At 42.4% G+C, this 144,179-nt stretch overlaps 1 protein-coding gene and 1 pseudogene across 5 annotated transcripts; one reads left to right on the plus strand and one right to left on the minus strand.

Annotated features, from left to right (window-relative positions):
* The first annotated feature begins 202 nt into the window (after positions 1 to 202).
* On the plus strand, positions 203 to 97,111 carry TJP2 (tight junction protein 2). Of its 5 annotated transcripts, none has more exons than XM_042911931.1 (23): positions 203 to 228; positions 57,405 to 57,458; positions 59,851 to 59,975; positions 61,386 to 61,488; positions 63,701 to 64,283; positions 67,990 to 68,093; positions 68,725 to 68,878; positions 70,342 to 70,450; positions 70,555 to 70,688; positions 72,868 to 72,934; positions 73,744 to 73,894; positions 77,859 to 77,967; positions 79,233 to 79,443; positions 80,170 to 80,357; positions 81,230 to 81,325; positions 81,902 to 81,981; positions 82,388 to 82,598; positions 88,805 to 88,905; positions 90,124 to 90,336; positions 91,528 to 91,638; positions 93,015 to 93,344; positions 95,130 to 95,215; positions 96,122 to 97,111. In XM_042911931.1, the coding sequence occupies exons 2-23, from the start codon at positions 57,414 to 57,416 to the stop codon at positions 96,285 to 96,287; spliced, it is 3,477 nt and encodes a 1,158-aa protein (XP_042767865.1). In that variant the 5' UTR covers positions 203 to 228; positions 57,405 to 57,413; the 3' UTR covers positions 96,288 to 97,111. The 5 variants fall into 5 exon arrangements, with proteins under 5 accessions (XP_042767865.1, XP_042767864.1, XP_042767862.1 ...); XM_042911928.1 differs by lacking the exon at positions 203 to 228 and adding an exon at positions 19,231 to 19,364; XM_042911926.1 differs by lacking the exon at positions 203 to 228 and adding an exon at positions 46,696 to 46,985.
* Positions 9,567 to 10,723, minus strand: LOC122205522 (annotated as a pseudogene).
* Positions 97,112 to 144,179: the final 47,068 nt, after the last annotated feature.

Consider the following 144,179-nt stretch of genomic DNA (forward strand, 5'->3'; position numbering starts at 1 on the left):
GTTATAAATGGCTGAATTGCGCGGTATGTGAATTCCGGTGCATTTCCCAGAATCTCACGGTGCTGGGAGTGACCGTGTTGGATTTTTAAACGCGCTGTCTTTTTCAGAGTGCGGAGTGCCGCATTACTGTCATCTCCCTGTGAGTGGGACTGGTACCTGGGCCGCACCTCCTGGAGTGAGCATTCCACAAAGCATAGACGTGTGCAAGCTGACAGCCTGCTTTACCAGGTACTTCATTTTTCCTCTCATCAACCTGGTCACCGGCTCTCCTCCTCCTAAAGTTTGGTGTAAATTATTTCACATCCTAGACAATGTCGAGGCCACCGTTTTCAATGTGGCTGATAGAGAAACTGTTCCATATCAGAGAAAATTTAATTGTAATATTTTATTTATCAAGGAACAGAAGCATCGTATCTGCATTTATGGTCTGAATTGTTAGGTATAGCTTTGCCACGGTTGGATGAGAACTAATTGAGATCTTTCCTGGCTGGAGCATATAAGTCCAACTCCTGTGGTTCAGGATAAATGCCTGACAGGGTATGTTAGTGTCTGGGGTTATAGGTCATTCTGGTAAATCATGTTTTTTTCATTATCTTTGATGGAGCAGAATTATGTAACAGTGATAAGCACGTTGCTGCAGATATTAAAGGCATCGGTCGCACTGGCTTCCAAAGATTAATTATGTACAAGCTTTTAGTGAAAGAGCTAAGAGTGAGTATTATCTATTTACTGATTCAATTTTAGGTAGGAATTAAATGAGATTTACAAGGTATTAAATTTTATTTTGACAGATGCTGGGATGTATTTGTTCTTAGTTACACTTTAACCCCTGATTAGAGGTCAGTCCATGGCGGCTGGAAGGGGGTTGGAATATTTTTCATGTGCTTGTTTCATAATTCCTGTCTGTTTAAGCTTGCAGCCCCTGCCTGGGTGCATTCTAGCTATGTGTCAGAGCTGGAGTTTAATAGACTGTGAATAGCACGCTCCAGGGTGGCAGATGGCTGTTCAAATCCCAGCGTTCCTGCCTTCTAATTGAATGATTTGGGGCACATGTCTTCATGTTTCTGAGCTTCAGATCCTTCATCTGTGAAAACAGAGTGTCAGTATGAAGCTAAATAAGTAAAGTATAGCAGGAACCAGGCATATGCCAAGGCCTTTCTCGGGGTCTAGTTGTCCAAATGGGGACACCTGCACGGGGGAGCCCTTAGTTTCCACTGAACTGTCAGGGTTGTGTTTGCTGGGATGTTCCCTATGGAGCTCTTAAAGTTTCCAAACACAGGAAGGCAGATGCTTGCCTGGACTCCAGCAGTGGTTTTCCTGAAACTAGATTTCTGGGTAGGATCTTCTGATTTGGTCAAATGAACTGGAGGAGCAGCCTGGAGTGAGGCAAAGGGAGATGATGCAGGCATTGTCTGTAGGACGGAAGGCTCTTTGTGACTCAAAGGACCCCCCTGCTAAATACTTCCCTGGTTTTGATTCCCTGTACTAGTGACCGCGGGCCCTTTGACGTCAGTTTGTTTTCCCAAGTCAGAGCCTTGTTCTAAAGCTCTTTCCTGCGTAGAAACTTAAGCGTGGCTTTCTGGGATGACTTAGTCTCGGGTGAGCTTGGATGGCGACGGTTTTTTCCCAGTGCATCTCCTGTCACCTTAGTTTCAGATCTGGCAGACATTTATGAAGAGCCTTTGATTTGCCAGGCACTGGGCAAAGTGCATTCACCGATGTTGTTTAACCCCAGAATAACGCTGAGAGGGAAGGGGTTATGACCACCTCCCTTTTGCAAATAAAGAAACACTGAGATTCACAGATTTTAAGTGATTTCCCCAAAGTCGCACAGACACTGACTCCCAACTTCAGTTGTGATTCCTACCGTCCCAGCTGACTGTGTGCCTCTCCAGAGTGTGGGGACTTAGCTCCTCAACTGAGAATAGTAGCAGACTTTTCTCAAGAGCCAGTTCTGGTCCACCGGTGGTGGTTGCCTGGGGTTCAGGATCTTCAGGTGCTGTCCAAGTCTGCCGAAGCAAGCATGTGGTGATCCATTAGCATCCAGTGTCCTTGGGTGGAGGAGGGTGCCTGCGGAGCCTGCCCTTGACCTTGACCTGAGGTTTCTGATATCAGCCTTCTGGAAGGATGTGAGTCTGGGCAGAGTCTCACTTCCTAGACGTGGCTTCTCATTGTTAGGCAATTTAGATACCTCACACTTATCATGGACTCACCCCATTACATGGGCTTAGAAAAGTCAGTTGAAGGTGAAAACTTGCAACTTTTCCTTCTGTGCACCTGAGAGCCCCTCTGCAGTCCCGTCTCCCCTGGGGCTCCTCAGTCTATCAGAATACTTGGGGAGCTCACCCCAGCAGCATAGACCCACACAGTAGTGCTCAGACTTTAGGGCATCAGAAACTCCTGGAAGGGCTTGATAAAACAGATTCCTGGGTTGTGCGCCCCCCCCCCCCCCACCCCATCCTTAGAGTTTCTGCTTCAGTCAGTGTGGGATGAGGCACAGGGATATGCATTTCTAACAAGTTCCTGGCCAGGCCATTCTAGGTTTCCAGACCACACTTCTGAGAACCATTAACTTAGAAAGCACTTCTACGAGCTGGTTTAGAGCATGGGCCTGTTTATATACGGTCTATGTGGGGGCGCCTGGGTGGCTGAGTCGGTTGAGCGTCTGACTTCAGCTCAGGTCGTGGTCTCGCAGTTCGTGGGTTCGAGCCCCACGTCGGGCTCTGTGCTAACAGCTCAGAGCCTGGAGCCTGTTTCAGATTCTGTATCTCTCTCTCTCTCCCCCTCCCCTGCTCATGCTCTCACTCTCTCTGTCTCTCAAAAATAAATGTTAAAAAAAAATACATATATGTAGATGGTCTATGTGGCCACTTGCCCTCCCTGAAGTGAAGGGATTGTTTCCTCAAACCTTTAATGAGCATCTCACACAGAACCTGACGCAAATTAGGAGGAACATAAAGGCTCATCCATGGGGTACTTGGGGGTCTAATTTGGAATCAGTAATTGCATTGCTGTGTGAAAAGGCTGGTACCCACCCCTTTTGGTGGATGTGAGCAGAAGGCCTGAGGCAGTGACTAAGTGAGGTGGGCCTCCTGGGGGAGGTGATATTTGAGAGGCAACTGGAGGACGAAAACTTGTTGGCTACGTGGGCAACGGGGGAAAAGGAACTTGGGGAGCAGAGTCTGGACACCCCAGGCCAGGCTAGAAGAAAAGTTGTCGTGTGTGGTGAGAATCCCGCTGTCATTCTAACATGAATGACATGTATCAGAGCTGTAGTAAAAACAATGAAAGCTTGGGGCGCCTGGGTGGCTCAGTTGGTTGAGCGTCCAACTTCGACTCAGGTCATGATCTCCCGGTTCGTGAGTTCGAGCCCCGCATTGGGCTCTGTGCTGATGGCTCGGAGCCTACTCCAGATTCTGTGTCTCCCTCTCTCTCTGCCCCTTCCCCACTCATGCTCTGTCTCTCTCTGTCTCTCAAAAATGAATAAACATTAAAAAAAAAAACAATGAAAGCTTTATGTTTATTTGCGGGCTCCCCATAAAATAGTTGGTACTGTGACAAATGTTTTATCTGCATTGTCTCTTTTATTTCATTTTTAATTAAAAAATTTTTTTAATGTTTATTTATTTTTGAGAGACACAGGTAGGGGTAGAGAGAGAGGGAGACACAGGATCCGAGGCAGGCTCCAGGCTCTGAGCTGTCAGCGCAGAGCCTGACCTGACGCGGGGCCCAAACTCACCAACCGTGAGATCATGACCTGATGCTGAAGTCGGACACTTAGCCTACTGAGCCACCCAGGGGCCTCTGCATTGTCTCTTTTGATTCTCATAACCACCCTGTGAGGTGTAGGTCCAACTATACTCCCGATGGACCTCAAACGAGCTGGCTTCAACAAGGGAGATTTATAGTCCTGGAGGCTGAAAGTCTGAAATCAAGCCGCAGGCAGACGCGTTTCCTTCAGTGGGTTATAAGGGAAAGATCTGTCCTGGGCATCTCTGCTTGACGTCTAGATGCACGACTTGCCTCTGTGTGTGTCCGTCTTTGTGTCCAAATTTCCCCTTTCTGGACAGACACCACTGTATTGGATTAGGACCTGTCGAAAATCTCGCCTTAATTTGATTACCTCTATCCAGACCCTGTTTCCAAATACGGTCACATTCTGAGGTGACAAGGGTCAGGACTTTAACATATGAATGTTGTAGGGACACAATACAACCCATAACACCATTTTACAGCTGAAGAAAGGGAGGCTCAGAGGTTTTAGGTAAGTGCCCAAAATCTGTGTAGATCAGAAATAGTTGACTAGTGGTCATAGGTTAAATCTAAGAAGTTAGCAGAACGGGGGCTTGTTGACTTCACAGCTGTGCTCTGTCACCCAGTGCTTTACTGGCTTCTAGCGTTTTCTTTGTTTCTGCCATGTTTCCACAAGGTTCCCTGGGAACCCAGTGGGGTGGAGACCAGGGTGCCAAGCCGCTAGCCTGTTAGTTTCTGGTTCTTGAGTTTCTGGATAAGATATTCTTCCATTTCAGTTGTCTATCTTACCTGCTTGTCTGTGGGAAGTTATTAGAGTATAGGAAACATTTAAAATCCATGAAAGAAAGGGGCTATCTTTTTCCAGATGATGTGCTCTTTCTGCTGTTAAAATGTTAACTATCTATAAATGCACAGTTTTTCTGAGTATAACTATTCTATTCTTAATGTCCTTCCCAAACAGCCTAAATGTTTGTAAATGATGTGTTAACAATGTGTTAGCCCTTAAACTTGTACTCTAAGTACATTTACCTGGAATTATTTCACCATTAAGGGACTTAAGCACCTTAGTTGTCTATCTATAAAGATTCAGACACATAGTAGTTTTGTTGGTATCCACACAAGAATTCCATATTTTCTTCCCTAAGTATTTAAAATGTTCTAAATACTTATCCAAAGACGTTGTCATTTTAGCAATTCAAGCAAACTTTCACGAGAAACTCGTACACCACTGAAACGAAAGAAAAATAAAAATAAGAAGGGTTCACTCTTACTTTTGAATGCTTTAGCTATAGACTGACATGTTTTCCAAACAAAAATTGGAGCGCGTGGTTTACTCATGAAATCAACAAGACAAAGTGGTGGCCATCTGGCCTATCTCTGGAAATCTGAGATGTCTGCACACTGTTAAGTATAGCACGTAGATGAGTAATGCTCAAGCTAGGGTCTGAAACAGAAATGTAATGATACTCCTGCATGTTTAAGAGAATCCGGAACCTAAGGATGGGGAGATGGCTAGGTGCTTTCCAACCCAGAGCCCTATCTGTCTCTTACTTTTCACAGCCAAATTTCTTTCCTTTTTGAATTTTATTTATTTATTTATTTATTTATTTATTTATTTAAATTTTGGTTAGTTAACATACAGTGCAATATTTGGTTCAGCAGTAGAATTCAGTGATTCATCAGCTACATTCAACATTCAGTGCTCATCACAAGTGCCCTCCTTAATACCCATCACCCATTTAGCCCTTCCCTACACCCAGCACCCCTCCATCAACCCTCAGTTTGTTCTGTTTTTGTTAAGAGTCTCTCGTGGTTTGTTTCCCTTTCTTCTCTTCCTTCCCTTCCCATATGTTCATCTCTTGTTTCTTCAATTCCACATATGAGTGAAAGCATGTACTGTATTTTTCTTTCTCTGATTGACTTGTTTCACTTAGCATAATACACTGTAGCTCCATCCATGTCGTTGCAAATGACAAGATTTCGGTCTTTTTGGTGGCTGAGTAGTAGCCCGTTGTGTGTACATACCACATCTTCTTTATCCATTCATCAGTCGATGGACATCTGTCACAGCCAAATTTCTTACAAGGATTTGCTGTACTTATCTCTTTTCCTCCCCACCACCTGCCCTTCTTTCTAACACTTCTCCTCCATCTACTCTAGCCGCTTAGCGGTCCAGTAATGGTTCCAGGTACCCTATGAACTAGGCACTGCACTGCCTGAGGAAATTTACATGGACAAGGCTCTTCCCTGGATGGGAGTTCAGTCTTATTTGTGATCGGCAGTTATACTGCTATGCATGCTGCCTGATTTGGGCCTCTGGTGCTGTGGCTGTGTGGGGAATCCTAGAGGAAACCTGATTCCCATTAACCTGCTAGAATTGAGATAAATAGTTTGCAGCTAGCTTCTGCTTGGAAGGGGTATCATCATTAGAGCTCTATTTTTGGTACTTTGTCACATTTTTATCAACAGAGTGGTTGGTGACAGCAGTTTTCAGTTCAGCCAGATTTTGATTCTTGTTTGGAAGTAATCTGGTTGTATAGCAAGATTAGACAAGATATCCTGGACAGAATTTCCCCCACTTAATCATAATTATATTGATATTTAAAAAAAATGATTGATTTTAATAATATACATAGTTATTTGATTATAGTTACTCTTTTTTTTTAATGTTTATTTATTTTTGAGACAGAGAGCACAAGTGGGGAGGGCAGAGAGAGAGGGGACAGAGGATCTGAAGTGAGCTCTGTGCTGACAGCAGAGAGACTGATGTGGGGCTCGAACTCGCAAACTGTGAGATCATGACCTGAGCTGAAGTTGGACGCTTAACCAACTGAGCCACCTGGGCGCCCCGTTTGTAGTTACTCTTAATACTTGATATTGATATTTGAAATATAATTGTTGATATTCAAAAAATCAACTTCAGGTCTTAAGTCTAGTTAACTAAAATAATTAACTCTGTCCACACGCTGTGAAAGAGTCTTTATGATATGTTAAAGTTTAAATTTGTCTCTTCTGATGGCTTCAGCTCAGCATGATAAATTTGACAAGAAAGAGGGATACTATCCCAAGACTTAGAACAAGAATCAAAATACTTTAGCAACTGGATGATGAGAACTAGATCAGGGAAAGAAACCAAGAATGGCCTGGCCGGGAACTTGTTAGAAATGCACGTTCCTGCGCTTCACCCCACGCTGACTGAAGCAGAAACTCTGGGGGCGGGGGTATGACCCAGGAATCTGTTTTATCAAGCCCTTCCAGGAGTTTCGGATGCCCTAAAGCCTGAGCACTACTGTGTGGGTCTATGCTGCTGGGGTGAGCTCCCCAAGTATTCTGATAGACTGAGGAGCCCCAGGGGAGACGGGACTGCAGAGGGGCTCTCAGGTGCACAGAAGGAAAAGTTTCAAGTTTTCACCTTCAACTGACTTTTCTAAGCCCATGTATTGGGGTGAGTCCATGATATCTCTGAGAGGCCAGAATTGCCCATAAGGAGTGTCACCAATAGGTGGTCAATTTAGGGTTGACATAACTGTCAATCTGGAGGTAACATGAACTGGGGTTTATTATATAGTATCAGTATTTTGTTAAATAGGAAGTCTTTTTGAAAATATAAATTATGGGTTATAAAATATATTATCACTACATATTATATCTAAATAAATACAATTCTAGATTAGATATTTATTGAATTTACTAGTGTTTTATTAAATATTATTACTATTTAAGATTTACTTTGGGGGCGCCTGGGTGGCTCAATCGGTTAAGCATCCAACTTCAGCTCAGGTCATGATCTCACTGTTTGTGAGTTTGAGTCCCAAGTCGGGCTCTGTGCTGACAGCTGAAAGCCTGGAGCCTGTTTCAGATTCTGTGTCTCCCTCTCTCTCTGCCCCTCCCCAGCTCGTCCTCTGTCTGTTTCTCTCTCTCAAAAATAAATAAACATTAAAAAAAAAAAAAGATTTATTTTGTCTTTCCCTCCCTTTCTAAGTAACACTGTCATTTGTTTACATTTTTTAAATGTTTATTTATTTTTGAGAGAGAGGGAGAGAGAGAGAGAGAGAGAACACAAGCAGGGCAGGGGCAGAGAGAGAGGGAGATACAGAATCCAAGCAGGCTCCAAGCTCTGAGCTGTCAGCACAGAGCCTGACTCAGGGCTTGAACCCATGAGCTGTGAGATCATGACCTGAGCTGAAGTCGGACGCTTAACTGGTTGACTGAGCCACCCAGGTGTCCTAACACTGCTATTTGTTGAAATCTTTTGACTTATATTTAATACACAAATGCTCCATTTATTCTGGTTAACACATCTTACAGCTTAGTAACTTAGTATCTACCCTCTACCTGTCTTATAAATTCTGCTTTAGTTTTACAAGCATCTTACTTTCTCATTATGCATGTGAAATAAATCTTAGGAGTTTCATCCATCTGATTCTTTTTCCTTGTCCTCTGTACCAGTTTTTTTAAAAAGAACTTCCAATAAAAGTATTTATTGAGCAAATTATAGTATATTCATACAAATGGAGTATTATGCAGTTAGACACATGATGATATAAATCTATATTGCCATGAAAAAATAGTCAAGCAACGTTCTTACGTAGAAATAAAGGAGGCAAAAGCTCATGCCTAGTATGGCCCCAGACGTGCAAAGTTATATATGATATCTATATGCTTACCTGCATACAGGTACCTGGAAGAATACTCACACAGTTACTAACAGTAGTTTGCTCTCTGGATGGCAACAATTTAGTTATATTTTGCTACTTTTTTTATGATCTACTGTATGGTTTGGGTAAATAAACAAGTACCATGTATATAAAAAATAACTGAAGTACAAATGAGAGATGTATATGCAAATATATATGTAAAGAAATATAACAAAAAGAATGATGGGACCAGATCCTTTCCTTTGCAAACCAAAGACAAAAGTTTGCAAATAGAGATGATGATTTTCTTGCCGTTTGAATGTTTTACCTGCTTTCAAAATTGTGGTCTTCCTGTCTTGTGTCCAAGCATTGAAACAATGTTCCTTTGGCAGAATTTCCCAGACCTCCCTGATAAGGAGACTCATTTGGTTGGGGAGGAGGGTGCATGCTCAAAACAACCAATCCCCTGCCCCTTCTCACACACCAACCCTACCCCCGGCATCTCAGGGAGGGACTGAGATGCCGCAGGTAATTCTGGTCATCAGGGAAATTCAGCAGAAGTCCCATAGGAGCATAAATATTGCGAGCCAGGTCTTCAGTATGATTGAACAATGCCTCCTTGGAAGTGCCTTTCCCAGGCCCTGCTTCCTTTGTTCCAGAGGCCTATGCTCTTTGTGACTGGCCTGGAAAACTGTCTGCTCCCAGTGTTTTTCTAAAGGCCCCTTTCAGATCTGAGAAGTCTTTGAAAATCTAGGAGACTCTTCAGCTACTTTAACCTGTGCTGATAGGGGATCCTGCATTCTTAGGACTAGAAGGTTCTGGTGATAATTTCTAAAAGCAATTCACGTGTTGCCAGAGGCCCCTCTGGCTCCCGGGAGGACCTGTGTCTCATGCGATGGTCCCTGGGGCCTCTCTCACCTCAGATTCCCTCCTTACCTGTGAGATGAGAGCCTTTTTATTTAGTCCAATTTTTAACATATTGAAGGGTTTTTTTCTCAAAGCACTTGTTTAAGGAGTGGATGCTCTGAAGTTCAGTTAGATGTCAGATCGCATTTGCATCAAGGAGTCTCATTAACTAACCGATGGCTGGAGTCAGACGGCATTTACTTTTTTTTTTTTTTTTTTGAAAGAGAACTTTTTATTAGTTCTATGTACAGAGAGTTTAACAGCATGCACTCAGCCTGGATTGGGGGCCGGTTCTTTGGCTTTTGCCTTTTCCAGCTTGGTAATAAATATGAGCCACTGACTTTGGACCCAGGACGTTGCCTCCCCAGTGGCAGCAGATCCCATTGTTTCTGTCATCGTAATTGGTCCTGATGGCTTCCACTAGCTCAGCCGGAGCACCTAGTATGGAGGTGACAGCGATGCAGGTCTTCCCATGGACCAGACGCCCAGCCTGGCCTTCCCCTTGGTGATGCAGTGGGGAGCCCCCATCTTACGACACCAGGTGGGCAGGGAGATGCCTGCTCAGTGAGAAACAGCATGTGCAATCACTACCAGCTGAACCTTCTTATTTTCCACTAAGGTGGGGACAGGTGGCCTCTTAGTGGGGACATCCCCTTTGCTGGCAGCTTTCTCCTTAGCCTGGATCAACAATCTGCTTCTTCTCTTGCTTTTCTCTGGTCTGTACTTGGGGGCCAGCCTAAGCAGCTGAGCAGCTGTTTGGCGGTCCAAGGTTAATCTCAGGGCCGGGGGGGGGGGTGGGGGCACAGCATTACACATTTATAGAGAAGAGCCCTTTGCTGCTGCAGCCTGATGTCGTGGGGCCATTTGACAAAGCGGGAGAGGTCCCTTTTGGACTGGATGTCTTGTCCGATGCCAGAATTCTTGGGCCTTTTCTCAAGCAGGGTATTGGCCACCTTCTTTCCCCCGGCCTTCTTTCCTTTCTGCATCTTGGATGGCTGGAGGAGAGAGCTGTGGCATTTACCTTTTAATGTGGTGCAGCAAGAGTTTCACAAACATGATCTCCCAGCACTCCGTTCGGCAGAAACCCTCCTGAGTTCTGTTCGAGAAAACCACAGTAGCAACAACAAGCCCCTGACCTGTGCAATCGTCTGTCTGCGGTTGACAGTGAACGTGGCGGCCGGAGAGCAGTCGTGAGGATGAGCTTCACTCCCACAGACCTGCCCCTGGAGCCTCCCTGCCTTCTATTGGATGAGAAATTCAGGCAGCAGCTGTTTTCCCCCCTCGGAAGTACAGTTTCCTCACTGCTGAAGCGCAGCAATAATACCAAATATACCAAAGATTCATGGGCGCTGTGCGGCTCTGCGTGAAATGAGTTACAGCAGAGTTTGGAAGAGTTTTGGCACATAATACGCCTTGAATCAACCTTTGTTTATCATGCTTTGTTTGTTGTTGTTGGTGTTGTCTTAAGATTTTATTTTGAAGTAATCTCTGTATCCCCCCAACATGGGGCTTGAACTCACAGCCCCAAGATCAAGAGCTGCTCAGCTCTACTGATTGAGCCAGCCAGGCACGTCTCGTTGTTGCTGTTTTTTGGGTTTTGTTTTTCAATGTTTATTTACTTTTGAGAGAGAGAGAGACAGAGCACGAGCAGGAGAAGGCAGAGAGGGAGGGAGACACAGGATCTGAAGCAGGCTCCAGGCTCTGAGCTGTCAGCACAGAGCCTGATTCGGCTTGAACGCACGACCTGAGCCGAAGTCGGATGCTCAACCCACCGAGCCACCCAGGCGCCCTGTTGCTGGTCTTAAATAGAGGGTTACTAAGTGGCATCTGTCCCTGAAAAGAGTGTGGATTTTGTATACCCAGCAGCGTGAGCAGGGGGCCCCAGGGCACCCTGCCAGGGAGGAGACTCTCCAGTGCAGAGCCCGCTCCCCGGAAGGGCCTGTCTACACCAAACTGTGCCTCAGAAGGTGCTTCTAGGATCTCCAGGCCCACAGCTGGATTATGCTCTGTCCCAATCCCCTGTCCATCAGGCTGAGCACACTTTGACCTTGCCTGTTGGCCTCAGCACGCTCGGACCATCCCCTTGAGTGTCCTAGGAGCCTGCATGTGGGCAGCCTGGCACCACGAGGTCCACCAGCCCTCCCCCAGCAGCAGGCCCCGGCCTCCCCAGACACCTCATCCAGCCAGCCCGCGGCTGACTCTGAGGCGCACGGCGAATTCTTCTGTCCGTGTTGTGGCCGGCCGACCCCAGCATGTGAGAATCACTGCTGGGTTCTCACACCGGGAGCAAGACGCTGGGGGTTGGGATTTGTGCCAATGGCAGAAAGAGGAGAGAGTGAATTGAAAGCCACCATCCACTGAGAACCGAGAGAACTTTCTCTCCTGTTAGACGGACTGACGTTTTCATCACTTCTGCGCTCACTCTGACATCCTTTCATTGTGGTAATAACAGCATCCCTGCCAATGTGTTACCAAGAGTAATAATAATAATAAAGTTAAGAAGGGAGAGTTGTGGATACTAGGGTCCTTTGCTGTCTTGGGCTGTCCTCCCTTCCTGCTGTGGTTCCTCCCTCGGCTTCCCTTAGCCAGGGAGACCACCCACCACCCCCACCTTTTCATATCCCTGCACTCTGCTCTCTGAAACGCTTGCTTTGCCATAAGCAAAGCACTCCGCTGGACTCTATGTACCTGCTTTGACTTAAACTTGACTCTCTCCCGAGGGCATCACTTCCTGGTTGCCGCTTCAAGGGATGCTTCCTGCTTTAGAAAGAAAGAGAAATCTAAGCAGAAGCTGGCTCTGTGGTCCAGGCAGAGAAGCTCAAACAAAGGCTCTGGGGCAGAAATGCGCCTGGCAGGGTCTCAAGAGCAACAAAGAAAGGCCAGTGTGGCTCCGGGACCTGAGCTTGGGAGAGAGCAGGATGAGCTGGGTTTGGAGGAGGCAGCAGACTTGGAGGCTGTCTTAGCCAGCTTGGCCTCTAGAACAAAATGCCATGGACTGGGTGGTTTGAACAACAGACATTGACTTCTCACAGTTCAGGGGACTACAAAGTCTGAGATCAAGATGCTGACAGATTTGGTTCCTGGTGGGGGCCCTCCTCCTGCCTTGTAGATAGCTGCCTTCTCCGTGTGTCCTCACATGGTCTTTCCTAGGAACATGAGCCTGGAGAGGGATCTCTCTCTTCCTCTTATAAGACCACAGATCCCATCGTGAGGGCCCTACTCCCATGACCTAATCTAAACCTATTCCCTCCCAAAGGCCCATCTCCAGATACCACCACATTGGGGGTTAGGGCTTCAGCCCCTTTGGGGGGCCGAGGGAGACACAAACATTCAGCCCGTAACGAGGCCATGGCAAGAAGTCTGCATCGGTTTAAAAGCACAGAGTTACGAGATCTGATTTGTCTCATGAAAAGATCATTCTGGCTGCTTGGGGAGGATGGACTGGGGGATTGGATGCAGGGAGACAGCAAAGAGGCGAGTCCTGGAGGAAGAGAAACTTTCTAAAACTGAAACATGTGATTTTTCATAAATAAAATGCTAATGTCTTCATGTTTTAGAAGTGTCTTTGGAAACTCACTACTGAAGATTTTGGCGGGGTGGGGGGGAGTTAATCTTTTCTCCCTAGATGATCTTTTGGGGATAAATATCATGTTGAAGAAATAACTTAATTTGTGTTCATGAGGGTTCTTTTGTTTTATTCAATTTTCTTTTTCTGTCAATATCAAATAGAATTTTATTTACTATTTTTCAATTAAAATAGCACTGTAGTAAGACTAATTTTTGTTTAAATTTTTCTGGTCTCTGGGGGTAGTCTTTCTAACTAGCTCTTTATCTGTATCTGTGCATGTGTCTGGAATGGCCACCTAATTTTGAAGCTGGTTATTAGGATTTTAGATGATTTTTACATTTATTTGTGCTTTTATGAACTGTTTTGAATGTTTTATAATTGGCATCTTATTATTATTATTAATTATTATTATTATTTACTTTGCCAAAACTCACTGGTCTAAGAAAAAATTGAATAAAACCGAAATTATTTTTTTTTAAATTTTTTTTAACATTTATTTATTTTTGAGACAGAGAGAGACAGAGCATGAACAGGGGAGGGTCAGAGAGAGAAGGAGACACAGAATCCGCAACAGGCTCCAGGCTCTGAGCTGTCAGCACAGAGCCCTACGCGGGGCTTGAACTCACAGACCGTGAGATCATGACCTGAGCCGAAGTCGGACGCTTAACTGACTGAGCCACCCAGGAACCCCCCGAAAATAGTTTTCTTAATTATGGAAAAATGTAATTACCATTTCCTGAACAGAAGAACGTCTATGTAAAAATTGGTAGTGACCTTTGGGACACTAACATGTAGAAGTCTGGATGTTTAGGAAAGTGTCAAACTGGAGGCAGCTTTCTGCTCTTCCTGTATAATATTAAGGTATGGGAACAATCCTGGAGACAGGGAGTCTGCAGTACTTGGCAGGAAATTAGAAACACAATGCTTTTAAACATAAAGCAAGAGTCTTGAGTTGCCCCAAAGGCTGAGGTGAACCTGGGGGTTTTTCTAGTGGATTATAACGCACTCCCCTGTTTGTTTGCAGGATTCTAAGTGCTAAAGGCTAGCTTGAAAATAATTTACTCTCTCTGCAATGTGTGTAAACCTATGACCATTACACTTAGAGTCAAGTTTGTTCCATTGTATCATATTTCTAGAACCATCATAGATTGCAATGAGGAGCGTCTCAATCAAAAGTCTGTGTTTCTGTGGGGCTTGGGGGGTCATGCAGGACTATATGGGACTAGAAGCAGTTCCGTACACAGGTATCAGTGCTTTAACTAGAAACTTAGGATTTGGGAAACTTAGGTAGCTAGTCACCTGACCCTCCCTCCCCCCGCAAAAAAAGGAAGAGTATTTTAACAGACTTTGAGAGTCAGCAAGAGTGATATTAAATAAAAAAGTAAAGGGATAAAGGGCAGAGCAGAACTTTCGATGCTTCTCTCCTGGATGCTGTTTTAGGGGTTGTGGGGGATGCTGATGGAAGGAGTCCTTCACGTGAACATGGGAGGTTACTGGGATGGCTGTTTGCACTGAGAAGAGTGGGAGAAGCCAGCAGAGATGAGGCCACTACAGGGGAGGTAAGGGAAGGCCAGGCCTGTTCTCCGCCCCTCCCTCGGGCAGAGTTTTAACTGCTACCTCCGCGTGTTAGTCATTCCGGTATTTGAGCAACTCTCCCGCCTTGTCATCATTTGTTTACTTGGTTTTGTCTTGATCACACTGTGAGCACCCCCACTCCCCGCCCCCATTATATATCCTCTTTATCTTCTCTGTATCTACCCCAGGGCACACGGGTGGGGGGACTTGAGGAAATGTTTGTTGCAAGGAAGTGTCTCTATGATTCCAGTCTGCCATTCTGCATACAAGCCAATTAAATTGCTCAGTTAACCTGGAAACTTTTCAAATGTTTATTTATTTTATTTATTTTATTTTTAAGAGAGAGAGAGAGAGAGCGCGTGAGAGCAACCGGGGGGGGGGTGGGGGGGGTGGAGAGAGAGTGTGGGGAGGGAGACAGAGAATCCAAAGTAGACTCTGTGCTGTTAGCACAGAGCCCAGTGGGGGCTTGAACTCAAACCATGAGATCATGACCTGAGCTGAAGTTGGACACTTAACCAACTGAGCCACCCAGGTGCCCCAACCTGTAAACTTTTTATGTCAGATCGCTTTGTTCCCATTTAATGATACTTTGTAACTATATTGCAAATATATATGTAAAAACATATATATATATATACATACACATATGTATATGTGTGTGTCTTTATGTATGTGTGTATATGTACATATATATGTGTATATATATCCAAATCGTAATATTCTTGAAGAAATCTGATTAAAAGTGTTTATCACATTAATTCGAGGTCTTCTGACCAACTTGTTACAAAGATTTTATACATAGTAACGCATCCTGAAACGTACTGAAAAATTGTCCATTACACAAACATGGCACAAACAACTACAATTTAAAAAGAGAAATGCACACAGCCCTATCCTGTCATCAAATCATGTTCCCATTTGCTTTCCAGTTTGTTTATATGTTTTCATAACTTCTTCATTGCCATCATAGGATAGATAACGTCTGTGTTCTTTTTCATCGGCGATTATATCATTATTCTCCTTGTTGCTGGATAGACTTGCTATAATTCTAAATGATAGCTTGATGTGCCAATTCAGTTGGTCTGCTGTCATTTAACAGCCCTCTGTGATTGGACACTGATGGTTTCCAGCCTTCGTTGTAATCAGTTGGGATCCAGTGAAGTGCCTCACCTCCCAGTCAGCCACTGGAGTCGAATTCCAGTCTCATCTTCCCCTTGAAACAGCTCTGGTCAGGATGGGCACTTGTCCTGTTCATGGTGAACACCTTCCGTTCTCATCTTAACTGACCTCCACACTGGTGCACGTTGTTGGCGATTTTCCCCTTCTTGAAATTCATTCTTCCTTTGACTTTGTGGACATTGTTCCAGAGAGGTTTTTCTTCCCTTTCTGACAGTTCCTCTTTGGTCTTTGCTCTGGGGACTTGAGTTTGCCCCCTAAATATTGGCATTCCCAGATATGGGTCCTATTCTGGGTGTTTTTTGTTTTTTTTTTGCCTGTCACAGTAAAGGTTATTATGAAAACAGGCTGGATGGGTCCTATCTTTAATCCTCTGTTGCCTCAATCTACACAGTGTCTCTGAATATTCAGTCTCACTTCCTCACCTGACTTCAGCTTTCTTGATACAATGACGATCTGCAAATCTCTTCCTCCATCCCAGAGCCCTCTACCCAAAAATACTCAATGCCTAGTGCATTGCAGACACTTGAACATCTCCACCTGGATGACCCTTAGCCCGTGAAGCTCAATCAGTCCTTAACTAAAGTCACCATGTTTCCTCCAGCCCCTCCCAAGATCTGCTCCCACTCCTGCATTCTCTATGTTGGTAGAGATATCATCATCTACTTCGTTAAGCCAGAAACCTGAGAGTCACCTTAGAGTCACTTCCCTCTTTCTTACATCATATCTAATCAGTCAACCTGCCTGCTGATTACACTGCCTTAATTTCTCTAGAATTGGCCCTTTTTTGTCTAACGCTGCCCAACCTGATAGCCCTGTCATCTCTCACCTGCATTTCCACAGAAATGCATTTTTGGCTGGTCTTCTCATTCTTACTGATACACCTCCCCCCTCCACCTCCCCCCCTCCCCCAATCCCACCTGCCAGATTCATCATCCTCCAGAAGCTGACCGAAGGATCTTTACAAAATGCCAAAGCTAATCCCACTCCTACCGTGTTCAACAGTAGGATACAGCCCCTGCTTGCCTGGGCAACCTCACCTCCTGGCACCGAAGGGCACGTCTGTGGTCTCTTCATTCCTTGTTTCTCCACTTGTATTTATTCCCTTCACCTAGAAAGCTTTCCCCTTTTTGTCTCACAAACTCATTCCTGTAAGTGTCTTCTTGTCTGTAAAGCCTTCCCTGAACCCCATCCCCCTAGTCTGGGTGAAGAAGCCCTCCCAGAAGTCCCCAGACTACCCCGAGCTTTCCAGGAAAGCTCAGTGCTTTTGCAGTTTGTTGTTATTTACTGATCGTCTGCTGTAATGGACTGAGCTCCCCAAGGTGAGAGAGAGCTTAGTTTTTAATCGGGGGGTCTGGCTTGATAGAAGTTCTTTGGAGAAACAAATTCTAGGAGTGGGGTTCGAATGTGCAACCCACATGTGAAAAATTATGTCCTATTAATTGCTTCTCCAAAAAGTTCTATTTATGTATAACTGCCACCAGCAATGCTAGTGTGCTCACTGAATCATGCCTTTCAACAACTATTTATTGTTCCTCTATGTCAGGCATTGTGTCAGAAGAATAGTATTTCTAGTATAAGAATATTTCATTATTTGGAGCAGTGTATACCAATAGAACTTTCTGCAATGGTAGAAATATTCTATATCAGCACGGTCCATTATGGTAGCCATTAGCTGCAAGGGGCTACTGAGCACTGGAAATGTGACTCATGTGACACATTCGTCTGAAATCTTCCTTTTCTTTAATGTTTGTTATTTTATTAAAACATTGTTTAATGTTTATTTATTTTTGAGAGGGAGAGAGTGTGAGCAGGGGAGAGGCAGAGAGAGAGAGGGAGACAAAGAATCTGAACCAGCCTCCAGCTGTCAACAAAAAGCCCACTGTGGGGGCTCGAACCCATGAACCGTGAGATCACCACCCGAGCCAAGTCTGATGCTCCACCAACTGAGCCACCCAGGCGCCCCTGGAAGCTTTTAAATCCTAAATCCCTAATTTTAGTTAATTTAAAATAAAATGTATTGAATACCCACCTGTGAGAAGTGGTTATATTGGGCAGTGCAGCTCTAGAGAGAAAAAGGAAATAGTTCTGCAGATGTTAAGTACTACACTGTGGATTCCTTTCTTCCTTTTTAAATGCTAATGAATCAGCTCACATTACTAAGGTGTGACCAGTTCACAAACACTATCATTGTTATTATTTGTTCGCACTACCTAATTTGGGAAACATTTTTTAAATCAGAGCTTACGTCGGGGGAGTAACACCTTACACCGGAAACACAATCCCAACGTCTGAGTCTGGAGGCTTGTAGGCAAGTGAGAAACGTCACTCACGATGCTTTTTAATCCAGAAGCATGCACTTAGCTCTACCCCAAAGGAGGCCAGAAGCCTCACACTTTCAGAGAGGCATCTGCTGGGCTTGTTTTTCCACATAAACTGCCAAACTTGTTTTGATTAGGCAGGAAGTGAAGCAACCTTTCGGGGAGAGAGCCTAGCTTCTGCATCTCGTCATTGGGTCAGATAGGACATTCTACCTTTCACCTTCTACTTGTGAGCCTCGGCCGAGTTTTGCCTTAAGGGAAAGCAATTTTAAGGGAAGAGCGAGGTGGTCCACACTTTTTTTCTTTTACAGCGTGGTTCCCTTAAATTTCAAACCCCAAATTATGCTTTTAATCAGTGTACCTGTTTCGAGGCTCCGAATAATTTACATGCCTCTAAAATAAGGAAGCTTTTACTTCTCTTGTGCAGTTCTTCGTACATAGGAGACTCTACAACGAGTAAATGTACTGATAAATCCTGCTTGGATAAGCATCTGTGACTTACTGGTAGTCTTTTAAAAGATGACGATGCGAGAGGCGTTGCAATGTTTTTACTGGAGCTGTTGGAAATGTGATAAAAAAGAGAGAAGCTGGGGTATATTTTCCTCCAAAGTCAAGTTTTATTTAACACGAACATCCCAGTACCCTCGGAATTCCGGGAATCAGTTGTTGAGCTGAGACACGTGGGCTACAATGCCGTGTACGTGTCGGCTGGCTGGGCAGGCCTCTAGGCAGGACAGACAACTTTGGGGTTTCCCCTCTTCTTCCCTTCGGAAGAGAGCAAAAGAGGCGCTGCAAACCTCTCCAAAATGTGTTCGAACCGGATGCGCACGCGACCTCAAAGGAAGCGCCCCAGGACAGACGGGCCCGTCCCCAGGCTGGCCCCTGCGCTCAGAGCTCCCAGCGCTTCCCCGGCGCGCTCCCGGAGCCCGACCTGCCGGCCTAGTGCGCGCCGCGGAGCGAACCATCGCGCCGTCCGGAGGGGGGGTAGGGTAGGGCGTGGGGGCCGCGGGACGCTCGGGCCCTGGGAGGGGGGGGGGAATCCCCCTGCCGCCGCCGTCCCCGCTCCCCTGCCGCCCCCCCGCCGGAAGTCGTTCTCTAAGCGGCCAGCCACGGAGGCCTCGCGGGTTGGTCTCGGCGTGCTCTATCCCCCCGGCCGCGCGGGGGTGGTAGCGGCCCATTTGAGAGTTTCCCGGGTCCGGCCGCCGGCGCGGAGGCGCTGCGATCCGGCGGGGGGGCGGGCGGCGGGAGGAGGGACAAAGGGGTGGGCCCTGCGGGCCGGCCCTCCCGCAGCCCGGGTTTCGGGTCCGAGGACTGATCCGCTGCGCGGACATCGCGAGGAGCGGAGCCCTGGCGGGATTTGCGCCCGAGATGCCGGTGCGAGGGGATCGCGGGTTTCCACCCCGGCGGGAGCTGTCAGGTTGGCTCCGCGTAAGTGCCCTCTCGAGTCTGCTCGGTTGGGAGAAGACTCTCGGGGGATGAGCGTAGAGCGCGTGGTGGGCTTCCTGTTGCGCGGTGGGCAGCTGCTACTCTCCCACCTGAAAGTGGGGCGGGGGGCACGGGTAGATTTCACCCGACCGGGTGGTGGCTCATGGCCTCCAGGGCTCCTTAATCCTTTTCTCTCCTCTCTGAAGTCACTTGGGTTTCAGATTAAGTCGTCAGGGAGGGTAGGGGACACGGTCCTGAACTCTGTCCTGGATCTCTGGTACCTTGAAGGCATCTCGTCCTGCCTGTTGTGTAGCCTGCCGTATGCCTTTGTGTCTTCCTTCTCTTTCCTACCACACCTACTTGATGCAAACTTACAGGCATGTGCCTGTGAGACAAACTTGACAACTCTTTGGAGACCGGGAGCCTCATTTTCCTTTTTAATCAGCTGCCGCGGTAATACAAGTAAAAGTTGTTTTCAGTGGGGAATGGAGATGGGGTTTTGGAGGAAGCCACAACAAGGGGGTGGTGAATGCTTTCTACTCTGGTATTATCTCACCTGTCACCATTCCCTTGCTTTTATGTCTTCATTTGTCAGGTTTCCGCTTCTGCACAGTAGTTTATAAATAATCAGGGTTTTGACTGCAGGGTTTTAACATTCTGGAAATGTGGACGAACTTGGGAGCGAATACTCCAGGGCTTAGTAATGGAATACAGCCTCCCACCTCTATTTTAGTTTAAGTTCTTAGGCAGCGCCGCTTCCCTGGCAGCTGTCTGGCCTGAGTAATAAATGGTTGTGGTTTCCCTGCAGTTCCCAGCGGAGACTCACCCCATCGGAGAAACTGCCCTGTGACTCCACACTCCCTCCCTCAGCTTGGGGGATCCTAGCAGAGGGGGCAGGAGGCCCTCGGCCTCAGATCTTTTGGTGGTCTGTGCTGGGTGTGTGTTGATAATCCTTGCCAGAGAACCAGTCCTGCTTTGGCAGAATGGTTGGGGGGAGAGACGGTGAGGGGTGTGTGTGTGTGTGTGGGGGGGGGGGTAACATACATCACCCACACCTGGGAAGGAGATGCTTTAGACTAGTTGCATTTGTACCTGCCTGAGAATGAAATTTGACTCTTCAATAAAGTTTCATGAACAACTTCACTCCAGTGTGGGGACTACAAGTGGGAAGAGCATGCCCCTGTTGCTGTCTTGTCGAGGAAGCATGCAGATAATTAAGAATGATTAGAAATATTCCAGTTAGAAATATGGATGGGACGCTGTAGCTTCTCCCTCTCTGGGAGATGAGATTTCACCCCTTTACCCCTAAGTAAAGGGGTGCTTTACTTAGGCAGCGGGGGCTTTGGAGGTGTTTCTTGAGCTCTTTCAGAGCTGCTATCAGAGATAGAGGAAGGGGGATTTCTTTCCTTGCCGTGGCTGCTGTAACTTTTTTGTGACCACGCCGCTAATAACGAGCACCTGCCTGTGGCGGTCCCTGCAAGGGGTACAAGATGAGCAAGACTCCGTTTCTGCCTTCAGAGTCTGTTACATCTGAAAATTGTAGGGTATTGTGAACTCCGCAGACTCTGCTGGGATACCTGTGGCTGAGGGGGGGAGTGTGCCATACAGGTGCGCACTCTGCAGTACAGAAATACAGGCAGGGGGGGATTGCCTTACACACCCTCCCTTTAGGGATTCTTTTTGGGAAGAAAGGGTCGCATTCGAACAGATACCCCACAGCGTAAGACAGTAAAGAAGAGGGGGCTGATAACACGCCCACCTCGTAGGGTTATGTGAGGACTGCCTGAAATGATGGAAGGTGCCGGACATGAGGTGGGTGCCAGGGAAGCGGTAGCTAGTGATATGAACCAAGACAGGTGCTGGGTCCTGGGAGGTAGGATCTAGAAGTACAGGTAGGGGTTACCATGTCGGTGTCTAGGCAGGAACTGAGGGAAAGAGAAAGAGTTGCTCACACTCTTGAAAGGCCTTGAATGCCAGTAAAAGACTTGGGGGGGGGGGCGGGAAAGTCCTAGAAATCCCTAATGGATCAGTGACTTTATTTTCCCTACAAAGAAGTGAACCAGTTTCTCAGTAAACACTTCACTCCCCCCACCCTACACTGGGAGTATTACTATTTTTTGAGGCTCCCAAAGGCTTAAGACCAATGAATTTTAATATCGCCCCCCTGGGGAATTCCATTTGCAAGGACTTATGTCTCCATTTGTTTAACTTTTGATCTAATTCTTTGTACATCCGACAAAAGGTTATAGCCAGCCATTTATCTTTTGCAGAAGTGCCTGAGAATGCAAGGGAGATGAAAAAAAAAAAAAAATCCCTGCAGGGACTTCAATTTAGAAAGGGTTTCTCTTCTGAAGGTATTCTTTTTAAGAGACAGGTAAAATTCTTGAAACTAGGCAGGGCCACTCTCCTCCTGTGGGCTGGAGTAAGTTCTGTAGTTTAAAAAGTCATGCAGATTTGGTCCAGGAGTGGCACAAAGAGTGGGTGGCGGGGGTGGAGTTAAGAGGAAGGGTTAGTAATCACTGCTGAAACTTTCAGCATACTTCCACCAAGAATATGAGCCATCGGGGAATTCCTTGCTTAATCTCTAAAACAAATCCCATTTAGGAGTTGTGGCTATGGATTAATTTATCTAGGTTGAGAGCTGAGTCCCTGTAAAATGCCTCATTGATTAGATTCTGAGTAGTAATCAGGGAGCCAACAATTGCTGGCCAGATGGCCTCGGACTAGCCAGCCTTGCTGTTGAAAAGGCGTTTTCCATTGCAGGGGATTTGGGGTGTAGTAATGTAGGAGGGTGTGGGGGAGGGGATAGAGACGGGGACGTAAAATGATCATCTCGGGTATTTTATGAAGTTGGTTTCTTGATCCTAAGTCCAAGGGTCGGGGTATCAGAAACAGACCCAGAGATCAGATTGAACACCTATTTGAGTGGTTAAAAACTTCAAAGTTTGTGTGAACTTATTGAGGTTAAAAAAGAAACCTTCCCTAAAACTATTTTAGGGCCTCCTCACCCCCACAGGAATTTTCACCGTGACCCTTGTTGGCAGAAGCCCTTATAGCTTACCACATTTATAAGGGTCTAAGGGGGTGTTACTTTTCCTATTTTTTTTTTAAAGACCACGCATCAGCAGTGGAAAGAAGCGTTCAGGCGCTCAGTGCTAACGTGTAGTGGCAACAGCGAGTCCCAGGTTTGAAGGTGCCTGGGAAATGCACTTGGCTTCTCACTTCTGGAGCCCAGGCAGCTCCGCTTAGGCCTTCCCCTGATGGTGACAGTCTCATTCTGTTTGTAAGGGGCTTAGAGCTTTTCTCTTCTAGCTGGCCACTGCACCCAGAGGTTCATCAGCCCGGTAACTGGGAGCTCAGAAGAAAGACCAGACTGTTGTCGGGGAAAAAATACCTGATATGTTAATGAAGCATTCTTTTTCTGTCCTGGTTTGCTGTTCCGCAAACTGTTTTCTAAAGTGTGCTACACAGACAGACTTAGAGGCGACCCGTTATTTTTCAGTGACTCTGCGTGGATATTGTACTTCAAGACGAACACTCTAAAGCCAGTTACCAAACTCACTGATTTCGTGGACAGATTGTTTATTTAGAATGAGGCAAAGGGGTGCCTGGGTGGCTCAGTCGGTGAGGCGTCCGATTCTTGGTTTTTGGCCCAGGTCATGGTCTCAAGGTTTCGTGAGTTCGAGCCCTACCTACATCGGGCTCCAAGCTGGCAGTGCAGAGCCTGTTTGGGATTCTCTGTCTCCCTCTCTCTCTGCCCCTCCCTCACTCGTGCTATCTCTGTCTCTCTCCAATAAATAAACTTCAAAAAAAAATTTATGAAAAAAAGAATGAGGCAAAACTATGAAGGAAAGCAACAGGTTTGATGTAAGAATAATAAATTCTTGGGATGAATGGTATGAGAATAAGGTAAAAATTGTGAGTATAGCCCTTGAAATCCGAGTCTTGGGAAATCCGAGCCAGTTGAATTTGACAGGTTTTTATGTCTTACATGTACATCTTGCTCTTGCCTACCCGGCTCATTTTTATTGCAGACAGTATATTTGTGAAGCTCTCTGATATCTTGCTTGATTCTCATTCCTTTCTCTGCTCCCCACAAGCCCTTCTGAAGACTTTAAGGTCTGTGGTGTGACTTTTGTGAAAGAATGGAGGAAAAACTTAGGTACTGCAGGGGGCACCCTCTGCTATGCAGTGCATCTTGCTGAAGAAGGGAGAGGACCAAATAGCCTCACATGTAAATGCATTTATTTTATTTTATTTCATTTTATTTTTTTAAAGATTGTATTTTTTAAAGCAATCTCTACACCCCACATGGGGCTCAAGCTCACAACCCTGAGATCAAGAGTTGCATGCACGCTTTAGCGACTGAGCCAACCAGGTGCCCCAAATGCACTTAATTTTTAAAAAATGTAGCCTATGTTGGTCTGTAAAATAGGCTTTAACAAGGATTGTAGTAGGAATTAGAAGTCTTGAGGTTAAAAAAAAAAAAAAAAAAGTAACCCTGCCTTGACCTAGAGAAAGGAGCAATTGAAGTTCATGGTCATAGTAGGTAAATAAAACCAGAATAGAAAACACTTTGTTTCAGTCACCAAAATCCTTAATTGTGTGTGTGCGTGCACGCCTTTTACGCGAAATTCTAAGCCTTCAATTTGTAACTTGTACTTCAGTCATTTTAAATCCGTGCAGATATCCGTGGCAGATAAACCTCTGCCAGATGGTTACAGTTAAATCAGGTCAGGTCTTTAACCTTAAAAATATAATGCAGCCTTTCTTAGTCACTTATACGCCTTCTACATTTTTAAGTAAACTCTACCCAGTCCTGTGCAACGTGAGGCTCAACCTCCTGACCCCAAGATCGAGAGTCATAGGCTCTACTGACTGAGTCAGCCAGGCACTCCTGCCCGTACCTTATACATTTTAGACCGTAGCAATATACATTTTTATCATAATGAATATTTATTTTAACTTTCAGGCTAATATTTAGCCTAATTAGAATAGTCATGGATTATAGTGTTTCTGTTTCTGTTTCTCTTTCCCCAACATTGCGTATGTGTGGGAGGAATACTAGTAGTGGTGACAGCATACACTTCACAGATCTTTTGTGAATAAAATATATGTTCTAAAGTTTATTTTGAGAGAGAGAAGGAAAGGGAAAGAGAGAGAGAGAGAGAGAGAGAGAGAGAGAGAGAGAGAGAGATAGTACACAGTCCGACATGGGGCTTCAACTCATGAACCACAGATCATGACCTGAGCCAAAACCAAGAGTCAGACACTCAACCAACTGAGCCACCCAGGTGCCCAAAGTATTTGTGTTTTAGGAAGCTGAACTGACAAATTTCAAGTTACACCATTAATCATGACAAAGATCTCATGTCACATCCTTGAATGCAGTTGTTTTCTAAATTTTACCTCTATGCATATATAAAGTCAGACTCTAGAATTAATTAATAGGGCAATTATTATTTTCTATTGTAGACTTTAATCAGCCATATGAAATATATACATTATGTTCACAAGAAAAAGATGGCATCATCTTTTGAAAGCTTAATTATAGTATGCCTCATCTGATAGACACCCCATATGAGACTAAATATATAGTTATATATTTATAGTTAGTGACAAGTCAAAGGCATTTGGAGGAAGATGTATAATACATTGTGAGAGAATTATGGGGATAGTTCCTGGTAAGTAACAGTTACTAGGCTGTAATTAACAGATAATGATTAAAGTCCAGCTGTATCTTTGCCATTGTATTAAAGAAAACCTTTGGTAGAGATGAGAGAACACTGCAGATACTCTAGATTTTGCCATTTGAGTTGAAGGTGAACAGGAGAAATAATGTTTTCTAGTAAAAGAACTTTTTTTAGGACGTGTAACTTTTTTTAAAAGTTTATTTATTTATTTTGGGGGGTGGAGAGGCAGAGAAGGAGAAAGAGAATCCCTGTCAGGCTTCCTCCCTATTAGCGTGGAGCCCGATGCTGGGCTCGATCTCATGAATTGTGACCTGAGCCGAAATCAAGAGTTGGACACTTAACTGACTGAACCACCCAGGTGCCCCTAGGACCTGTAGCTTCTAAGACCTTTGTTCCTCTGAGGAGGAAATAATGTTCCGAATATGGCTTTGTTGAGAACCATTTGTTGAGAGCCATTTATTATCACAGAAGTAAAGGAAGTGTTCCACGTTCTAGGTTGCGGGGTTTCTTTTGTGCCTTCATGTGGTGGAGCACACCTAAGACCCGGAGGCTGTGTTGGGAAGGAGGGTAGTCTACGCTGTGAGAGGCAACCAGCCCATTCTCTGTCCTTGGAAGACAGTTCACAAATATATGTGGATGTGGCAGCAGCAGAATGAAATTATTTGGGGGAATTAATTAGCAAAACTGACCATTTCTGTTTGTGAAAGAATGACTCGTTTAGATGGAACTTCACTGTGAGCTCATTTTTAGAAGCCCGGTTCCTCCCTTACCCTTCTTCCCTCAGGCTGAATCAGTTTCCTTCTCGCCCATGACTGGTTAGTGTGCACATGCCAGTATTTATTAGAGCCCTTATCACGTCTGCTACATGCCGGTCACTTCCTGTCTGCCATGAGCCTTTCCTTGGTCTGAGTCATCTGGGTCACCCCAGAAGCTGATGGGTCATCAGACATACCCACTACACTTAGCACACCCAACTGACTGGATCTGGGGAAGGCTTTTGTTTCATAAACCAGTAAGAATTGAAGACTCACTGGGAACTCAGAAGAGTGGATTCCTGACATTTATATAGTGAATGAGATGGTTTGTAGTAAGAAAAAGACCTGTCGAGTTATATACTAACCTTTTCTGTAGTGGTGTATAAGCTGTACCACTAATTAGTTGGGTGGCTTCAGGTAAGGCACGTAAATTTAGTGTCTCTGTAGGGAAATGAGTAGTTTGATTTGAAGGTCTCTGAAGTCTTCTCAGTGGTTGGGTGTAAAGCCTAGAGAACATTCTAAGTAACTCCTATTGGTTCTTGTCATCTTAAAGTGCTTCCATGTGCTTTAAAAACCTTGTGCTTGTTTGTTTCTTTTAAGAAAAGGTCCAGTGGATTTTCTCTGAAAGATATTTTTCTAACAGATAAACTGAGAACTCGAGAGTGGCAATAGCTGTTCTGCTCATGAAGTGCTGGAAAGATCTATTATTCAGTTGCAGCTTAAATAATGCACCATCACAGTGTGTGCCGTATTCTCTTCCTTGCTCTGCAGCCCAAGCCAATATCTGTAGTCATCTCGAGTCGCTTAAGAATCGTTCTTTCTTTTTCCTCTTCCCCTCCAGTGTTCCCAGTAAGCGCTACCTACTGGGAGTCTCCCACACCCCCTTCTTTTCCTGTGGACTTCTCTTACAAGGGCCACATCACCTGCAGCAGGAGTGTGGAAAGTAAGGTGGAAGCCTGCAGCTGGGAGCCCGTTCTGGTTTGTTCTTCATAAGCCGCTGAAGATGAGCCTCCTGGTTACTGTCGCAGGACCTCACTGTTCACTGCCTGACGTAAAATCACTCACTGTCACTCAACTTTGAGCATCACTTCAGGCAGAGCACTTTGCCTACTTTGGGCTGGTCTGTTTAGTGTCTGGGTGAGTTTTAAGAAGGGAGAGAAATTTGTGGCATCCTAGACACCCGTTGAGATTTTCCAGAAATGGAACTGGAAACATTTGTGCTCTTCCTTCTGGTGTTATTGTTAGAGTCTAAAACCAGGCAAGCAACGACATGGTGAAATGAAGAGGTGCCAAGTTCATCTTAAATACTGGTGGCCTTCTTTCTTTTTAAAAACAAATTTTTTTAAATGTTTTTATTTATTTTTGAGACAGAGAGAGACAGAGTATGAGCAGGGGAGGGGCAGAGAGAGAGAGGGAGACACAGAATCCGAAGCAGGCTCCAGGCTCTGAGCTGTCAGCACAGAGCCCGACGCGGGGCTCGAACCCACGGACCGTGAGATCATGACCTGAGCCGAAGCCGGATGCTTAACTGACTGAGCCACCCAGGCGCCCCCGGTGGCCTTCTTTCTAGCAGACCCAAATCTGAATTTTAGTCAAAGGTCTGGGAGAAATATTTAGTCTACTTATGCTGCTTAAGTGCATAGTTTGCACATGTCTTTACCAGAGTCAGGAAGAGGCAGGAAAGGTGGACTCAGTTTCTACCAAAGAACTGCGGTTAAAAAAAATGTGCCTGAAACAGAAAAATTTTCCCAGAGAAACAGTGGCATCTGGGGTCTGTCTTCACAAGCTCGTTTCCTCATAATGGAGCTTCTCTTATATTGTTATTTTCCTGGCATTTTGTTGAAGTATAATTTACACACAGTAAAATACACAGATCTCCAAGTGGACAGCTTGATAAATTTGTTTTTGTTTGTGTTGTGCATGTAGCACAAGCCCCACCATTTTAACCATTTTGAAGTGCACAGTTCAGTGGCATTTAGTGCATCCACAATATTGTGCATCCACCACCATCTGGTTCCAGAGCTGGACGGACTCCTACATGAATGTGTGATTACCACCTAGATCAAAAAACAGGACTTTCCATCACTCTAGAAGGTTCTCTCTTGCTACTTCTTCCTACTGTTACCACCCCACCCACAAGGGAACCTCTCTTCTGACTTCTCTCACCAGTGGCTTCTTTTCTTCAGTATAACCTCCTTGATGTGCATCTGTGTTATGTGATTCAGTAGTTCTTGTTTGCTGCTGTGTAGTATTCCATTTATTGTTGGAATCTCTTGTCTCTTTTTTTCCTATTATGAATGAAGCTGCTGTGGAAATCACCAACACAGTGGCCTCGCGCACTCATTTCTCTTGTCTAAATTCCTAGGAGTAGAATTGCTGGGTCATGCATCGGGGATATGTTTGACTTTCATTCTGTAATTCTGAAGTTGGACAGACCTGGGTTTGAATTCCTTCGTCCTGCCGCTTGCTTGCTCTACCTCAGGCAATTTATTTTTTCCGTGTTTGGTTTTCTCAGCTCTACAGTGGGCACTGTGTACCTGCTCAGTCAGGGCTCGGTGAAGAAAACAGACATCATTTTGGCTATTTCACGGAGAAAGGAATTTAATGGAGACAATTAAGTGCCTACAAAACAAGAGACTGGAGGGATGAAAACCAAGGGCACTCCACTGGCTTTCATATTTGGGTCCCCCTGCCTGGAAAGTTAGAAAGCTGCTGCGGCTCAGAGCCAGGACCTTGAAACACCTTCTACCTTCTCTGTCTTTTCAGTCCAGAGGTGGCTGAAATGGTAGGGAATTAACGATAGTTGCAAAGCTCAGGTCTGGGAAGTCCAGTTTTGCCTGCCACTGCTGGCCATCTGCTTTCCTTCTCCTTCCAGACCTTAAACAAGTGCACCCTGTTGGCAAGAGGGCTGGGGTTTCTGGCCTCTGGGAGCAAGGGAAGATGAGTGCCAGCCAACAAGAAATGGGATAGACACCTCCTGGGGTTGCACTGGCAACCTGAATGACAGTGGTTATAACTTCTTAGTATCCTCATTGTTACAGAAGAACAGGATGCCAAAGCAGTCATACGACTGCTTTCTGTAACTTACATTCCGAATCCGTCCTTTGACTTTATAGTCACCTGCTGGATCATGGATGCTGCTGTAAGACCCACCTGTCACATAACTGTTTTGCCGAAGGGCCTCAGCTTCTTCTGCTCTTGATCTATGATTCTAGGTACTTTCTATATGAGTAAGCTTGAGAAATTATAATTTGCAAGCCTACCGATTAATGCAGAAGCTGAAAGGTAACTTAATTCTAAGAACAGCTGCTTTGATGTATTCTTTATGAAGCTTAATGAGTGTTTTCTTCTGGAAGTCCTTCTGATTTGTTAGTTTTTAATAAAGTAAGGGGTGATGTGTAAATCTTATTGATAGATGGGCTAAAAAGGACGTTCCCTTTTTCTGTCTTTAACTTTCATTATCTTTTGACAAATGAAATGGAAAGAGATTAGATTTTTATCCTATTTGGTGCCTCGAATCTCATGCAGGCAGCACACTCTAGTCTACTAAAACATTTGGCAATGATGACTGTCCTTTTTCTAGCTTATGTTATGAAATGTGAGCTATAGTGTATTGCTCTTAAGACATTTAAACATCTTGAACTAACTGAATCCATTTTTTACTTCCTAGGGACCTTACTATTACTGCTTTCAGGGGGTTGGCCAAGTGATTTATTGATTAAGATTTTATTGTAGGCTTGTATCTATAGTGCTACTTCTGAAGGCTCCTTGCAGAGAAACGTGAAGCGATAGGAATGCAAATATTCTAAATGCCAAGATAAGCATGACCAGTAACTTCATTTCAGCCCCTGGTGTAGCAGTTAGAGTGAGCTGGCTTTGCAAAGCTTGCTTAAATTTGATTGTGTTAGAAATATATTGACAGAATCCCATTTTCTCTCTTTTTAGCCAGACTTACCCAGTCGGCCAGGGCTAACAATGGATGTCCAAACAGTTTACAGTGGTTAATACAATGGACAAAGGGTTTCACTGTTTGGAGAGTGGAAAAGAGAGCTGATGGGGAGCTTCTTAAGGGCACTGACCTAATTCACTCCTTCAATGAAAATGATTAGTTTTAAATATATATGTATTCTGATCCAGGTGTTTATAAATATTTAAGCTAGTAGTGTTACAGCCTCAGGAAGGGATGTGTGGTGCTGCTTTGTGTATTTTGGAAAGTACAGCCTTTATTTTTATTTGACAGTGGCCCTTAGATTTTTTTTTTTTTTTTTTTTTTTTTTTTTTTTTAGTAAGTTCTGGCACGAACTGATTTTCCACAGAAGTTAGGGAATTAAGAAAGGCAGCTGAAATCACACATCACCTTCCTCCATCCTGAAACCTCCTCACATTCAGGAATTTTAGTCATCCTCTTTTTAAAGATAAACTTCCCTGTGAGCCTTTCTTCTGTAAAATGTGGAGAAACAGAACTGGGTTAAAAATAAAGTTAGTTCAGGCATTGCTAAGTTTCTGAGTATCGTGTTTATGATTTACTTTGTCCAGGAAACATAAATTGCCAATGCTTTTGCTATTTATTACCACAAAATATTTGCAGTCAGTATGCGCTGTCTCAAAGAGTATCTCTCACCTATTAATAGAACAGAAGCAAAGGAGAGTACGCACGTCACTGTGAGGTAAAAAAGCTCACTGGGCTTAGTTGTAAGCTCCAAGTAACAACTGCATTGTTGTTCTAAGTGGTCTTTAAGTATGACTGGATGATTAAATATAAATGTTGACCTGACTGGATTATATCCCAGCCGTGAACTGTCCTGAAAAAAAACAGCAGTAACCTGTCACTCCCGACAGTTACCAGACTTGTTCTTTTGGCTTTATATTTGGGATAATGATTTATGCAGTGAAATATCACAGAAACTGGGGTGCTGTCATGTCTGTCTGTCTCTTTCATCTGTTTCAACCTGGATATATTGGCTCTATTTGTGTTGTCTGCTACATAGATAGTCCATTAATCTTCGTAAGAAGCAATACGAGCTTTTTGATTGGGATGAACTTGATCAAAACAAATGCTTGGAAACAATGAATTGCAAAAAAAGTCCTCAGTGAGATCTCAACTTCAGTGCATGTGTTTATCCTTTCAGAATGGCAGACTGTTTTCTGGGGGGATTGGGGGGTGGGCTGTGTTCTGCCTAGTGTTGGGAGGGGTATCAGTCTCAGTGCTGGGGGTTGATTATGGGTTCTTGAGGGCAGGTCTGGAGTTTGCCTTCCTAGTCCAGACATCATCACATTGTTGCTCAGTCAGTGAAGGAAAGCACAAGGAAGACAATGGAGCAGGTAAGTCCTACAGGACTGAAGTGTGATTCGAATGGGTGTGTGTACTCTCCCTCTTCTTACCATATTCCCAGCCCTGCAAAAAAGTACCCTGTAGGTGGCTTGGAGACTGTCTGAAATAGCAACTTTTCATTATTGGACCAACAAATCTAAAAGACAAAACAAAACACAACAAGAAACCCCACCACATCTAAAATACGCATTAATAGTGTGCGTTGCAGAACAGCTCTGAGGCTGTGTCCTTCATCTCTACAACTATGGGTGTACTGGGGACAGACCCACTCTACTCAGTTCCCAAGTATTCAGCAAAACTGATGTTTGTGAAAAATGCCTAATCATGAGGGGGCCCAGGTTTTGCTCTATGCTGTGGGACTTCTAACTTTCCTCTAGTGAAGTGGGGGGAGGAAGCATGTGACTGACGTTGTGTTAGACCTTTGGTGCAGATCTCACTGACTGATTCCACCCACTTGGAAGTGGGTGTTAAAACCTGATTTGATAGGTGAGGAAAGTGAGGCTCAGAAGTGTTAAGTACTTTGCCCCATGTCACACAGCTCAGTGTGATAGGCAGGGAATTTGAGCCAAGGTCCACTTGACTAATGCAAAACCAGTAGGTTCTTCCAACTCCACCAGCCTCTGTTTTTCAGAATCAGAGGGGCAGAGACATAGTGGGAGAAGCTAAAAGTCCTCTGTTGATTTCTGGGAGTTTAAACATTACCACTGAAAGGGTACAGAAGTTTTTCCCTCCAGGGAATCATGAGTGATGATAATACATGAGTGTTTTTAAGAGATGTTTTTATTCTTCAATGACTTGCTTGTGCTCATTGCTGTATGGGGCCCCAAAGACTCAAAGATGAGTAAGACACAGCCTTATGGGGAAGTAGTTTATATAAAAAACTAGCTAAAACCACAATTTATTATACAGATATTAAGAATGTCTTGTCTGTGAGAGACTTTCTTCACCTCCACAGCCTCTAGTTAGAAATGACTGTGTTTTCAACCCTCCCTCACCCCCCGCCCAAAACTCCCGCAATTGTTGTTAATGTCAAGAAGAACTTGTGGCTACAAAGAACGTGGGTTGTGGAATTAGAACGTCTTAAACATGCTGTGTTTGGGAGCTTGGCTGGTAGGGGTCAGAATTCCATCACAAGTTACCTCAGGACCAAAGTACATCTTTTAAAACATTACATATTCCAGATTTAGGCTACCAGATACTCACACTTGCATGTGCAACAGAACAGTGAGCTTTCTTTTCATATGTAGCCAAGACCATATGCATTGATATAGTGAAAGTTTTGATTGAGGGTAAAGACAGAGTGGGAATTTTGGAGTTGGAATATTTTGGTGGTGGGGCAGCCACCACGGAGTACCATGTGTTCACCCTTGGACAGGTTGGGGTGGGGGGATGTGGACAATCAGAGCATATAGCCCAAGAGGTAGAAACAGCTGGGAAGGTTCCAAATACAGATGTTGTTTCTTTCCGATTGCCCCTGGGAATCCTCGCAAGGGTGCTTTTTCTCTTCCTTACTGCCTCACCACATAGCTGTCTTTGCCCAGGACCCAGAGTTGATGAGTTACATGAGCTTCCATGGGCAGTCCGTTCAAGCTGACACCTATTGGAAATGTTGACTCTTGGTCCTAAGCTCAGCCGCAACGCATGCTGGCTGTAGAATTCTGACCAGATTCTAAGTCACACTTCAGGGTGGACGATGGAAACTTCGGTGTTTACACCCTGTCTTTAAAAAATTTCTTGGGATGCCGGGGTGGCTCAGTCAGTTAAATGTCTGACTTTGGCTCAGGTCATGATCTCACGGCTCGTGAGTTTGAGCCCGGCATCAGGCTCCGTGCTGTCAGCGCAGAGCCTGCTTCAGACACTTTGTCTTCCCGCTCTCTCAAAAATTAATAAATATTAAAAAAAATCTCTTCTAAAGCAGCATGTGCCTTGGGTTGTGGGTGACACGTCTTCATTCTCTTTTTGTGAGGGTGCAGACAGCATTCCAGCTTGAGATCAGGAACCAAGGTTTTTACTTCTCTTTGTGGAACTCATTTCTTCACACAGTGTCTTGCCCAATGTTTATAATACCAACACATGCAGTTAATGATCTACTTTGAGGATTATCTGAAGCAAGATTTTCCTCTTAGCCCAGCTTCCCCTGCGGTATGTGATTGGAAACTGTGAAAACGTTCAGAATTTAGCTTAGGTTAATTATAACCAGAGAAGTTCTGTTTCTACCAAAACCAAGCATAGTTCACTTTGAAATGATCTAACTTTCGGATTATGTACCCGCTCAGAACTTGCCCCTTATTAATTAAAAACAAAAAAAAAAAGTAAAGAAATAAGCAAACAAAATAGGATTATCCCCAAATAGAGGCTAAGGACAGTCCTAAGGTTTACTGAGGATAAGAGTGGAAACCAAGGTGAAGGAAAGCAATGATCAAGAAGTGTGTGCACCTCCCTCAGTACCGGTGTGAGCACCTTGCATGTATAGATTGTGTCTTGGTGAACAGACACCTGCACATCAGTAGGTCATTACTAAATTTTGCATGAGTTTAGACTAGGGTTTGCACACTACAGCCAACTGCCTGTTCGGTTGGTTTTTTGTTTTTGCTTTTTCCTGCTAGTATTACTAGCAAAGAATTGTTCTCACCTTGTAATTTTATTTATTTATTTTTTTAATATTTATTTTTGAGAGGGGGTGGGAGTGGGAGAGAGCACAGAGAGGGAGAGAGGGAGAAAGAGAATCCAAAGCGGGTTCCACTCTGACAGCAGAGAGCCTGATGTGGGGCTCGAACCCACAAATTGCCAGATCATGACCTGAGCCGAATCAGAGGCTTAACTGACTGAGCCACCCAAGTGTGCCTGTTCTTACCTTTTTAAATGAGTACATTTAAAATTGGTTATGTCAGTATTCATGTAATATCATTTACCTCCAAAGCCTAAGATACATACCATGTGACCCTTTAAGAAAACATTTGCCGGGCTCTGTTTTAGAACTCCCATAAACAGGATGCTTAGTTTCTCGCCCATTTGGCTATCTGGAAATAGGCATGTCAGGATGCTGACTTGTGAAAGATTCTGGCTTCATGAGGACACTCTTGTCTGAGGTCCTTTTTGGCTGTGGGAAAGTGAAAGAGAGAAAGGGGTGGGCCTGAGCACTCAAGGGCTGGTTTGCTTTCTGGTTTCAGTCCAGGAAGGTGACTGATAACAGAGGCTGTTTGTGTAGACTTCCTCCAAATTAAGCAGTTAACATAAGCACAAAAAACTGGAGAAAGTATACTTCAAAGCACATTTTTTTTTTGTTTGGTTTTTTGTTTTTTTTTTAAGGATGCAGAAAGGCCATAAAACTGAAATCACCCTCTATGATCAAACACTTCTGTCTGGGTTTTGGATGTTCTTATTTCCCTGGATTCTAGCTTTGGGACAGTTACTGTTTATTGTGTTTCTGCGTTGTTGACTATTTCAGTTTTAAGCAATTCATTCTTTCCTATCAGGGAAAACTTGAAGATTATAATAAGATGCCATCATCTTCAAAGTCTTGAAGAAATGTAGCGCAGAAAAGGAGTCATTGGTGTTCCTCTGGCTTAGGAGACTTGGAAAGGCTTTGGAGTCCTATCAGTGACTGATATCCCAGCTCATAAGCATTTACTGTCATTGTTCTCTGTACTATTCCAGGCCTTCCTACGTCCTACAAACAAGCATCCCTTGAGGGTGGGGACTATGTCCTATGTTGATTAGGTCTTTGTTTTCAAAGCCTGGTACACAGGTACTTAAATGTTCAATGCAATCTATCTTTTAAATCTTTTATTGAACTTATACCACAATGCCCTTTTTAAGGGTGTGGCTTACTTAATATAGGGAACACCCCTCCCATGTGGTGCTTTAGAGTTTATAAAAACTCCCACATATAATTCTCACTCAGTCTTCACAAAAACCCTGGGAGATGGGTATCATCACCCAAGATGCTCATAGAACTTGGGGTCATATAGTTGGTTAGTGACAAACCAGGGACAAAGTAGAATAGCTAGAGAGAGCTTAGTGTGTTGTGTTGTTGTCTTTTCCCCTGACCCCTTTTTCTTGCCCACTCCTTAGTAACAATACTGCAAAGGTGTCTTTGAACCTGGCTTAGAAAGTATGGTTAGCTTTTGTCTTTTCTCCCAGGAGAAAGGGGATCCTGAATGGGGCTTAAACCCTTGGATGAGCCCCTTGGCTTCAGCTGATTAGAAGCCGTTACTGCATGTGGAATCAGTGCCAGGCCCCTCTGTCTTCCTTTTCCCACCTCCTGTGTCTAGTAACCTGCTGGGGCTGTCGACCTAGGCTTACCTTTCTTCTCTGGCTCTCAGTAAAATAAGGAACTTGGACTCAAACCTGTAAAAATACAAATCTCCCTGTACCACTGACCTACCTCAGACTTTTACTTACTCATAGATGACACCAAAATTCTTCCTGAGTCCCAGGCTCCACCCCGCCCCCCCTCCCCCGCCTCCCTCTCTGTGCCCTAGATGTGGTGGTCTCTTGTCTGTCCTTCCTCAGTGAGTTGCATATCCTACTTCCACATGGTCACTGAGAAGGAAAGCCTTCCTTGAGTCCCAGAAGAGGCAAGTTCTTTCTATTCTAGACCTTTGTGTGCTTTCCCGTCCTAGCACCTGTCAGCTTTAATTCTGCAGTTGCTGACTGACTCCTTGATTTACATTGACCCTCATCAGCCTGTGAGCTCCATGAAGGCAGGGCCTTGTTTGTTACCCTCATTGTCTAATCTCAGGTGCTCAGTACAAAGCCTGGCATGAGAGAGGTCCTTGATAAATATGTGTTGAATGAATCAATGAATGTATTCCACCTTCTTCATTGAAACTTTAACTTCTATACGTCTGTCTTCTGAAAATTACGTTCCTCTATACCAATTAGGTCCAGTGATGAACAATTAGAAAGTGCTATCTTCTGCTTTCCAGATGGCTTAATTTTCTTTGAATATCCCACAGCACCCAGAGCCAGGTTAGCAACTTTGTAGGGTGATTATGTATTATAATATGCCTTTGCCTTTGTGTTTTTATAATGTTAATGAATGACTGTTATTTTCTACTTTTAGTACCCCCCATTTGCAAATTTATCTTGCATCTCATAAAAGCTACAATGGCGGGATTTTATTGTAATTATTAAGGTTCATTTCTGATTTCCTCTAAATGACATTTTGCAATTTTAAATTTGAAGGGAAACACCATTCTTTTTATTTCTGCATCACTGCACCATCTAGTGGATAATATCTGTTACTATGCAATGGCCTTTTCTGATTTCCTGACAACTTCCAGTTCCACAAAAGGGAAATGTTGGGTGTCTTTTCATACTTGAAGATCGCATATAATTTCTACCAACAATTTATGTTACTAGACAAAGATGGATTCTTTTTGAGAGGAGCTCAACATTGCTGAAATTCAGACTTAAAAAAAAAAAGTTGTTGACCCCTATTTAAAATTTCCCATGTCACTAATAATGGAACAGTGCAGATTTGGGGAGGAGGTGTCTACACACTATTTTATGGACCCAGTTGGGCTCAGTTTATATAATAATGGTGTATAAGGTATTAGACCACCAAATGAGATCTTTTTCCAAGTTTAGGAACAGAACTGTTTCAACCACCTTAACTTTTTCTTTATTTAATACGTTTTGTCATGAGAAGAAAACATTGGAAGCCCGACTGTTTTTGTTTAACTCGACTCAGTTACATCTACTGTGTTTTCTTATTAAGTCAAAGTCCTTAGTAAGGCTTGCTGATTGGCATTTTCAGTATTTTTAACAGCTTGGCTTGGTCTCTCACTTGGCCTCAGTGTGGGAGGTGGATACAGGAAACCTCACCTTTCCCCTTCCTGTCTCTGGTCTTTGCTGCCCCCTCCCCTTAATGGAGTGTGTTCCAGTGCAGCTGATCGTTCTTTGTTTTTCTCCATTGATTCCATGAGATGCAGGGGACACACACTGTGCTAAACTTTCAGTTACCGAATTTGATATTTTAAATATATAATAAGTACATATTAGGTTGAAGCCATAAATTGTAAGCTTTTAAATCTTATCCAGAGATTAATGGTTTAATGTCTCATACTGACAGCTGGTTAAATTAGTGTTTTCAAAATGTCAAAGAAATGTGTCTTATAAAGAAAGGAAGTTTAATTAAATAAATTTCCATTAAAGACACACAAACACACAAACCCCCAAAGTATCATTTACTAAGTTTTACCAGCATGCCTACAGAGGGAACTCAAAATCTTTTTCCCACATTCATTTTTTCTTGAAGGAAAAATTTTAAAAGATTACCAAAAGGATCCTTAAAGTATGAAAGCAAGTAACTGTTTCTGTAAATCTGTAGTATGTTTTTTTATTTTTCCTCAAAGTGGCATTTAAAAAACAGGGCATTTGACTTATCTTGCTAATGTGAATTGCCAGAACTTCTTTTTTTTTTAAATTTATTTATTTTTGACAGAGACAGAGTGCGAGCATGAGCTGGGGAGGTGCAGAGAGAGAGAGAGAGAGAGAGAGAGACACAGAATCCGAAGCAGGCTCCAGGCTCCGAGCTGTCAGCACAGAGCCTGACGTGGGGCTCGAACTCACAACCCGTGAGATCATGACCTGGGCCGAAGTCGGCCGCTTAACCGACTGAGCCACCCAGGGGCCCCCAGAACTTCTTTTAAAAGTAATGGGTCAGGACATATGAAAATGCTTAGAAATGTTTGTGGTCTTCAATTCAGAAATACTACAAATTACGGAGAGGGCTCCATGCACTACAATTTTGCCATAGTATTAAAGTAGTCCAAAAAAACCTGGAAACGTTAAATTGCTAGGGATACGGTTAATACATTATATGCTAAATGTGGCTATTTATAAGTGTAAGTAAACATTTAGTTTCTTAATTGCAGTCGGCACATTTCCAATGCTCAGTGGCCACAGGTAACTGGTGGTTACCGTACTGGACAATATTGTTATAGCTCAGAGTTCTGTTGGAGTCACTGCTGGCCCAGTGCTTCTTCAACTTCAGTGTGTGCCTTAATCACATGGGTGCTCCTGGTAAAGTGCATATTCTTTTCAACTGGTCCAAGGTAGGGCTTGATTTGGCATTCCTAATAAGCCCTAGGTGTGGGCAAGACAGTATCTAAATGTGAGGTCTTGTTTAAGACCTGCATGTACTTCCCAATTCTGATAGAAAAGGCATGTCTTTGAAGCTTCAGACTCTGGAGGCTCCCTGGCTTTCTGGGGATTAACCAGTTAATTAACCATTAAGTGACAGATGGTGGAGGCACTGAGTCACTCTTTTCTGTGTGAGCCGTCCTCTGATGGTGCCTCGGATGGGTCTGGATGGACAGTTGAGTCTGGGTGTCATTAGGGCCAACCCTGCTGGCAGGATTTAGCTGAGCACTCTAATAATTGGTTTTCTAACCTACCTTTTGACAAAGCAGTTTATAATTTTCTTTATCTTGGTACCTGTCGTGGGGTGGTGATTTATATGTATTTTTTCTTCTTTTTAAGTGAAGCTGTGTCTTAATGTAGTATGGGCTTAGTCAGATTCAAAATCATAGAGTAGACAGGGCTGTGTGTCCCTGTTTCCAAATTAGCACCTTCCTTTTTGGCTTATTAATGCTTTCTTTATAATTACAAATAAGAATGGTCTGTTCAAATGACAATTATACTTCATAGCTCAGTGTACCAGAATTATGAACACAGATGTCTTAAATGTAATTACCTGCTGATTTCACCCCCCCCCCCCCCCCATATCTTACTAAAACTGGACTCATGCAGATCTAGAATCAAATTGTAACCACTACCTTCTAGTTGTGGAGCCATGTGCAAGTTCCTTAGTATCTCAGGATATATGCTATATATCTTTTAATTAAGACTTCATTTTTTTAGGGCAGTTTAAGATTCACAGCAAAATTGAGGAGAAGGTACAGAGATTTCCCAAATACCCCTGCCCCCACACAGGATCAAGCCTTACAATAATTATCAGCATTCCCCACCAGAGTGGTATGTTAGAGCTGATGAACCTACACTGACACATCATTATCACCAAAAGGCCATAGTTTACCTTACAGTCGACTTTTGGTGTTTTACATTCTGTGGATTTGGACAAATGTAAAATAATGACAGGTATCTATCATTATATGATATCATACAGAGTATTTTTACTGCCCTGAAAATCTTCCGTGCTCTGCCTGTTTTCTCTCCTTCCTTCTAATCCTGGCAGTCACTGATCATTTTATTATTTCGACAGTTTTACCTTTTCCAGAATGCCATATAGTTGGAATCGTACAGTATATAGCCTTGTTAGATTGGCTTTTTCCACTTCATAATATGCATTAAGTTTCTTCCATGTCCTTGCATGGCTTGATCCCTCATTTCTTTTTAATGCTGAATAATATTCCATTGTCTAGATGCATCACATGGAGTTATTCATCCATTCACCTACTGAAGGTCATTTTGGTTGCTTCCAAGTTTTGGTCATTCTCAATGAAGATGCTAAAAACATCTGTTTTTGTGTGGACATAAGTTTACAACTCCTTTGGGTAAATACCAAGGAACATGGTTGCTGGACTGTATGATAAGCGTATGTTTGGTTTTTAAGGAAACCGCCAAACAGTCTTCCAGAATGGCTGTACCGTTCTGCCTTCTCGCTACTTCCTACCACTTCACAGCCCCACTGCATTTGATGTTGTCATTATTTCACATTTTGGCCCTTCTAATATGTGCAGTGGTATCTCATTATTCTGATTTGCATTTTCCTGATAACATACGGTATTATACATCTTTTCATATGCTTATTTGCCATCTGCAGATCTTCTTTGGTGGGGTGTTTGTGAAGGTGTTTGGCCTGTTTTTTAGTCAGGTAGTTTTCTTGTTGAGTTTTCAGAGTTTTTGTGTATATTTTGGATGATTGTTCTTTATCAGACATCTTTACAAGTATTTTCTCCTGGTCTTCAGTTAGTCTGTTCATTCTCTTGACATTACCATTCACAGAGCAGAAGTTTTTAATTAAAAAAAAAAGTTTTTAATGTTTATTTTTGAGAGAGAGAGGGGAGGGGCAGAGAGAGAGGGAGACACAGAATCCAAAGCAGGCTCTAGGCTCTGAGCCGTCAGCACAGAGCCCGATGTGGGGCTTGAACTCTTGGACTACAAGATCATGACATGAGCCAAAGTCAAATGCTTATTTACTTGAGCCACCCAGGCACCCCCAGAGATTTGTCATTTTAATGAAGTCTGGCTTATCAATTCTTTGTTTCAGGGCTCATCAGACCTTATATTTTCATATGTAAAAAAGGGAGGAACTGGGTTTTTAGAAGGGTTAATGGTTAACAGCCATTAAACACTTAGCACATATTGTCTGGCACTTTGTGATGTTCAGTCAGTGATGATATGTTTCGGGTGCTCCTGTTTCCACATGTGTTCACAGAGGTACAGCCACAGGGAACTTATAACTTAGCTGGCTACTGCAAGAGCCAGGAATAAAGTCTGACCCGGTTCCCTTCCTGCACCCTCTCCTTCCGAAGTCACTGCAGAAGAGTTGCTGAGCCAGGTTGACTGAACCCAGGCCAACTACTTGGAAATGATCGTCAAGCTTGTCAGAGGGATTGGATCCATCTAGTGCCCAAGCAATAATACCATGCTTTTTTTTTTTTTTTTTTTTTTTTTTTTTTTTTTTTTTTTGGTTTGAAGGCCAGGGAACTGACTGGTCACAGGTAGTTTCTGAAAGGCTCCATCAGTGTACAGGGGAAGAAGGCAGCGTTCTTCATGGAAAGGATACAGGCTTTGTAGCCACACTGACCTGGGTTAGAATGTGTCCTCTGCCACCTTTTACTTGTATGAACTTGAGCAAGTCACTTTACTTCTCTGACTTAAGTCTTTTCTATAGATGAGTCTACAGAAGTCTACAGATTTCTGTAGATGATATTGATAATAGCTAAAAAATGATGGAGCATTTTCTCTGTGTCAGGCACTACCCTGAGTTCTCTACATGCACTGTCTGATTAAATTGTCTCAACAACCCTAGAGAGGTGGGTGTTGTTACTTCTCTTGCTTTACAGATGGGGGAAACTGAGGCAAGGAGAAGTTAGGTAATTTGCCTAACTGGTGAAGCAGAAATTGGAAACCCCACTTTGATTATAGAATGCTTGATGCATCCTTCTTAAAAATAAAAAGAAACAAGCTTTTTTGAGATATAATTCACATGCCATACAATAAAAGTATACAATTCAGTGGTTCTTAGTATACTCACAGAGTTGTGCAACCATCACCTTGTCAATTTTAGAACATCTTTATCAGCACAAAAAATAATTCACATATCCATTAGTTAAATCACCCCCATTTCTCCCTGAACTCTTATTCCTGGGCAACCACTGGTCTACTTTGGTCTCTAGATTTGCCTCTTCTGGACATTTTACGTAAATGGAATCATATACAGTATTTGTCCTTTTACATCTATCTGGCTTCTTAAAATGTTAAAAAAAATTTTTTTTTAACTTTTATTTATTTTTGAAAGACACAGAGAGACAGAGCACAAGCGGGGGAGGGGCAGAGAGAGGGAGACAGAATCTGAAGCAGATTCCAGACTCTGAGCTGTCAGCACAGCACCTGATGCAGTGCTGGAACTCACAAACTGTGAGATCATGACCTGAGCTGAAGTCGGATGCTTAACCGACTGAGCCCCCAGGTGCCCCTCTTAAAATGTTTCCAAGGTTCACCCATGTTGTGGCATGTATTGGTGTTTCATTCCTTATTATGGCCTAATAATAGTCCATTGTGGGGATATACCACATTTTGTTTACCCATTTATCACTTGATGGTCATTTGGATTGTGTCCAGTTTTTTGCCGTTATAAATAATGCTGCTATGAACATCTGTGTACACATTTCTGTGTGGGCATATACTTTGAATTCTCTTGGAATCCACAATATGTTCTTAACTACTGTGCTCTTCCGGAAGACAAAACAGGCAATTCTTACTTGGGAATGATCTCGTTATATTGTTGCTGCAGTGCCTTTGGTGGGTACCTTTATTGGGAGTGCTCATTCTGTGACAAATTAGCAAGGCTTTTACAAATACCGCTTCACTCAGTCCTCACAACATTTCAAATAGGGTAGATGTAGTGAGCCCTGTTTTACAGATGAGGCAGCTGAGCCTCACCAAGTAAACTGCTCAAGGTCACAGAACTTGTAGAATGTATAGGGAGCTAGCTTGGACCCAAGTGTGTGTGATGGCCCACCGCGCTCTCACTTCAACATCATATGGCTGCCATTTTCAGGGGTATTTATGAATAAATAAACCTCCCACTCGAAAGCTTACTGGCCTGGATTTTACAGTCCTTTCCATGGGCGTTTTCTTCATTTCCCCGTATGAAATAGATAGTGATATACTTGTTTGTACCAAGGGGCAATGGAATTGAGTGTGTGCCCAAGGCCATGGGTGGGTTGGAAGGTCAGAGTCTTGGCTGGAAGTGCCTGTTAGAGTCTAGGTTCATTGCTTTTTGCATTTTAGCACAACTGCTTTCCAAACAACCGTTGCGTCCTCCCTGAGACATACTGTCATTGTCTCCCAATTCTTTAATGTAGACTGAAGGTTCCGGATGGGGTTCAAAAAACTTCAGTAACTCTAGTACCTTTCAGCATTGGGCCTGAGGTGTAATCCTATGAATTCTGATGACCTGTCAGAAATCCCTGTTGTACCTCGTGTGTATCACTTTCTTAACTGTGCACACTGTAAGGTGCGGCGTGAGTACACCGTGCCCACAGTTTAGTTGCTGCCCGTGAGCACTCACCTTGCACGGCTGTGAAGGGAGGGTGAGGAGCCGGTGACAGCTTTGTTACCGCACTGGAAAATGAAATACTTGTGGGATAAACTATGAACGGTTTTTATTGGTAAACCAAAATTCATGTAAAGACTTGTTTTTTTTTTTTTTAATTTTTTTTTTTTTTAACGTTTATTTATTTTTGAGACAGAGAGAGACAGAGCATGAATGGGGGAGGGTCACAGAGAGAAAGGACTTGTTTATTAATTCACTGCTGACTGGTTTACTACTATAAGGAAGGGTTCACTTTGAAGAGACTACAGACAAGTGTCCCAGAGCCAAGGACTTGGTTTATAATGTTAAAAATTACGCATTTTAGGAGGAGAGTGGAGCTCATTTTCTGCCTTTGCTGGGCAGAAGTGGCTTCTGCTTATTTGTTAGGTGTCCTGAAATTGTGCCCGGTGATTGGAATTTTTACTAAATCCTTCTTGACCGTTAAAATAAGACCCTATTTCGTGGGGGAAGAGAGGGGTATGCTCTTTGTAATTGCCATTACCTTATCGCTCACCACGCTCCCGCCCCACATGGCCTTTTTTCTTCCTTGAACATAATGAGCTTCTGTCTCACCTCAGGGCATTTGTGCTTACTGTCCCCTCTCCTTGGAGAGTGGTTCAGATTTTCTTAAGATTAGTTCTTTCCGGTGTCACAGCTCATGGCACTTACTGCCGTCTGAGATTATAATATATGTTTACTTGTTTATTATTGTTTCTTTTTTTCATTAAAATCCTTCCTGTGAGGGGAGGACTCGGCTTGTATCCCCCCAGCACTGACACTGAGCCTTTATCTTCATCTGCTGTGGCAGGAGCAGAGTTGTTCCTGCTTACGTGTCTACTTCCTACCGACTATGGCCGCCTTGGGTAGTGACTCAGGGTAATTTTTCTTTCAGTCCCCAGGTTGCTGCTCAGTAAAGTTTTCTCAAATCTATGAATACAGAGCTTAGGAATCTTTGCGAAGGTAAATTCCTAAACTTGAGATCTTCTCATGGAGGCTACTTCCCCCCACAAAATGCCCTTTCGATGTCTCTGATAGAACAGTTCTTAGGGAAAGCCTGCAGTGGTTCTGGTGGCCATTCCCTGTGGACTCCCCACCCCTTCCTTTTCAAGATCTTTGCGCTGTGCTATTCTTTTCATCATGCACAACCCTACCCCAGCCCCAATCCCATTCATTCTTCAGACCTCATCTCAGTGTGATTTGCTCATGGGAAACACACCTCTCCCCTCCGCCCCCCATGAGATTAGGTGTTGGCTCTTGCTAAGCCTCCTGAGGGCAATGCCGTATCTGTGTTATTCATTCAATTCAGTAATCTGCATGCCCAGTGCAGGGCTTGAACTCATGACCCCAGATCAAGAGTTGCATGTTCTTCCGACTGAGCCAGGCAGGTGCCCCTGGTGCCATATCTGTTTTAACCTTCATTTGATCCTCAGAGTCCATCCAGCAGGTTACACTTTGTAAACATATGCTGAGTGAATGAGTAAAGAATTAGTGATAGTGTATTTGCATATCCATGTTCCACAGCAGCACTGTTCAGCATAGCCAAGTGTTCAGCAAACCCAAGTGTTTATTCATCAGTGGATGACCGGATAAACAGAATGTGGTATACACATACAGTGGAATATCATTCGGTCTTAAAAAGGAAGGAAATTCTGATGCACGCGACAAGAATGAACAGAGAACATTAGGTTAGTGAAGTATGTCCCAAACAAAAAGACAAATGCTGTAAGACTTCACTTAGATGCCATACCTAGAGTGATCAAATTCAGAAACAGAAAGTAGAATGGTAGTTACCACGGGCTGGGAGGAGGGGGCAGTGGAAGGTGGTTTAATGGTGTTGATTTCAGTTTTGCAAGATGAGTCTTGGAGACTGGATGTACGACACTCTGAAATATTTAACACCACTGAACTGTACAGTTAGAAATGATTAAGATGGTAATTTTGTTACATACTTTTTTAAATACGATGAAAAGAATTAGGGCAGAAACTGTGACTTCTGGAAATCACTGTAGAAGAATCTGGAATTCTTAAGTGGTACGATGCCTGTGACTTCTGGGCAGTATGCATAAATTAAGGACAGAAGTATTTATTTCCTTATCAGGGAAGCTCAAGTATTTTCTAAAGAATGGTCAGAGTCCAGGAAGGAGCTGCTTTGTGTCTCCCCTCCCTGCCTAGGTTCTTGTGCTTCTCTGCTCCTAGGACCCAGTGAGCCCTGGGGTGAGCCTGGCCGCTGTGCGGTGAGCCTGCCTTCACCCACACAGCCCAACTGAGTACTGAGCATTGTACTTCCTGCCCTTCTTGGTGTAAGATTTGAAGCAAACTTTTATTCATTTCCTACCCTGTTTTGCTGTTGTTTTTTTTTTTTTTAAGTTTATTTATTTATTTTGAGACAGAGAAGCAGAGAGAGGGACAGACAGAATCCCAAGCAGCTTCCATGTGCCATCAGAGCAGAGCCCAATGCGAGGCTCGAACTCATGAACCATGAGATCATGACCTGATCCAAAATCAAGAGTTGGACGCTTAATCAATGGAGTCACCCTGGCATCCCTCCTATTATGCTGTTCTAATGCTTATGAGGAACTTATTCTTGTAGAGTCCAAGGGAATGACTTGAACATTGCCATGCCTCTTTAGCACATGCCCTTTGTAGAGGTTGCCTCATTTCAGGCTGACAGTGGCCCTCTGAGGTATCATCCCATTTATTTATTTATTTATTTATTTATTTACTTACTTACTTACTTACTATTTACTTATGAGAGAAAGAGAACGCATGCAGGGGGAAGGGGCAGAGAGAGAGAGGGAGAAAGACAATCCCAAGCAGGCTCCATGCCTGCCGTAGATAGCCTGACACAAGGCTGGATCCCACGTCTGTGAAATCTCGACCCAAGCTGAAATCAAGAGTTGGCCGCTGAAACGACTGAGGCACACAGGCATCCCTCCCCATTTTCTAAAGGTGGAGACAGATTATCGAAGATCCCACAGCTAAGTGACGGAACCGAGACCACTCCAGATCGTCTGCCTTTATAGCGCACATTCTTGCCTGTGCTTCAAGTTGCTTCCTGTATGGTCTCCATCTCGTGGTCCAGATTCGTCACACACCTTAACCCCAGACAGTTCAGATAGTGTACTCTTCACACTTACAAACTGCTTGGTCTGGTCCCTTAGTATAACATACATTAGAGTACCAAGAATGACTGGAACCCCAAGACCGTGCTTTTGAAATCCCAAACCCAACTTTGAAACCCCAGACATCCCATAAAGTCTCTGCTAGATGTTGAAAAACCTAAAATGTACTTTTCCACTTTCTCCCACCGTTGGTAAAAACAAAGAAGGAAACAAATAATACGGCTCTTTGTTATTCTTTTATCTGCTAAACTTACAGAAAGATTAGGGAGAAGAGAAAACTCTACTGAGTGAACACTCTGTCCCCCAGTTGGCTCCCTGCTTCCTCTCGCCTCCAATGATGTGAAACATCTTATCTTCAAGCCTTTAATTTCTATGTAACATTAGCAATTCCATTCACCTGAAACATTACCAGTTCATTTCTAGCCAGCTTATACCTTTTGTGTATGTGTGTGTGGGAGGGTCTGTATAAATAAACCCTTCTCTAAATGTTCATTTCCAGAGTACTGCTCCAAAATGTCCTACTTGCTTAATACTTTCTACTTCGATAGTTACTCTGTATGTCTAACAAGAATATTTGCTCTGATTCTCTGGTTCCCTTGCGTGGGAGAAAGGAGGGAAAGAAAGCCCTTCAAGTGGTGTAAATCCAGACTGCTTTCTATTTTTCCTCACAAGTGGTGCTTTTCAAAGCGTTCCGGCGTCCCTGCTGTATGGATGTGTCACTGTGCGAGATGACAACAGGATTTGCTGGGAATGTGGGCCACTATTGTATCCGCCTTACGTAACCACGTGGAGTGGTGGCAATGGGTGAGCAGCCTGGGGTGTAGGCAGTGGCCTGGCCGATTAATCTCCAGAGGCCATGAAGACTGCTCAGGTCCTCCAGAGGATGTGGAGCCAGGCTGTTAAAAAGTTTGGGAGACTGAAAGGCCACGTGAGTCCCTCTGCAAGCTCTCCCTCTTTTCTTTCCCAGCCTTTCTTTGCGGGAAGTGGTTGGGGAGCAAAAGCTTTCGCACAGTGACTGCTTTCTCTTCGGATTTATTTGCCCTTCTGGCAGCTTTCAGTAACAAACTGTGACATGCAGCTTGTAGTCAATGGTGGGTTTTAGAAATACTTGCCTTATTTTTAGCAGACATGTGAAACTGATAGCCTCTTATGGGATTTATGAGTCAAATACTGCTGTCTTGCATGTTTTGGGAGTCTGCAAGTACGTTGTTGCTTCCTGGGAATGACTTAATATACTCCTCGTAGAAGATGTTTGTGTTTGGGGATTTATTTTGGGGTGAAACTTTTTGCTTCCTTATTCTGCAGAAATCTTTATTCTTATATCTAGGTTCTTCAGTTACAGGAAACAGTTTTTGACATGTTCTTTGCTTCCTCTCAGAGTTTTGAATGGCAAGTACTACTGTAGCATGTGTGAATGTTTACTTTTACGGCTTGGGGTTTTTATCAGACAGCTCCCATGATTATGGGCTGAGTTTGAATAATCTGGGGTGTTGACTTGGGGTAGATAGACATGGGAGCCCTGTACCCCACTGCTCCCCCAGAGCTAGCTGATCTCTCCCTCACCTTCCTTCCATACACCTCTAAAATTATTGCCACCACCCTGTCTTTCCCGCCTCCGGTGGAAGTGATCACATTTTCTTCTGCTCTTTCACTTTGCAAAGTCTGGGCTTAAAAAATATTTGGTAAGAGGTCCCTGTCCAGGAATTGGGTACACCTTGATGTTCACTCATATGCACCCGCCCTATTTTTTATTTTATTTTTTTAAATGTTTATTTATTTTTGAGGGAGATTGGCACGAGCAGGGGAGGGGCAGAGACAGAGGAAGACAGAAGCGGGCTCTGTCCTGACAGCAGAGAGCCTGATGTGGGGCTTGAACTCATAAACTGTGAGATCATGACCTGAGCCGAAGTTGGACGCTTAACCAACTGAGCCACCCAGGCGTTCCTGCCCCCGTTTCTGAACTTGTGAAGCATTTGGTGCAGGTGCAGGAATTACAGATCTAAATCATAAAGCCTGGTAGTAAAACAAATACCCGGGAGCCCATCATGCACATCCATGGAGCCTCATGGAGATGGACAGAAAGTCCTTTCTCACTCTGCCTCATTCCTGGCCCATTTCATCCTGTAGTTTGTGGTTTTCATTCCCTTGCTTTTTCTTTTTTTTTTTCTTCATAGTTTTACCACACACATGCATATGCATCCCTAAGGAAAAAATTAGTTTTGCTTGCTTTTTCTTTATTGTGGTAAAAAAAAAAACAACCCGCAGAACATAAAACTGAGCATCTTAACCATGCTTAAGTGCACAGTGCCATAGTATTGAATATATTCACGTTGTTGTGAAACACTGCTTTCTGAACTATATCAAAGTGATATCAGGCTCTGCACATTCTTCTAGATGTTTTTCACTCAGTGTTTTATTTGAGTTGCATCTGTGTTGTGGTATGTGTGGCTCTAGTTTGTTTTCACTACTGTAGAATATCGCATTTTAATAATATATTCTGATTTACTTGTCCATTCTGCTCTTGATATTAATTTGGGTTGTTTCCAGGTTTTGGCTGTTGAGAATGTTACTGTGAATACTCTTTGTGTGTGTCCTTGTCACATATTCATACATTTCTCTTGGGCCTCTGCCCAGGAGAGAAATCACTGCATCATGGAATACGTGTATCTTTGGCTCTGATCCTTGTAGGTAAAGCTCCTCAAGGCTAAGCAACGGCTGAATACTGACAGCAATTCTGGGATCTGTACACAGCCCGGCACAGGTTGGGTGGGGCCCGAGCCGAGTGGCCCAGTTTGAAATGAATGAGCTGAAGCCCTCAACTAAGCTGCTGTAAGCTGGCAGCCTGTCCCCTGGGGGATGTACCCAGAGAGGATACTCTGAGGACTGTGTGACTGTGAGGGCTGCTCTGTGTTTCCCAAAAGGTGTTGATAGAGATGAGGCGGGAAGACACTCAGTGATTTTCTTTTTGGGCACACCTGTTGTAAACACTCCACGGGCTCTGGTGGTTTTTATTCACCAGTGTATCCCGAGTGCCACAAATCACAGGCTTGGCACATAGTGGGTACTTAATAAATGTCTTTGAATGAATGAATAAATGAGGGAGTGAATGAATGAAGGGGCTTCTCTGAGACCTTCATAAAAAGTCCTAGTTCTGTGGACTAAATACACAGTTATGGTATATTTTAATAGCTTTCAAAAGAACTATTAAAATGTATTTTTACTTCAGGTTCCTCATCTTTAAAAAATAAGGTTTTAAATTCATCACTTGGTGTAACAGAACATATGTTCTTTTAAATACTGTGTTTAAATAGTTAATAGTTTATGTCCCAACACATTACCAATCCTAGGTAAAGAAGCCACTTACAATCTGATCAGTTCATACAAGTTGGTGAGATCTTTGGGCACGTGGCAAGGTCTGATTGATTAAAAATTTCAGTCAGTCCTGGGGCGCCTGGGTGACTCAGCCGGTTAAACATTCGACTTCAGCTCAGGTCATGATTTCATGGTCCGTGGGCTTGAGGCCCACGTCGGGCTCTGTGCTGACAGCTCAGAGCCTGGAGCCTGCTGCGGATTCAGTGTCTCCTCTCTCTCTGCCCTTCCCCTGCTTGCACTTTGTCTCTGTCTCTGTCTCTCTCTCTCTCTCTCAAAAATAAACGTTTAAAATAAGTTTTAAAAATTTAATTCAGTCCGGTTGGGGTGGCAGTGGTAGGAATAGGGGTTTAATTCTCTTTCTGATAAATCTAATTTAAATTACCCCTGTGGGCAGCACAGGAATACTTAGATAGTATAATCTCATTATGGAATAGTGAATTTCAAAAGCCAGGTTCATTCTACCTTGGGCAATATTTTAAAAATAAAGTTTTGTGGCAACTCACTTGTTTGGCTAAATGATAAAAATTTTCAAATCCAAAACCTTTATTTTTTATTTAATTTTAATTTTTTTTTTTAACATTTATTTATTTCTGAGAGAAAGGCGGAGCATGAGCTGGAAGGGGGCAGAGAGAGAAGTAGACACAGAATTGGAAGCAGGCTCCAGGCTCTGAGCTGTCAGCACAGAGCCTGAACAGGGCTTGAGCCCAGGAGCGGTGAGATCATGACCTGAGCTGAAGTTGGCCGCTTAACTGACTGAGACACCCAGGCACCCCTAAATCCAAAACTTTTAAAAGAGAACTTGTTTTTTTTTATTTTTAAAGTAAAAATGTATTCTAAAAGTAATGTACTCATATAAAAATATTCTCTTCCATACCACAGCTCCTGGGGAAATTTTAACATTTTTTGGTATTTATTCTTCCCATCTCTTCCATGTATGGTTATATAAATACATATATTTATGACAATAAGAATGGAAACAGTGATGTTTTGTATATGGATTTCTCCCTATAGACATTTGAATATGATCTATATATGTAACCAATCTCTTATTGTTGGACATTTTAATTACCTATTAAAAATTATACTCAGCTATAAAAAAACTTATATGTTTACCTTAGTGCACTTGTGCAGATAATCCTGTAAAATAAATTGCTAGAAGTGGAACTGAATGATCAAGGGGTAATCAGATTTTACATTTTGATACTTATTGTAATTTGCCCCCTGAAAGGTTTTTTATTTTTAATTTTTTTAATGTTTATTTATTAAATTTTTTTTTAACGTTTGTTTATTATTAAGAGACAGACACAGAGTGTGAGCAGGGGGAGGGGTAGAGAGAGAGGGAGACACAGAATCCGAAGCAGGCTCCAGGCTCCCAGCTGTCAGCACAGAGCCCTATGCAGGACTCGAACTCACAAACCATGAGATCATGACCTGAGCGGAAGCCGGACGCTTAAACGACTGAGCCACCCAGGCGCCCCATAATGTTTATTTTTGAGAGAAAGAGAGAGAGAGAGAGAGAGAGAGAGCGCAAGCTTAAGCGGGGGAGGGGCAGAGAGAGAGACACACACAGAATTGGAAGCAGACTCCAGGCTCCCAGCTGTCAGCCCAGAGCCCAATGCTGGGCTTGAACTCACAAGCCATGAGATCATGACCTGAGCTGAAGTTGGACGCTCAACCGACTGAGCCACCCAGGCTCCCTGCCCCCTGAAAGGTTTATACCAATTTATATTCCCACCCTTCCCACCAAGAGCGGATGGACCTGAAAATATGAAGCCAATTAGTTCTTCTTCTCTTTAATTGAAAATGTAGTAATCATGATTAAGAAACTTTTAAAAAATTGATGGCAGTTAAGTAATTATTTTCTTTCTTTTTTTTTTTTTTAATTTTTTTAACATTTATTTATTTTTGAGACAGAGAGACAGAGCATGAATTGGGGAGGGTCAGAGAGAGGGAGACAGAATCCGAAACAGGCTCCAGGCTCTGAGCTGTCAGGACAGAGCCTGACGCGGGGCTCGAACTCACGGACCGCGAGATCGTGACCCGAGCCAAAGTTGGCCGCTCAACCGACTGAGCCACCCAGGCGCCCCTAAGTAATTATTTTCAATGCCTATGCATTTCATTGTGTTGATTCATTTAACCCAAATATCACTCCATTTTTTGGACATTTGTGCTCCCTCCCACCCCAGAGCAATGCCCATTCCTAGGGGTGATTGTTATGGTATTGGTTAGTTATTTCCTGATGGTTTTTATTTAAAAAAAATTTTTTTTTACTTCCTATAATTTATTTATTTTTTATAATTTACCCAGGTCAGTTAGCACATGGTGCAACAATGATTTCAGGAGTAGATTCCTTAATGTCCCTTACCCATTTAGCCCATCCCCCCTCCCACAACCCCTCCAGTAACCCTCTGTTTGTTCTCCATATTTAAGAGTCTCTTATGTTTTGTCCCCCCCTGTTTTTACATCATTTTTGCTTCCCTTCCCTTAAAGTTCATCTGTTTTGTACCTTAAGGTCCTCCTATGAATGAAGTCATATGATATTTGTCTTTCTCTGACTAATTTCGCTTAGCATAATACCCTCTAGTTCCATCCACATAGTTGCAATACTGATGATTTTTAGAAGACTATTCTGGAGAAGGTCTTGTGTGATGTTTCTTTTTTTTTTTTTTTTTAATTTAAATTTTAGTTGGTTAACATACAGTGCACTATTGGCTTCAGAAGTAGAATTCAGTGATTCATCAGTTGCATACAACACCCAGTGCTCATCCCAACAGATGCCTTCTTTAGTACCCATCATCTAGCCTCTCTCCCACCCACCTCCCTCCATCAACCCATAGGTGTTCTCTATCATTAAGAGTCTTCCTGTGGTTTGTTTCCTTCTCTTCTTCTCCCCACCCCTTTCCCGTATGTTCATCTGTTTCGTTTCTTAAATTCTACATTTGAGTGAAATCATATGGTATTTGTCTTTCTCTGATTGACTTACTTCACTTAGCATAATACATTCTAGCTCCATCCGTATCCTTGCAAGTGGCAAGATTTCATTCTGTTTGAAGGCTAATATTCCATTACACACACACACACACACACACACACACACACACACACACCACATCTCTATCCATTCATCAGCTGATGGACATTTGGGCTCTCTCCATAGTTAGGCTATTGTTGATAATGCGTGCTATAAAGTTTGGGGTGCATGTACCCCCTTCAAATCTGTATTTTTATATCCTTTGGGTAAATACCTAATAGTGCAACTGCTGGATTGTAGGGTAGTTCTATTTTTAGTTTCTTGAGGAACCTCCATACTGTTCTCGGGCGGCTCCACCAGTTTGCATTCCCACCAACGGTGATGTTTTCTCCTAATGTGTAGGGATATAGCTATATCGAAAGAGGAATTGGCATCTGTATTTATTTTACCACAACTTCCAGGTTAATTCACCCTGTTGAAATTTGCCAGCTTTGAGGTAGAGTCAAGTGTAAGAAGATGAACTTGGGGAGCATGCATGCTAGTAAAGTCATTTCTAGTTGGTAGGTGATTGGTTAAGGCCACATTGAAACCTGAAGATGTCAGGGCGTTAGGAGGTGTTCTGTGGAAATGGAAAGAGAGGATCGAGATAATTCTAATCAACCAGGTTTCTGCTTACTATTTCCTTTTAAGAAAACTTTTTTTAGGGGCGCCTGGGTGGCTCAGTCGGTTAAGCGGCCGACTTCGGCTCAGGTCATGATCTCGCGGGCTGTGAGTTCGAGCCCCGTGTCGGGCTCTGTGCTGACAGCTCAGAGCCTGGAGCCTGTTTCAGATTCTGTGTCTCCCTCTCTCTGACCCTCCCCTGTTCATGCTCTGTTTCTCCCTGTCTCAAAAATAAATAAAATGTTAAAAAAAAAAATTAAAAAAAAAAGATACCTTTTTTTAAAATAGAAAACTTTATTAAAATCTTGGAAGACTTGCGTTATACTGGCACACATTGTAAAATGCCGTTTTAAACACAGACTGCAACATTCCAGAGAGGAATGGTGGTGATAAAGCCCACCTAGCACACTAGACCTTATCGGCACTCAAGTTCCCAACCTGACCACCTCAAGGGTGCTGTCGAAGAGGCAGAGGGCCACTGACTGTAACAGAAAATTTCCTTTAAGAAAACTTTTAAGTAGTAGAAATCAGTGCTTTAATCACATTAACAAGTGAGAAATAGACAGTGTACCCACTTCTTGGTTCATTGAAAAGAAAACCTTTTTGAGTGCCTACTCTGTGCACCCACTGCTGTTCTAGGAGAAAAGGGACGAAATGGAGTGAGTGAGATATAAAAATCTTACCTGAAAATCCACTTCCATTTTCTTTCAATTGATAAACAGTGGTCGGGGCGCCTGGGTGGCTCAGTTGGTTAAGTGTCCCACTTTGGCTCAGGTCATGATCTCACTGCTCGTGAGTTCAAGCCCCACATCAGGCTCTATGCTGACAGCTCGGAGCCTAGAGCCTGCTTCAGATTCTGTCTCCCTCTTTCTGTCCCTCCCCTACTCATACTCTGTCTCTCTCTCAAAAATAAATAAAATATTTTAATTAAAAAGAAAAAACAGTGGTCATGGTGAACAAACTTTTGTCACCATGTCAAAAGTCTTTGTCAAAAAGACGTATGGTCTTTTTGAATGTATACCTGTTTCAATGCGTTGTGCCTTCATTTAACCTACACATAACCCCATTTTGGATGCTGATACCCGTCCCTCCCCAGACCCCTGTCTTGTCACCATAGCACCTGGTCATAGGTGTGCTGGTAGCATGGATCCTACTTCTTGCCTGTTCCAGGACCATTTGTATTTTCTTTTTAACTCTAGAGGTGATTTTTTTATTCTAGTTTTTAATCTAATAACTCTGATCTCTTGGAGCCAGATGGTATTAGCCATGGAAATGTCCTTTTAAAAGTGAGTACATAGTGGGAGGGTGAGCTAAGGGATTAGGACTTCCTCTCAATTTGACTAATCAGTTAGAGCTACTCAAGAGTGGGCTGGTTTACCTTCTGTACAAACAAAATTGCCTTTTCCTAAGCCCCTCTGCCAAAGGGAACAGATGATCTGCTCCAGTAGATCGGTTGATAGACTTGCCTTTTATGTTAAGCTGTGTTTTTCTCCCCAGTCAAGAGAGTTTGTTAACTGGGGAAAAAAGAAGCACATCATCTAGACATTTTTCAGTTCTTTACTCTCTCTCATATTAGTATCAGTGCAGGAATGGCAAATTTGATTTGAAAAAATTTTAATGTAAAACAACTAGTTTTCTTAAAATTATTTTCGTTTGTATATAAATACAGTATTTACGTATTTCTTTGTGTCCTTAGGTTTTAGATTGTCTCTTATTAAAAGACATAGAGCTTGATGGACCTTCTTGTTTTTTTAAAATTTTTTTAAACTTTATTTATTTTGAGAGAGAAAGCAAGCAGGGGAAGGGCAGAGAGAGAGAGAGAGAAAATCCAAAGCAGGCTCCATGCTGTCACCTCAGAGCCCGATGCGGGGCTTCGATTTATGAACTGTGAGATCACGACCTAAGGCTGAAACCAAGAGTTGGACGCTTAACCGACTGAGCCACCCAGGCCTCCCTGGACCTTCTTGTTTGCCTGTATTTATTGTGATTACTCTTCTATATTCTTTCTATATTCTAGTTTGCATTTTACATTTGTGCTGTTTTTTTTTTTTTTTTTTTCTAAGTTTCCCCTTTTGCCTCCTTTGCCTTGTTTTGGATTGACTTGTTGTTTGTTTTGTTTTTACCTCTGCTATGTTGGAAGTTATGTACTGTAAGTATTCCTATCGTGGTTACCCCAGAAAATTTAACATGTAGATTTGACTCAGTGAAGTTTAAAATTAATCAGCAGTTTAACTCTGCTCCTGAATAAAACATTTAGAGTAATCTAATTATGTTCAAGTGTTCTGGATTTACATGTGTGTTGTTTATACTTTGGCTCTGTCTTATTTGTATTAAGTCTAACAGGTTATACATTATTATTATAGTTGCATACAGCCAGTACGTGCTCAGGCTTAATCATGTTCCTTCTTGTGTTTTGGGTCTTCCTTCTGGGATTATTTTCCTTCTTTCTCAAATATCCTTTGGAAATTGTTTTATTGCTGGTTTAGGGTACTAATCTCTCCCAGTTTTTATGTTTTAAAAAAATGTCTTTTATGCCCTTTAAATCAACATGTATTGTGTTAAAAATATTCTGTTAATTTTGGGCTTCCATCATTGCTGTTTAGAAGTCAGCTGTTACTCGGATTGTTCTTTTGTAGGTAATCTCTCAGGTCTAGACTGTTCTCAAGTCTTTATGTATTTTTTTCTGCCTTGAAATTACCATGTATTTAAGTGTTTTTTCCCCATCTCTACCACCACCACCCCTATTTACTCTGCTTTTTGATGTACTGGGCTTCCTGAACGTGAAAAATCTTTAATTCTGGAAGAGTCATTATCTCTTTGAGTACTGAATCTCTCCTGTACCCTTTCAGCATCTTGTTCAGGAAATCTAACCAGATACATTGTAAATAAGACTTCCTTGGTCTTAACTTTTCTTTAAGGATGTCTCACTTTTTAAATGCTTATTGCTGTGTTCTGGATAATTTCTTCACATCTGTCTTCCAATTAATTACTCTTTTCAGCTGTGTACAGTATGTGGCTCACTCCACTGTTTATCTCAATTATATATTTTTATTTCTAAAATTTTTGTTTGCCTTTTTTCTGATTTCCTTGGTCATTTTTGATGTTCCCTTGTCCTTTCATTACATTTCCAATTTCCCCTTTTAATTTCTTATGATAAACATACATGTTATATCCACTTCTTTGAGTCTGTGATTGATATTCCCAGTATTTATAGTCTTTGGTCCTGCAGTTTCCTGTTTTAACTCTCACTCATGGTGACCCGCTTTGTGTGTGTGCGTACAGATTGTCAACTTCTGTTCCTCAGATACTCACGTGGGGGATTCTCTGAAACCTGTGTTTAGTATGTTCCTTGGAGAGAATTTGCATTTGCCTCTGTGTCCCAGGGTGGTGCTCCCTTGCCTAACCACTTTTAGCAGGTTTTGAGGAGATGTACTATCTGTAATAATTTTAGTCTCAAACTTGTGTGAGTACAGGTCTGTTGGTAGGAATTCTCCAGGGAGATAGTTTTAGTTATTTCCGCTCTACTCAGAGCCAAGGAACATGCCCCTGCCATCTCCATCTGCCCGATGGAGTTCTTCCCCTACTACATCCACTCCCATCTAATCTACCCCCCTTGTTTGGGTCCTACAGCTTATCTCTCTTCCCAGCCTTCTGTTGGAATGCCCGCTTCGATACTGGTTTATCTCTCTGGCTTTGAGCTTTCTTGGCATTTCTAGCCTTTAAGGATTTCTCCTCAAAGGCAGCCTGCATTTAATGGATTTATTATTAGTATTTTTAAACTGATAACCACTATTTTCAGGCTTTTCTGGACATTTATTTTGGAATACTGTCAAAAAGGAAGCCCCCATCTATTTATGCAGGCATTTTCATCTTTCACACTCAGCAGTACCCATGGAGAAAAGGCACTCTCTGACAAGGCCAGGGATTCCTTTAGACATTAAAAATGCATAAGATTTGCCTAAGAGGTCATCTTTGACAGGAGGAGGGGAGAGTGACTTAAAAAAAAAGGAAATAAGTATCTGTTTAAAACTAGATTTCTTTTTAAGGGATTTTATAATGACTGCTTTGGAGTAGTAGTAATAAAAATGTTCAACACTTAATATTTCAATTTTTTAGGGTCTATCTCTTACTATGTATTTCATTACTTTTCATTTGTTAAGACTACCATTTGATTGAAGGAGTGTTTGAAAATAGGTAACATAATGTTCCTAAAAAATATCAACTCCTTTTAGTGTGTAGAATGTGTAAGCTGGACTTTATATAAAGACATCTTGAATTATAGCTTTATTTCTAGCATTGAAATGTTTGTGGTTTAAACAAATTGGTTTTGCTGTTTGAAAACAGGCCCCAGGCATGGAAGAAGTGATATGGGAACAGTACACTGTGACCCTACAAAAGGTGAGTGCTGCACAGTTCATATGTGCCACAGTCATGTTCTCGAGCTCACGGGTCATGGATCCTATTCACTTTCGGCCACAGTTTCCCCCCCCCTTAAGGTGGATGATGCATTGTAGCTGGCAGTAATTACTGCATTATCAAAGATTTGCACGCTATTATATTTTTTGGTTAAGGCCCGTGTAATCGAAAATTATAGAGGTTACTTAGTGTATTCACCTATCGCCAGACAGAACAGGTTATGAAGAAAGAGAAAAGGAGGGAAGAAATGGAAATAACCTCTACTATTTAAGGATGTCTAGGTAGCTTCTACAACTTCTATCATTTTTATTATGATAAATATTTTATTTAATAGATAATATTTTATTATGATAGAACGTATTAAGTTCAAACTAAATTTTGAAACATTGGTTTAACAGAAGACATGGGTTGTATTTCTTATCCCACTCATGATTAAAGGAGTTTTTTTTTTTTAAGTTTATTTATTTTGAGAGAGACTGAGACAGCATGAGAGGGGGAAGGGCAGAGAGAGGGGGAGAGAGAGAATCCCAAGCAGGCTCCACGCTGCCAGTACAGAGCCCAATACAGAGCTCGAACCCACGAAGCTGCGAGACCATGACCTGAGCCGAAACCAAGAGCTGGACGATTAACCGACTGAGTCACCCAGGTGCCCCTGTCCAACTCATGATTGTATCAGGAGGCACCGAGTTAATCAGATTTTTAAAAATCCTGCCCTCCTTCCCCATGGGACTGAAAGCCAACGTAAACCAGATAGAAAGGTATTTCACTTAATTTTTATGGCTTAATTTTTACGGTTGTTTCATGGGATTGCTCCTCTTGATTAAATGAGGTAACGCAGATGGCCTCTAGTACATGGAGTCCAGCACATAATGATTGCTTCATAAGTGTTAGTTCCAGTCCCTTTTACTCTCCTGACAGCAGATTCGAGGTGGGCATGATAGGTGTTAGCCCCACTTGAAACCAGCACAGCCACCAACAGTCTGTAAGTGATTTGTGTGCGGCTCGGCTGACCTGAGAGGCACTTGTGGTCCTGGGGTCTTATTCCATCAGCTGCCCTGGTCAGCATCTCTGTGACTTTTGTGGGCTCTGCTGGTCTTAGTCCTGCTCTGAATCCCTCCAGGCTCTGGATTGTAAGTTCCTAGAGGAGTTGTATGTTCCTCAGAGGGAGAGTTTTCCTTTAACCCTTAGAACTGTGAATTTTTCAAATCCTGACTTTAGTGAAAAGTTAGTTCCTGAATAAATGAATTAGCCCTGGTTGAAAAACACCCACGTCAGTGCTTAGGAGCTGAAACTTCCGGAGTTAAGTAACATGACATGGTTTCTTTGGATGAGTGCTTTCCCCCCTTGGGTCTTAATTCTCAACTCTGGTCGTCTTCTGACTCTTCTCTGCGCCCTTCCACCAGCATTTCACATACCCCTTGAGTCGTGGGCCTCAAAGTGGCAACGATGAGAGACATTTTAAGTCTGGTATAGAGGACAGAGCTACCTCCGCATAAACCAACTACTAGGTGATGGTGCTGCCCAGTCCGAGGCCATGTAATCATGGGACAGTCGCCTAGCCTGTTTTGTGTTGGTCATTGTCACCAGTTGGCATAGTGGGTCCTATGCAGGAAAATGGGGGAAGACTTTCTTGTATTCTTGGAGTACATTTTTACGTAATCAGACCCTGATTTACAGTTACAGTCACATGCCCATATCATCTGCATGAAACTTTGGGAGCGTAGCTTTTTTAAACACTGAAATGAAAGGGTTATTTATGTATTATCCAGGTTCACTGTTTTACATTTCTAGACCAATCGTGAATGTAATTAGTCTGTATTTTCTGTCTTATATGTACACAGGAGTTTAATGTTTTGCTCTGTCATAAAATCTTAAAACTGCTTATCTTCATATCTTATCTTTCAAATCCATTTACTTCTTTTTTCACCCTATTAAAATGAAACCACCAGTTCACCTAACTTGGAAGTTAAAGTCATACTTTAAAAATAGGGTTTTCAGCACAGATTCAGTTGTGACTGAAACTCAGGCCAGGATATGAGAACAGGTATGATTGCTGATTTGAATAGCATATCCCTGTTTGGACAGAAGATGTTATTTCCCATGCCAGCCCCTAGTGATAACTCCAGGCTGTTTTATCAGTCTTTTCCAGCTTTCACAAGACTGTTCCTTTTAGATAAGGATTTCCCTTTATAAACTTGTCAGCTAATCATGATGGTGCCTTATTTTGTCATTTGTGTCTGTGAGCCCTCTGCTCTTGAGCTGTCTCTGGTTATTGGTTTGACCTTTATTTTACTGAGTGCTTGTAATAAATCCCAAAAGCCACTTACAGAAGGATTTTTATTATTTTAATTTTTCTCTTAACTCCAATGAACAGGATTCCAAAAGAGGATTTGGAATAGCAGTGTCCGGAGGCAGAGACAATCCCCACTTTGAAAATGGAGAAACATCAATCGTCATTTCTGATGTGCTCCCGGGGGGGCCCGCCGATGGGCTGCTTCAGTGAGTGTCCTTGCACCCCAGCCCCTGCCCGCCCCACTGGTTGCTCCTAGACAGGGTATGCACTTAAAAAAACAAAACAAAACAAAACAAAAAAACCAAACTTGCATATATATATATATATACACACAAGAATTGAGACCATAACATATCATGCTTTAACAATCCCTAAACCTTTAGAGGAAGGAGAGCAGTCATTTCCACAGGAAAAGAGTAATAACTATCACAACTATCATTCCTAGGCTTAGGAATCATTTCTGAATGTGGAGTACAAAATCAGCATGCTCTCCTCCCGGCCCCTAGCACCCAACCAACACTTTATACTTATTTTACCTTCTATTCATTAAGGATTTAATGAGGATACTTTGGCTTAATGATGATCTGATTTGTGTTTTTTTTGTTTTGTTTTGTTTTTTGAGAGAGAGAGTGCACACACAAGCAAGGGAGGGGTGGGGGTGGGGAGAGAAGGAAGGAGGGGGGGAGGGAGGGAGGGAGAGAGAGAGAGAGAGAGAGAGAGAGAAAGAGAATCTTAAGCAGGCTCCACGCTTAGCGTAGAGCCCAATATGGGGCTCGATCTCACGACTTTGAGATCGTGACCTGAGCCGAAATCAAGAGTCGGCCACTTCACTGACTGATGTACCCAGGCACCCCAATGATGCTCTGACTTACAAGAGGGATGTGGAAACTGGGAAAACTTACTACATGAAAACACAGGTTTTCCAAATGCCAGCCTTCTGTTCTGAAGAGATCATGCCATTTTTAAAAGAAACATATCTGAGTTCCCTCAGGACAGTTTCTTAGGTCAGAATCTAAAATTAATTATATGACTGTCTTGGCCAGAGAGCTCAAAAGTTTAGGATTTATTGGCATATCAAGTCTGTATATTCGTATCTAAGTAGTCTTTCATACAGAGAGCAGTGTAGGATTTAAAAAGTGATTTTGGGGATGAGGTAAGTAAGAGGGTTCTAATGCCCTCAATATTTCCTTAATAACCTCAGGCAAACTCCTGATCTCCTCCCCTCCATAAAAACACAGGTGGATATAAACCTGCTCTGGGGGCTATCTTTAGACTTCCTGAAGCCCACCATGCACCGCAGGCAGGGAGGGCCTAATGCAGAAGTTCCTTTTGTGCCTCGACCTTGCCACTGCCTAGTGCCTCCTGGAGGGACCCTTTGGTATTGGTCCCCCACTGGTTTCCCATAGACAATGTCAAAAGTGGGCTGAGCAGCTTGTGGGTTCCTTCCTGGGAAGAGTTCAGATTGAGCTGACCGATTCGGCCTCAGGAGTCGTCAGACACTGAGCCTTTTAGTAAGCATTTTGGGTCAATTTGTTGCTTTTATGTGTTCCCAAATAAACGATTTACAGTGAATAGATGGGAGTTTTTCACGTCTTCTTTTTATTTTTTGTTTGCAGAGAAAATGACAGGGTGGTCATGGTTAATGGCACCCCCATGGAGGATGTGCTCCATTCATTTGCTGTTCAGCAGCTGAGAAAAAGTGGGAAGATTGCCGCCATTGTAAGCTCTGGGTTTGCTTTCAGCTTGTCTCAGTAGCATCTTGTTTTGTATGATCAGAAGAAAATCACCACTTGCTTTTAAACACTTGACAGAATTTAGGGGCTGCTACTTCTTGTTGCCCCTGCTTTGGGGTGATGTTATGGATGATGTAAATATGTAAGTAGTCTCTCCCTGCCTTTTCCTCATGCTGCTAACTTCCAATGACTCTGGTATCTGAGTGAGTTTGCCTTAGGAACCAGGCTGGACAATCCTAAGAGAATTCTCTAGATTGAGAACACTTGTAAAACAGTATTAATTTGGAAAATAAATTTCTGCTCAAAAACCCTTTTGTAAAGGCCCACACAAGATCTGTTATATCTTTTTTTAATTTTTTTTTTTTTTTAGTGTTTTTATTTGTTTTTGAAGGAGAGAGAGAGAGACAGAGCATGAGCGGGGGAGGAGCAGAGAGAGAGGGAGACACAGAATCGGAAGCAGGCTCCAGGCTCTGAGCTGTCAGCACAGAGCCCGATGCGGGGCTCGAACTCACGAGCCGTGAGATCATGACCTGAGCTGAAGCCGGACACTCAACCGACTGAGCCACCCAGGCGCCCCTAGATCTGCTGTATCTTAATAAACTACAGTTTCTTAGGAGATACTGGCGGTCTGTAGCATTCATTCGTTTGCTCAGTCATTCATCAGCAAACGCTGGGTGAGCAGCAGCTATGAAGATGCCACCTGAGCCTGGAGCAGGGCTGTGCTTCAGGGAGTGCCTACTCGAGCCAGGCAAGTGGACACACGAAGCCAGAAGTGGAATATGGTGTGTTTAAGGACAGTGCTAGGGAGATGTACTGGCTATGTGGTATTTAACTTTTTTCCCAACTTCATATTATGAAATTTTTAAGTAAAAAGAAAAGTTCTAAGATTAGTGTAATGAACACTTCTATATCTTCTACAGTTTTGTTTTTTTTTTCTTAATGTTTATTCTGAGAGAGAGAGAGTGTGCATACGGATGTGAGCAGGGGAGGGACGGGGAGAATCCCAGTCGGGCTCTGCCTGTCACAGAGCTGCTCTCAGCGCAGAGCCAGGAGAGGGGCTGGATCTCACAAACCGTGAGATCATGACCTGAGTTGAAATCAAGAGTCAGACGCTTAACTGCTTAAACACTGAGCCACCCAGGCACCCCTCTTTTACAGTGTTAATATTCTGCCATCTTCACTTGAGTTTTTCTTTTTTAAAATGTTTATTTATTTTGAGAGTGGGGGCACCTGCGTGTGAGTGGGGGAGGGGCAGAGAGACAGAATCCCAAGCAGGCTTCAGGCCCACAACCACAGGATCATGACCTGCGCTGAAATCAAGAATTGGACGCTTAACTGACTGAGTCACCCACGTGCCCCACTTGATTTTTCTTTCTGTCTCTCTTTTCCTTTTAAGTTTATTTTGAGAGAGAAAGCGCAAGTTGGGGAGGGACAAAGAGAAGGGGACACAGGACCTGAAGCAGGCCCTGTGTTGACACCGGACAGCCTGACCTGGGGTTCAAACTTCATGACCTGAATTGAAGTCCAATGCTTAACTGACTGAGCCACCCAGGTGCCCCTCCACTTGATGTTTTTATGTATATAAACACGTATTTTCAGTAAACCATTTGAAGGAAAGCTGCAGATACGACAGTGTCAATCCTACTTACTTCAGCATGCATCTCCTAAATAAGGACATTGTTTTACATAACTATAACACTATGAGGAAATTAATGACTTTAAAGTATCATCTAATACCCAGTCCATATCCCAAGATGTTTTCAATAGACTTTTCTTCCCCATCCAGGATTCCAATCAGGGCTCAGGCATTGCATTTGGTCATTAATCTCTTCAATGCCTTTTAATCTAGAAGGCTCCTTCTTTCTCTCTGCCCTCTCACTACGCTGTCCCCTCCCGCTCCATTACTGACACTGACTTTTGAATGAATTAGGCAGTTGTATCCAGAATGTTTCAATTTCTGGATTTTCATTTTCATAACTTAGTGATTTAAAGTCCCTTGATGCTATTCAGAACACTGAGTAGAAGCAGATTTTAGAGGCCCTGTGTTCAGAGTTATACTCATGGTCTTATTATACTCAAGGCTTAGTGAGTTGGCGGGGACAGTTTTACTGAAAGGAGAAGCAGGGCTGGGCTCTTAAACCTGCATTCTCTGTAACTGTGCTTGTCCTGCATCCCCCCTGCGTTTGCTTGAATGACAGGTGGTCAAGAGGCCCCGGAAGGTCCAGCTGGCCCCACCCCAGGGCAGCCCGTCTGTCGGTGAGGATGACCGCGCTTTTGACGTGATGGACGAGTTCGACGGCAGAAGTGCCCGCAGCGGGTACAGCGAGAGAAGCCGGCGCAGCAGCCACGGTGCGCGCAGCCGCAGCTGGGAGGACAGTCCGGAGAGGGGGCGGCCCCACGAGAGGGCACGGAGTCCAGAGCGCGAGCGCAGTCGCGGCCGCAGCCTGGAGCGGTGTTTGGACCACGACGACTATGGGCGGGGCCGAGAGCGCAGCCGCGGCCGCAGCCTGGAGCGGGGTTTGGACCACGACGACTATGGGCGGGCCCGGGAGCGCAGCCGCGGCCGGAGCACAGACCGGGCCTACGAACGAGCTTACGACCGAGCCTACAGCCTGGAGGAGGAGTACGGCCGCAGGGCCCAGCCCGATGCCCGATACGCGGCGTCCCGGAGCCGCAGCCGCGAGCACTTGCACTCCTGCAGCCCCAGCCCTGAGCTGAGGGGGCGGCCGGACTCGGACAGGCCCATCGGGGTTCTTCTGGTGAAAAGCAAAGCAAATGAAGGTAGGCATGCTTGCTGAAGAAGAGCACTATTACAACAGCTAACTCTTACGTGGCACTTACTGTGTGCCAAGCACTGACCCAGATGCTTTGTGCCAGCTGGCTCATTTCTTCCTGGTAACCACCGCATGTGGGAGTTGCTTATATCTGCGTTATGTAGACAAGGAGACTGAGGCACAGAAAAGTTCATTAACTTGCACAAAGCTGTGTCACCAATGGCAGAGCCAGGCTGCAGAAATGTGGCTTTAAACTCCTAGGCCAGGGGTTCTCAAAGCAGCCTATGCACCACCTGGACACTCGCAGTAAATGCAGATTCTCAGGCCCCAGCCCAGCCCCGCGGAGTTGAAACACGGAGAGAGACCACAGAGTCTGTGTGTTAACAAGCTCTCCTGGTGAGCCTGGTGCAGCTTGAGTGGTGAAACCATGAGAGTAAATCAGACTCTAGCTGATCTTGAGCGTTTGCTCTGTGCCAGGCCTGCGCTGAATAAATAACTCTTAATCTTCACCAGAGCCCTGTGTGGTAGGTAGGAGACTTCACTCCTGTTGCCCAGTGGGGAGCATCGTGGTGCAGAGAAGTTTTGGTGTGCCCACAGATGAAGAGGGCCCTGGTCCAGCCCGCCTGTCCCACAATGCATTCCTTGGAGCACTTGCACATGGTTCAGCTCATCCAAAATTCACTAAAGCCCCACGTGGCAGTTAGAAGCCAGCAGTCCCTTAGTTAGGTGAGGATTGGAAACTTCAAGAAGGGAAGCGACTTGCCCACATCTTGAAGCCAGGAAGTGGTGAGCCAGAACACAAATTGCATCTCCTGGAAGTAGACAGATGATCAGAAACAAGTAGGTGGATGAACAAGGCTTTAGAGCCAGTGCAGAGACGTTCCCTGCATTGGTTCTTGGTTCTGACTTTTTAAATTACTTGTCATATATCTTTTATCTCTGTTTGTTCTTTACTTCTCCTTCCAAGAGGAAGAACAATGAAGAGGACCCAAGAATGCAAAGTTAACTTCTTGCCCTTTAGGTTGGGAGCTGGCATTTCACATAGCCTGTCTGATGAGAGGGTTTGTTTTGTTTTTATTTCTAGTGGAGCACAAAGTTGAGTCTAGAACTAGGTGCCCATCGAAATACCTAAAGAATAACACAAGGATGTGAGTAATGTGCTATGCAGAGTCCAGTCCCAGAAAACAGAGGAGGGAGTCGAGACTTTCCTATCTCTAAGGAATGTGCATCTTAGGAGGTTTAAGGATTCTACAGAATCTTTACAACCATTGATAATGATATATTAATTTATCAACCTACAAGAATTATAGAGTAAAAACCATCCTGCTCCCAGATTAGAAGATGGACTGGAGAAATTTTGAGAAAGATGACCTGGCATGAGACCTCCCTCAGAGAGGCCTGATACACCTTCTATAGGACTGGTACTCCAGGTTCTTGAGTTACCCAAGGTAGTGCTTTTCAGACTTTACCTTCTCTTTCTCTTCTTTGCCTCTTTCCCTTTCCTTTCCCTCCTCCTTCCCTTCCACTGCAGAAAGAACCACATCTTGCAAACAATCACGGATGCATCTTCATATCAAAAAACTTGAACAAACCTTTCATGGAACAGTACTTATTCTGTGTGATGCATTCTGAGAGGTTCCATTACATTTTAAAATACTGTTCATAACTTACTACATTGATTTCAAGACTCACTAATGAATCTTGAAAAGATCTTGTAAGAGACGCCTAAGTCATGCCTGGTCTTAGTAATACTATTACTAAGTAATACTTAGTAATACTACAAGGATAGAAGGGGCTATGTCCCTTTGTTGAGATAGCATCTTATTCCTCCTAGGCCATTTTGTTACTTAAACTTGGAATTCATTGGGGGGGAAAAAAGTTCCAATTTTTAAAAGATAATTGTGCTGTTTGTTAGGATTACACAATAATTTGGCTATCACTGGCAAGAGTTGCATAAAAACTAATCTTCAAAGAAATCTAACAGTAGGAAAGACCTATATTTGACTAATAAAAATATCCATTTGAATTGCCCCGTTGCATTCCCTGGGCACCAGATAGCTTTGCTGGTATGTGTCTTAGAAGCTGGTCAACTCATTTTTTTCTCCATTTAAGAGATGCCCATAATACACCAATAACAACCTATTTGCAACTGTACAGTAAGACTGCAGCTTTAGGAGGATAGAAGAATTGACACATGAGAAAGAAGTCATCACTCAAGCTGTCACAGCCTTCTGTGCTGGGCTGTGAGGCTGTTTAACCAACAAGGAACTGTCATCCATGAAAGAAGATGCTGTCTTACCCTTATTCTTTCTCATCACCTTCCTAAAGGGGTGGAGATGGACCTCAACTTTTTCAATTGTTGTCATAAGATCTGATGCTAACTCACTGTAAAGCACTTAAAATTTATTTTAGGGGACAAACTGGTAGTTGCCAGAGGGGAAGTGGGGGGGGGGGGGATGGGTGAGATAGGTGAAGGAGATCACTTACCATGTTGGGCACTGAGTAATGTATAAAATTACTGAATCATTATATTGTACACCTGAAACTAATAGAATACTGTATGTTAATTATACTTGAAAAAAACTTATCTTTAAATCTACTTCATAACTTTTTTAAATGGTAGGAAGTTACTTTGTTTTGAAATTGTAAGATTTTGAGTCCAGAACAATAATAATAAATTTGAAGGTGCCTCTTTTTAAAACCTGCTGGGTTGTGGTTCCTAAAACAGCAAAAATTTATCCTTAAATTAGGTATTTTCATAAGTCTAATAAGTAAAATCAGAAGAGTCTGAATAATATTTAAAATACTTTTCACTGTGCATATTTAGTAAATACAGTGTTTTTTCTTTTCAGAGCAATCCAAAGTTCACAAACCCCCTGAGTACACAGGTTTTACTTCAATACTTTATTGCTTGGCTTGGCTTACTGACCTGTTTTCTTCACACACTGAAATTTCTTCACTGCCAAACCCACACAGCTAAGTCATTACACATGAAGGGTATACCACTTTCCTTTCTGTAGGCAACTGCACTGTCAGCAGAACATCTTTATTGAGATGTACTGAGTTGGTTTCTTTGGGCCCCATTTTGAAAAGTGTTAATTTTAGAGCAGATACTCATATAGCCTTCACCTAGTTCTTCCATTTGTCAACATTTTGCCACATTTGTTTTCTTTCCCCTTCTTTTCTCCCCTTTCTTCCTTCTCTCTTCCTCTTCCACACCTCTTCTATCTCTCAGTGGTTTTTTGGAACCACTTGAAAGTAAACTGCAAGGGTGACCCCCTTTAGCCCTAAATATTTCAGCAGGTATCTCCTGGGCATAAGAACATTCTCTCATATAACCAAAATGCCATTGTGGGTTGTTTAGAAAATTAACATTAATATCCCTTTTAATATATTGTAGTGTGGTTCATTCTGAAGTTGCTCTAAAATAACGTATCCCCCCTCCCACCTCTGTCCCATACTGGATCCAGGACCTAGTGAAGGTTCATGCGTTGCATTTGGCTTTTATGTCTCTTTCAATCTAGAACAGTCCTTCTGCCTCTTTTGTTTTTTATGTCAATGACTTTTTTGATGAGTCCAGGCTGGTTGTCTGACAGAATGTCCTATGTGCAAAATTAATTTTTCATAAATATTTAAAAATTGACCTAAGAACCAGACTAAGTGTTCTGAACAAGTTGATGAAATATGTGTATGTTTATGTGTTTGTCTTCTAGAGTATGGTCTCCGGCTTGGGAGTCAGATTTTCATAAAGGAAATGACCAGAACCGGTCTGGCAAATAAAGATGGCAACCTGCATGAAGGAGATATAATTCTCAAGGTGGGTGATAACAGGGTAGAGAACAAATGAATTCATGTTTGTCTTTCTAGTCCAAATTTCCTATTTGAATGCTGATAGAGTGAAACTTTGATGAGATGGGAGTCAATAATAAGACAAAAGCTGGGAAGGGCAGTGGGGTGAGATTTTTATCACAAAAACCAGACATGGAGATTTGTAATAGTGTCATGTTAGTTTTTTAAACAAATTTCATTGAATACTTTCTTATTCCCTGTTTATTTAAAGTTTAAGCTCCTATTCCCTAAACTAAGGAAAGATGAGAGGGAGAGTTGGTAGTACATGAATGTTGAATGTTTAATAGTTTCTGTAAACCTCTCCAGTCAGGAAACATGTTCCCGTAGTAAACCAAACCATCGTCTTGAGCTTGGAAGTTAAATAAATTAGCAGAGTAATTTAAGTATCCCACAGCTCTCTCATGCCTGTCTTTGAGATCCAGGCATGCAGGGTTATATTTAATTTAAAGGATAATCCATTTTTATGCAGTCATCCTAAAACTCATGTTGTTTGGATAGCTGAGCAAAGACTTTACACTTTTAGAAGGGCAAAATACAAACTTTCTATTTTGCTGTGAACAGCTGCATCCATGTAACATGACCATTATTCATAAACACAGATAAATGGAACTGTAACTGAGAACATGTCTTTAACGGACGCTCGAAAACTGATAGAAAAGTCAAGAGGAAAACTCCAGCTAGTGGTGTTGAGAGACAGCAGGCAAACACTCATCAACATCCCGTCGTTAAATGACAGCGACTCAGAAATAGAAGGTAAAGAGGGGGGAGCCTGTGAGCTTGGCTGGAAACAAGGAAGGCTGTTGCTTTTCCATTCTCACTGTAGCATAGCCATCCAGCTGGAAGTTAAATTTACAACAAGAGCTTCTGTTTTAAACTTCAATTCGGATAAGTGGTGGTTATTTTCTTACTAAAGTGTCTGCTGATACTAGTTTTCCAATATGAAATTCAGGTGGACTTATGAACTCCCCAGTGGAATCTGTTTTAGGCCACTGAAAAAAAACTTGTTCGTAAAAAATATATGTGTGAGTGGCTCAAAGACCTAACCACATCCATTTGTAAATTGTTCAGTCTTGTACTTTCTTGCATATTTTTAAAAAGCGGATATTAATATTTCAAATAAAGGGAAGGTTATATGGAAGAGAGCTAAACAGTCAGAATGGCTGAATATTGTGGTATTCATCAATTAGCAATCTGTGTCATCTCTTCTTAGGAAGCAATACTCACTTCTTAAATCTGAATTACACATGGGGTCACATTTTAACGATGCAAAAACTTACCAATAAAAATAAGTAGGTATGATACTGACTAACCATCTAGTACTGGCTTTGTGCAGAAGAACTTGGAAAATATTAAGTACTCAAGTTTGAAGACAGACATGTTGATTTTTTTTTTTAAGTTTATTCATTTTTGAGAGAGAGAGAGAGAGAGAGTGGGAGAGAGGCAGAGAAAGAAAGGAACACAGAAGCCGAAGCAGGCTCCAGGCTCCCAGCTGTCAGCACAGAGCCTGATGCACGGCTCAAACTCACAAACTGTGAGATCATGACCTGGGCTGAAGTTGGATGGTTAACCAACTGAGCCACCCAGGTGCCCCAGCCATGCTGATTTTTAAGAGAATTACTTTATGAAACCGTACGACTTAGGTTAACTTCCATCATATCAAAAGTCTAATCATTTGGTTACTGCTATGAGTGCAGTGCAGGAAAACAGAGCAGGAGAAATAATCCCAGTATGCTAAGAGCTTATAGGTTATTTGCTTGCTATTTCAAGTGTGATCCTTAGCCCATTGGCTGCATGAGCCTCTGGGAGCTTGCTGGAATCACAGAATCACAGGCCTGATTGTGTGCTAGAATAGCTAGTCTAACAAGATCCCAGGTGATTCATATGCACATTTAAGTTTGAGAAGCACTGCTCTGTGTGGTTAAAAATGAGTGGATACATGTATGATCCAATAATTGAATTCTGACTTCTCAGTAGCAGCTTTGATGGAAGGTGTAATGAAAGAGGAACATAAAATTCTAAATTTGGCTTCCTCTTTATTAATTAATGTCTTTCCCTTCAAAGGCTCAGATTTGCTTCAAGGGAAGACTGCTAGACTAACAGCACATTTACTCCTGCCTCTTTTCCATTTCTCATATTGGCTTACCCAGAGAATAATATCACTTCTGGTACAGTCTTCAATATCTTAATAAGAAGTCTTTTCTTATTTTTGAAACCAGATATCTCAGAAATAGAGTCAAACCGATCATTTTCTCCAGAGGAGAGACGGCAGCAGTATTCCGATTATGATTATCATTCCTCAAATGAAAAGCTGAAGGAAAGGCCAAAGTAAGATGATGCATACTTTCCCTCACGCGCTACACCATGAACGTACACACATACGTTTTACAGATCTGTTGCATTATGAGACATTAACATGACGTGTGCTTAAGTTCAAGAGAGGACATGCAGAACAGATGGTCCAGGATGGGCGCCACACCCACTCCCTTTAAGTCCATGGGGGACGCTGCAGCTGCACTTGGCACAGAGAACAGCAAGGAACCCAAATACCAAGAGGAACCGCCAGGTGAGGCTCCTTGTAAACAGCTGTGTTCAGAAGTATGCGCTTGGTCATTCCAGAGGGTGGCCAGAAGGAGAGAGAAGTTATTAAGAAATCATTCAGATATGTGGAAGAGGCACTCTAGTCTCTTTTAATATTAAAAAAACTTACAAGAATAATAGTCCTTACCATATGCCAACAGATTGGTCACATTTTTTAAATATTTGACTATATTTATGGTCTTTGTGTTTCCCATCTCTGATCCCAACCTGAACTGCTCTGCTCTTAACATTTCTGACACCAGGGGCGCCTGGGTGGGTCAGCTGGTTGGGTGTCCAATGTAGGCTCAGGTCATGATCTCACAGTTCATGAGTTTGAGCCCCATATTGAGCCTGCTGCTGTCAGCTTGAGCCTGGAACCTGCTTCAGATTCTGTTTCCCCCTCTCTCTCTCTGCCCCTCCCCCATTCTCTCTCTCTCTCTCTCTCTCTCTCTCTCTCAAAAATAAATAAACATTAACATTTCTGACACCAAACGTGTGGGTTTCTTCCCCTACTCAACTACCAATTCTCGAATTCTCCAGACACCAACTGATCATCCTACAATTCACTTCAGTCCTGGCACTGGCTACCCAGAGTTACGTGCCGACCCCACAGGTTAAGCATTCAGTCCCATGAGATACTTTCGCTGCAGACACCACTGCAATCCCCAGGTGCCCCCTATACTTCTGGCCAAATCAGCTCTGAACCGAGGGTTCCCATAACCTCCTCCTCACTCTGGTTTGATCATTTGCTAGACTGGCTTACAGAACTCAGGGAAGCACTTTACTTCCTATCACCGGTTTTTATATGACAGAGGAACAGCCAAATAGAAGCAAGGTATAGGGTGAGGGGCACAGAGCTGCCAGGTGCTCTCCAGGCGTACCACCCTTCCCAGTATCTCAGTGTGTTCACTGACCCTAAAGCACTCCAAACTCCATAGTTTATGGATTTTACGGAGGCTCTGTCATGTGCGTGATCAGTTATTAACTCAGTCTCTAACCCCTGTCCCCTCCCAGATGGTGGGGAGGTAGGCTGAAAGTTCTAAGCTTCTAATCATGGGTTGCTCTGTCTGGTGACCAGCCCCCATCTTGAGGCTATCGAGGAGTTATCTCTTTAGAGACAGAGATAGAGGAAATTCCAAGGGATGTAGGACTTATGTCAGGAACTGAAGGCAAAGAGGAAAGAGAGAAGATTGTCTTGGCACCCATATCACTCCGGAAATTACAGGGATTTTAGGAGCTCTGTATTAGGAACTGGGAGCAGAGACTAAATGTATATATATATGTGTGTGTGTGTGTGTGTGTGTGTGTATACATATATATATATATATATATATATATATATATACACACACATATATATATACACATTTAGTCTCATATGTATATATACACACACATATATATATACACATTTAGTCTCATATATATATATATATATATACACACACATATATATATATACACATTTAGTCTCATATATATATATATACCTCTATATATATATATATATATATATATATATATTTGCTTTATTTCCTTTATTTTTATTTTGAGAGAGACAGAGAGAGCATGAGCAGGGGAGGGGCAGAGAGGGAGAGAGAGGATCCCAAGCTCTCAGGGCTCATGACTCAGGGCTCGAACTCATGAAATTGTGAGGTCTTGATCTGAGTTGAAATCAAGAGCTGGACACTCAACTGACCGAGCCACCCACGTGCCCCCCAAATATATATATTTCCAATCCCGTCACAGTTAAATTTTGTCTTATTTGATTAACTGAAGTCCTTTTGTTTCCCACTTCTGATCTCAACCCCATCCTCCAGCCCTGCCCCATTGCCCTAAAAGTATCATCGTGATTTTACATAGTAAATATTTATTGATGGTAAGGGCAGATTTATGTGGTTTTTAAGGTATATAAAATGTTCTTTCGCATGTGATTGTGCACCTGGGATTTTGGAAGTTTCTTACCTCACTTATTTTGAGAAACTATTCGTACCTGCTAATGCCTCCAAATTAAATTTCACCTTAAAGACTTATTTTTGTTGTCTGATGTGATGATTTATATGTAGCATAAGGTACCGATTTGGATTTTTGTGGATTTTGTGATCTTTATAGAGACAAACTCACTCTCGTTCTCTTGTTAATGATAGATGGTTTTTAATCCACAGCTCCTCAACCAAAAGCAGCCCCAAGAACCTTTCTCCGTCCTAGTCCTGAAGATGAAGCAATATATGGGTATATCTTTCAGCCTCTCTCTCTTTTCCTTTCTCCTTCCACACACCTCAGTGTCCTTAACTGAAGTACAGAAGAATGGTGTTTTTTAACTGCAGATGGAAGTTTTGCATATAATGGGCCACCTTTAACCAACCTCTATTGTTAGTGTTTATGAGAAAGAGAAATAACTTGTAGGAAAAGAAAAATGTGGAATTTGGCAAACTTTGTAATGTTAACTTTGCTTGTCTACTTATCTGGCTGCTTTTCCAGAATGTGATTCTGAGTATTTGAGTTTGCCAAATTGGTAACTCTCAAATAGGTGAAATGTTGCTTAACTACAGGACCTTTTTAGGGTTGTAGTATCCTGACGATCCTAGCGTGTGGAGGGAGGATAGAAATGACACAGTGCTCTGCTCTGGATAATGAGAACCCGTGTAGTTCAGTGGTGGTAGAGAGGGGCAGCTCCTGGAGTAAGATCCGACCTTGCTGGACCCAGGTTGTGTCTCCATTTGGCAAGAATCCTGTGGTGGCAGCAAGCTTTCCTTTGGAAGAATCCTAAAGTGGGAGTCAGATGGCCTAGCCCTGCCTTTTGTTTGCTTTCTAATCTTGAATGAGTTTATGTAAACACCTGTATTTCTACTTATTAACCAGTTAAGTGGGCCTGCTGATGTTCATCTCACAGTCCCAAAAAAGATAAAGTGATAAAAACGAGAGATTTTTAATATGTAAATCTCTCCATAAATAGAAGAAATTCAATCTTTCACTAATGTTGTTCTCCTTCACAAAGAAAAATCTCCCATCTTTCTTTTCTAAAACTGAACCGATTGCAGTCCCAATACCAAAATGGTGAGGTTTCAGAAGGGAGACAGCGTGGGCCTCCGGTTGGCTGGTGGCAATGACGTTGGGATATTTGTGGCTGGCATTCAAGAGGGGACCTCTGCAGAGCAAGAAGGCCTTCAAGAAGGGGACCAGATTCTGAAGGTAGGAAAAGCCCAGCCCCGTTTCTAGACGTTACTGGGGAAGAGCTGATTATAAGGGAAGTGTCTAGCTCATGAAAACGGACCAGTAGCAGGTTTGTTCGTGCTAAACATAAGTTCTGTTTCCCTGAACGGGCCCTGTCTTCTCAGTCCTGGAACCCAAAACTCATGCCCATGCCTGTGGGAATTTATAGTGTTTAAGACCCTTGCTAAGATTTTTATTAGTAAGCTTAACAAAAAGATTGAGATTCTAACTTAAGGCCTAGGAGGAAGACCTCTCAAAAGATCTTGCTAATGTTTGTTTTTTTTATTGATTCCCTGCCTGGTTGTCACTCTTAAGGCAGTGTGCTGAACTTGAACAAGGGTGGGTGTTGGCTTAGATCATCAGCCTGAATCCACTCCCAGCCTCTCATGAACCGTGACCTTGGTTCAACCCTGACACTCAGGTTTCAGTATCTGTTAAATGGGGATGAGAATACCTGCCTTGCAGGGGCCCTGGAAGATTGGAATGGATAACACTCACAAGGCATTTAGCAGAGTTCCTGGCACAGAGCAGGAAGGTCAATGTCTGTTCTTCTCCCCACTGGAAAATAACAAGTTGCTGCCACTCAGGATGTTGTTTACATCTAAAATTGACCAGGAATGGGAATTTCTGGTTAATCAAATATTGGTCCTTTTAAAGTGACTATATATATGTTTATATAATCTATACTTTTAGAAAACAATAAACTCAGCTTTGACATTTCATGAGATGCATATAATGTATTTTCCATTGGCTTCTGAATAAAGAATGTCAAATACCTCGTGACTCTGAAAATACAGGGAACTGTCTTCACTGGAATTTCTGCTTCTGTAAACTTGCATTTCTTATGAGTTTATTAGGGGGTCTGGTACAAGTATCTAGGTTCAAAGGAGAGAGGAGAAAAAAAGTTGCAGAATTCCCAAGGAAGCAGGCAACAGAGCCCCAAAACAGGTGGTCCTCTTCCTTGGCTCTTGGCCTCACTGCGGTAGTTCAGATTTCATTTCTGGAGCAGATGAAGGGCAAAGCTTGATCATGAGCTTTGCTGAAGCTTTCCAGTGATATTCTAAACCTTCCTTGGCTCTGGTCAGGATCCTAGAAGACCAAGTGTACCTGAGTGAACCTGGTGGTACCACGTGATCCTAGGAAATACCACTTACCAAGTGTTATCGATAAGAATCCCATCAGAGTGCCAGCTCATACCAATTTACTTTTGGGCTGATACCAAAGGAGAGAAAGCATTATTTCCTAACTAATGTGGGGCTATAGAAGTCAGGAATTTGGAAGCCTTTGCTCATGAAGGTTCAAGAATAAAATATTTTTGTATCCTTGGGTAAAAAAGATTTTGTGAATTTCCATGAAAACATAGTGAATTCACCCCAAGGCCTAATAAGCCTCTCTGTAAGTTGTTAAAGACAGGAGAGTCATTTCCATGTGTAAAAGTCATGGTATGCAATGTTTATACTTAAGAAAGTGTCTTATTTTTTGTTATCACCCTAGTAAAAGACAAGAAGAAAACTATGGGAACCAGCTTTTTTTTTTGGGCAGTAATCCCATCTGAAGGTCAGACAATAGATGGTCCTCGTTCTTGGGCGCGAATAAATTTTCTGTTAAGGAGCTCTCAGCTCTACAAAAGGGTAAAAAAGACTTGAGCTTGCCTACTGGGGCAGAGAAGCCGCTATATAATCAAAAGCTGTAGCTGATACAGAATCCTTTTCAGGCTCACAGCAGACACGGCTAGTCCCTGTAGACTACTAAATAGATTAATGAAAGGGGATATTTCTTGGAGAGGACTGTACAACCTAACCTTCCAGTATCAAAGTGTTGTCCTGGCCTTTTTAACTGTAATTTGTTCCAGCATTCACGGCCAAATTGAATATGTGGGGAACTCTGTACATATACTAAACACTTTTCTTCTGCTGAGGGTTTTTTAAGTGGAGCTCTTCCCTTTGTAAAGATGGCAGCCTGACATGTGGAATGAACACAGCAGTGTACTGTGGCAGGATATCTGCCTTATCCGTTAACAGAAGTATATGTTTTCATGTTTGGCGTAACTCTTTGCTTATTATTTATGTGGTATGGTTCTTATTTCTCTTGCAGAAACTTTTATGGGATGGAAGAGAGAAAGAAACTCCTAAGTTTTTAAATGTAGCTACCATGTGTGATTTAATTTTGACCAGTGTAGTTTGTAGCTCGATGGAAGGTCAGTCTCACATGGCCATAGGATGGACAGATGGACCCTCAAGGTCTTCCCTCAAGCCCTATGGCCTTATCTCATTTAAATAAAATAAAGATGGGGTGCCTGGGTGGCTCAGTCGGTTAAGCATCTGACTTCGGCTCCGGTCATGATCTTGCGGTCCGTGAATTTGAGCCCCGTGTCAGGCTCTGTGCTGACAGATCAGAGCCTGGAGCCTGCTTCAGATTCTGTCTCCCTCTCTCTCTGCCCCTCCTCCACTTGCGTGCATGCTCTCTCTCTCTCTCAAAAAATAAACATTAAAAAATTTTTTTTAAATAAAAATAAAGGCATATAGAGTGCATACAAAAACATGTCGCCATATACAGACACAGGTGTAGGTATGAAAATGGCACAAGAAAGGATTAGATTCTAAAATCTGATGATCCCTAATTAGGGGATAGAGAGATGGAATGACAGATACCCTAAATGATAAATACTGTTTCAAAGGAAAAGTTAATGGGATTGCTTTAGCAAGTTACTTTATTTCAAAAGCACCAAGTGTCAACCTAATGCCTGTTTTCACTTAATCATAAATTCCAATCTTAATTTAGGCTCAATGATTTTTTTTCAGTGATAAAGTAATAAAGACTTCCATAGTCCTCAATGACTGAAAAAAATTTTTCAAAGGAATTCTGTATCTTCTTTTTACTTCTATATTGTTAAAATATTAGGTACTTAAAAAAAAATTTTTTTTAATGTTTTACTTAGAGTCATAGTGGAAGAGGGGCAGAGAGAGAGGGAGACTGAGGATCTGAAGTGGTCTCTGTGCTGACAGTAGAGAGACCCTGATGCGGGGCTTGAACTTAAGAGCTGTGAGATTAAGACCTGAGCCAAAGTCCCATGCTTAATTGACTGAGCCACCCAGGTGCCCCTAAAATAATTTTTATATTTGCTTATTTTTGACTATTCTGTTTTAAAATGGTTTTAAAGGTACTGAACAAAGATTCCAAAATGTCTTTTTCTTTGTGCCACATTTCAGTTTTACTTGCTTTGTAACTTACCTTTCAAAAGCTAATTACTGTGTCCCCTCTTTGGTCGATGGGGGATAAATCCTTGCCAGAAGCTTAAATATATAAGTCTATCTATTAGGCTAATGGTCTGCCATTTAAGGCTAATGCTCTTCAGTTTCATAAACACATATTAAAAACCTTTTAGGTGACAGAACTTACAGGAGAAAGGTGGAATTGCATTTTTATTTTCAGGCTTTTATTTGAATCAATTTAAAGTGTTAATGCCTTAAGTTGGGCCAGCATGCTTGTTTTGCCATTAAACTCTACCACTCCCTATAGCATTACAGTTATGTTTCATAATTGTATATTACCTCCCTGACCATCTCTATGGGAGACTCAAAGAAGAGACAGACACACAAACATAATAAGAAGGTTTAATCTGATCCAGTGACAAATCCTTGATGGAATGGCCTATTTCTAAGGGATGATTGGCAGTGTGGGGAGGCAGGAGGGTATGGTGACTCACACAGCCTAGGCCCATAGGAGGTATTGGGAGGGTTTCTGTTGGGACGCTAAGGACTTTTTTATATCTGGGATTTGCTTTGGGCAGGCCCTGATGAAAACAAAGAGACAAAAACTTAGGTGACATCTTTTTAAAAACCTCTTCTTCTTCTTGTTTTTTGTTTTGTTTTGTTTTGGTTTGGTTTTTTGTGTTTTTTTTGTGTTTTTTTTTTTCGGTTTGTTTTTCTGTTTGCCTTATCAGGTGAACACACAGGATTTCAGAGGGCTGGTTCGGGAAGATGCCGTTCTCTACCTGCTAGAAATCCCCAAAGGTGAAATGGTGACCATTTTAGCTCAGAGCCGAGCTGATGGTGAGCATGTTTGGTCATTAGTTTAATGCGGGGAGTGGGTGAAGGGAGGAAGGATGAGAGAGGTATCTTGGGACCAGAATAGGTAAGTCTGGGTATTAAAAACTGAAGTATATCTTCACACTCAATTTCTGAGTCATAGGTATGTGAAGAAAATTTGGGTACCATTTAATGTCCTACAGAAATGTCTTCTGTGCACCAACTGAAATCATTTTACCAGTTGTGTCAATTTGGAATAAAATTGCTTTTCTGAATAGTGATCTGTCCTTAAGTACTGCCTGGAGTTTATGGAGTTTCCATATGCAAGATACAAAGGGCCCCATCTGTGGATCAACTCCCACATTAATGCTTATCTGACAAGTTGCTATCTTGACAATGCAAGTCTGACAACTTGCTATACCCTTTCAGACTTCATTGTTCTCATCTGTAAAATGGGGGTTGATAGCATCTTCCCTGTCTGCTTCAGGGGTTGACTGGCAAGTATATTAGGGCTCTCTAAAGCAATAGAATCAATAGGATATATATGTGTGTGTGTGTGTGTGTGTGTGTGTAAAGCAATAGAATCAATAGGGTGTGTGTGTGTGTGTGTGTGTGTCTGTGTATAGATGTTTATTATAAGGAATGGGCTCACATGATTACGGAGGTTGGCCAAGTCCCAAAATCTGCAGGGTGAGCTGGCAAGTTGGAGATCCATGAGAGCCAATGATTTGGTTCCATTCCAAGTACAGAGGCCTGAGAACTGGGAGAGCTAATGGTGTAGTTACAGTCTGAAGGTTAGCAAGCTCACAACCCAGGAAGACCTGATGCTTCCATCTGAGTCTGAAAGCAGGAAAAAAGCCGATGTCCCAAAAGCTGATGTCCTAGTTCTAAAGTAGGAAGAGTTTGTTTTTTCTTACTCAGTGAAGAGTTCCCCTGTTTTATTCAAGCCGTCAACTGACTGGCTGAGGCCCACCACATGAGGAAGCGCAATCTGCTTTACTCAGTCTATTAATTTAAATGTTAATGTCCATTCCAAAACACCCTTAGTTACACACAGAATAATGTTTAACCAAACATCTGGGCACCCTGTGGCCCAGTCAGGTTGACACAAAATTAACCATTATGGTGACTCATGGAGTTAGCTTTCTGTCCTTGTTTGAGCCCTGATTCCCATAGGGTTTGTTCACTGAGTTTACTAAATGAAGAGAAGTAAAAAGGGTGATCAGGGATAGGAGAAGCTGGTAACTGTGAAGCAGAATGCAACATACAACAATGCTTTTGTTTTTCAGTGTATAGAGACATACTAGCTTGTGGCAGAGGGGATTCGTTTTTTATAAGAAGCCACTTTGAATGTGAGAAGGAAACTCCACAGAGCCTGGCTTTCACCAGGGGGGAGGTCTTCCGAGTGGTAGATACGCTGTACGATGGCAAGCTGGGCCACTGGCTGGCCGTGAGGATCGGAAATGAGTTGGAGAAAGGCTTAATCCCCAACAAAAGCAGGTATCAGAGATCATACACTCTCATACACCTCTCCTAAGTCTTCCACAAATCAATACAGTCCCTTCCCTGATCAAAAAGGAAGCACCTGTAACTTCATCATTTGTCGTTGTGTCCTCTCCCATCACCTATTCCACCTATTCTTATTTATGAGGTGTGGCCCGGGACCGTGAGATACCCACTAAATGGTCTGCTGTACTTAGTTAGCATCATGTGGTTGGCTGTTGCACCTGGCTGGTGTTTCAACGGTTTCCCGGGGAGTGCCTGCCACCTTGCGTAGCCTACAAGCAGATTACCAAGTGGCTGTAGCAAACCAACACGCCTCTCAGAGACAGGTTGCCCTTGTCTGCTGTCGGGCCCGCATCCTTGGACGGGGCTGATCTACCCCAGTTAACACTTGTTGGTTGGCTGACTGGGGAAAATAGTAAAGATGATTATACTTTGGCCGGGATTTTAGTTATGTTTATTGTATTCCATCCTATCAGAATGAGCCAAGTTTATTGTGTTCTGAGCTGTTTCTGGTAGGTTTTCTGTGCACCCAACCGTTCTCTGCTTCCACTGTGTGGAGAATGTCCCCACGTTTCCCATTCTGTGAAACCTCTTCGGCGTCAAGCTGCATCTTCTCTATTCCAAGTTCATAAGCAGTATTGACTAGACTTGGTTAATTTTAACTTCATTTGTGCATTTTCTGGCTTTTGAGATTTACTTCCTGTGGTTTTTTTCTCTCAGAGCTGAACAGATGGCCAGTGTTCAGAATGCCCAGAGAGACAATGCTGGGGACAGAGCAGATTTCTGGAGAATGCGTGGTCAGAGATCTGGCTTGAAGAAAAACTTAAGGAAGAGTCGGGAAGATCTAACAGCCGTTGTGTCAGTTAGCACCAAGTTCCCAGCCTATGAGAGGGTTTTGCTGCGAGAAGGTGAGGAAGCTAAGTGGGGCCTAAGGAAATGATCTGACTGGGCTCTGTGCCTGTTTTTCTTCATTTTCATACTGTAACAGTCAGGTTCAAACTTACCATACCACTTAGACCAATGCCAGGTTATAGTGTTGGAATCACACTCAAACATGAAATAAAATTTCCAAAAAAGTGAGCTGTGCCAACTCTTACATGGAGGTGTATTTCCACATCTTATGTTATTTAATTTTTTTAATTTTTGGGGGGGTGGAGGGGCAGAGAGAGAGAGGGAGAGAGAATCCCAAGCATGCTCCAGGCTTAGTGAACAGCCTGATGCAGGGTTTGATCTCATGACCCTGAGATCATGACCTGAACCGAAACCAAGAGTCGAAAGCTTAACCCACTGAGCCACTTGGGCGCCCCTTCAGTTATTTCTTCTGATACTACCATTCAAAAGTTTTTATATATTGCCTATAGTAAAGGTTTTTTTTTTAAAGTGTTTATTCATTTTTTGAGAGAGAGAGGGAGAGCACGAGTGGGGGAGGGGGGAGAGAGGGAGACACAGAACCTGAAGCAGGCTCTAGGCTCCGAGTTGTCAGCAGAGAGCTTGAGGCGAGGCTTGAACCCATGAACCATGAGATCGTGACTTGAACTGAAGTCAGATGCTTAACTGACTGAGCCACCCAGGTGCCCCAGTAAACTTTATCTTTGACACTAGGGAGGGGAGTAAAGGCATATTCTTCAGGAAAGAACAGGGCTGAAGTGAGGGAGGGAGGGAGGGAGAGCACACCATTTCTTTTTTTAATCGTGTTCATCACTAGCCTATAAAATACTTTGGCTTCTTATCTTAATAGCTGAGGAAATGTGTTTCCATGGCCTTTCTTGTCTCATTTCAGCTGGTTTCAAGAGACCTGTGGTCTTATTTGGTCCTATAGCAGATATAGCACTGGAAAAGTTGGCAAATGAGTTACCTGACCTGTTTCAAACTGCTAGTAAGTCTGTTGGTGATCTTTTCCTCCCCAAATTTTCAATTTGAGAAATATCTAATATAAAGGAAAAATGGAAAAAAAGGAGAATACCCACATACCCTTCACATGCAGTCACTGTCACTAGTCAGAAAGTTTGCTATATATCACCCCTACCACAGACACAGATACACACTCTTAAAATTTTCTTTTGAGCCATTTGAAAAGTTTAAGTTGTAGACGTTGTAACATTTTTTTAGCCACATGAGTCTCCTCAGAACAAGAGCATTCTTCTATACAGTGACACTGCCAAGAAATTTAACACTGATAAAACCATCCTGTTTAGTATATATTGTTTTTATGTCTACAAAGACAGAAGTAGCCTCCTCTTTCTACTTTGTTTTCTAACATTGATATCTTGCAGAGTCCAAGCCCCTTGTCTCACCTGTGGGACTATCTGCTTCCTCATGATTAGATTTCAATTTAAGAGGTGGTGTGAGTGCTTCTCGTCTCTCCTTAGGGTGGCACCTTATGTCAGACTGATGGAGTCTCTGATTTTGATTTCTAAAAAAGTCGGTTAGCCCCTTGTTTTTGCTTTTGCAGAAACGGAACCAAAAGATGCAGGATCCGAGAAATCCAGTGGGGTGGTGCGGTTAAATACTGTGAGGCAAATCATTGAACAGGTGAGGAAATTCATCTGAAGGCCATGTTGTCGGAAGGAATTAGCTCATGGTTTGCTGGAGTCTTTTTTTAGGACAGAGTCTGTTTTTAATAATCATTAAATGTTAACCGTAAAAAATAAATATAAACGTAAGCTGTTGCATTGTGTGGAAACCAGGTGATGTTCCGTGGCAGTGACGTACTTTTTCAGAGTTCTCAACATTATACCAGATAACCTGTTAATTCATTTTCTCAGCGGTTCCAATAGACGAGTAGTATTAAAGTGGACATAACGTGGAGGAAAACATTCTGCTTTTGGATTTAAATTGACAAGTTTTATCTGATGCAGCCTTTACTTAAAATAAACTCTTTGCTGCTGTATGATTTTACATACATAACTTTGACGTAACTTTTCTCCATTTCTAACAGGATAAGCATGCACTCCTGGATGTGACTCCTAAAGCTGTGGACCTGTTGAATTACACTCAGTGGTTCCCGATTGTGATTTTTTTCAACCCAGACTCCAGACAAGGTGTCAAAACCATGAGACAGAGGTTGAATCCAACGTCCAACAAAAGTTCTCGGAAGTTATATGACCAAGCCAACAAGCTTAAAAAAACCTGTGCACATCTTTTTACAGGTAAGTGAAATTTAAAATGTTGTCTCTTTGTTCCATGGTGGAAAATACAGAATTAAAGAATGGAAGAACCAAGAAAATAATACGAAAAAAGAAGAATAATCTGAAATCCTATTCATGACTCCTTGAAAAGAAGTTAATCCTATAAAATGAGTTTGTGAGACTCAGTGAGTGTGTATATTTAAATTTGACTAAAAATGATCATAAAGATCTATGACATTGCAAAAATTGGTCATTTTGATGAGGTCCAAATTTTTGTGTGGACTGTAGGCTAGTGATTGAGCCCAGTGCACCACTAAACACCCCCAACTCTATATAGCTTGTATTGTTCTCTACTTACCATGCATGTGTGCACTAATGGAGTGGTAGGAACTTGGTTTCATTATTTAAAAAGGTCCCCAAAATAGAAACTTGAACACTCTGGGTACTGAATGATATTCTATTACTTCCATTTTTAAGATAAATGATACTGTGATTATGTTTAAAAATAAAGAGTCTTTATCTTGTAGGAATGTATAGTAAATAAAGTATTCATGGATGACCCTAATATATATTTATAGATGACCTAATATCATGCCTAGCATTTGTTTAAATGATCTTTGGTGAGGAGAGTGGGTGGGGATATTAACAAGAGTTGATAGTTGTTGAAGGTGGGTAATGTAGACATGGAAGTTCATGTTCTCTCTACTTTGTATATGTTTAAAATTTTATATCATAGAATATTAAGTTCCTGAAATGAAGACCTACTGCTACTATTCCTTAAAAAATAATCTAAGAACATAGCATGTTTTAGTAACTGAATATATGCCATACCTACATACGTGACTAGTTCTGTGAATGCAGTATAATTCAGGGTTTAAAAGGGTTGTATGAAGTTTTTGGTCATGTGGTTTTGTGGGAGCAACGTGAGGAGACTGTTATGGATAGAACATCCTTCACGTAGTGATGATAGCTCTTTTGAGTTCAGTGCTGCTCACCGTCTACTTGTCATTTTTAGCATATCTGACACTGGGGAAGGGGGGGTAGATAGATGTATGTCCACATTAGACTCTTGTTTTATTTTCACTGGCTTTTCTTGTTAAAAATATGCGCTATTTATCACTATGGTGAAGTGCTGTAACTGAGAGGTAATTTAGCCAAATGCACAGGAGAGTGGTCTATCATAAAATTTTTTTTTTTAATGTTTATTTTAGAGAGAGAGAGAGAGTACATAAGTGGGGAAGGGGCAGAAAGAGAGGGATACAGAGGATCTGAAGTGGGCGCTTCACTGATAGCAGAGAGCCTGATGTGGGGCTCGAACTCACGAACCTTGAGATCACTACCTGAGCTGACGTTGGACACTTAACCGACTGAGCTACCCAGGTGCTCCATAAACTGGGTTTTTTTTTTAATGTAGAGTCTTAAGAGCTTGGGCTTTTGATACATTCATACTCATCTTTCCTCTTGTTTTTACTACTGCCACTAATAGTAATAATGTAATTAATAATTATTATCACTTTTTATTATAGCAGTAGCTAACATTGGTATAGCTTTTCATGTGTGCTTATTGGACCGTAAGAAAAGCCAGGTGACTTCTACAGGGTCACACATTGAATGGCGGGGCCCAGAAGAAACTGATGTCTCTGTGTGTCCAATATTCTGTATGTTACAGCACAGATGTATTTTTAATGCTGAAAGGGGTCATATAGCGTAATTCCTCTGTTTAACAGATAATTAGTCCATTTAACCAAGAGCTATATCATTATGAGTGATATTAAACCTACCCCCACTTCATCCCCACCCCCGCCTTTGCTTCAGTCCATTGAATAGCTAGGGGCTTGCCTTAGAGTTGAATTTGGAGTTCATGTGAGGATATGAGACATCAGGGAGGGAACTCATGGGTTGTGGAGGAAGAACCAGGCTGCAGGAGGCTGGACAAAGGGAGGGCCATGGTAGAAGAAAGCCAGTGACTCTAGGGCCCTCTCTTTATCTGGCTGTGAGTGGGTATCATTTGCTCTTTGGAGCACAGGCATAATCACACTAGCTGGCTGTGTCTGAGGATCCGTAGGACCTCATGTGTGTAGAAAGGTTTAACAGTACCTTATTCGGCTCCACTAATGGATGATGAGATTCTTGAAGGCAGGGACTGTACATTACTCTGTGTACCGAAGGTCAGCATAAGGCCTAGCAAACGGGCAGGGCATTGACATTTTTAACTTAGATCTGCCTTTGGGATACCAAACTATTTCTTGCCTAAAGCTCATTAAGAGTTTGAAGGTTTAGGATAACTAAAGTCAGAGGCTGGAATGGAAATAAGATACTAAGCCTCCAGTTTCATCTAGAACTTTGTAGTGGCCATGAGTTGCCAACCTCTCTAACATGGAATTCTGCAGTCTTCAGGACAGATGGAACAGGGTGCTGAATGACTTTTACCAACAAGCCCCAGTTTTCTACCAAATGGCCTCTTACAGTATTCTTCCAGACTTCCAAGTTTGAGTCTTGAAAGCCGCATGGATGGTCTCACTAAATGCTTTCTATTCCCCGTGTCTCTGTCAGCCTGACCAGGTTGTGGCCTGATTGTGTGCACGATGGGTAGAATCAAAGGTTTTTTTAATGATTTTTAATTGATGGCATTTTTTTGAATGTATAAGTAAGAATAATCGAACTGTTCTGAACACCCCAATTCAAAAATCCAGGGTTATGTTGCAGGTATACTCCCCACAGTCAATATCCTTCTTTTCCCTGTTGCATTGTAACAAGAAAGTCCCATTTCCCACAGATGAGTATTTAATTATGACACTATTAAAATGACTCCCCTTGCAAACTCACGGTATTCCTCAGTTAAGTGGGGATGACAAGGAAAGATTTATTTTGAGATTTGCCCCAAAGCAAGTTAATTTTCAGTATAAGTTAAAATGTTAGGCTGCCCTTTTTTCCCATTTAAAAATTTTTATTCTAGAATGCATTTCTGTGTACTTGTCACAAAAATGATTTTTCAAACATGAAGTTTGAATTGCATGTTTTCTTGAAATTCCTGAAGCACTCAGTTCATGGTTTGAAGACCAATGAAATGGAACTGTGAACTGAGACCCAAACAGGGCCACCATTTCTGTGAAATCATGGGGATTTTTTTTTAAAAAATACCACATGATAATCTAACACTTTTATCAACTTCCCCAGGTTTCAGTAATGTGAAATTTGTACAGTTCAGGCCTGGGACTTTGGAAGTACTGAACAAAGGCTACTGATTATTGTTAGTGACATTACTTTATACGTATTTTATTATCTTTCAATATTCCATGTTTAAAAAAAAAGTTCATGTCATTATACAGTGTTTGCAAAGGCTTGAGGGGAAAAGTGAGTCCTGTACCAGGTGAAGGAACCCAAACTACAGTAGCCAAGCCAGTTCTTGGTTTCCAGAGGGAAGGCAGAGCCTGGAAACCACAGGAAGCAGATGGAAGATGCTGTACTCTCTGGCTGGACACCTTGGTTGACGGTTGCTCGTTTAGAGGGGGTCTCTGCCACATGAATAAGTTTGTTGGAATTTAATTTATGTACCCTACAATTCACCCATTTAAAGTGTACAATTCAGTGGTTTTTAGTATATTCAGAACTGTACAGCCATCACCATAACCAATTTTAGAATGTTTTTGTCACTCCAAAAAGCCCAGTATCCTTTAGCAGTCATTCCCAATTTCTCCCTACCTGTCCAGCCTTACATGCCACCTTTTGCTGTTGCAGTTGGCACTTCCCAGCAATCTCCTTGGCTGGGGAGAGAATAATGACCATACTCGTGCCAGGGCTGGGAACAGATGCTCTCAAAATTCCAGGACTCCCAGCCAAGACGGAGACTGAATGCACATTCTTCCAATATTGCACTGTTTGGAGTTTGAGAGATGTATTAAGCCTATTCAAGTAGATACAGGCCTCGTCCAGAGATTGGGAGCAACAGGAATTAACTAAAATAATGTAGCACATAATAATGCTAAAAGAATGTGCAAAACCTAATGAGCAAAAGCCAATAGTAAACTAAAGGTACTTGATTGCAAGAGAAGGCAACATCCTGTTTTAACCACCTGTTAAAAGGGGGTCAAGTGCATGAACTGGATGGTACCAACTTAGTCTGTGTTACTTTTATGTGGGTCTTAGGAAATTAGCCACTATGAAGTTGTTTGATTCAGTGTGAATTCAATGAGAGGTATTATGACTTTTTCATTTTATTAGGAGGCATGAACATATCTTCTGCATTTCACAAAAGACCCTTTAACTTTAGGTTTTTCTTGTGATAAATACAGATTGTATTCATCTCAACTCCAGTATAAAGCTCAAAAAGCAGTTTAATATACACATTTCCTGCAAACCTCTCATTTTGCTTCTGGGGTGTGTAATCTCACTTCCACATGCAAGTACTATGGCATCATATTTTACCCAAGAACACAATAATCTTTGCAAAGTACCATGATAAGGATACAAAAGTTCAAGGAATCAAGTTAATTTTGCTTGAGTTGTGCAATGTATCGGTTTATTCTAATGCTATACACAATGGATGACCAAGGAAATTATAAGCTCATTCAGGATTTTCCAAGGTCAGTGTTAGAACTTCTTAAATGAAAGAATGGTATAGGTTATTAGGAAGAAAACTTGAAGCGCAGTTGCTTACAGATTGCTTAATGGGTTTTTTTTTGGGCTATATATAGAGAAGTACGCAGACTTCAGGATAGATGGATCGGGGGCCTAACAAATTTTACCAGCAAGCCCCAATTTTCTTTGGGGTGCTACACATAATGCCATAGCCTTTAATAAGAGGCTATGGCATAGTTTAAAAAAATCCTAATATACCTGCACTCTGATCACTTTAGGCCCAATTTATTATTCTGGAGCAGTTTGCTCTATCAGTTTATCCCTGTTAGGTTCATAAATACATAACTGCTGGAGAACGAATGCATATGTTTTACTTGATTGGTATTTTATATCTGTTTTTATTAAAATTTTTTTTAATGTTTATTTATTTTTGAGAGAGACAGAGACAGAAAGAGAGAATGAGCAGGGGAGGGAGACATAGAATCTGAAGCAGGCTCCAGGCTCTGAGCTGTCAGCACAGAGCCTGATGTGGGGCTTGAACTCATGAACTGCTGAATCATGACCTGAGCCGAAGTCGGACACCTAACCAACTGAACCACCCAGGCACCCTGTTTTTATTTTTTTTTAATGTTTATTTATTTATTTTGAAAGAGGGAACAAGTGCAAGTGGGGGAGGGGCAGAGAGGGAGAGAGTGACTCACAAGCAGGCTCTGTGCTGACAGCCCCACATGGGGCTTGATCTCCTGAACCGTGAGATCATAACCTGAGTCAAAATCAAGAGTTGGATACTCAACTGACTGAGCCACCCAGGTGCCCCATATCTGTTTTTAGATGGGCTGTGTTGTGCGGTGGCTAAGGCCATAGGCTCTAAAAGCAAACTTCTGAGTTTGTATCTAGGTTTTTTTCAGTTGTTTGGTGTGAGGCCTTGAGCTAGTTACTTTTCACTGTTGTGCCTCAATTTTTCTTCTGTAAAATGGGGCCAATAGCTATACCCACCTTGCAAGGTTTTGATAAATAAAAAATGAGTAAGGTATTTGGAAAAGTGCTTGGTCTATCCGTAGTAAGTGCTGTTATAGGAGATATATTTTGTTCTGAATAGAAAATGTATATTCCTTGAATATACACCTATAGATTTTGGTTAATCTGTAGGTATATTCTAAAATGTTAAAGCCTATCAAAATGATACACATTTTGATAACATTAAATGTTACCTTCAGTTTTTTATTGGTGATATGCAACAGTAAATTGGTATATGTTTTTCTTCTTTATAACATATATGTCTATGTAATGATCTTTAAGATACTTTTATATTTGGCTTAGATGTGTTATCCTTGCTCCTAAAAACGTAATTATTAAAAACATACTTTTTAAAGGTAGCCTTTCTGAAAAACAGACATTCTGAAAAGAAAGAAATTCAATTTTAGCTTTATAACATCTGTCTGTAATATAAACTCTCAACAGGTGGACTGGTAATGGTTTTAATTACATTTGACTAAAGGGATTTATTGTTCAAATATATGCAGATTTTCTCTTGGATTTGTCAAGAGTTTTAATTAGTATATGACAAAGGAATAAAATGAGGTCAAATAGCATTTTTAATAAACATTGCTATGGAAGTAGATGCAAACCTTTTGTTTACGTTTCTGTAGCTACAATCAACCTAAATTCAGCCAATGATAGCTGGTTTGGCAGCTTGAAGGACTCAATTCAGCATCAGCAAGGAGAAGCAGTTTGGGTGTCTGAAGGAAAGGTATGTGGCATAGATATTCTGCTATGAGGTGAGAGTCCACGTTCTGAATCTTTTCTCAGGAGGGTAGTGAATGTAGTAAAACTATGCCCACTTGAAGTGATTCCAACATCTGTGCTAATCAGATTTGAAATTCTATAAATTCTCTGAAAACGTAGTAAAATGAAGGGACTTTCCCAAGAAAAGTAGAATGTGATGTATGTGACCCTACATTCACTTCCCTTTTACTTTTAACGTAGTAACTAGTGTTGTATTCCAAGCACACTAATCAGAGCTTACAAGATCTTGTGCTGAGCTCCATCCACAGCTTACTAAGTACACGGGAAACTCAGCATGAGGGGGAAAGGTGAGGGTGAGAATCATGGAGAATATGGTTAAAAATTAATTTAAAAAGGGAAAGCTAGCTGAGTTGGAGTCATTTGCTTAGAAAGAAGATTGGCAGAGAATGTGTCCTAGGAATTTGAGTAGGTTGATAAGAGGGTGCTAGGAAGCTTGTGTAGGCTTCTAAAATTGGCTAGCTTCTCATCTATGCAGGTAGTTTGCCCACAGTTCTACTGCAGGGAGGAAGCAAAGAGATTATGTAATTTCCTGTGGTTCTAAGGAGCCTTTGGTGCTAGTATTCTGTAGTCCAGCTGAATCGAACCAGTTGTGAGACGTCAGAGGTATGATTTTGTTGCGGAACCAATTAGATTGTTGAGTGCTAGTCTTGCCCTTAGGAAACTGCATGTTTAGTCAAGGTGTCTAGCATCTTCTGAGTGTTTATAGCCTGCTGAGGCTCCCTAGAACCTCTTTTGTGAGAACAGGTTGAACAGGACATAGCTTCCTTCCTCAAGGATTTGAGAATCGAGTGAATGAGTGGAGACATATGCAACACCAGGTAGTGTGCATTTATTACTAGTAGACAAGTATTAGCAGAAAAAGCTGGAAAGTAGCCAAATTCTGGAAGAAAAGTACAACAATCTGAGGAAGCACGGCTCAGTAATGGTAGAAAGGATGGATGGTAGTAAGGCTAGATAGGGTGGAGGGTTCCAAGTTTGAGTCCCTGCACAAAAAATTAACATAATAATCTAAAGCCAAGTGATTTCAAGAAAATAAAGATGACTTCCCTTCCTAGAACATGTCAGGTTTCAGTCACTTGGCTGTGCCCTTGGGAATTTTCTTGAGTCCCCACTCCCAGGAGCCATGTCGACCCCACTGACCCTCCGAAACAAATTCCTCTAGATGGAAGGGATGGATGATGACCCTGAAGACCGCATGTCCTACTTAACTGCCATGGGCGCGGACTATCTGAGTTGCGACAGCCGCCTCATCAGTGACTTTGAAGACACCGACGGCGAAGGAGGCGCCTACACTGACAATGAGCTGGATGAGCCAGCTGAGGAGCCACTGGTGTCTTCCATCACCCGCTCCTCGGAGCCGGTGCAGCATGAGGAGGTGAGGTGAGGCAGGCCACAGGCTGTGAGGCCATGGGCAGGAAAAAGAGGTTCTGCTGTTTCACTTGGATTCTTCTGGACAACTGTTTATTCAGGGTGCTGTAGAAGGTATTCCTAAGAGTTGGAACAGATGACTTCTAGGGAGTTTCTTATTCTAAGTCAGTGCCTGCACGATAGCATTTGTGGTCCATGGGAAAGCCGGACAGGAACTTAGCGCTGGGAGAGGTTGAGGGATCAGCACTCATCACACTGATGTTCTCAATCATGATGGATACACTGAACAATTTTATGTGCCAGCTGTCCAAATTACAAGTGGAACATTATTTTTTTATAAATACAATTTTGCTGTATTTACTTGTAACCTTTGATTAGGTCTCTCTGTACTTTTAGGTATCCTTGCTTTTTCTTACCCGTCCTACCTTTAACCTTTCTAATCCTGCCAAAACTCCTGAGTGTTTCCCCATCAGTTTCCTTCTCTCTTGTATTTCAATTTCTAAATTGAGTTCATGGTCAAATATGTATCTGATCATGTGTACTGTGCATCCACTGGCCAGTGAATAGACAGCTTCTGTGATCCTGGAAATCATGTCAACAGGCACTAAGGATCAATTAGTAGTTGCACCTCAGATACATTACGTCAATGTAGATGAGGTTATCCATATACTTGAATAGTTATTCTTGTCGTCTCTTTAGCAAGTTAGCTCATTTTGGTAAATGATTTTATTTTTGATGAAATAAAATTACAAACAAACAAACAAAAATGTTGAAGGGGGATAAAACCTACCATGGCCAAAAAATTAGTATATACCAGTGGACAAGTTATAAAGAATAATTTAACTCCTGAATGTCTGCAGTTATAGATGTGCTAATGGTTAAAATATTAATAGCTATAAGTGACCAAAGAGATTTTAGACTTTAGGAAGACTTTGGGGGTGGGGGATTATTTTAAGGGAAGAGACTACACCAATGGATGTAACTAGTTTAAAAAAAGTATCTTAAGCATTTACTAATGGGAATATGCTGGTATCTGCCTTTTCAGTAAAGAAGCATTGGGTCAGTGTCTCAATTTATGCCAGTTATGAACCTCAACTTCTGAACTTTTGCAAATTGGCAGAACTCCAGCAAAGCAGATGAATGTTTTCTCTTCTTTGCTGGGATGTTCTTGTTGTGAATGAACCTTTATGTCTTGTAGAGCATAAGGAAACCCAGCCCAGAGCCACGAGCTCAGATGAGGAGGGCTGCTAGCAGAGATCAACTTAGGGACAGTAGCCCACCCCCAGCATTCAAGCCAGAACCACCCAAGGTATGTGGCTGGGAAGCCCACGTTGGGGAGGAAGAAGAAGAAGCAAATACCCCGACAGCTTCCTGCATAGCCAGGGAAGAGCACACACCATAAGATGGCATTGAATTATGTTTCTGACTCACACTTTCTGTTAAAATGTGTCTTTTGGTTTGTGGGTGAACCCCAAAATGAGGGAAGAGCAAAAAGAAGGAAAGGTAGTTTTAGGAGAACATACTGTTTTAAGACTGTTGTTATTTTATTTACTTATTCACTTATTCATTCATGCATTCATTCATTTTATTTTTTATTAAAAAAGTTCCTTGTAGCAAGAATAAAAGTTTGACAAATAGTAAATGCCCAGAAGCACCAGTTTCAGAATCTGTTTTTCTTTTTGAGTTAGTTTTCTGCCCACAATTTAGATAAACCAGAAAGTCCCTATTGATAGTTTGCTGAAGAACACAATCACCACCACTGTTTATTATGCCTCTCATTATGAGGGCAGCTTAACTAATTAATTAATTAATTTATTTATAGGTAGGTTTCACACCCAGCACAAAGCCCAATGCAGGGCTTGAACTCACAACCCTGAGATTAAGACCTGAACTGGATCAAGAGTTAGATGCTTAACTGACTGAGCCACCTAGTGCCCCTCAGCTTAATTTATTTTTAAATTAAATAGTTTCTCAGAACAGAATTAGTGTAAGAACATACAGTACATGTCATATAATATTTTTACCCCTTTCTGAATCAAATCTATAAAAACAGGCTTTTCCTTTAGTATAACCCAATAAAACTTCTCCATTTAACTCAATACTTTAGATAGGAAAAAAGTAATCACTGATTGTGTGAGTTGTCAGAAATAGTGACCTCATAAAATATATCACTGAAAATGTACAAGCAGGCCTAGGATCGAAGTATGAAGATGGAGCGGCCATTAGCATTGTTTGCTACCTTTCCCACTCCAACCTCCAGTCTCCTACGTGGCTGGACATGGGCCTCCCCTCTGGACTAGGGCATGCACCCTTAGGATCCCACTCTTCAATCCTGAACCCCCTTGACTTGTTGTGAAGTCTTCTCCAAGATACTGATCACTGATCTTAATCTCCTCTAGTACAAAAGTAGGTCTGCTCTGCCTCTATATTTGCAGGCCTCCCAGCCCTTCCCCAACATCCTCTTGGTTTCCTAGAGTTCTAAATACTCTTTTGTAGGAAGCAAGGTAGGGCTCAGGATGCCCACCCAGTGGCTGTTTGTCCTGTAGTATTTGATTCCTTGTCAGAATGGTATTTGTTGACCACCTCTGGAAACTGATTAGGAAATGGGAGTGTATTAAATCACTAATACAGATTTGAAAGTAAACTGAAAACCCAAGGTAAAAACGTGTTCATTGTTCTCTTCAGGCCAAAACCCAGAACAGAGAAGAATCCTTTGACTTCTCCAGATCCCATGAATATAAGTCAAACCCCTCAGCTGTTGCTGGTAATGAAATTCCTGGGGCATCTACCAAAGGTTATCCTCCTCCTGTTGCAGCAAAACCTGCCTTAGGAAGGTCTATACTGAAGCCCTCCACTCCTGTCCCTCCTCCAGAGAGTGAGGAGGTAGGAGAGGGCAGTGAGGAGCAAGATGGCACTCCCAAGTCTGTCCTGGGCAAAGTAAAAATATTTGAGAAGATGGATCACAAGGCAAGATTACAGAGAATGCAAGAGCTCCAAGAAGCACAGAATGCAAGGGTAATTATTTAAAAAAAAATTTTTTTTTAATGTTTTATTTACTTTTGAGAGAGAGAAAGACAGAGTATTGGGGGGGTGGGGGGAGGCAGAGAGAGAGACACACACACACATACAGAATCTGAAGCAGGCTCCAGGCTCTGAGCTATCAGCACAGAGCCCGAAGTGGGGCTTGAACTCGTGAACTGTGAGATCATGACCTGAGCTGAAGTTGGACACCTAACCACCTGAGCCACCCAGGTGCCCCACAAGGGTAATTATTTTTAAACCCCTAAATCATCTTAGCATGTCAACAGCAAGAATGTTCAGTTTCATTTCATGTAATGATTTGAGTCCTTTTTCCACTGCCACCAACATGAAAGGAATGTTCACATGCATGATACCACAGGCACCTCCTGTGTGTATGTCATTTCCAGACTGCCAGCTATCACTGTAGCCCTTTTTCTTCTAATCAAGAAAGCCTAACAATACAGGTGAATAAGATTATGCTTTTCACATTTCAGAACTTTATATCAGGTTCTGGAATGGGCAAGTAGGACAAGACAATCAGTGCCTCTCTGAAGTTATTTTTCATTAAAACATTTGTTATATTTGTTCAGTAACTGAATTTTATTTTTTAAAAATATTTATTGATTTGCGAGAGATAGAGTGTGAGTGGGGGAAGTGCAGAGAGAGAGGGAGACAAAGGATCTGAAGCAGGCTCCAGGCTCTGCGCTGACAGCAAAAAGCCTGACGTGGCTGAACTGTGAGATTATGAACTGAACTGTGAGATTATGACCTGAGCTGAAGTTGGACGCTTAACCGACTGAGCCACCCAGGTGCCCCTTAGTAACTGAATTTTAATTTGCTCCCAGATTTACCATAGAAAGCTAAAATTCTGAGCATTTTTCTTATCCCCCCCCCCTTTTTTATGTTTATTTATTTTGAGAGAGAGAGAGAGAGAGAGAGAGCGTGAGCTCAAGCGGGGGAGGGGCAGAGAGAGACAATCCCAAGCTGGCCCCGCACTGTCACTGTAGAGCCCAATGCAGGGCTCGATCTCATGAACCATGAGATTGTGACCCAAGCCCAAATCAAATGTAGGGTACTTAACCGACTGAGCCACCCAGGCACCCCATTTTTTTTTCCATTTCAACTATTTTTTTAATGTTTTTTATTTATTTTTGAGAGAGAGAGAGCGTGTGCGCATGAGCGGGGGAGGGACAGAGAGAGATGGAGACACAGAATCAGAAGCAGTCTCTGAGCTGTTAGCACAGAGCCCAACCTGTGCTTGAACTCAGAAAACCAAAAGATCATGAACTGAGCTAAAGTTGGACATTTAACCAGCTAAGCCACCCAGGTGCCCCATTTTTCAATTATTTTTATGCAATCATCACCACCATCCATCTCCAGGACTTTTGAATCTTCCCTAGCTGAAGCTTTGTACCCATTATACATCAACACCCTGTTACCCCTCCTCCTATCCCTGGTAATCACCATACTACTTTCTGTCTTCATGAATTTAACTACTTAGGAACCCCATATAAATGGAATCATACAGTATTTGTCCTTTTGTGACTGGCTTATTTCACTTAGGAAAATGTCCTCAAGGTTCATCCATGTTGTAGCATGTGGCAGAACTTAAACATTAGGCCATTATATACAACCATAAAAACTAGAGAGTTGCTTCTATTTTTCCTTTTGTACGAAAAATGGGATTGGAAAATGGGACCAGCCAGAATCCAGCAAGCCACCCAGCAGTCATTCATTCTTTCTTTTTTTGTTCTTTTTTCTCCCCCTTAATTCCCACAGATTGAAATTGCTCAGAAGCATCCTGATATCTATGCAGTTCCAATTAAAACACACAAGCCAGACCCTGGCCTGTCCCAGAATACAAGGTAAGGGCTGCTCAGCAGTATAGGTCTAAAAAGGGGGGCTTGTCTAGGACATGGACTCCTAAGAAAGAATTCTTCCCCACATTTCAATGTAACAAGGAGATTTTTTTTTCCGTGGTGAACTATTTACCTTACTTACTCAGTCAAGTTTAATTGTAAACATTATACAATCAAAATTTCATAGAAATTTTGCTTGTGTACTAACACCGACAAAATGTAATCACTGACACTTCAAAGTAGTCCCCTTTGACACACTGTAGGTTAATTGTATTAGGATAGCACACGAGCAAAATTCCTGGGGCTTAAACACTAATTGTTTTGTCACTAATATATTTTGGCTCTTAATCAAGCTCCTTAACTCCTTTGTATCACATAGCAAAGTCAGGCCACTTATACTGAACTGTGGTCTGAAGGGAAGGTGACAATCAGTTGACCAGTGTTGGTAAGATGCTTTCTATTTAAAATGCTACATAAGCATTAGGAATTATGACAGTGTCTTCCTGTAGAGGCTTTATACTGGATCATTTCCTGCTTCCGAGAATAGAAAAAAAAAGTCGCATTTTCTTGTGGCCATTCTGACTGGAAACTAGAGTCTGGTTTTACAGCAATAGAAAACTAGAGGCACATTTCTTCTTTAACACTTGAACAGTGGTACAGCCAACCAGGTGGCCCCTGGCAACAAAAGGGGTTTGGTAGGGTACTTTGGCTTCCTCACTCACTGCCCAATAAGCCTTAACTGATTACTCCCCCACCATTAACCTGAAGTGGGGCCCAAAGTAACCCTGGTTAAACAGCACAGTGTGGCATTTGACTCCAAGTTTGTGATCTGTCTTGGATTCATGGTCGCACTTCAACGGGCAGAGGCCCTGGCTGAGCTTTGTGATGCATTTAACACTCTCACCTTGTTAGTTCTAGGCCACCTGAACCCCAGAAAGGTCCTTCCAGACTCTATCAGGACCCCAGGGGGAGTTATGGCAGTGACGTTGAGGAAGAAGAATATCGCCAGCAGCTGTCAGAACACTCAAAGCGCGGTTATTACGGCCAGCCTTCCCGGTATCGGGACACAGAATTATAGATGCCTGCAAATTGACTCTTTTGTCTCCCCGCTGCACCACCTCAGAGCAGCGCTCCCCCTGAGTCATGGGATGGTTCTTTCCAGGCAAAGTGCACTGTGGAGACAGATGTGGGACCTGAGGTCCCATTTCCTCCTCATGGGGAGTACAGGGGACAGACGATGCAAATTAAGAACTGAGGGCTCTGTTTGTGGAACTGGGTCTGGGGAGTTTATGGCTTTTTGCTCAGAATTAAGAGAAACATAACAGTCTGATACTGTTAACTGCTTCAGTGGACCAAAATCTGTATCAATTCTGTTTGTGTATTTTTAACGTGTATATTAAGAAGTGATAACTATTTTCCCTCATTAATAGCTGACTTCAAGGACTGTTTCAATGAGAGATGGAATATGAAAAAGGAATTAAAATATTTCTGGACTCAAACTAAACTCAAAGAAATATTTTATTATATCTCTAAGTGCCTTTGATGAGAAGTGTCTTAAATTTTCTTCCTTTGGAGCGTTATGCAGAGCCATAATGGACTAAAACACTGACTACAGTTTCATACCAGCTTAATAGCTATGGTTTTCTCTGCACTGTGTCATCTTTTCAAGGCATTTGTGTTTGTAATATTTTCCATAAATTCTGACTGTATATATAGTAGCTATACCTGGTGGTTTGGCTACCAGTGCTAAATAGTTTGAAGACCAAGATACTGGTATAGAAATTTTTTGTTTGTTTAAAACCATGTGCTCCACGAAAGCAGGTAATTGGAAAAACCACATTTCCAAAAATGTGTGTATTGACAACAGTTTTATAATTTAATAAAAAGGAGGCTATTGCAACCGATAATTTGCTTTGTGGTAGATTTCTACACTGGTTCTTGTTTCCAAAGGCAACTTTTATTTCAATTAGTGATCATGAAATGAGATCACACTCGCTGCTAAACATGAAAATAAAGATCCATATGAAAAAGAAAATGAAGACTACCCAAAATCTCATCCTTCAGATAATTTTGGTGCATTTCCTTCAAGTACTTGTCTTGCAGATGTCTGTGTGTGTGATGGCTATAGTATGTATAAATATACTGTATTTGCAGTTCTGTTTTTTACTTTTTCTGTATAACGTTCTATCACGAACCTTTCTCTCAGGGAGTTAAAACTCAGGTATACATCATTGCTAGTAACTGCAGAACAGCATAACCTGTGACTTCATAACTAGACAATTCTGCTATCTGGTAGTTTGTTTCCAGTTTTTGGCCTCTTTTATATGAAATGTACCTCTGTGTGTAATCCATTTCTTTATATCAGTGATCAGCATTTTAATCCTTTTCTGCTGGTAGTTTCTCAGAAGTGGAATTACTGAGCAAAAGCATAAGGACCATTTTTAAGGCCCTTAATACTTGTTGCCAAATTGCTTCCTAGGAGAGTTGCATCAATTTATACTCCCACATTCACTCTTCAAAGGCTGAAGTATGTTTAGAATTTAAACAAGACAGCCTAGGAATTGGGGCTTGTATGAATCCAAAAGTACACTGAAGTCAGGAAAAGAGAAGAGTCCTGATTCCATTAGAGTCTTTTATAATATGAATTGCCATAAAGATGTTTAGCTTTGCGTTAGAAATTTAGCTTACTCAAAAAAGGAGTTGTATTAGAAATACGTCATGGTTACGTCTCTATCAGTATGGGTGCTGTAATTCATAAACTATTTAGTGCAGTTCCTTGAATTTTTGAGCAATCCTGAAGACAGTGACTCAAATCTCTGTATTTTGTCAATAAAGTCACCTTTTGCGGACTGAAAAAGATACACTGGTTATACGATGATTTAGTTTGCTTGTGTCCTTTTATCTACCCGAACAAGCTTTTTTGCAAAGCCAGGGAGGGGAGAGGAGGCATTTCAGCAGGAGCTGGGCTGTCATCTGGCTTTAGCACTTTTTTTTTGTGGTACAATTACTGATGCAGACAAGCAGGACCTCTGTTCCCCATAATGTCCCACAGTATGCCCCATGGACCACAGAGCCTGCCTCACCCCTTTTTCATTAACACTCTTTGTTCTGGGAAGGATTTAAGGCTGCCTACAACACATGTGGATTATGATTTAGAAAAGAGATGGGTGCTAGGCAAATGAGGAAAGAAGAGAGGAGAATATCAGAATAGGAAAGACAAAGCCATTAGTGAGAGTAGTGTTCACTATACACACTGGGCTCCTCTGCTTTCCAGAGGCCAGTGTAGGGCACGAGACAACTGGTACCTGACTTGACTCAAAGTGTCCATAAGGAGGTGGGGAAACTTCTAGAAGTCAACCCCCTACTCCCATTCTTTTTATTCTGTGTTGTTTTACCTTGTGTCCCACAGCCATGGCCACTTGCTTGCAAGGATGACTTTGGAGTTCTGTCCCCCCCCCCCTTTTAAAAGATTCTTTTTTTTTTTTTTTTAACGTTTATTTATTGAGACAGAGGGAGACAGCATGAACGGGGGAGGGTCAGAGAGAGGGAGACACAGAATCTGAAACAGGCTCCAGGCTCTGAGCCATCAGCCCAGAGCCCGACGCGGGGCTCGAACTCACGGACCGCGAGATCGTGACCTGAGCCGAAGTCGGCGGCTTAACCGACTGAACCACCCAGACGCCCCTAAAAGATTCTATTTTTAAGAAACCTCTACACCCAACGTGGGGCCGGAACTCACAACCCCGAGATCAAGAGTCGCACGCCCCATCCACAGCCCCGGAGGTCTGTTTCTTACCGTGTTCTTTCATGTAAGCCAGCAGCACAATTCCAAGGGCCGTTCAGTAAACATTCTGGAGAAGGGCGCCCGAAAACTGCAGTATCGAAACCCTACCCTGGAGCATGAACTAATCCAGACATCCATTCTAGAGGATCTAGGGCCAACGCCTCCCAACTAGCAATACGACAGGCATAAAGCCCCCTCCCCCATGCATCCGCCTTCTGGAAAATCCATTTTACTCAAAGACTGGGGGGAGCGGGGTGTTCAAACATAGGGGTAGATTCACGCAGCAGAACGCAAACGGCACGCGAAGGCGTAGAAGAAAACCTGGCACTTACCCCAACCACAGCATCCTCAGCAGGTGCCCGGCCTCCGGCCTCGACACCTCACCCAAGACCTCCGGCGTCCTCGGCGTGGTCCTGCCCCACAAGCAGCGGGCTCAGTCTCTGCCAGCCAGAAAAGGGCTTCGTAACTCCGCATCCGCCCCCGCGCTTCCTGGTGCTGTCAACCACGATTTGGCTTCACGGGCGGCAGAAATGGCGGGAAAGGCTGCTGAAGAGAGGTCTTAATTCGGGTAGCCGCTTCGGCACCAGGGGAGGACACAAAGTGCCCGCGGAGTCCGAGGTAATTCCGTGATGGGAGACCCGCGCTTAATCCCACCAAGAAACGCCGATGAATGGCGTAAAACACATGACTCAGAGTTTTCCCACTCCAGGCGGGAGGGAGCCGGGCTACTTGCTCACCAGCAGGTCTCGGATTTTTCAGGGCTGCTCCCCGCGCGCCCATGCGCCCGCCCATATGCGCATGCGTGCGTGTGTGTGCGTGTACGTGTGCGTGCGTCTGCTCTGCGCAGCCTCACTCCTCGCCCTCAAGCAAAGGCTTGAGGAGACGCTGGCGAAAAGGGTGAAGCGCCCAGTGGAGCGAGGCACGAGGGCGGAAGAAACTTGACCGCGTGTTTCAGGATGGTGAGTGGGCCGTGAATCTACTGAGCCTTCCAAGGTGGGAGATGTTTTCTGTATGATGTTTTAGGATGGGTTGGGGGAGACAGTAGAAGAACGAGAGCATCGTCTGTAGGGGGAGTGGGGAGGGGAGAGCCTACGTACCTGTATTGGGGTTCCCTAGAGACCCTAGAGAAAGAGGACCAACAGGATGTGTGTGTATATCGAGATTTATTTTAAGGAATTGGCGCATTAAATTAGTACCTCCACAATCTGCGCAGCGTGGGTAGAGGCAGGTGGTGATCTCCTGCGGAGGCAGCTCTTAGAGGTGATAAGCTCAGGTTCTGGAATCAAAGCAATCTTCCATCAGTCACCAGTTTTGTTCAGTTATTAGCATATAACCTTGAGCAGGTTACCCAACTGGTTAAGCCTCATTCTTTTCATGTATGAAATAAGGATAGAAAACGGTAACACCATGTCACAGTTTTTTTCTTGTGGCTCTTAAATGGGATGGTGTGCATAAAATGTTTGCAGTAGTTGGCACAAAGTAAGTGCTCAATAAAAGTAGCTAGTAGTATTGTCGTCATTTGGTTTCACCATACCAATTTAGAAACATGAGTGGTGTTTTTGATTTTCTTGCTCTTCCTCCAAATGATGACCTACTTTGTTCTACTTAGCTATTTTTTAATTTGTCCCTTTGTTGTCCCTTTTCCCACAGCCACTACCCTAGTTCAGATGGTTGTAAACTCTCTAATCCTCCATCTAGCTAAACAGGCAGAATCATCTTTCTAACATAGATCTGAGAATGTCTCCTGCTACTTAAAACACGCGATGACTTCCCCTTGCCTACAGCAAAGTTTAATTCTTTTAATAATAAATTATTTTAATCTATTGAGCTATAATTGACATATAACGTGAAAGTTTAAGGTATGCAACGTGTTGATTTGATACATTTATGTGTTGCATTGTGATTACCACCTGGGTGTTAGCTAACACCTCTATCATGTTACATAATTTCTTTTCTTGTGGTGAGAACAAGTAAGAGCTAGTCCCTTGGCAACAAAGTTCAATTCTTTATCATAGCATTCAAGCTTTTCTATCTGTACCTGTGGTAAACTGCATCATTCGTTCTGATTCTTCATGCCCTTCCTCACTTTACAGTTCCTTCCACTGGAGGCTTGGAATATATTTTCCCACCTCTTGGCTTTGGATTGACCATGTGTCTTTCTCCCTTGCACCTCTGAGAGGAAGCTCCTCAGGCTAGCTACTGTTCTGTCTCAGGAGGGTGAGAGAGAGCTGTGGAGCAGAGACATTCTACCTGAGCCCAGCCTATATCAGCAGATATATGAGAAATAATAAACAGGTGTTGTTGTTTTTTAATATTTTAAAAAAATATTTATTTTTGAGAGGGAGAGAGAGAGGGAGACACAGAGTTGGAAGCAGGCTCCAGGCTCCGAGCTGTCAGCACAGAGCCCAACGCAGGGCTCAAACTCAATGAACCTGGAGATCATGACCTGAGCCAAAGTCTGACGCTTAACCGACTGAGCCACCCCAGGCACCCGGAAACGGGTGTTGTTTTAAACCATTGAATTTTGGAGTACTTTGTTATGCAAATATTTTTCTAGGTAACTTTGTCCTCCAAAGCCCATATATGTTCCAGTTTCAAAGAAGGGCTTGTTCCTGACTGTGATACTGTGATTTGTAAGAAATATATATTTGGTCGTTTAGATAACCAGAATATATTTCTAGTGTTTATCTTTGCCCACAGTTCCTGGCTCACAGCTCCCCAAACCCTTGGAATTTCCGAAGTGTTAAGAGTGATAAAGGCATTTTTTGTTGTATTAACGAAGGTGACTTTTGGTCTCCACCCATGGATGGGGGCAGGTTGCCAGGAAAACCATGTGATTACAGGGTTGGAACCATCAGTGTCCATCCCCTCACCCCTGAAGTTGAACCAGCCAATGGGCAATGACTTAGTCAATCATGACTATGCACTGAAATGTCCATAAAAACCCAAGAGGACTGGGTTCAAAGAGCTTCCCAAATGGTGAACACACAGAATTGCAGGGAGAGTGGCACCCAGGAGAGGGCATGGAAGCTCCACAAACTTACCCCATCCCTGCCCTACGTATCAGGCTGTTGATTTGCATCCTGGATCATATCCTTTAATAAGCTGGTAACATCAGTAAGTGTTACTCTGAGTTCTGTGATGAGGAAGTGGTTGGAACCTCTAATCTGTAGCCAGTCAGAAACACAGGCAACAACCTGGCACTTGTGCCTGGCATCAGAATTGGGTGGAGGGCACTCTTGTAGCACTGAGTCCTTAACCTGTGGAATCTGATGCTATCGCTGGGTAGGCAGTGTCAGAACTGAGTTGAATTCTCTGACACCCAAATGGTGTTTGCGAATTGCTTGGTGTTGTGTGGGGGGAACTTCTCCCCACCCCCACCCCACACCCATTGGAATTGGGTCAGAGGAGCCTAAAGGAGTTGATGTCAGTTGACCAATACGTTTCTTGAATTCTCTGTTGTTCCTTGAGCTAAGAATACCCTTCTCTTTTCTTTACCATCTTTCAAAATCATACTCATTCTTCTGCGTTCAGCTAATATGTCACATTCTCTGTCAGGCTTTCTCTGATGTCTCCAATCGAATTTAACACCAATTCCTTCAGTAATCTCCCACAGCCCTTTAACCGTCTTCTCTGATATTCTAAGTGTCAACGTATGTATACGCTTCCCACTCACCTCTCATCTTCAAAGGGAGTATGTGTATGACCTACTCCTCTTTGTATCCTCTTCAGTGCCCTGCGTATATTCTAGAAATGTTTGTTGGGGAGAAAAAAAATGAATGAATGAGGGGGAGATAAATTGAAATATAATGCCATTTTTCCACAAGAACATATCGATGACCTGATGGTTTGCTGATGTTAGGCCCAATTTAAACTGCAACTCATACCACTGATGTGAACTGGAGAACATTAGTAAAACAAGTCAAGAAAAACTGCTAAGAATTTAGTTTGGCTAGGAAAAGACACACTGAAGTATAATTTTTAAAAGGATGAAATTAGGATTCTCTTGCAAATATAAAATGAATACATGTTCAAGACTTGATTCAATCCATTCCCTAATGAAGGTACCAGTAAGGTGTTCATGCTAGTTTAAAGAGCATTTGAGGAACTAGATAGGTACGAGCAATTAATTAAGGAATATTACAGTAAGAATTCTGAGTTAAATACAAAACTGGTTAATAGCCTACAGAATAGTAAATGATAACTTTTGTAGATATCTTTTCCACCAGGCAGAAATTATTTGCCCCTTTAGTAGACAGAAATTTACACATTAACATGTAATTTCTTTAAGTCTGGGAACTTTGATAAATAGTTTTAGTACTAATTAGTCACTATACCAATTATGCTTAATAGCCACACCAACTATTTTGTAGATTGTTAAAAAGGTTAATTCCCTGAATTTGGATTATAGCAGGAATTTGGGCAAGCTAAGTCAATTATAAATATTTATTGAGTGTGTGTGTGTGGAGATACATAGGCACTTATATACTGAATATGATCCATTTTCTGCTTTCAGAAAGTTTACTGTAAATTATTTGTGTAAGAATTTCCTGAATTGATAGATTTGTTCTTTGCAGCAGCCCTCCATAGTGAGAATGGCTGGTATGGCTATGCCGATTTTATACGTAATCCATAACTTAATTATATAACTTGCATTATAGACTGGACTATAATGCTCAGCTATCCTTCAGCTCCTTCAGCTATTAAATCACGTATAGAGTTTGGATTCAAAACAAAGTATTCTGTTTCTGAGTCCAGTCTTCCTGTTTGTCCATCTAAAGGCCCCTTCTATAGGATGTCTTGAAATAGTATGTTGATCATGCTGTATGGTTTTCAATTTTACACTTAAAAAAACAAAACGAAACAAAAAACACTTTCAATCTGGCCTGAAGATTGGCAGAATCCTCAGAACTCAGGTAGTTCACAAACTTGTTTGGCCTACACAGGGCAATAAAATTTTCTTAAATTTAAAAGTCAGCGGATTTTACACACAAGTCCAGATTGGGGGCTTTTCTTTACAAAATGGTAGATCTGTAGATCTGGCAGTATTGGGTTCCCATCTCTGCATGACAGCTGCAGGCTGGAGCTGGGTGTCTGTTGTCCCGTATGGACCACATCTGCCCAGCCTCACTTACTAACATGGCCTTGGTCGTGGCTGAGTGCAGTTTGCCACCCTCGATCGCCTCTTCCCTGCCTCCCTTCCCCCTGCCTGCCCCCAAGCAGTGTGCAGCACCCATGCAGCTGCAAAGGAAGCCAGCATTCTGAACAAAAAGAAGGAACTCTACAGCTCCTTGGGATCATTTGCAACTCTCTTGACAAGATTGGGCCAGAAATTTCACCTGGCTCTAAAGGGAACTAATGAGTGTATCTATTCAAATCCTGTTCTCTGTGGCTACTACAGCTGGAGTGAGTTGGAACAAGAAAAAGCAATTTGGGGAAGGGTGGCAGATGTATTTGTATGGCTTAGAAAATTAGCTTGGAGTCCTGCCGAGTAAGGACCCGATGGGATTTCTGAGGGATGGCTGTCTACCTTTGTTAGCAAGGTGACTGCAGAGGTCATATTTGTGGACCTGGTCTGGGGAAATGCAATCTGAAAAATTCTCTACCGGAGTGGAATGTTATCGAGTGCATAACGGGAATAGTTTTAGGCCCAGCTGGTAGACTTGTCCCTCTGCCTGTATTCCTCTGCAGGCCTAGATTAATTAATATTTCATAAATTAGTCAGTACTTAGAGATATGCATGTGACAGAGGAAAAGGAAGCCAATTCTGCAGTCTTCTGCTTTTGGGCTAACTGGGCTGAAAGGGCGTCTCCTCGAAGGACAGTAATGCTTGTTCTGTGGGATGGGAAGGGGAGGTGGCACCTTCTCCCTACCTGTCACTTTGTTATTTGCTGCACAGATGACTGAGCTAAGAGAGGAAAAGGGTCCCGGGAGAGGGAGCCTGAGAACCGGGGGGAGAGCCAGTTCAGATCAGTTCAGATCCCTCAGTTCAGAGATCTGGCTCAGTTACTCACTGGTCCTGTGACTCAGGGTAAGTTAGTTGCCTGAGCCTCAGTCTCCTCATCTACAAAGTGGGATGGGACAGTGATTGTGAGAAATGAAGAATCTATGCAAGTGATTGGCCCACAGTAGGTACTGCAAAAATGTTAGCCAAACCTCCCACCAGTGTACGTTGGCTTCCTTTCCTCTTTGAAAAAGCTTAGGGAAGAGAGTTCCTCTGAAGGCAGTGAATTAACAAAGCACCGTGACTGAGAATGTTGGTCCCTGAGCACACTACTTGTGTGTGAATCCCTCTCTGAAAACTGCTTAATGCCCCTGGGCTAATTGTATAACCTCTGTGTTACAGCATCAGTTTCCTCATCTCTAAGTATAAAAATTGCACCTATCTCAGAGTGCCTGAGTGGGTCAGTTGTTAAACCTCTGACTTCGGCTCAGTTCATGATCTCAGGGTTCATGAGCTTGAGTCCCACATCAGGTGAGCTTGAGCCCCACTTAGGTTGATCTCTAACCCCGTCCCCGTATCGGGTGAGCCCTGGTTCTCTCTCTCTCTCTCGCTCCCTCTGCCCCTCCTAGGATTCTCCCTTTGCCCCTCGCTCACTTGTGCTCTTTCTCTCTGTCTCAAAAAAATTGCACCTATCTCGAAACGATGGTGGTGAAGATTACATACTATAATACAAGTAATTACTTAACTATGTGCCAACATAGTAGGTGCTTAACAAATGTAAGCCTTAGAAGAACCAAGATGAATAAGTTCATCTTTATTTTTTATTTGAAATGATCTTCCTTTAAATCCTTTAAAAAATGGAAAATTAAGAATACTTCCAATTCAAAGTTCTAAGCACAAAATCCAGGTATGTCATGTCCTGGATTTGCTTGTTTAATTGCAGATGAGCTCGACAGCCAGTGGGTGTAACTTTGTGGGCAGGGGCCCCAGCCCAGTGCTATCAGTGTGCACTGGCTCAGGAACTCCACATATTCCTTCCTTCCTTCCTTCCTTCCTTCCTTCCTTCCTTCCTTCCTTCCTCCTTCCTTCCTCCCTCCCTCCCTCCTTCCTTCCTTCCTTCCTTCCCTCCCTCCCTCCCTCCTTCCTTCGTTCCTTCCTTCGTTCCTTCCTTCCTTCCCTCCCTCCCTCCCTCCCTTCTCTCTCTTCCTTCATTTCTTTCTTTCAGTTTATTCTTTGAGAGAGAGAGGAAAGTGCAGAGAGAGAGGAAGACGTAGAATCTGAAGCAGGCTCCAGGCTCTGAGCTGTCAGCACAGAGCCTGATGCGGGGCTCAAATTCACAAACCCTTAGATCATGACCTGAGCCAAAGTCGGATGCTCAACTGACTGAACCACCCAGGTGACCCTATTTCTTTAATGTGAAATTCACATAATATGAAATTATCCATTAATCATCTTAAAATGTACAATTCTGTGGCACTTACTACATTCACAGTGTTGGGCCGACATCAGCTCTATGTGGTTTCACGACATTTTCATCACCCCACAAGGAAACTCTGTTTCCATTAAGCAGTTACTCCCCATGCACCCCTCCCCTGGCCCCTGGCCACCACTGGTCTGCTCTCTCTATAGAGTTTGTCTAATCTGGATGTTTCCTACAAATAGAATCCTATAATATGTGACCTTTTGTGTTTGGCTTCTTTCACTTAGTCTAGTATTTTGGAGGCTCAAACACCATTTTAATTATCACTACCCTTTGAACTGCTCTGGCTAACGTTCCAGAATTATTAGAATCCTTTTTGAGAGTGATGATAAGATACTAAAACCAAAAACAAACAATGGTTAAAGTGCCTTCTAGGACAAACAGAGCTTCCTTCTCTGCATGTTTGGGTGTCAGATGTTTTGGGGTGCGTGAGAGACAAAGCTGCAGGTCACTGCAGCCCCACAGTGATAGAAGAGTCAGGGCTGAATGTGCCTCCCTGGCTGGTGGGTCATCCCTCACCCGTAGCTATTGCTGATGATGCTGGAGAGCAGACAGCCATGTTTAAGAACGAGAATGCTGAGAAGCAGCCTCACGAACTGTGTCCAAACAGACTTCACATTCCCGGGCCTTAGGCAGGTGCCGAGCATCGAGTTAATAGGCAGAGGGTCGACAGACAGTGCATCAACCCTGGAGAAGAGGAGAGAGCCAGGAAGGGCAGCCCAAAGCCCTTGCCCACAGGGAAGCTCTGTTTAAGAGTATCATCAGCAACCAGACCAACCAGTCATGGTTCCTTTTCTGTAACATGCATTTATTGAATGTCTGGTCGCCAGGGCCTCAAAAATGAACAAAATGAGGTAGGTTCCTAGGGATCTCTGTGTCATAAGAAACCAGTGACTAAACCTGTATAAGGGGCTTAGACCAGCACTTGATACATAGTACTCTGTAGGAGGTAACTTATTATTGTTATTATAATGCCTTGTGGGGTTGATATTTTCTGATTACTAGTTATAGTTAGTAGTAGCAGTAGTGGTAGTGACGTGGGTAGATGGATAGATAGGTAGAGCTACAGTCCTTTGGGGATTCTGTCAGTTACTGTACGGATTGAATCCAGTTATACATTCTTGAAATGAGGAAATAACTACTGGTGAGTTCAGGGACCCCCCAGGGCCACCATGAGATGGACCTGAATCCCATGAGTCCTCTCTGACTGGTGGGCAACAGTGGTATTTTGGGTCACAAGAAAGTAGAATCAATTCAAATCAGTAATTCAATTTTAACAGATGATCAGCAATCCTCCAAAAGTCTGATTATTTCTTCATTTTCCAGTCCATAGTCATCTGATAAATAGTCTCAGGTCCCTTGGAGGAAGGAAGGCTGGAAGGCTTAAATTTCTGGTGGTGTAGCGAGTTCTTTCCTCAATGAGCCCAGCTCCCCCTTCCTTCAAGGGGTATGTGAACTGCTCACAACTAAAAACTGACTGAGGGGCTGTGCCTCTCCCATTAGGATGATTCATGTCTCTTTAGTAAACCTACAGCTTTTGGCTTATACAAATCAAATAAAATTTCTTTTTTTTTTCTTTTTAAGTTTGTTTATTTTGAGAGAGAGTGAGCACATTCACACATGCAAAATCCAGTGGGGCTGGATCTCTCGCATCACGAGATCATGACCTGAGCTGAAATCAAGAGTCTGATGCTTAACTGACTGAGCCACCCAGGCGCCCCTGAATAAGATTTCTGAAGGTTAGCCATCTATATCACTTCTGGGGACACTAAGATCAACTAGCCCATGCCAAAGACTTCTGCAGGCCAGACTGGTGATTACTGGTCCTCTCCGCTGCCCTTTACTGTAGCCATGCCTACCCTGTCTTTGATAATCAAGTGCAGCCACTTGGCCTCCACTACCCTGGGATGCCATCATTTCCCTCTCAGAGAAGCCCAAGGAAAGAACCAGAAATTGCAGCTGGACTTTCTAACTTCTGTGAATGTTTGCAGGTTGCAGGCTCCGCTCTAGTTGCCTGCATACAGATATGATACAAATGTGTCGGTTAATCTAGTCTTTTAAAAAAACATTCCTTTATATCAGCAAGGAAAGCTGAAAGCCCAATAGAAAAATGGGCAAAGGATAAAATTTCTTTTTTTTTTTTTTTTTAATTTTTTTTCAACGTTTTTTATTTATTTTTGGGACAGAGAGAGACAGAGCATGAACGGGGGAGGGGCAGAGAGAGAGGGAGACACAGAATTGGAAACAGGCTCCAGGCTCCGAGCCATCAGCCCAGAGCCTGATGCGGGGCTCGAACTCACGGACCGCGAGATCGTGACCTGGCTGAAGTCGGACGCTTAACCGACTGCGCCACCCAGGCGCCCCAGGATAAAATTTCTTTAAAAAGCAATGCACCTAACTAATGACTATATGGAAAAATATTTAGCTTCACTAATAATGACATGAACATAAGACAACAAAGAGATACTGGTTTTCATCTGTGGGGGGATGTGGAGCCTTAAGAGCCTTACGTTTTGTAGTTGGAGTAAAAACTGGTCCAGGTTTTCTGTAAGACAACATAGCAATATACATCAGAACCCTTGGCTTTGGGTCCACAGTTCCATTTCAATAATTTATATTAAGGAAATAAAGTATGAAGACGTCACAGAGCCGTTTTTATGTGTGAAGTCTTGGAAACAACCTAAATATCCAAAAACAGGAACTTGCTTTACATACATTATGGTTTATACATGAAACATTCAGACATTCAGTCATTCATTAATAAGCACTTATCAAGCACCTGCTTTGTGAGAATTCTGTTGTAAAATCTGGGGATGCAGACGATCTCTCTTTTTTTCTTTATGGAGCTTTTAGGACTTGGTGACATAGACTATATAGAAAAATAAATTTTTACTTTTTATTTTTCTATGTTTTATTTAGTTTTGAGAGATAGAGACAGAGACAGAGCACAAGTGGGGGAGGGGCAAAGAGAGACGGAGACACAGAATCCAAAGCAGGCTCCAGGCTCTGAGCTGTCAGCACAGAGCCTGATGCGGGGCTCAAACCCACGGACCACGAGGTCATGACCCGAGCCGAAGTCAGATGCTTAACCGACTGAGCCACCCAAGCACCCCCCTTTTTTAAATTTATTTTTTTATTATTATTTTTTAGCTATGATGCAAATTAAAAGGGTCATGTGATAAAGAGTGGGGAGGAGGCTACTTTAGATTAAGTAAGTCAGGAAAAGCCTGACTGAGATGACATTTAAGTAGAGATATAAATGGCAAGAAATCATTGTTATGTAGGTCTGTATTTTTTGTCATGAAAAGATATTACAAGCCCTAGTTTTTCATAACACTGTATTGGGGGGTTGTGGGGGGATGTAGTCCAGAAGGAAGTCTGAAGGAACTGATACTGATGAGAACACGTCCCCAGCTGCTGGTAACTGCAGAGATGGCTCAAAGCTGATTGAATATTATAATAAAGTAAGTGATTGATTCCTATACCTGAAAAGGCAGGATTTCCAGGGGCTCAGTAATGTCCCAGAGGACCTGGTTGCTCTCTCTCTGTCTCTCTCTCTGTCTCTCTCTCGTGCATTCCATGGAGTTGTTTCTTCTCTCAAGATCCCAAGAGAGCTGCCAACAATTCCTGGGTTACGTGTTTCCTCATTAAGGTCCAGTAGGACCTAGACAGCATCTTTGTTTCAACGTCCCAGGAAAAGATAGGAACTTCACTCTGGTTGAACTGGCTTGGGTCACATGACCACTCTTGAATCAAATATCTTGGCCAGGGAGATGGGCTATAATGGTTAGCTGAAATATTAAAGACCCAGCCATGGTGCCGCAGTGAGTAAATCTCTAAATCATCAGGCTGAGAACTAGCAGGGGAGCATATGTCTCAAAAGAAGCTTGGGGAAACTTTTCCTAGAGGAAGGAGAAAAATTTCTGGGTGGCAAACACCAGTTGCATACTGAAAAACACCAAAAAATGAATGCATATCACTAAGCTTTAGATAATGAAATTACCAGTGGTTTTTTACTTCCTTTTTTATACTTTACATCCGAGTTTTTTTACAGTGAGACTATATTAGTTTTATAGCTACAAGACAACAAAATGATTTCTATTTTTTATAATTTTTTTTTTTAATTTATTTTGAGAGAGAGAGAGAGAGAATGAGTGCACATGTGCAGGGGAGGGGGAGGGACAGAGAGAGAAGACAGGGAGAGAGAGAGAGAGAGAGAGAGAGAGAGAGAGAGAGAGAGAGAGAATCCCAACCAGGGTCTGCACTAGCAACACAGGGCCAGACGGGGGGCTCGAACTCACAAACCATGAGATCATGACCTGAGCTGAAATCAAGAATGGGACACGTAACCAACCTGGCACCCTGGTGCCTCTCCATTTTTTTTTTTTTTTTTAATCTGGCAAAATGAATACAAGGCAATAAATGGACAAAGACTCTTTTTCTGGCTTCTGTGTAAGAGCTCTCGCCTTTGAATTTGCTTCTCCTTCCGTAAAGCATTGTTTTTGCCACAAGCCGGCTATTCCAACCTTTTCTCTAGGTAAAAAGCAGGGTCCTGTTACAGGCAGGCTCTTGGACCCACAGAGTCTCCCTCCTACCCGCCCTGTTCCACTTAACAATTTAGCAAGGCCTGCTGGCTTGCATTGCCCAGCTTCGTATGTGCTATTCTGGGCCCCTGTAATTCTTCAGCCAGTTGAGAGTTCTCTTTGGTCACAGCTGAGATACTGCAGACTAAGAATAGGCGCCTGACTGATGAAGGAAGGTGACAGCGATGGGGCCGCGAGGAAATGTGCTCCCTGCCAGGGCTTCTTTAACAGTCCTAAAGCTCAGTTTTGTTCTTTGCTCCTGGGTGTGCCGCTGGTCTGTGGTTCTGTTTTCCATATGTTTCTTGTAATCTTGCCAGCTGCGTAATCACACAAGTAACTTGGCCTGGAGAGGCTTATGAAGGGTCCCAGAGAATGCTCCTTCTCAGCCGGGCTTCCTACTGGAAGTCCTGGATCCGCGTTTGCCACACAATTCTCTATTGTGCACTTGGGGACTTTTTCCTCAGAGGCTTTTGATTGGAGGCCAAAAGGATATTTTTGCATTTTCTGAGAGCTGCTGAGAGAAACCAGTGAAATTCTCTGCCTTCTCAGCACAGTGCCTGCTCTTGTAAAGTGGCAAAGGGTTTTACCGTTACAGGGTGAGCTCCACCCCTGCCCAGCTCGGTAGCCTCGGGGAGTTTACGTGTTTTAAGCCTGTAACCCATGTTTAGGGCCTCAGCTGGAGGTCGTCAGGGCCGGGGGCTGGACTCATCTGAGAGCTCATTCACACACACGTCTAGCAGGTGGATGCTGGCCGTCAGCAGGAGTTTCCACTTTTCCATGTGGTTTCTCTGCAAGTTGGGTTGGACTTCCTCAGAGCACGATGGCTGTGTTCCCCACGCAAGCGCTGCAAAAGAGGGAGCAGGGAAGAAATTCTATCTCCTCTGACCTTGCCTCACAAGTCATAAGTCATTATTTCTACCACATTCTATCCACGGAAGCAGTCATCAGTCCCACTCAGGTTCAGAGGGAGACTAACTAGAATCTGCTTTTTGATGAAGAGAGGCCAGGTTCTGGAAGAGGGTGAGACTGGAAATTTTACTGGGGTGACTTTGGGAAAATATAACCTGTCACATTTGCACACGGGTCACTAAGTGAGTTCACCAAGGTGCTTCCAAGACTCAATAATTATACTTTGAGATGGAGAAAGGTGATGATGTTGGGAAGGAGCATGGCTGGCTCCACTGTGATAAACTAGGATAGACGTATGTTCCAGTTTCCCAGAGCAATTGCTGAGAGAAAGTCCAAGAAAAAGGAAGGCCATAGGAAGGAGCCTAGTTCAAAAATGTTTACTGGTTGGCTGAAACACCCTGGCCTGCTATAGAGACCTTAAGTGTACTATTTACTTAAAAAGTTTTTTTAAGTTTATTTATGTATTTGAGACAGAGACAGTGTGAGTGAGGGGGCAGGTTGGTGGGGCGGGGGGGAGAGAGAGAGAGAGAGAGAGAATGAGAATATCCCAAGCAGGCTCCACACTGTCAGCACAGAGCCCGACGTGGGGCTCGAACCCGCAAAACCGTGAGGTCATGACCAAAACCAAGAGTCAGATGGTCAACCAGCTGAGCCATCCAGGTGCCCCAAGACCTTAAGTTTAAATAGTTGAATCCTCTGAACGCCTGGTTGGCTCATTTGGTTGAGTGTCCAACTTCAGCTCAGGTCATGATCTCGAGGTTCGTGAGTTTGAGCCTGCTTTGGATTCTGTGTCTCTGTCTCTCTCTGCCCCTCTCCACTCATGCTCTGTCTCTGTCTCTCTCTCCCTCAAAAATAAATAAAACATTTTTTAAAAAGTTGAATTTTCTTACAAACTTGAAGGACAGAGCTCTACGAAGGCAGAGACCAAGTCTGCCCCATTCTGACGTGTGTTCAACGTGCCTCACGTATACAGCTCCAGTGACACGTGTGGAAAGGAGACCATGGAGAGGGCTGGGCTATTGGCCAAGATCTGAGACTAAAGATGGGTCTCAAGCTTGACCAGTAGGGCGACATTCTGTGTGTCCTAGGTGTGTGCTGTGCTGTCAGAGCACTGGCATCCAGAGGGAGCACAAGGGTTGCAAACCTCCAAGGCGCTCTGTGAACAGGAGCCTCGAGCCTTTACACACTTTCTGACCCATTTCTGTTTTCATGCCCATTTGTAAAGGTAGGGGCCCACAAGTTGCAGGCGATGCCATTAGAAATTAGTCCCCCCTCTGCAAGTGTGTTAATTCACATACTCCGAGTGGATTTATTGAGTGGTTAGTAGGCACCAGATGTTGAAAACGGGTGAGATGGTGTCTTAGTGACTCCATAGCCTGAACTGTGGTCTGGAGTGTGGCGGGGAAATGCTCACCCAAGGATGGAGGGACAAAAGGGTCCGGGAGACGTGGTCCGAAGAAGAGAGGAGAGGAGGCTGAGGCGGAAGCTTCTGCTCCCTTTTACTGAGACTTCTGGGCTGCGCCTCAGCCAAGAGTTCACACAGAAGTACCCCCTGGATTCCCCACACGGCGACTCTCAGGTAGCCTTCTGCTGGCACCAGCCCCAGCCTCATAGTAGAGGAGAGTGGATGGCCTGGGCCTGGGTACGTTATCGACTCTTCCTTCAACAAGCACAGCCTCCTCTCGATTCCTGATCAAGCCTTGGGTGCTGGATGTAGAAAATTGCATGGCCAGGGAACAGAGTCTCAACAGGGCTGTTGGCGCATTCTGCGGTTTTCCTCGGGCTTCTTCCAGGTGTTCTCGGTCAGGCCTCTTGCCTCCATCCATCATTCCAATGCCTTCCTCCTCACACCCCCTCTCTCATGCCCAGACCCAGGCTGAGATGTGCACCACGCGCACATCTGCAGGCAATGAGAGAATCCTGGACTCTGGGAGTTCCGGAAGCCAATACTAGAAAGGGGTAGGGAAGCTTCAGGTTTAGAGCATTCTAGGAAGTAGTGTGGAGACGACCAATGCTATACTTGTGGAAATTTCCTCTGTAAAACATTTGTCAAGTAAAAAGTTCTTTTCATCGCCTTCTTGTCAGCAGAAGAGCAACTTCTCCAGTGTTCTAGACTTCTCTGTGTCTATCTCTGGCTCTTTCTGTCTCCCCTCAGTTTTCCTTCTTAAACTAAAGGGCTCCTGGTAGCCCTCTTTCTTTTACATTAAAAATAATTTTTTTAACATTGTATTTTGTTAGAGACAGAGTGTGAGCAGGGGAGGGGCAGAGAGAGAGGGAGACACAATCTGAAGCAGGTTCCAGGCTCCGAGCTGTCAGCACAGAGCCCAATGTGGGACTCGAACCCATGAACTGTGAGATCATGACCTGAGCTGAGGTTAGACGCTCAACTGACCGAGCCACCTAGGCCCCTCCACTTTCTCTTTCAATATAATCAGTCCTCCTCAGGAGCTCAACCACTTTGACTAGTGCTGTTCTTTTTCTCTTTAGGTATTATCTTAAATGTTGCCTCCTCCAGGAATCCTTCCTAGGGCTGGGTTAGGGGCCCTGCTGTGGGTTCCCACAGCAGGTTACCTTTCCCACTAGCAAATCATTTGTCACATTGTAAAAAAAATGTTGATTATTGCCTTCTGAATTGTATTTCTCCTCCTCTAGGCTCTAAGCTCTTTGAAAGAAGGTGTGGTTTCTTTTTCTTCCATTTTAGCTCCTGTGGTTAGCATAAGGAGGGATTCGATAAATGTGTGTCATAACAGGAAAATATACGTTACTTCATTTTCTTCCTAGATTTTCCAGGGGCAAAAGAGAATGAGGAGAAAATGTGGAGAACTTGCATAAGGAATGGCACCCCCTGATATAGTTTCTTCCTCATACTTGCACCAATATTGGGACCATTGTGTTGTGGTGAGATGTAGTTAAATCCAAGCCATCTTCAAGGTTTGAGGCATCAAGTTTCTGGGAACAGGGAGTGGGTCACCCTTAAATGGTAAATAGCCATTCTGTGTCCTTATGTTAGAGAATAGCCAGTTGCACAGCAAGAACAAAAACAAGAACAAAAGAGGACTGGTGTGGTATTGTGATTTATAATAAGAAATATGTATTTGGTCTTTATCCACTGTTCCTGGCACAGAGCTCCTAAAAGCCTTGGAATTTCCTAAGTAACAAGAGTGATCGATCGATAAAGGTCTTTTGTTAATAAATTGATCACCGATGGGCAATGATTCAATCAAACATGCCGACGTAAAGAATAAAACAGTGACAGCAACCCCCACCCCTCCGAAAATGAAACGAAAACGAAAACAAAAACAAAAACAGAAAAGGAGGGTTGCAGAGACCTTGTGGGCTGGTGCACCCCTAGAGGTGCTGGGGCGGGGGGCGTGCTCAGAGAGAGCCTGGATGCTCCGTGCCTGTTCTCCCCGCTTTGCCTGGTGCATCTCTTCCATCCGACTGTTTCTGAATTATATCCTTTTATAATAAACCATCTGGTCATCTGGTGAGCAAAATGTTTCTCTGAGTTCTCTGAGCTACTCTAGCAGATTAATCCAACCCAACAGTGGAGGTCCATCTACAGCCAGTGGGTCAGAAGCACAGATGACACCTGGGCTTGAGACTGGCCCCTGAGGTGAGCAGGGAGGGGGCTGTCTCTCTGGAGGACTGAGCCTTTAACCTGTGGATATGATGCTGTCTCCAGGCAGACAGCATCAGAATTGAGTTAAATTGTGGGGCACTCAATTGGTGCCTGAGAATTGCCTGGTGGTGTGGGAACTCCCCCCCACCCCCAACCCCAAACATTAGAATTGGGTGCGGAATCTTAGTTGGTGATCAGAGGTGGGATCAGAGTTAGAATTTTTAACTGCTGTTAAGTTGGTGAGAGAAAAGGCTCAGAGTTTCTGCCCTAGATGTTGAGCGCTGAGATTCCAAGAACTGCATTCTTAGAGAAATTGTTATGTTCTGGATTTGCCCTTTTTTTTTTTTTTTTAAAGAAGTGAGTTTTGATTGTTATCAAAGTAATACATGCATATAATTTTAAAAAATAAAATATTTTGTTAAAAACCTATAACAAGAGAAAATAGCCCCTGCCTCACCTGCCCCATTCCCCAGTTCTGCTCTCTGAGGCAATGGCTTTCAAACACGTTGAGCTGTAGATAGTGTGGTTATGTTGTTATTTCTCAATTTATCTGTTTTTGACAGGATCTGTCTGATGACTTGTTATTGATATTGAGGGTGTGCCTCTCTTAACCACATCCCTACATACGTGCCCTCCTGCCATCGTCTCAGTAGAGTTATTAGTAAAGATGAGGTTCAGTTGTATATAACAGAAAATTTGAAATAACTGTGACTTAAACAGAATTTTCTTCCCTCTAGAGTAAAAGAAACTGGGAAGCAGGGCTTGTGGAGGTGGTATAGTGGTTTTACAGGCACCTGGAAGGAGGCGTCACCATCCCTCCTAGCGCTGGCTTCCATTTTCAAGGTCACCGTTGGAGATCCAGCTGTTTGTATGCCCGAGTTCTCCAGGGAGGAAGATGGAAGAAGGGGCTGTCTCCATGGATGTGCATATTCTGGACATTTAGAATCATACAATATGTGGTCCTTTGTATCTGGCTGCTTTTACTTAGGATGATGTTTCCAGAGGTCATTCATGCAGCATGTATCAGTACTTCATTCCTTTCTGTTACTAAATAACATTCCATTGTACAGATACACTACATTTTATTTCTCTCTTAATCAGCTGATGGGCATTTGGACAGTTTTCACTCTTTGGTGATTATGAACAATGCTGCTATTAGCATTTGCATACAAGTTTTTGTGTGGACATAGTTTTAATTTCTCTTGGGCATATACCTAGAGGTGGAATTGCTGGGTGCTGTGGTAACGCTATGTTACACATTTTGAAGGACTGTCAGATTTTTTGGAAAGCAGCTGCACCATTTTACACTCCATCAGCAGTGTGTGAGGGTTCCGGTTTCTCTATATTCTTGCCAACACTTGTTTCTGTCTATCTTTTTAATTCTAGCCATCCTAGTGGATGTGATGTGGGATCTCATTGTAGTTTTGATTTGTGTTTCTCTAACGAGTAATGATACTGAGCGTTTTTATTTTTAATGTGTTTTTAATGTTTATTTTGTAATTATTATTCTATTTTAATTCCAGTGTAGTTAACACACAGTGTTGTGTTAGTTTCAGGTGTACAATATAGTGATCAAACAGTTCTTTACGTCACCAGTGGATATTGAGCATTTTTGTTTATTTGGCCATTTGTACATCCTCTTTGGAGAAATGTCTATTTTAATCTTTTTCTCATTAAAAAAAATTTTTTTAATGTTTATTTATTTATGCGAGAGACAGAGACAGAGTGTGAGCAGGGTAGGGGCAGAGAGAAAGGGAGACAGAATCCGGAGCAGGCTCCAGGCTCTGAGCTGTCAGCACAGAGCCTGACACGGGGCCCGAACCCACCAACCGTGAGATCATGACCTGAGCCGAAGTCGGACACCCAACCAACTGAGCCACCCAGGCGCCCCAGTCTTTTTCTCGTTTTTAAATTGGGTTATCTTTTTATTGTGGAGTTGTAAAAGTTCTTCTTATATTCTATATACAAGTCTCTAATCAAATACACAATTTGCACACGTTTCTCCCATTCAGTGGTTATCTTTTTACTTTCTTACTGGTATCTTTTGAAGCATGTTTTTCATTTTTATAATGTCTAGCTTATCTATTTTTTTCCTTCACTATTTATGTTTTTGGTGCCCTGTGTTGATTTGCCACAGAGTTTTGAGTGTTGAGATTTTGTTTTTGGTGGTTGCTCTAGGAAATTATGATATCCATCTTTAACTTTTAGCCATCTGCTTCCCATTGATACTGACTTAATTCTGCTAAAATATACCAACTCTGCTTGAACATAGCCCCACCTCTCCCCTTTGTGCTATCATTGTCATATACGCTACGTACTTGTATGTTATAAACCCAAGAGCACAGCTATTTTTTTTTGGTTAGATGAAATGGCAAATTTAAGTTCAGGTCAACAGTAACATGAAGGGGTGAGAGATGGGCGAAGAGTTACTATGTGCAAATTGTGGTGAGGTTTTTTTTCCAAGTCCAGGAGTAGCATAGAAATATCAAGTAACTTTCAATATTTATGGGAAAAAAATTGGATGACGTTGATAGTAATGTTAAAAGTACGGGAAGGCAAGTATAGTGTACAGACCAGTAGAGGGATACAGAAAGAGAAAATATAGAAAACCTTGTCAATTCATCAGTCTGGAAGAGAGGAAAAAGTAGAGAAAGGATACTAAAGAGAAAATATGTAATATAGCAGTAGAAGCAAGTAAAAATGAATCAACAAGTACAATAAATTTAAATGTATTAAAATTGTCTCATTAAAATAGATAATGAGTTGGGTCTTCAAAGTGTAACTATACTTAAAACAGCTACATCTACAACACTACCACTAGAAAAGCTGAAAATAGAAGAATGGAGAAAGATATAGCAAGCAAATACTAAAAGAAAGCTTATAAAGTCAGAAAAAAATTCAAAAATAGAAGCCTTACTGGTAATAAAGAAGAATACTCAATTAAGTACAAAATGTGAAACTGATAGAATCATAAGACATGAACAAATACACAAACTAATGTTCTTTGCGACTAGGAAGAAATGGCTTCCTAGGATTGGCTCTATGACTGTGTTCTGTGCAATGAAATAGAATAAATATTGTGTGGCAACTTTTAAGAAACTCTCTAGAAAGTCATTTGCACCTGTTCTTTGCTCCCTCTTCATTTCTTCCTCCAATCAGCTAGCTGGAATATGGATGTAATGCCCAAATCTGAAGCTGCTATATTATACTGTGAGGCAGGAGGCATGTGCAAAAGAGAGCAGAACAGCAAAATAAAACAAAACCATATCCCTGATAACTTTGTGTTACTATCTACCAATCCTGTACAGTCTGTCTCTGGAATTCTTTTATATCTCAGAGAAACAGATTTATAGCTTGTTGAGCCAATAGGATTTTGGATTTTCTGTCAGCTGTCAGGAGCATTGAACATGTAGTCCTTCTTTAAAGGAGTGCTCAACTATTGGTTATATGACTTTTTTGGTCAAGCTTCTGATACCCCTTCTTAGTATGTGACTGGCAGTGGTTTTGCGTGCATTTCAGTTAGAAAGTATAACACGGTGTCACCTAGTTTTTTCTCAGGTCTCATAAAAGCACAGCTCTGCGAAGAAATATGTATCTAATCGAGGTCAGTTCTTCAACAATGAAAATTTGTTTCACTGATACCAATTTTCTACCCAACTGAACTGTTTCTGCACCTTTCAAGATACACAATAGGTACACAATAACTTCTCATTTTCATGCTGAAATGTAGTATAATCTTTTTGAAGATCACTTAACACATGCATACCACAGTGCACACTATTTAGCTGAAGTGATGTTAAGGTGAATAACCAAATGACCAAGGTCAGTTTTGTAAAGGCAGCAATAAATATGCCCTGACTAATGCCTGGTGAAGAGTAATTACACAGTGCTATAGATTATTAGGTCTGTGCAGCCTAGTTTCAAGGATAATAAAATGTGTCTTAGAATCAATGACATATACTAAGTTTTGATATCCAATAAGGAAAATCCTTCCACCCTGATGGTTGTTGTTTTAAGCCACTAAATTTTGGGGGTGATTTATCCTGCAACAAAAGTTTAGTGATACACTCATTTGTGAAAATAACTGGGAAATGCATCTGTTTCTAAAGTTATACAAATTCCTCATTGAATAAAATGTTAGACACCCTATACAGGATCAGTTCTTGACCACACATATTCTGTGCTTATGATAAAGGGAGAAATAACATCTTAGCCATTGCTTTTATTTAAATGTCAACTTGTTCTTTCTGTAAGTAACCATGTACATTGGGAAAGCTGAGAGTCACCTAGATTTAGGCCCGGGGAAGACAAGTAAGCTCAGAAAAACCACAAATCCTATTGTGGCTGAGAACTCAGACTGATATTTATGAGCAATTATAGCAAAGATTCAGTCATTTTAAAGTATGTGCTTTTAGGGGTGAGTAATAAACCTTTCCAGAATTGAAAGGACTCTTCTGCTGTCAGTCCTTTTCCAGTCCCTGTTCTCTCCTCCCCAGGAATAAAGTGTCAGAATAGCATCTGTACAATCTAATGCCCACATTTTTAACAGGAGTACCATTTTGCTATCGATAATCATTGAAGGTGGGTGATAGGCACATAGGAGTTCAGTGTTCAATTTTCTCTAGTTTGTAGTATGTTTGAAAGATTTTATGATAGGGGCACTTGGGTGGCTCAGTTGGTTAAGCATCCAACTCTTGATTTTGGCTCAGGTCATGATATTGGGGTCGTGAGATTGAGCCTTGTGTCAGGCTCTGTGCTGACAGCGCAGAGCCTGCTTGGGATTCTCTCTCTCCCCCTCTCCCTCTGCCCGTCCCCAGATCTCTCTCTCTCTCTCTCAAAATGAATAAATAGACTTAAAAAAAAAGAAAGTTTTTATGATCAAATTTTTAAAAAATTTTTTTAACGTTTATTTATTTTTGAGACAGACAGAGACAGAGCATGAACAGGGGAGGGTCAGAGAGAGAGGGAGACACAGAATCCGAAACAGGCTCCAGGCTCTGAGCTGTCAGCACAGAGCCTGACGTGGGGCTTGAACTCACGGACCGCGAGATCATGACCTGAGCCAAAGTCAGACACTTAACCGACTGAGCCACCCAGGCGCCCCATGATCAAATATTTATTTAAAAAGCTGTTTCTTTGAGCAGTTTCAAACAATGATTGATATTCAGTGTTTATTTATCCATATTGGTATAATTTAATATTTAATAATTAGGCACTAAGGGGGTGCCTGCATGGCTCTGTCAGTTAAATGTCCGACCTCGGCTCAGGTCATGATCTCATGGTCTGTGAGTTCGAGCCCCGTGTCTGGCTCTGTGCTGACAGCTCAGAGTCCGGAGCCTGCTTCAGATTCTGTCTTCCTCTCTCTTTGCCCCTCCCCTGCTCACAGTCTGTCTCTCTCAAAAATAAATAAACATTAAAAAATTTTTTAAAATAATAATAATTAGGCACACACAATGTACATTTCTTCCTAAGAAATATCTAGATCATTTCTGCTATAAATAGTCTCTAAAACATTTATGAATGTAATGCTATCATGTCTGAGATTTGCTTTAAATTACGCCAGTGGTGAAGGGCGTAAAGAGTATGAATGCAACAAGACTGGCCACAGGTCACTAATGGTTGAAGCCGGGTGAAAGGTGCCTGGGGCTACTTACGCTCTCCTCTCTACTTGTGTGCATATTAGAAATTTTCTGCAATAATAAAAAAAAAGATGTATCTGTTGTCCAGAAATTCCGCTTCTAGGTATATACTCTCAAAGAATTGAAAGCAGAGACTTCAACAAACATTTGGCCACCCATGTTCACAGCAGCATTATTCGCAAGAACTAAAAGAGGAAGCAGCCCAAATATCCACCGATGGAAGGATGGATAAACAGAACGTCTCAGATATGAACACGACGAAGGATTTTTCAGACTTAAAAAGGGAGGACATTCTGACACATGTTACAACATGGATGAACCTTGAAGACATGATGCTGAGTGAAACAAACCAGTCGGAAAAGGACCGACCGTATGATTCTACTTATATGAGGTACCTAGAATAAGCCAAATTCGTAGAAGTGGAAAGTAGAATCGTGGTTGCCAGGGCCTGGGCGGGGGCGGGGTGGGGGGTGGGGAAGGAGACTGGAGAGTTGGTGTCTAATGGGTAGAGTTTCAGTTTGGGAAGATGAAAAAAGCTGTGGAGACAGATGGTGGTGATGGTGAATGTACGTGGTGCCACTGAACTGTACATTTACAAAGGGCTAAAATGGCAAACGTTACGTATATTTTTTGACCACGGTAAAAGACATTTTATTTATTTATTTATTTAAAAAAAATTTTTTTTTTTTTTTAACGTTTATTTATTTTTGAGACAGAGAGAGACAGAGCATGAGCAGGGGAGGGTCAGAGAGAGGGAGACACAGAATCTGAAACAGGCTCCAGGCTCTGAGCTGTCAGCAGAGCCCGACCTGGGGCTCGAACTCACGGACCGTGAGATCATGACCTGAGCCGAAGTCGGCCGCTCAACCGACTGAGCCACCCAGGCGCCCCTAAAAGACATTTTAAAGAGATACGTCTGGTTTTTAAAAAATGATACTGGGGAGGGGCGCCTGGGTGGCTCGGTCGGTTAAGCGTCCGACTTCGGCTCAGGTCATGATCTCACGGTCCGTGAGTTCGAGCCCCGCGTCAGGCTCTGTGCTGACAGCTCAGAGCCTGGAGCCTGTTTCGGATTCTGTGTCTCCCTCTCTCTCTGACCCTCCCCTGCTCATGCTCTGTCTCTCTCTGTCTCAAAAATAAATAAATGTTAAAAAAAAAATTAAAAAAAAAATATGATACTGGGGAGAGAGACGTAGAGAGAGAAAAACTTAAAGAAGACGTGGACGTCATGAGCACTGCTTGGATGTCTCAAAACTCTGATAATCCTTCTGTCCTCACACATATCCATCAGTTCCTTGTACAGATTCTCTGGTTTACCCCCCACACACCCCCCTCCCTGCCCCGCGTGGACTCTGTTCCTCCAATGTCCCCATGCTTCATAGTCAGCCCTGAAGTGCCACCTAGAGCCGTCAGAGACAAACTTGAGAAGAGGCGTGCTTCTCCGCCATGCCTGTTGGATGTCCACCTTTGACAGCCTCTCAGGACTTCCCTGTCTCAAAGCCTGCCCTCCCAGATGGTTCTGGGCTCTTCCTTTCCACATGTCCTCTTAACCGGGTCTGACCGCCTGGCAACACTCCTGACTCTTCTGAGGAGAAACCTGACGAATGTGCCCTGCTCCCACTTTCTGCACTTCGCACATACTTCACACGTCTGGGTTCTCCCACTTAGCTGTGTTGCTTTTTGCCGCCGTCCGTGTTTGTTGGTGCCCCCTCAAAACTACCTAGGAGTCTGTTTGTCTTGGAAAACACGTCCAGAACGCTCTTGCAGAGCTCATTAGAAACTCTTTATGGCATTGGAAGAAGTCCAATAGTGGGAATAAATCACATCAGAAGTTAAATATCAGTCGTTTAAAAACACATTCTACACTAAGGAAACAGAGCCACTTAAGGACAGACACAGTAAGATTACAAAAAAAAGGTGGAGTAAATGTGTTTTAAGACAAATGACTTCTGTCAATCACCTGTCTGATTTATTTTCACTTGTTTATACCTTATATCTCTCCCACAGTGTTTATTTTATTTCATTAAAAACATTTTTTTTTAATGTTTATCTTTGAGACAGCGAGAGACAGAGACAGAGTATGAGCAGGGGAGGGGCAGAGAGAGGGGGAGACACAGAATCCGAAGCAGGCTCCAGGCTCCGAGCTGTCCGCACAGAGCCCCACACAGGGCTCGAACCCATGAACCGTGAGATCATGACTTGAGCTGAAGTCAGGCGCTAAACTGGCTGAGCCACCCAGGCGCCCCTCCCCCACAGTGTTTAAAGTGGCTTGCAGAGATGTGTAGAATTAAGCAGGATGAAAAATAGTAATAAAAGGCGATGCCGTCATAAATGCCTGGTGTAAGAAAAGCAGTTTGTTTCAGGGATGAGCCAGGTGTATACAACTTGCGTGTTCTTTGCTGGTGGCACAACACCAGATGGACTCTGAGCGACTCAGTAGCCAAAACCAAGTGGGAAGTGCTGTGGGTGACAAGAATCATGGCGATGGTTAAAAAAACCCTCGGAAGTCCCAAAGTCAAGTTAATGCCGGCTGATGAGTCCTCTCTGGGCCCAGCTATTTCAGATCCAGTGTCAGGATCTGATACTGGATCTCTTGGGAAGATGCTCCACCCACACTGTGCCTGGCACCCAGAGAGATCCTGCTTCTAGAGCCTTCTGGTAACAGACGGCATCTGGCCATTCTCCCTTCCCACCCCCCACCACTCGGAGCCTGCATGGGAGGCCCAAGACCAGGCAAGTGTGCAGCACAGAACAAAGTGTTCGAGTTTGGTCCCACGTTGAGCTTTTGTTAACGACTACTGATCTATGAAACGCTGATTAAACCAAATTTGAAAACAGTCTATTGTTTTTGCTCTGGATTTTACACGTAAACATCTTTGTTTAAATTGAAGACGGTAGGGGAAAAAGTTGCTACAGTTTTTCACTCGCATAGATACATCTACTCCAGTCCCAAAGCAGAATGCTTTTCTTTTATCACTTCCACTGCTGGGGAGATAGCAAAGCAATTTAGAGCCTAGTAGAGGAAGTTGATTTGACCTTGGCACAAAACTTATTGTCACATCAAGAGATACAGAGGCTGAACATTCTCTGGGCAGTGTCTGACTATCTAGTCAACAGAAGATCAAAGCAATACATGAGCTGTCAGCCCCAGGACAGCAGCAGGGACAAGACTTTGGGTTCCAGAAGGTTTACCCCACAGGGTGTGGGTGGGCCTGGGTCAGTACAGTGTGTAAGAAAGAAAATCAGGTCACAAAAGCTGACCTTAAAGCTTTCCATGCCCAGGGGAAGGGTCCAGACAGAGAGCAGATAGCAGTTTCATAGACAAGTCCCTGAGGCAGTCAGATATGTCTCTCTTTTGTCCAGTTTTTGTCAAGAGTGTTGCTATGGGAAATGATAGTCATGGACTGTCACACTACCTGCAATTTACCTGATAGTCTGAAACATTGTCTTTCAACTATAATTGTCTGGTCATCTGAGAGCCACACACCTGGACAGTACTTTTCCGACCACCTTTGAAGATTCCTTAATGACTTCCGGGTTCCACTTTTCTCAGAGTGAATGACACATTCAGAAGGAGCCCCCTCGAAACCGCCTACTGCTTTGTCATTAGGGTGATTATGAGAATACTGTCTCTTACAACACCCAGAACTCCTCTGCGAGTTGTAATGAAGGAAGTTCCAGAAAAAGTTCTGCTTCTCCTGAATAGCTGGTTTATTTTTGTTTTAACCATTGTATGATTCTTGTCATCCACAGCATTTCCCACTTTGTTGTTGTTTTATTTCTTTTTGGTGGTGAGAACACTTAAGATCTATCCTCTTAGCAAATCTCAAGTACACCATACGGTATTACTGAGGTCACATTGTGGTACATTAGATCTCTAGAACGTAGTTATCTTGTGTAACTGACACTTTGTACCCCTCGATCAACATTTTCTCATTTTCTCCTCCCACTAGCCCCTGGAAATCACCATGTTATGCTTGGCCTCTGTGAGTTTGACTATTTTGGATTCCACATATAAGTGATACCATGCAGCATTTTTCTTTTTGTATCTGGCTTATTTCACTTAGCCTCCAGATTCATTCATGCTTAATGTCTTCCAAGTTTATCCATGTTGCGACAAATAACAGGATTTCCTTCTCTTTTAAGGCTGGAAAATATTCTGTTGTGTTTCTATATAATGCCCACATTATGTATCATAATGCCTGTTGTGTAGATAGATAGATATAATGTATATAAATAATATGCATTCAGTGTTTGTCCATTCATCTGTCAATGGACATTTAGGGTTGTGTCCTGTCTTGGCTATTGTGAATAAATGAATAAATTCACCCAATGAATATGGGTGTTCAGATACATGATATCATTTCTCTCAGATACATTCTCAGAAGTGAGACTGCTGGACCATAAGGTAGCTCTGTCTTAACACTTCGAGGAACCTTCACACTGATTGCTGTACCAGTTTGCATTCCCACCAACAGTGCACCAGGGTTCCTTTTTCTCCACATCTTTGTCTATACTTGTTGTTTTTGAACTGCTGTCAATTCTCCCTTCAGATGTGCCAATATTTGCTTTATCCATTTTGGTGCTCTGATGTCAGACACATATGTATTTATAATGGTTGTATCTTCCTATTCATTGACCCTTTTAAAATTATATAGCAACCTTCTTTGTCTCTACAGATAGTTTTTTTTTTTTTTAACGTATATTTATTTTTGAGACAGAGAGAGACAGAGCATGAACAGGGGAGGGGCAGAGAGAGAGGGAGACACAGAATCGGAAGCAGGCTCCAGGCTCTGAGCCATCTGCCCAGAGCCCGACGCGGGGCTCGAACTCACGGACCGCGAGATCGTGACCTGAGCTGAAGTCGGACGCTTAACCGACTGAGCCACCCAGGCACCCCTCTACAGATAGTTTTTGATTTAAAGTCTATTTTGTGTGATACAAGTGAAGCCATCTCTGCTTTTTTTTTTTTTTTGATTGCCATTAGCATTGAATATATTTTTCCATCTCTTTACTTTCAGCCTACGTGTGTCCTTAGATCTAAAATGTCTTGTAGATAGTATATCACTGGATCTCTTAAAAATCCATTCATCCATTCTATGCCTTTTGATTGGGGAGTATAGTCTAGTTACATTTAGGGTAATTATTAATAGAGGAGAACTTACTGTTGTTATTTTGTTAGTTATTTTCCATCTATTTACAGTTGTTTTGTCCCCTCTTTTGCTGTCTTCCTTTGTTATTTGATGATATTTTATTTTGGTAGTGATTTGCTTTGACTATTTTCTTTTTTTAAAATTTTTTAATGTTTCTTTATTTTTGAGAGAGAGAGAGAGAGAGAGAGAGCGAGGGAGGGACAGAGAGAGGGAGACACAGAATCTGAAGCAGGCTTCAGGCTCTGAGCTGTCAGCACAAAGCCCGACGCAGGGGTTGACCTTGTGAACTGCGAGATCGTGACCTGAACCTAAGGTTGGATGCTCAAATGGCTGACCCACGTAGGTGCCACAATTCTTTTCATTTTATTTGTTTATTTTATGTGTATCTATTATTGTTTTTTTTTCCTTTGTGGTTATCCCGACACTTGTATAAAATACCTTGTAGTTAAAGCCATCTATTTTAAGTTGATAACAGCTAGACTTCAATCACATTTAAAATAAAACTTTAAATCATTGTTATTTTTCTGGGGGAATGAGGGCTTGGATGGACCTCCTAGTCTGTCACCTTGTTAATGTTACCTTTTTGACGTGTGACGTTTATTTCCTAAGATGGCTTAACACTTTCTGTCCAACCTGTCCATTCCTCTGCTGAAAAACACCTTATTGTGGTCATTTTGTCTATTCCTCTCCCCACTGCTTTCCATCCCATTCCTTGAGCCTGGAACTCCTTAAGGTTAAAAAATAGGAAGGAGCTTCCCTACCTTGGAGCCCATGTGCATTGGATTGCATTGCCTGAACCTGAATTAAATACCTGATAGAACATTTTTTGAGGTTGTATGTATGTGTTCTTGCCTGGCTGAGAGATGGGCTACTTTTTCTCTCTCAAATCAGCAGTGGATGCCTGGAGTGCTCTAGAGTGGAAGATAGGGAGGCAGAGAACTGAATGGGGCCAGCTGTCCAGTTTGTGAATTGCCCCTCCTTCCGGTGCAGAGTGATGCTGTTCAGGATGCCAGAGCTAGGGGAGCTGAATGAGGAAATGGAGCTTGGAAAATCTGAATAAGTAAGAACAGAACCACCCATCTAAGGAAGGAGAGGCAGCCTCAGCCCCTGGGCTCTGTGTAAAGTGGCATTTCTTACCCTTTCTGAGCGGTTTTCCCGTTTCCTTTTCTCATGGATAGGAAAAAAGTTACCAACTGGTAGTCCTGGTCTCAAGCAAGTAATCTGTAAATGAAATCTAGGGACACCCAGACAGGGTAACTCCCTGCTCCGTTTCATGGGGCGAAGATGGTTCTGACATTTCTTCCCATGTTGTTTTCATCCAGTGAGGTCAGTTTTACCTCATAGATTCATGCCTTCCCTTTTCATTAATCTAGGTGTTTCCTTAACCCTAATCCTATGCGTATCAGCCATCATTCGCATAAGCATAAGCAGCCATCATACTCATAAACTTGCCAAAGCTTTATCTTTTGAGATAATTGAATTCATGTGGAGTTATAAGAAATAAAACAGGGCTGCCTGGGTGTCTCAGTCAGTTAAGCATCCAACTTCAGCTCAGGTCACGATCTTATGGTTCATGGGTTTGAGCCCCACATCGGGCTCTGTGTTGACAGCTCGGAGCCTGGAGCCTGCTTTAGATTCTGTGTTACCTCTTTCTCTGTCCCTCCCCCACTCAGGCTTGCTTGCTGTCTCTCAAAAATAAATAAACATTAAAAATTTTCGGGGTGCCTGGGTGGCTCGGTTAGTTAAGCGTCCGACTTTGGCTCAGGTCATGATCTCACGGTCCGTGGATTCGAGCCCCGCGTCGGGCTCTGTGCTGACAGCTCAGAGCCTGGAGCCTGTTTCAGATTCTGTGTCTCCCTCTCTCTGTGACCCTCCCCCGTTCATGCTCTGTCTCTCTCTGTCTCAAAAATAAATAAATGTTAAAAAAAAATTTAAAAAAATTTTAAAGAAATAATAAAGAGATCCCATACACCCTTCTGTCAGGTTCTCCCTTTGGTGATATCTTGCATAACTATAGTACAATCTCACAACCAGGGAACTGAAGGGTTGCAATTGGTCCACTTTATTGAGATTTCACCAGTTTTGCATGAACTTGTGTGTGTGTGTGTGTGTGTGTGTGTGTGTTCTATTCCATGTAGTTTTATCACATGTGTAGATTCTTGACCACTACCCCAGTCAAGATACAAAACAATTCCATTACTACAAGGCTTTCTCTCTCTTTTTTTTAATGTTTCTTTATATTAGAGAGAGACAGAACATGAGCAGAGGAAGGGCAGAGAGAGAGGGAGACAGAGAATCTGATGCAGGCTCCAGGCTCTGAGCTGTCAGCACAGAGCCCGACGCGGGGTTTGAACTCACAAACTGCAAGGTCATGACCTGAGCCGAAGTCGGACGCTCAACCGACTGAGCCACCCAGGCGCCCCAGGAGGCTCTCTTGCTGCCCTTTTGTGGCTGCATCTACTCCCTTCCCCATCCCTAAACCCTGGAAACCATTAATCTTCCCTCCAATTGTATCATTTCACCATTTCAAGAATGCTACATAAACAGAATCACCCAGTATGCCTTTTCTGAGATTGGCTTGTTCCACGCAGCATCGTTTCCCTGGAGAGTCATCCAACATGTTGCCTGTATCAATAGCTTGTTCCTTTCACTGCTGAGGACTATGCTGTGATACCTATGTACCACAGTTTAACTCGAAGGAAATTTGGATCATTTCTAGTTCGGGCGTACACATGAAGCTGTGACAAACATTCACGTCTAGGTTTTTGTGTGAAGATAGGTGTTCCTTTCTGCGGGAAGAAGAACACCATCACCAGGTCGCTTGCTAGTTGTGTGTGAGGTTTTTCTACCGACTCCCAAACTATTTTCCAGAGTGGCTGTGCCCTGTTACATTCCCGCCAGTAATGTGTGAGTGATCCAGTTCACCTCATTCTTGCTAGGTTTTGGTGTTGTCCCTCTTTCTTGTGGTCGTCCTGACAGTTGTGTCATGGGTTTAGTTCACATTTTGCTGATGGCTAATGATGCTGAACTTCCTCTCATGTGTTTGTTGGTCATGTTCATATCCTCTTCAGTGAAATGCCATTCTGTGTCTTTTGCTCATTTCTAATCGGGTTGTTTGTGTTTGTACTGCTGAGTTACTTATATATTCTAGATACTATCCTCTGTCAGATAAATGGTTTGCAATTTTTTTTCTCAGTCTGAGGCTTGTCTTCTTAACAGATCTTTTGCAGAACAAAGGTTTTTTATTTTGATGAGGTCCAGTTTTCAAATTTTTCTTTTAAAGATTGTGTGATTGGTGTCAAAACTCTTTGCCTAGCCCTAGATCCTAACTTACAATTTTCTCCTATTTTTCTAAAGTAGTTAACATTTTTAAAATATTTACTTTGAGAGAGAGAGAGAGAGAGAGAGAGAGAGCAGGGGAGGGGCAGAGAGAGAGAATCTCAAGCAGGCTCCATGCTGCAGTGCAGAGCCCTAGTTTAACTCAAACTCACCAACTGTGAGATCATGACCTGAGCCGATATTAAGAGTCAGACACTTGAGGTGCCTGTGGCTCAGTCAGTTAAGTGTCCGGCTTCAGCTCAGGACATGATCCCACAGCTCGTGGGTTCAAGCCCCACATTGGGCTCTGTGCTGACAGCTCAGAGCCTGGAGCCTGCTTCAGATTCTGTGTCTCCCTCTCTCTCTGCCCCCTCCCTACTCATACACTCTCTGTCTGTCTCTCTCTCTCTCTCAAAAATAAATAAACATTAAGAAAATTTTTAAAAAGATGCTTAACCAACTGAGCCACACAGGTGTCCCTAAAATATGTAGAATTTTAATATTACATTTAAGTCTCTGATCTATTTTGAATTAATTTTTGTGGAAGGTGTGATGTTTAGGTCAAAGCACTTTTTTGTTGTTTTTTTTTTGTTGTTGGTTTTTGTTGTTGTTGTTGTTGTTGTTTTTGCCCATGGATATCTGATTGCTCTAGCACCGCTTGTTGAGTGGGTACTTAATTGTATTTATTTTTCGTTTGCAAATGGGAGACAGATAAATTTTAATGACATAGTTGGGCTTAAGCTGTGGCAGATGTAGGAACAGTGGGGAAAAATATGGTATTAGGTGAGAGGGAAGGATTGCCCAAGGAGGACTTAACTGAGTCATGTGCTGTTAGAAAGTATAGAAAATAGAGGGGCACGCTCTGGTTATGGGGGGAGAAAGTCCATGGTAGGAAGATGCACGGTGGACGAAATGGACCCCCATCTTTGCTGTGAGGTGAGGTGGCACCCTCTCTGCAGTGAGAAGGGTGAGAAGGATGCAGTGAGCATCCAGGTGGGTGTTTGAGGAGGTCGTACGCAGCTGATACGTACCCAGGGAAGACACCCTTTCCCTCCAGGTAGACTCACAGAAGACACAGGGGGCCACACCACTTGCCGGGCACCCTGACTTCTCGAGGCCGCCGTGAACAAACTTGGTTATCCCCCAGGGGAGGAATGCCGGGCTGTCTCTAACACTCTCCCTGCTGCATTGCCCCCTTCAGCCTCCTTGTGATGTTGGAATGTAACTACTTAAGGATTCAAGAGCCTTCCACAAAAGACAGGAAGGCTTTGCATTCCTATTCTTCGTTCTCTGCCATGTGACTGTCTGCAAAAGTTTTTGTTATTTCTGGAATGGAAAAAACCAAACTTGGTATGGTTTCTTTGGAAAAGCAAGGGGATTGCTCTTCAGCTTGTCTTCAGAAAAGAGACTCTGGATGCTTCTCTTCACAGGCACTTAAAATTCAGCAAGAACGAGGCTGCAGGGAAAGAATAATTTTGACACAGTTCTTTCTGTGTGTGCGCTTTGTTAGTGGTGGCAGTGGAGTTTGGAGCAGAATATAATCAAACGTTTTGGCATTTATGTGGAAGGGGCATACAGTAGGATGGCTGGCATAATCCACTTTGAAGTTTGTGCGTGCGTGTGTGTGTGTGTGTGTGTGTGTGTGTGTTTTTAAGGGAAGTTCCACCTGGCTAACAGGTTAGCTCTGGGAATGTTCCAGGGCAAGCTATTAACATAAAAGAGAGGAGGATGGGACTATCTGGATGGTGATGGTTTATTTTCCATCTTCTTTAAATGCCATATCAGGCGGCACCTGTAACATACAGTCAACCTATGTGCTTCTTAGTGATCCTCACATATACTATAGTGGATTGAATGGTGGCTCCCCCAAAATACATGTGCATTTCGTAACCCCCAGAATCTGCGAATGTGACCTTATTTGGAAAGGGGATTTGCCGATGTAATTAGGTTAAGGACGTTGAGATGAGATCATCTTGTATTTTCTGGGTGGACCATAAATTCAATGACAGGTATCCTTGTAAGACAGAGAAGAACAAAACAGGGGCAGAGATTGAGTGATGCAACCATAGCCAAGGACTACCTAGAGCCACCAGAAGCTGGAAGAACCTTCCAGATCTCTACCAACACTTCCAAGATGTTAGTAGTGAATTTAAGTCCAGACTTTATTTTTGGACTGAGGAAGAAAGTCTGTTGCTAATGGAGGGTCTCGAATATAATAGTTGGGAGATGGTTTTTCTCAACATGTTTCTTAAACTATTTCCCACTCATGTGCTCATTCTAATTACTTTCAACCCTTCAGAGGAAGGAACGGTATTTGCTTTCCTGAAATCTTAAGATCCTGGTGTTGGAGAAGATTTACTTTAGAACCTGCGATGCCTGTGGGTATTTAACATAAACTCTAAGGAGAATCACTGTTTCCTTTCTTTTAGAGCAGCTTTATTGGGATATGATGTACATTCCATAAAGTTTACCCATTTTAAGTATAGAATTCAGTGGTTTTGGTATATTCACAGAGTTGTGCAACCATGACCAAATATATAATTTCAGAACATTTCCAGTATTCCAAAGAGAAACTTCATATCCATTAGCCACCATATCCCAATCTTACCCCTCACTACATCCCTACTCCTCCAGCGCCAGACAACAAGATTTGTTTACTCTGAAAATTTTGTATGAATGGAATCATACGATATGTGGTCCTTTGTGACTGGCTTCTTTCAACTCACTTGTTTTTAAGGTTCATCAATATTATAATACGTAACAATACTTCACTCCTTTTTATGCCTGAATAATATTCCATTATATGGATATAACAAATTTTTGTTTAGCTATTTATCCACTAATGGACATTTGGGTTGATTCCCTTTTTAGGATTTGTGAGTAATGTGTCTTTGAGTCTTAGTGTACAAGTTTTTGTTTGGGCATAGGTTTTTATTTCTTGTATATATAATTAGGGTTGAAATTGACGGGTCATATGGTAACTGTATGTTTAACATTTTGAGGAACTGTCTAACTGTTTTCCAATTTGGCCACACCATTTTATTTTGTTTTGTTTTGTTTTATTTTATTATACTTTTAATTTATTTTTTCCTAGCGTTATTGAGGGATGATTGCCAAATAAAGATTATCTGTATTTAGGTTGTACAACATGATTTTTTAAAGGTATAAAACCTGATGGTTTTTAATGTGTGCATAAATTCTGAAATGATTACCACAATCAAGTTAATTAATAGATCTATCACCTCACATAACTACCATTTGTGTGTGTGTGTGTATGTGTGTGTGTGTGTGTGTGTGTGTGTGTGTGTGTGTGGTAAGGATACTTAAGATCTACTCTCTTAGCAAATTTCAAGTATATAATATATTATTATTAATTATAATCACCATGCTGTTTATTGGATCTCCAGAATTATTTATTTTGTAACTGAAAGTTTACATACTTTGACCAATATTTTCCCCATACCCACCCCTACCTCCTGGCAACCAACTTCTACTCTCTGGTTCTGTGAGTTTGACATTTTTAGATTCCTCATGTAGGTGAGATCATGTAGTATTTATCTTTCTGTATCTAGCTTATTCCACATGTCCTCTGGACTCATCCAGGTTATTGCAAATGGCAGGATTTCCTTTTTATCATCAAATAATATTCTATCTATCTATCTATCTATCTATCTATCTATCTATCTATCTATCTATCTTATATCTATCTTTCAAGTGAGGGAGAGAGATAGCAATTTCTTTATCCATTCATCTGTCAACAGATAGTTGTTTCCCCCTTTTGGCTATTGTGAATAATGCTTCAATGAGTGTTGGAGTGCAAGTATCTCTTTGAGTTATTGACTTCATTTCCTTTGGACATACATCCAGAAGTGGGATTGCTGAATCATACGGTAGTTCTATTTTCTGTTTTCCATAATAGTTTTACCAATTTATGTTCTCACCAGCAATGTTCAAGGATTCCTTTTTCTCTACACCCTTGACAACGCTTATCTTTTGTCTTTTTGATAACAGCCATTCTAAAAGGCTTTGATTTGCATTTCTCTGGTGATTAGTGATGATGAGCACATTTCATATACCTTTTGGTTATTTGCATGTCTTCATCTTAAAAGTATCTATTCAAGTCCTTTGCCTGTTTTAAAATCAGATTGTTTATTTTGCTATTGAGTTGTATGAGTTTCTTACATATTTTGGATGTCAATTCCTTATCAGATATTTTTTGCAAATATTTCTCCCATGTAATTGGTTGCCTTTCATTCTGTTTTGTTTCCTTTGCTGCGCAGAACTTTTTAGTTTGATGTAATCTCATTTGTCTGTTTTTGCTTTTGGTGTCATATCCAAAAAAATCATGCTTAGACCATAGTCAAGGAGATTTCCCTTAGCAGTTTTATGGTTTCAGGTTTTATATGTAAGTCATTCTACCATTTTGCGTTAATTTTTGTGTATGGTATATCAGGATACAATTTCATTTTTTTGCATATGGATATCCAATTTCAATTTTCATTTGTCTCCTGATGCTTTTTGATCTCCCTTTTGATTTATTCTTTCATCAATTAGTTGTTCAGGAATGTGTTATTTAATTTTGACTTACTTGTGAATTTTTCTACTGTTACTGATTTCCAGTTTCATATTGTGGTTAGAATTGATACTTGATATGGTTGATTTTAGGCTTCTTAAACTCGTTAAGATTTGTTTTGTGGCTCAACAAATGATCTCTCCTGGAGAATGTTCCATGGGCTGCACCATTTTATACTCCTACCACCCATGAGCAAGTGTTCTAATTTCTTCACATTCTCTCCAACACTTGTTATTATCTGTGTGTGTGTGTGTGTGTGTGTGTGTGTGTGTGTGTGTGTGTTTTGAGGGGGCAGAGGGAGAGAAAGAGAATCTTAAGCAGGCTGCACGCTCAGCACAGAGCCCCACATGGGGCTCGATCCCATGACACTGGGATCCTGACCTGAGCTGAAATCAAGAATAGGACATTCAACAGACTGAGCCACCCAGGCACCCCATTTGTCTTTTTTATTCTAGCCATCCTGGTGGGTGTGAAGTGGTATCTCATTATGTTTTTTTTCCCCTAATGACTAATAATGTTGAGCATCTTTTCTTGTGCTTATTGGCCATTTATATATCCTCTTTGGAGAAATGTCTATTCTAGTTCTTTGCCTGTTTTTAAATTGGGTTAGTTGTATTTTTATTATTGAGTTGCAAGATTTCTTTAGCATATAAATCCTTTATCAGACATATTATTTGCAATAACTTTCTCTCATTCTGTGAATTGCATTTTCATTTTCTTCATGGTGTGGTTCGAAGCACAAAAGTTTCCAATTAATCTATTTTTTCTTTCATTGCATTTGCTTTTGGTGTCATATCTAAAAAACCATTGCCTAACCCAAGGTCACAAAGATTTACTCCTGTGTTTTCTTCTAGGGATTTTATGGTTTTTGCTCTTACATTTATGCTTCTGAGCTAATGTTTGTGTATTGCAGGCATACCATTCCATAAATGACAAGCAGCTTAAATATAAGCTATTTTATGGCAGAATTTCCCTACGTAGTTTATTATTAACAACTTGATGATATTAACTATGACCCAAGTCTTCCCGTGTGAGCTGGGGTATTCCTGATATGTAGCTCTTACCTGAATTTATCAAAGTTCAGTGGAAATATAGAAATGTTTGTGTTGCCAGAGGCAGAAATGCAAATCCAAGTAGTCAGAAAAGGAGATTTTGCAGGAATGATAATGAGGTTATCTCCTGTAATTGAAGGAAATGTTGAATAGCCCCAGGGCAGGAAGTGTGAAGTGAAGCTGGACCTGGGAAGAGCCGGGACCTGGACTGAAACTTGAGTGCCACCAGTACACCTTCACTCTCTCTCTTTCTTTAGGTCTTATTTCTCAATTTCTTTGCCCATAGCTTTCTTTCTCCAAACAGGCTGGGCTCCTCCACATTGCCCAACGCAAGACTACGGGAGTCTCACAAGACCCTGGACTCCAAATCTACACCCCCACGAAGACCCTTGTTTCCAGCTCCAGTTTGAAAAAAAAATTCTAGGGAGGATGTCTGATTGGCCAATTAGGGTCATGTGCCTCTTTGGACAGTTCGTGAAGCTCCTGGTTACATTGAGGATAGTTTTTATTTGTAGAAAATAGTCCTTACAAGTTTACTTTTGGTGGAAAAAAGTTGCTTTCAGTTTGTGATGGCTCTAGCTTTTACAACACTTTTAATTCTATTTATAAATCTAGCAGTTGTTAACAATCACTTTTCAAGGGGTATTTAAATATTACTTTATTATTAAATTAAATTAAATTAACAATTATCATTACTATCTGTTTAAAAAGTCAGTTCATTAAACTGCTTCAACATTTCAAACTTCTTTTATCCACTTAATATTTTATTTTCTTCATAAGTATTTTAATTGCTTAGCCCAACAAACAAATCTTCCTGAAGACTTAAATAACTCCTATAAATGCAATAATTTAATGTTATAAGTAAAGGAAACCTACCTAAACTTCTCTTGGATGTCTCAGTGCTGTACATGAACTTGGTGGGATTTCAATAGAACATCTTGTCTTAGTTACTCAATTGCATATATATATATATATATATATATATATATATATATATACATATATATATGTGCAATTGTGTATATATATACATATATATATGTGCAATTGTATATATATATATACATATATATATGTGCAATGTGTATATATATATGTATATATATGTATGTATGTATATATGTATATACAATTATACATATTATATATACATATATATGTATATACGTATATACATATATACATATATATGTATATATATATACATATATACACATATGTATATGTGTATATATATATATATATATACATATATACACATGTGCAATTGTTTTTTTTTTTAAGAGAGGGAGTATGAGCTGGGGAGAGGGGCAGAGGGAGAGAAAGAGAGAGAATCCCAAGCAGGCTCCACACTCAGCATTGTGGGGCTTGACCGTGTGACCATGGGATCATGACCTGAGCCAAAATCAAGAGTTGGATGCTCAATGAACTGAGCGACCCAGAGGCCCTTAATTGTACATTTTAAACTGGAGTTACGAGGCTGTCACTCTTAGAGATCAAATTCTTTTCAATATTACAAATATACAAGATATCATATATGAATAGAGTTTCTCTAAACATCAAAATACAAATACCATGGTTTTGATCCCCTTAACATTTTTAATGCTTAAATTTTAAACCTTTCCAGACCTGGCACTGACTAAGGAATACTAATAGAATTCCAGAGAGCTCTGAATATGTAATTATAAAATTTCCCAGGGTGAAAGATGTGCACTCACTAAAAAAATTTCATCTAATTAAGATATACTTTTTTTTTCCCCTTCCCATTTTAACATTTCTGAAATTGAGTCTTATAGTCAATGGCACCTTATTTGGCAACAGTTAGTCTTTCTGAGTGATATGTAAAATGATGGTATCTTAAGTCAGATGAGACTTGGTACCATCTCAGTTAATTGAGATTATTTAAAACTAGAAATTGAGACCAGCGTCAGACCTGCTGGTGCAGACACCCAGTACATTTCATCTTGTCGACACCACTGCCATGTTGAGGTTGCCTGTGACATGACCTTAAAACTTAAAAAAAAAGAACCGTGGCTTGTGTAGACCACTAGCTAATTCATTTTATCCAAACACTTGAGTGTCTGCCTGCTCACAAAATTTGCAAGTACCCTACTTGGTCACTTGACTGTATTTGCATCTGTCTGATTTTAGTATAAAGAGTATCTTCCCCCCCCCCCCCCCCCCCCCCCCCCATCCAACTTTGAAACTGATGGGAGGCTTTGCTATTTAAATACTTTTTAATTGAACTTGAAAGATATTTGCATTTGATGTATTTTTTTAATTCTTTCATGTTCCAGATATTTAGGGTTACCCTGCTTTTTTTCAGGTATAAGTCATTTATTTAAATTATAATTATTATCCTTTCAAACATTTGTCATTCCTTAGCTAGGAAGCTTAGAACAGCCTTTCAAGTGGAGAACACAGACATTCTTTTTTATTTTTAAGTTTATTTTTTTAGAGTGTTATTTTATTTTATTTTTTTTTTCAATATATGAAGTTTATTGTCAAATTGGTTTCCATACAACACCCAGTGCTCATCCCAAAAGGTGCCCTCCTCAATACCCATCGCCCACCCTCCCCGCCTTCCCACCCCCCGTCAACCCTCAGTTTGTTCTCAGTTTTTAAGAGTCTCTTATGCTTTGGCTCTCTCCCACTCTAACCTCCTTTTTTATTTTTTTTCCTTCCCCTCCCCCATGGGTATCTGTTAAGTTTCTCAGGATCCACCTAAGAATGAAAACATATGGTATCTGTCTTTCTCTGTATGGCTTATTTCACTTAGCATCACACTCTCCAGTTCCATCCATGTTGCTACAAAGGGCCATATTTCATTCTTTCTCATTGCCACGTAGTACAACTGATGAATGGATAAAGAAATTGTGGTTTATATTTTTAAGTTTATTTATTTGGAGAGAGATTGAGCAAGCAGGGGAGGGACAGAGAGAGAGAGAGAGAGAGAGAGAGAGAGAGAGAATCCCAAGCAGGCTCCACGCTGCCAGTGAACAGCCAGATATGGGGCTCAACCTCACAAACTATGAGATCATGACCTGTGCCTGAGAATGCAGACATTCTTCTTCTTTCTTCTTGTTCTTGTTCTTGTTCTTGTTGTTCTTCTTCTTCTTCTTCTTCTTCTTCTTCTTCTTCTTCTTCTTCTTTTTGCTTTGGCTGTTGTTTATAGTGCTGCTATAAACATTGGGATACATGAGAACACAGGCATCTTAACTTGTTTCTCAATTTAATGAAACTGTCTTATATGTTCTTGGTGATGACTTGGGATAGATACAATGTTAAGAAATTATGCCATTTATTTTATTAAGAGATTTAAAAAATCAGGAATGGCTTTTTCTAACAGCTTCATTGAGATAAGTTCACATACTGTGTAATTTACCCATTTAATAAAAGTGTATCATTCAGTAGTTTTAGTGTATTCACAAATATGTGAACCATCACCACAGTTTTAGCACAATTCATCATCTCAAAAAGAAACCTCATACCTTTTACCTATACTCCCATTCCCCCCAGCCCTAAGCAACCACTAGTCTACTTTCTGTCTCTATCAGTTTTCTTTTTCTGAGCATTTCATACAAATGTAATCATAGAATATGTGATTTCTTGTGACTGGCTTCTTTCTCTTAGATGCTGAAGTTGGTTAAACCTCTTTTTAAGGAAATATTACAAAGAATATCCTATTTCTTTTTTTAATGTTTATTTATTTTGTGAGAGAACGAGAGACAGAGAGAAAGAGAGCAGGGGAGAGGCAGAGAGAGAGGGAAGGAGAGAATCCCAACAGCGCATGGGACTCGATCCCATGAACCATGAGATCATGACCTGAGCCGAACTCTTAGCCCACTGAGTCACCCAGGCATCCTGATATCCTACTTTTTTATTTGCACAATTCTTATGGATTTGTCTGCTCTGCAGTTACAATGAGGAAATCATTTTATTGAAATGTACCAGTGGATTGTTGACCAAAGGGCAAGAGCTAGAAGGACCCACCCATGTCAGGTACCTGTTCTAGACCCAGTCTCCAGGCGAGGGATGGAGTCAGGCAAGAATACGGCAGCCCTGTCTGGGACCGTGTGGTTGGAATAGGACAAAGGGTAGTCCTTAGAAATGGGGACAGGCAGACAGAATTGAAAATGTTGAAGGGAAGGAAAAATTCTTTCTCTACTATTTAAGTTCTTACAGCTGGACCAGGAATTAAATTTTACATGAAGTGGATTAACAGGAGAAAAGAAAAAGCTTGGCTGCATGTGCAGTGAGGCCCGATAATGAAATTGAAACCTAAAGAAATGTTCAAGGCAGGTGATTGTTATACTTTTCAGGCAAAGAGACAATAAATCTGTGAAGAATTGACAGGACAAAGAAAGCTTTGGGAGCTTCAATTAGCAAGAAATTATTTTTTTTAATGTTTATTTATCTTTGAGAGAGAGAGAGAGAGAACAACCAGGGGAGGGGCAGAAAGAGAGAGGGAGACAGAATCTGAAATAGGCTCCAGGCTCTGAGCTATCAGCACAGAGCCTGACACGGGGCTGGAACTCAAGAGCTGTGAGATCATGACCTGAGCTGAAGTCGGATGTCTAACTGACTGAGCCACCCAGCTGCCTCCAACGAGTAAGAAATTCTAAGCAGAGTTTGGGCTGGGATAGTAAATTAGTAAGTAACAAGGGTTATTTGTACAACCCTCTTGGTTCTAAATTTCCTATCTCTTGTGATAAGGAGGTCTCTTTACCTCCTGGTACAGGGAGGGTAACTTCCATGTGGAAGATTTATTTCTTGTTTTCAGAGGAACAGAGGAAGGTCTGAGTGTGCTTCTTGCATAGACTATCTCTTAAATTAATTTTTATTTAAAATAATCAGTATGCCAGAGTGGCCCATCTTAGAGTGGCCTGCCCTTGGCCCCTACAATGTCTTGTTTACTTCAGCCATTTGAGGGCCTTCTCCCACACTTTCCTGAATCACAAGTAAAGTTGTGCACAGAATACTGCTGTGGTATACGGGGAAGAAACTGGATCAGAAGTCGGAAGCCCTAGGTCTTTGCTTTGGCTTTGTGGTTTGACTCTAAGGAAGTCACTCTCTGTCTCTGAGCCTCAAGATTTTCATCTCTGAGTAAAACTTAACTGTCTGGCATGGTTTGTTGGTGTGTTATATGAGATGATGTGACTAGAAGATTTACACAAACGGGAGACATCTGTCTTCTCGTTCTCTCTAACTCTTCATATCCTGCCCCGTGGCTCCACTGCACACTGCTTTCTGGGGCCGTTTGAGATTCACCTCTGGTTAAGCGTACTCAGCACTTCTCCGCGTCCACCCCTCCACTTCATGTTGCCAGTAGGGTCTCCGTTTATAAGGTCCGTAGCTGGTGGCCTCCAAGGTCCTCGAAGGTTTTCGCCAGACCGCATCCATCCATCCACACTTGCAAGAACACTGGAAACCCTGAACCACTGTTCCCCGCTCCCTGCCCCCGCCCCCACCCCCATTGACCCACCCAATCCCAGCAAAGGTGGTTTGGTTGGTTGTTAGACACGTCAGTCTCCTCAGAGGTCTGTCATAGCCAAGTGCACCCTAGTCATCCCCTCCGGCGAAGAGGGGCCCACCTCCTGCTCTCTGGGGCTAACTTCTGAGGCCGGCAGATCACATAGCCACATTGAGTGGGACACCTGATATTCAAGTGGCAGGTAGCCCGACACCAGGCCTTCAGGGCCCTGGGTTCTCTTTCAGCTTCATTTATTTACACAACCACACACACACACACACACACACACACACACACACACACGTGTTTCTTTGTACTTTCCCACTGAGGTGATTCATAATCGGATATCACTATTCAAAAGAGACGAAAGCTCCTTAAGAAGACAGCATTTAGAATTACATGTTAGAACTGGAGAGAACCATGCATATAATCTGGTCTAAACCCTCCCTTGCCCACCCCTCCCCAACCTCTGTTAATGGAAAAGACTGAAGCCCATTGAGGTGATGTGACTTGTTCCAGATCACACAGTAAGTGAGAGAAAAAACAAAGACCTTTCATTCATTCATTCATTCATTCATTCAATAAAAGTTTATTGATTCCTCTTTACCAGGCATGTTCTAGGAGATGAAAATATAAACTTATTCAACAAAAAGTTCCCACCCTTGCGTTGCTTATATTTGTCATATGGTCATGGATATGAAAAACAACATAATGTCAGATGGTGCTAAGTGTCAGGAAGAAATCCAGACCATGGGGATAGGGAATGAAGGAGGAGGGGAAGTATTACATTTGATAAGGTGGTCTGGGCTTGTTTCTCTAAGAAGTAAATGAAATGAGGACTCAAGATATATCTGAGGGAAGAACATTCCAAATAGAGGGAACAGCAGGTGCAAAGGCCCTGGTGCAGTAAGGAGGCCAATACGATCAGGATGTCTAGATTTGCCATCCACAGCCCCTTCATCAAACTACACTACCTCTAAGTCATCAGGGGTATCTCAGGGGTCTTTATGTCATATACAGTGTCCAGGTTTGAGAGTGACTCTAAGAACCTAGAAGTCACCATGCTGCTCAGGTTGGAACAGAATTTGTGACCTTCACAGGTACAACAGATGCAGAACCTCAATGTAGCAAAACACAAACAGCTCTGACTGGGAGATCAGGAGACCTGAGGGACAATCTTTGTTCTCCTACTGAATGTGCAAGAGTGGTCAAACCCTCTTGGAAGATCAGATTGTTGTTTTTAAATTTTAATTAGAATTTAATTTTTATTAAAAATTTTTTTTAAAACGTTTATTTACTTTTTGAGAGACAGAAACAGAGCGTGAGTGGGGGAGGGGCAGAGAGAGAGAGAGAGAGAGAGAGAGAGAGGGAGGCACAGAATTGGAAGCAGGCTCCAGGCTCCAAGCTGTCAGCACAGAGCCCGACAGGGGGCTCGAACTCATGAACCACGAGATCATGACCTGAGCCAAAGTCGGACCCTTAACTGACTGAGCCACCCAGGCGCCCATTAAAAAAATGTTTTTAATGTTGATTTATTTTTTGAGAGCTAGAGAGACAGAGTGTGAGTAGCAGAAGGGCAGAGAGAGAGGGACACTGAATTTGAAGCAGGCTCCAGGCTCTGAGCTGTCAGCACAGAGCCCGACGCAGGGCTCGAACTCAGGCTGGGAGATCATGACCTGAGCTGAAGTCTGATGCTTAACCAACTGAGCCACCTAGGCGTCCCTAGAGTCTAATTTTTAGTTTTAAATGGGTGAGTTCCCAATTTTTTCATGTATCTTGACTTCTTTGTTGTGGTTATTATAGCTTAGTATAGAAATGTACACAAATCTTACATGCATTGCTTGATAAATTTTTTCATATGTATGCATGTGAGACTTCATCATCTACATCAGGATATAAAACATTCCAGTGTCTCTGAAGCCTTTTTAAATGATGTGTCTCTCCCTGGGCCAATGCACTGCTCTCAACCTCTGCCAGACAACTATCTGACTGCTACCAGCATCCATTAGGGTTGTCTGTTCCTAAATTCATACAGAAGGAATCACACAGGATGAACTTTTTAATGCCCATCTTCTTTTACTCAAAGTTATGTTTTTGAGATTATCCACGTTGTTGAGAGTCGCAAGAGTTAATTGTTTTTCATTGCAGGGTAGTGTTCCATCACACGAATATCACATTTTATTTCTCTGTTCTCCTGTTGATGGCCATTTGAGTTCTTTCCAGTTTGGAGTTCTTATAGACAAGCTGCTACGATCATTCTTGTGCAGGTCTTTTGTTGGTCATAAACACTCACGTTTCTTGGGTTTGTACTCAAGAATTGAATTGTCTGAGCTTCTTTTCAAGTTCAAATATTTCTGACCATTACATGACGGCAGGTGTATTTTAGTATCTGTTAATTTTAGATAGAGTCAGTAAGGCTTTTAAATGCTTCTTTATCAATTGTGAACATACCTGTGTGCATTTGGAAAAATATCCATATGAGATATTATTTATTTGGTCTTCACTTAGGACATGGTGTCCAAATGGTTCTTGACCTATAGCTGGGGAATCACTGCCTTAGAGAATGACTACAGTGTCCTTGAGGTGTAATCCTCTATGATTCTAGAAGGCAGTGCTCCAAAAGGCATGCATGTCCCTTGTTTCTTAACGGAACTTTCACCTCTTGAGCTGTCTTTTTTCACTCAGATGATGATGTTCAGATATGGAGGTTTCTTCTGAAACTGTGTGCTGTCTGGCTCACGATGTTATTATAGTATTGAGTGATGGATGTAAGTAGTATCAAATATCTTCCTTTCATCTGGGACCTGCCCTTCTCCAAACTGAAGTCCAGAGTGCCGTGAAATGGTCCAATGAATACAGTATACTAGTTTATTCTTGGGGGTCAGGAGGTACTGGGGGCTCCTGTGACCAGGGGGATGACTCTCAAGGGGGCGACGTGAAGGTTCTGTTGCAGGCAGGACTGATGGCAAACCAAAGTGGCAGACAGATGGGATGCGCCAAGGCGTGGTAGGCAGTGTAGAAGCTATTTGGTTTTGTTTGTCTAGCGTATTCCACTCTCCTTTATTTATTTTCAGTGAAGACTGTACTTCTTAAACACAGAGTAGGAATTCTGAGCCAGCATAGCCAATTAAAATACTCATTTGCCCTGGCTTCCGGGATTGGTTGAAGAATGAACAAACCAGCCGTGCTGCACTAATCACGATCCTTCTAATTTTTTTCAATGTTTATTTTTGAGAGACAGAGAGACAAAGAGTGAGCAGGGGTAGAGCAGAGAGAGAGGGAAACACAGAATCTGAAGCCGGCTCCAGGGTCCCAGCTGTCAGCACAGAGTCCTATGCAGGGCTCGAACTCACGAACCGTGAGATCATGACCTGAGCCGAAGCTGGACGCTCAACCGATTGAGCCAGGAGCCCCTAATCATGATCCTTCTAAGGATCATTGTC

Source organism: Panthera leo, chromosome D4 (assembly GCF_018350215.1).
Source record: "Panthera leo isolate Ple1 chromosome D4, P.leo_Ple1_pat1.1, whole genome shotgun sequence".
In the NCBI taxonomy this organism is placed as follows: domain Eukaryota; kingdom Metazoa; phylum Chordata; class Mammalia; order Carnivora; family Felidae; genus Panthera; species Panthera leo.

What these genes read in the sequence shown, in the direction of transcription:
- TJP2 (XM_042911926.1), top strand. Translation starts at nt 46,914, where the DNA reads ATGAAGACTGCTCAGGTCCTCCAGAGGATGTGGAGCCAGGCTGTTAAA. An exon ending in TGAGGCAAATCATTGAACAG is followed by an intron (nt 81,982 to 82,387) that starts GTGAGGAAATTC and finishes CATTTCTAACAG; the next exon opens with GATAAGCATGCACTCCTGGA. An exon ending in AAGAAGCACAGAATGCAAGG is followed by an intron (nt 93,345 to 95,129) that starts GTAATTATTTAA and finishes TAATTCCCACAG; the next exon opens with ATTGAAATTGCTCAGAAGCA.